Source organism: Lutjanus erythropterus, chromosome 14, assembly GCF_056507025.1.
Source record: "Lutjanus erythropterus isolate fLutEry1 chromosome 14, fLutEry1.hap2, whole genome shotgun sequence".
NCBI lineage: Eukaryota > Metazoa > Chordata > Actinopteri > Lutjaniformes > Lutjanidae > Lutjanus > Lutjanus erythropterus.
In genome coordinates this window covers 25,114,962-25,238,304 of record NC_139330.1, presented here as the reverse complement: position 1 = coordinate 25,238,304, position 123,343 = coordinate 25,114,962, and the positions used below count along the sequence as shown (strand labels likewise).

The 123,343-nt window shown below is 38.1% G+C and overlaps 7 protein-coding genes across 7 annotated transcripts in view; 5 read left to right on the top strand and 2 right to left on the bottom strand.

The window, feature by feature from the left end:
* The window catches only part of vip (vasoactive intestinal peptide), a 5,950-nt gene extending 4,471 nt beyond the window's left edge, over window positions 1–1,479 (top strand). The window contains exons 5-6 of the mRNA XM_084735658.1: window positions 307–418; window positions 643–1,479. Coding sequence (XP_084591784.1) covers window positions 307–418; window positions 643–651 — 121 coding nt within the window. The 3' untranslated portion in view covers window positions 652–1,479. The remainder of the gene's footprint in view (window positions 1–306; window positions 419–642) is intronic.
* A 14,327-nt stretch (window positions 1,480–15,806) lies between these two features.
* Window positions 15,807–19,734, bottom strand: fbxo5 (F-box protein 5). The gene is made up of 6 exons (XM_084736517.1): window positions 19,589–19,734; window positions 18,204–18,847; window positions 17,884–18,054; window positions 17,321–17,411; window positions 16,910–17,122; window positions 15,807–16,523 (listed from the first exon to the last, which is right to left on the bottom strand). The coding sequence occupies exons 2-6, from the start codon at window positions 18,821–18,823 to the stop codon at window positions 16,266–16,268; spliced, it is 1,353 nt and encodes a 450-aa protein (XP_084592643.1). The 5' UTR covers window positions 18,824–18,847; window positions 19,589–19,734; the 3' UTR covers window positions 15,807–16,265.
* Window positions 19,735–21,445: 1,711 nt separating this feature from the next.
* On the top strand, window positions 21,446–26,216 carry mtrf1l (mitochondrial translational release factor 1-like). The gene is made up of 8 exons (XM_084736608.1): window positions 21,446–21,974; window positions 22,781–22,860; window positions 23,062–23,166; window positions 23,384–23,495; window positions 24,224–24,387; window positions 24,958–25,075; window positions 25,288–25,424; window positions 25,731–26,216. Exons 1-8 carry the CDS (start codon window positions 21,566–21,568, stop codon window positions 25,941–25,943), a joined length of 1,338 nt encoding a protein of 445 aa, XP_084592734.1. The 5' UTR covers window positions 21,446–21,565; the 3' UTR covers window positions 25,944–26,216.
* An 858-nt stretch (window positions 26,217–27,074) lies between these two features.
* desi2 (desumoylating isopeptidase 2) lies at window positions 27,075–47,818 on the top strand. Its single transcript, XM_084736253.1, has 5 exons — window positions 27,075–28,025; window positions 38,786–38,858; window positions 38,996–39,089; window positions 42,326–42,467; window positions 46,532–47,818. The coding sequence occupies exons 1-5, from the start codon at window positions 27,978–27,980 to the stop codon at window positions 46,805–46,807; spliced, it is 633 nt and encodes a 210-aa protein (XP_084592379.1). The 5' UTR covers window positions 27,075–27,977; the 3' UTR covers window positions 46,808–47,818.
* A 4,688-nt stretch (window positions 47,819–52,506) lies between these two features.
* On the bottom strand, window positions 52,507–60,413 carry LOC146315632 (cytochrome P450 3A56-like). The gene is made up of 13 exons (XM_084735539.1): window positions 60,258–60,413; window positions 60,044–60,137; window positions 59,742–59,794; window positions 58,662–58,761; window positions 56,887–57,000; window positions 56,628–56,713; window positions 56,354–56,496; window positions 55,837–55,961; window positions 55,199–55,277; window positions 53,708–53,868; window positions 53,380–53,606; window positions 52,809–52,971; window positions 52,507–52,705 (listed from the first exon to the last, which is right to left on the bottom strand). The coding sequence occupies exons 1-13, from the start codon at window positions 60,329–60,331 to the stop codon at window positions 52,631–52,633; spliced, it is 1,494 nt and encodes a 497-aa protein (XP_084591665.1). The 5' UTR covers window positions 60,332–60,413; the 3' UTR covers window positions 52,507–52,630.
* Window positions 60,414–60,759: 346 nt separating this feature from the next.
* On the top strand, window positions 60,760–65,830 carry mrpl57 (mitochondrial ribosomal protein L57). Its single transcript, XM_084735923.1, has 2 exons — window positions 60,760–60,895; window positions 65,180–65,830. Exon 2 carries the CDS (start codon window positions 65,193–65,195, stop codon window positions 65,502–65,504), a length of 312 nt encoding a protein of 103 aa, XP_084592049.1. The 5' UTR covers window positions 60,760–60,895; window positions 65,180–65,192; the 3' UTR covers window positions 65,505–65,830.
* Window positions 65,831–68,600: 2,770 nt separating this feature from the next.
* kcnh1a (potassium voltage-gated channel, subfamily H (eag-related), member 1a) lies at window positions 68,601–116,441 on the top strand. The gene is made up of 12 exons (XM_084735974.1): window positions 68,601–68,955; window positions 75,545–75,668; window positions 81,017–81,123; window positions 81,512–81,640; window positions 85,894–86,012; window positions 86,267–86,659; window positions 95,795–95,952; window positions 99,093–99,364; window positions 105,565–105,764; window positions 108,083–108,335; window positions 110,782–110,978; window positions 114,237–116,441. The coding sequence occupies exons 1-12, from the start codon at window positions 68,883–68,885 to the stop codon at window positions 115,104–115,106; spliced, it is 2,895 nt and encodes a 964-aa protein (XP_084592100.1). The 5' UTR covers window positions 68,601–68,882; the 3' UTR covers window positions 115,107–116,441.
* The last annotated feature ends 6,902 nt before the right edge of the window (window positions 116,442–123,343 follow it).

Here is a 123,343-nt window from a genome sequence, read left to right as displayed (position 1 = left end):
TTAAAAAAAATCTAAATAATTGGATCTGTTTAAAGATTAAAAATTCAAATTTGCAGAACATGCAGCACACTTCACTGTATGGTTAAGAAATAGTACACAGGTGATAATAAAGGCAACTCTTTCAAATGATTTAGGCCCAATAAAATTTCTTTCCCTTTTCAGGTGCTCCATTATATTTTCCATTCTGTTTTCCCCCATTGTAGCTTGGAGTTTCCTAAATTGTATGAATAAAATGTTATGGAAACACCCTATTCATATGTCTTTCTACCTCCTGTCTGTCCACTTTCTACCCAAACACACACACAGCCTAGAAGATCCTGGAACCAGCGACCCTGATGAGTCCAGGGATGAACCCAGCACCTTCCAGGAGAGCTACAATGACCTTAACGTAGATCAACTCCTAAACAACTTTCAACTGGTAAACAGACATAATGGCCTCATATGTGTCTAATCATACACTTTGATAGCTAGAATGAACTAATATTTCGGATGTTCACACACTAACTGTTAAGGATATATGACTTTTGAAACAGATCTATAAACAAGTAAATGTAGGGAAATCAAGAAGTGGAAATATGTTACTACATCAATCCCATTAAACTTCTTCTCTGTCAATTTTCTCCCCTTTCTTTTTTTTTGCAGCCACTTTGAGGAGGGGCCTGTGCTCGAGTGAATACCTCAAGTCATCCTCATGAAACCGCCCATTCCAAAACCAACGCAGTATTAATCCAAAGGACATTCAACCATCAAATCAACCAATGATGATGTGTTCTCCAGTGTGGTTATCTATCTATCCATACACACCGTACATGTTTACACTGTATATATACAGTATTTATACACAATGCTACTCTCTAAAGATTCTGGCCCAAAGACTCTGTGGGCCACACTTAGCAACATGCTTGTCCACGTGCAGTTTGGTCATCAGCGCTTGAAAACGACAACAGTAAATAGAAAAAGTATCACATTTACTCTCTGTCTAAGATCACTGTTGTTCCATTAACTTTTATTTCCATCCTAATATGTTTTAAAGAAACCATTGTCCTATTAAATTTGGAATTTTGAAATTTGTCCCATCAACTTTGACTAAGATATTTGAGTCATTGAACGTCAATGGGACAGCATTTACTTATTCAGTACAGTGGCTTTCCCATTGAATTTTAGTGGATCTATTTTCACTCTAGCTAAGATTACTGTTGGTCTATCGACTCTCCGTGGAAACATTTCATCCCATTAACTTTCACTTAAAAATTTGACCTGTTGATCTTCAATGGAACAGCATTGCTTTTTATTTGTTTATGTAATTTTCAGTGTGCTAGCCCTCTAGCTTTAAGTGAAGCATCTGTCCAGTTAACTTTAAATGAAACATCTGTCTGATTGGATTCTGATTAACATAACTAACACTGACCAATAGTCCCACCAACTTTCAATGGAGAACTCTACCACCATTGGTTTTCAGTGAAATCTCTTCTTTATAAAAAAAAAAAAAAAAAGTCATTTGATTGATTTTGTTTCACTGGGATGATAAGAACACTTGATTTATTGTTCAGTTACACATGGGACAATAAATAGGGACCAGTCTCACCAGAACATCTGTTGTGTTGAAATCAAATTAACAGTTGTCGCATCAATTTTCACTGGTGCAAACATGATGGTTTTGTTTTGGTGGTCATTTGATGACAAAAAGATACAGGAGGAACACCAAGTGGAACACGTTTTGAATGGACACAGATGCATATAATCACTTTATACTATTCAATATGTAGAGCAAAGACATTATAACTGAGCATAGACCTGCCTTTAGTGCATATAGTGATGTACACCACTCACCAAATAAAAGATATTGGTTTATTTTTCAAAGCTGAGTCTTTTGTCTGGGTGATTGTTTGACGACTGAAGTTTTAGGACATGAGTTTGATCACTTTGGTTTTTTGAAAGATAATACATGTAGAATTCAAGCTACTGATGGTTGATACTTTGTGCTATTTACAGTTTTTCTTGAAAGCAACAATCTACAGGATTGTTTGCCCCAAAATGTCATTCTTTTTTTGGCTGAAAAACAACATTTAAACTTCTATGGCACACTAAATCTTTTCACTGAACGCCTGGCTAATGTTTTCTTTAAACAGGAATGCTAGTTCCAATATCATACTGAAACTTAACTGCAATTGTATAATAATATAAATGTTTTATTCCTTCATGGGATTCAGGATTTTGCACAGAAACGTGATTTTTTTTTAACTAATATGCATGCATAGCACTACTTATTTTGGTGTTATGAGTGATTAGTGGTGCACATTAACAGCAATAAGATGATATGACCTGGAGAGGCTCATGAAGCCCTTGATTTATGAGTCACATCTGTAGTTGTATGGGTGTCTGCAGCTGAGGTACTTGAGTCTTTCCATGTAAGAGAAAAAGTTCAGCTTAAACAAGAACGCATGCATACGCACACACGCACACACACACACATACACACACATACATGCATGCACAGTGCTTGGTGTTAAAAGGCTGCAGCCCTTTCTCTGTCTATTTTTACTCTGTTTGGTCCATTACGATCAGCAGTGATGAGAGTTAATGAGTGAAGCCTCTCCACAAACCAGGCAGTAATCACAAATGTCCTGGAGAGTGGACACACACGTGCGCACACACACAAAAACATATATACATACACACAAAGACATGTACACACAACCACAATGCTTAGACAAAAATAGACATATTGACCGGAGTCTTTCTTTATAATGACTCTGGGACAACTGATTAAATAGTCAAACACAAGGATACAAACATGCACACACATACACACACTCATATACAAAGCACAATATAGGCACACATACAAAATTTATTATGTGTATTAGAGCAAAAGTTACAAAACATATATCCACTCGTACGGGATGACTGACTGGGTCAACATCTCTGATTTATTTAGAACAATTTACCAAATGCAGCTTTGAGTTGAACACTGTAAAGTTACTGTAATAACTTACATAAAACGTGTATTCATTTTGTTTTGTTATACATTTTTAAATTCAGGAGTATATATTACAAATCTGCAATTTTCCAATGATCTTACTGCAAAAAAACAAAGCAAACAAACAAAAAATAGTAATATGAAACAAATTACTGGAAAATTAGGAATGGACTTCAAGGAAAAGCCCAACTTAATCCAAAGTACATACTGAGTCATTGTTTATTTAATGAAAATGTTGTTAATATATGTTGATATTGTTCCATTTGTGCACTGATTAAAAAAATGTCTATGTTATCTGAGAAGTGCACCAACTAAATACAGTTTAATTCCTATAATTTGCACCAAATTACAGAGTTCACTCCAGGAAAATTATTAGGAAAATGTCTGGAGATGAGAGTCCCATAAAGTAAAGAGTTACCCCTTATTTTAGTGAAATGAGAACATTTAATATTGATGACTTATTTCTGTGAAGTATGCAAGAAGTTAATGTCCTCTCTTATATTACTTGTAGAGCGTTTGGTGTTAATGATCAAATTAATCATTAACTTTCCATCTATGCAACCATTAGACTCTCTGTTCACCAAGACATTAGCAATACCATGAGGAATGATTTGTGGTTGTTGGTTAATGTCTCGACAGCTACTCAGTGGATCGCTATTAAATGAATTAATAAGTTGTAATAACTTTAGTGATCGTCTGATTTTTTTTTATTAAGAGCAACCGTTAGATCAAAATTTTACTTCGTTTACTACAACCAATAGTTTGGTTTATGACCAAATACCTGCAAAACTGACACTCCCATCAGAATCAGCTGTGTGTATTTAGTGATAATTAGCTAATCTTAGCATGCTAACCAGCTAAACTCTAATGGTGAACATGGTAAATATTATACCTGCTAAACATCAGCATTTAGACATCAATGACACATATTAGAAATGGACAACATGAGAGCTCCCCAAAAGTAAAGCCAAAGCATCTTGATTGCCCCCTGGTGGCTGGCTGCAGAATAGGTCATAACCCCCACCCACATTATTTTAGCCAGTAGGGCATGGGGCAGACTAAAACATTAAATTGCATGTTAGATAATTTTGTCCCCAAAAGATGGTTTCTGTCATTTTAGATCGTTCTTATGCTGATGTGTCAGCAATGTCAGCAACGTCAGTTTTTACAGTGGGAGGGAGTGGAGACATGTCATCCATCTTTATTTATGTCAGTGGTTGACACTGTCATTGGGAACATATTAGCTTGTTGACATCAGCTTCTTAGTTTTGTGCAATCAAATAATTGTGAATGCAATATGAGCTAATACTGAATCAGCAAAGTACATTAAAGTATCTAATTTCTGCTTCTGGGTTGCTAGGGGGTGTGCTAAATGAGTATTTTTGTCACCTAACACTGTGTTCTAGCCAACAAAGTAATAGCTGTAGGCTAGAGTGATGCTACACTGCAACATGGATGTGTGTGTGAAGTTCACATGAAATGCCTCCTGATACATATAGACACTGCTCATACGGCTTCATGAGAAGAAGAAGCTAGCTTTCTCAGTCAATATCGCATGCACTGAGGAATTTATTGCTTCAGCTGACTACATTTACCATCAATACTGGCTAGACATCCACATGAAAAGTGGAGTAATTTCCCTTTAAGTCTGTCATCCAGACAGAGTGAAACCTTTGGTCTCTAATTATAAGATTTTCTGATCTCACCTAGCCCTGCAGAACATTGCTTATGACATTTATGAGTCAAATATCTGCTGCCATGTTGATACTTGTAAACAAAGTGAGTCACAACAGACATGGCAAGCAATTACATTTTAACTTAACAACAGAATTTAGTCATCGGGTGGAAACCCCGGTTGCATGCTTTTATCCATTTGGTTTTACATTTGATCAATTTGTTGCAAAAATGCTGTAGTCCTGGCTTTACCTCCTGAAGATTCCTCATGTTTTCCCTGTGCTTTCCCTGTCCTTGTGTCCCCAGTGCCCCTTGTCTGTCTCTCCCTTTGCTTATGTCATGTCCGTGTGTGAACTCTTTGGTCCCTTGGGGCCACATTACAGACACTTCCTATCTTAAGTCTTAAATCAAGATAGAAACAGTCAAAGATAGGATTTGCTTTTGTAATACCAAAGTGGGAAAAATCCTAACTAACTCTAAGCATCATATATTATTAAATATTATAAAACAAGTAAGCCAAGATTACAGTTAGATATAGTAAGCAAACATTATCGGTAGCTACTGTCAGGGAGGACTACTGCTAGCTGAGGTTAGCTAGTTTCCTAGGTGGAAAAATGACAGTTTGGGCAGCCTAACAGTTATCTTTAACTGAAGAGAGTGTATTTAAGATTTTGGAATTACATAAATTAGCTCCTAACACTAATTACCATGGTTACTTTAGCTTCAATCTGCTCATCATCTCTCCCTCAGTCTACACACCTGCCTCTCATCAGTTCATCTGCTGCAGTTCATCTACCCTGATTCTCCGACCACCCCAGGCCAAATTGTTGTTCACAGTTGCGGTAAGCTACACTTCAGGGTCAATTTATCCTTTGTTTCAGTGAATATTCCTCCCCCGTGTACCTTGTTTTTATTAACCTGCCTCTCCGTGTCTCAGGATCACCATTCACCTGCCAGCCCGCCTGTTCTTCTGCCCGCCGCCTTCATTATCTTCTCGCTCATGCCCAGGCAAACTGCACCATCATCCCTCTAGCTCTGCAGCTGCCTCAGCCTCATTCCCCTTCCTCTCCTCATACAACCCTGCTACAATAAAAAAAAAAACAGCTATTTTACAAACTTTGTTTTTTTCATGTCCTGCACTTGATTCCCCACTTGTGAGTATAACAAAAATGTCTCTGAATATTGCAGGTAAAAAAAAAAGAGCATTACTCAACTGAGAAGTATATAAAGGCTTGAAATCACATCTACAAATAATTTTGGAAACATGAGAAATAGGGCTAAAGAAAACAACAAAAGCTTACTTGGAGGATAACTGACCACATCCACACCTCAGCAATATTTAAATAATTTACACATATGTTGGTGACCTCTGACTTGTCCAGAAATTGTACGGTTAGGCCCCCTTGCCTGATGGACAGAGCTTCATGTTAAGCTCTAAGCTCTTTCTAACCTGTGCAGGTTGACCAAAGAGCTCATTCCTGTTGAAACTCTGCAGCCTGTGAAACAATAATGATTGAGTTTATGATACTATGAAGTGCATCACATCTTAAATAACATCTGTAAAGCAAACTTCCGTTGCTTCAGGAGGGATCTCCAAATACTGAGCATCAGATTTACAGCTGCATAAAGATGAATCATTATTGCGTTATTGCTATTAAGATAGAGCAGACACTGCATAATTCTGCAATTTTTGTGCAATCACCACAACTTTTACGCAAATTTGATCATTCATTGTAGCTTCCTGCAAGTTCAACCATACATGTAACTCTCATGAACCAACTCAGTGTTTTATTATTTAATGTTCTTGTATTTTTCATTCTTACGGGTACCGAAAAGAGCACAAGGTTTGTCATCATTATTGACATTTACCAATGCTCTGTGCACTTTTATATTTTATAATTTTGCTTAGAAAAATGCACATCACATAGATTATGACATAAACTTTGCATTTGGACATGTGGGGTCCTATACAGATAAATCATCCTGAGATGGTACTCTCTCACAGCCAGAAAGCTATTAAAGGGAAAAAATAAGAAACCTGTTTTTAATACAACAAAGTTGTGAAGACCAGAGCAGAGATGAACCATCCATTTGCACTTCAACTTCTTTCATCACCTGCCTCTGGTAAACATTTCCTTCTACACTGGGAGCCATTACAGAGCAGAGCTGTGGAAACTCACAGCTGGATGACTGGGAAGTCTGCTAATGGTGTGAAGCATGACAACATGACTGAAAGCAGGGCTACTTTCAGACCTTTAGACATCACACAACTGTCCATTAGCAGTATCTAGTGTGACCTATTTCCACCGAAACTGTGAATGCTGCCTGAATAGGAATTAAAGGTGTCATATTAAATTGAATCTGATGGCTATAGTGTGATTATATCAATGGAATGCACACGTTGTCATCCATGTTGTGAAACACAGTAGGGCACAGATGATCTGAGCCTCCCTTCAAAGCCCCAACGGAAATAAAGCTAAAACATGTTCACCCATTTTTCCACTGGTCTGGTTTCGTTCAGAAAGTCCCTACATAAACTTTTAAGCTTTTTAACTGAAGCAGACATTTAAGAGATGAACCTCATCACAACTGACATAAAACAAAGCATTAGAAGACCGAAAAAGGTACAAAACTAGGTACAAACTAAGCCAACTACTGGGAAAGTGTTGCTGTCCATGGTGCTGAAGTTATTGAGCTGTCTGTCCAGAGCTGCACAAATACTTTGTTGTGTTTTCCTATTGCTTATTGTTTCTGCTTTCTTTCTATTTTGTGTCTCCTATCACAAACTACTTTGAATGAAATGAGTCAAAGAATGACATAGTAATGTAACAAATTTGGGAGAATGCTTTGCTTGGGTGCTACATTTCCTTTCAACAGCCATTCACAAAAAAGTTTACTAAAATCTTCATTGTTTCTGGAATGAAAGCAGCAAAGAACTAAAAGTGCAACAAATACGGAAACTGTCATAAAAGCGACATGCTTCTGTGTCAACAGGGAAAGAATGAGGCATTTTAAGGGAAAAGAAACACTCAGTGTTTTCATGTCAGTCTCACTGAACTTCATGTCAATCAGCTGACACCCATGGGGAAGAAGTGACGGCTCCTTGCTGCATTGTAGTCATATATGTCAACATGTCACATCCTTCTATGTGATCAGATCCGTGGCTTTGTCATTTAGAAACTCTCATTAGCTGACCTGGGATAGCAGTGTTTCTTTGATAGGTTAAATCTGGCCCCAGCTGCAGGTCAAAGTTGAACCAGGAAGTCTGTCCATCAGCTGATGGTTAATCACAACTGACACTTTGAATAATTCTGATTTTTCTCTTACAAATATGTTTGATTGACATGGGACTATTGTTTTGAACCTGCATGATCCTCTGTCTGTTTATTCAATGCAGTTATACGTCATACATGTAATCATACGTGCCAAAAAATACACTTAACACCTTTTATTAAATTCTGTCAAACTTACAGGTCAATGTAAGTTCCATATTAAATTCTTCAAAGTCTTCACTACATTTATTATATGATTTTGGGCAGACGTGGATGCAAAATGTAACTTGACTGACTGGCGGAGACATGCAACAGTGAGGCTGCTCTGTTTTACACAACTATTGACTTCTCACTCTTCTTAACCAGCCACTAGGGTCTGCAAGTGGTCAACAACTGCCTCAATCTGAAATGTTTCAGTTAAAGATAATGTATGTGGGGGTCATGTTACTGTTGGCAAAACTTTGGAAATGACTGCTAGTTGCATCTGAAAGTTGTGGTGACTTTGCAGTAGGTGCTTCACCATCTGTTGCCTGGTGGACATTCTACTGAGTGCACTCTTCAAGTTTCCCAATAAAACCCAGTAACTGTACTAAGTTAAGCTAATCTTATTGTTTAACATTAATTTAAACTGCTAGATAAGACATTTAAAAGATTTCAGACTGTGATCTTGTGGGAAGAATTCCCCAAAACCAAACACTCCATGTATGACCATGAAGCTGAATGTTGCTGATAAAGAGAATTTAAACTTTCCTGGATGAATAAATGGTAGAAAACATGTCAGCTGCCATCTTACACCCTAACAGCCAGTGAACAACAAGGCTGCTCCCACCACAGCCACAGTCAACTTGCTGTGTTTGTTCTGCCGTTTTTTTTAGATTAAAACCATAAATTCACCAGCCAGGCTTCATTTTTCCCTCGTCAGCCTCAGTCTGAGGACTTGATTCACTTCCTGCTTCGTTCCTGTTTCCCTGCCGGCGTTCAAGTGACAGCTCTGTTTCAGGGCTTTTACAGTTCATGCAGCTGATTGACATGTGGAAGTCACTGTGCATCAAGATCATCAACCTGAAAAACACACACACACACACACACACACATTGCTCACGTGGTCCGGATGTTACCCTGTCATACACCCCCCCATCCCCTTTCTATCCTTGGGCTGAAATGAGCTATTTATGCAAAAACGAGCAAAAAAAAAAGAGTGAACTTTAAAGGATGACCAGATAAAAAACTAAGAATAATGACAGAAAAGAGGGAAGAAGGAGGGCTGATGGAAAAAAAGAGAAATTTTCCCTGCTGTCAGGAAACCTTCAACACAAAATATTGAAAAAAAAATACACATTTTCTTGCCTTTCATTTGCAATATTTAATTATAGGTGAGAGGATATTCTGCATTTTAAAATGTTTACCTCCGTTTGTGTACAAGTCTCCATGGTGCACTAGTCCCTCCTGGTAAACACCTGTTTGTTAACACACACACACACAAAGGCACAGATGTGTCTGTCGGCCAACTCTGATGACTTTTACAATTAGCAGCAGGTCTGATTGTGTTGCGGATGTGTCTCGGTGCAGCAGCCGATCAATAAATCTGCCAGATAAATGACCCCGAGTCGCAGAGGCAGTGAAAGGCCACCACACAGACTAATCAGCAGCCGCCACCACAGCAACATCAGCAGCTCTGACGTTTTACAAAATAGTCCATTTAGCTCCATCATCGTGACATTTTCTTACATGGTAGGTGTACAGCTGCTGCTCTTTTCTCCTTTATACCAAAGTATTTGTCTCTCTTTGGCAGGTAACAGATCTGTGGTACTTCTGAGCCAAGAAAACATGCTGCTCCATGAGTGGCTTTACAGATGAACGTTTGTAGTCACGTATACATTGTGTTGAAAGAGGAACACATTACTGGATTTTTGTGGCTGGTACTGATAATTGCTGCAAAATACTAATGAGATACAACTCTGTCATTAATCAAGTGTGCATTGCTGAGCGTTGGAGGTGGATTTTGTCGTCTTTGAGCTAAGCCGACGGGTTGCTGGCTCCTGCTTCATACTGAGCAAACAGATATGAATTGAAGTGTACTCTCATCTAACGCTTGGCAAGAAAGCAAATATGGGTACCTTTAAAAGACTGGCATGAAGGAATTAGTGGCTTGCAGGCTGCAAACCTCAGCTCACCCTTCCCTTCCAAACTTGTAGGAGGAACTACAGTGGTTGCAAACTCAAGAAAATGGTGGAAGGCCCTGTCTAGAGCCAGTGTTTGGTTGGTCCAAACACTAAAAATAAATTAAATAAATAAATTCCAATAAATCTCTGTCACAGATGATAACTCTCATCAGTGTGGTTCCTCGGAAAAATGTGACTGTCTAAAAACTAAATGAAATGGTGAGATGTGGAGCATCCTGACAGTTAAGTCAGGACTTCATTTTAAAGTGTAGTGGGTAAAATGAATAAATTCATTTCCACCACCTAAGTAAATTGTTGGTGTGCTTAAAGCAATAATTCAGGGGGGAAAGGCTACAGAAAACTAAGCTCAGCACAAAGAAAAAACAGTTGTTCTGCTACCTTTGGACAGAGCCAGGTTAGCTGTTTCCCTCTGCTTCCTGTATTGTAACTGGACTTTAGAGTCAAGTGGCCTGAGTCCCTGATGTGAAAGAAAGTTATATATGTGGAAAAGTGGACTCGCTTGAGACTCTTGAAGATGTTTTGCCTCTCAGCTAAGAGGTTCCTTCAGTTGTAACTCAGTAGAGTGGAGTTCCAGGTATCTTTGTTGGTTCGCATGACTCTCAAGGTGTTAATGACCCCACAAGAGGTTAAATACCTGGAACTCCCCACTGCTCAGTTAAAACTGGAGAAGCCTCTCAGACGAGAGCTGAAATGAACTTCAAGACAGTCCAGTTGCCTATGTACTGATCTGAGAGAATACAGTACCATGTCCAAGATGACTGAGAATCTTTACAGACAGCTTGAGTTACATGTAATGGCACTTATTGTTTTTCTTTATACAAAGCACAGAACTTGACAAGAACAAAAGAGAAAGTGAGTACAATTACTTTTAAACTACTTTTGAAATAGTACAAGTGTGACATTTGTACAGGAACCTGTTTGACAGTGACAGATGTGGGTCCATTTTTCAGAACCTTTAAGGGAAATGCATGCTTGTGCTGAGAGTGGCAGAAATGTTTTTTTCACTCTTAGAAATAAGGGTTCTTCCCAAAGCGGTGAGGTTCTGCTCAGGATTGTTGAGATCCTTGAAGAACCCTTTCATCAGTGGTTCGGCATACCATAATATAAAGGGGTTCTCCGCCCAGAACCCCCTAGCTTGTTTCTAGATAAAACCTTTGAATTATAAAAGTGTCCTCAGTAGAACCTCCTGGGTAGATTCTAGACAAAACTCTTATAATATGAAAAGGGTTCTCGGTAGAACCCCATTGCTGGGTTCTACATGAAAACACTGAGCCCCCTTAGAGGATGGAAATGTTTTGGACAGAACCCCCAGAGAGGGTTCTGGTTGGAACCATTATGCCATGGAAGAGTTCTCTGTAGACTCTTTCATAGGGGGCTCTGAATTAAACCTTCAACAAATTTACCCTTTATGCTGGGTTCTGGGTAGAACCCTCTGATGGGGTCCAAAGTGGAACCTTTATACAAGGTAACAACATTCTCATGATGAGTTTTGCACAGAAACGGTGTTTTGATAATTAGTTTTCATGAAGTTAATTTCAAACTCATGGTGTAATTTGTGCAAGTAGCCTAAAGGTGAACTGCATCTGCCCATTTGAAATGCATAATATTGGCCTAATAAGACTAAAATTATGACAGGATGAACGGAGCACATCACTAAAGGACAACTTACGAGTGGTTCAGACCGCCCTGCTAAACATGTACCTTTCAGAAGGTATACCTTAGCTAAGGACACTCCGGACAACAGCCTGTAAGCTTAAGGGAGACCTTAAAGTACAGCTTATGATGGATGTGGCACTAAGGAGGCTCTGTGCAACGGGGCCCTGAGTGTTTCTGAGAACAAGCACCGTTTCCACGTTACAGGACATCCAGCTGAACAGAAACGATTTCCATGCAACAGCTGACACATGAATGAAAGTTGACTGATGTTTATATGCGTCATCACAATAAAAGTCGCACGCGCACACACACAAATATACACACACACACACAGAGTAAGAGAGAGAGAGAGAGACATGGGAGACAAATGGGTCATCCTGCAAATGTCAGAGGTAACTATATAATGTCAGTGATGCTATTCATGGCTTCATAACTCTCCTAAACAAGCAATGACTGATTCAAGCAAACTTCTTTTTTTTAAGGGGAAACGGGTGAGGCCTATTTTTATCGTGGGAGGCTGATGTTCTCGTGAGTGCATGTTTTGAATGGGTGTTTTCTGTGCGCTCCAGGCCAGAATCTCAGTGATGAAAAATGATGTTATCACATAAAAGGTCTCTCTTTTCTCTGTTTTTGTCTTTCTCAGAATCTAAGCTGACAGGCAATACGTTGGCTATTATGCAGAGAAACACTACGGCTTGCTTTGGTATGAAAAATCACAAGTTGGTGGCAATTTAAGTGCCTCACATAAGGCACGGAGGTAAGTGCATGACAAATAAAATGACATAACAAGAAAAAACATAACAAAATATAACAAGAGAGTGATGTTGTGAACACAAAGTAAAAATCTTTTAGGGTTGAATCCTCATCAAGGACAGTTATCATGCTAAATTTAGTTTTCAGACTTTTGTGCCATTATTTAGTGGAAGAAAATGTTTCTTTGATTATCTGCTTGTAAAATATTAAAAGGGTTCCAGCAAGTTAGTGGTGCATTTCTGTGCAGCTGGGGAATTCACAAGAGATAAATTTACAAGACAAATGACCAAAATTGATGCAGCAGAGGACGTGCAGTCAAGTTAAATGTAAGACTTGTAAGACCTTTTTAATAACTCAGAATGCAATTTGACACCACTTTGATAGTATAAAAGTATGATGGAAAACCAACAGGGACAATATGTCCTAGACCAGTTTATTATCATATCACATTTATTCAGTGCTTTCCAATAGTATATGACAACAAAAAAAATATATTTAAAATTATTAATTTATTTCAGTTCATTTATTTTCTCAGATTTGACAAGGATCATCCAAAAAAGACATTATACAATCGCTTTCACAGGCTGGGTGCAACTTTTATGATGAGTAAAGTGATCTTGATCTATAAAATAGACCTTTTTTACAGCATCCATGTTGATTTGACATAGCAGGCTAAACACAGGTGTTGCCAGTGATACTAATTAAGGTCCTGTTCCATTTAACGCAGCAGAGCTTTCCAGTGAGACAACATGCAGATTAGCAGCACCTTTAATTACCGTAATTAGTATCATTTGTAACACCTGTGTTTATCAGACTATTTCATGAAAAAAATGTCTGCTGTGAAAGTGCTCTACTGATGGACTCCTCATTCAGTTACAGTAAGTTTGTTACTATGATGTCATCATTTGAAATCTTGACCAACCTGTGTTAAGACAGTGATTTACAGAATGAATGGTCAAACACTTTCTGAACCTTATTTATATCTTAAGCATGTGTTTTCTGTACTGAGTGAGATTTTATTTGTTGCTCTTACAAGGCCCCATATAATTCCTGGAAGATAAAATACTCATATCAGGAGAAAACGTTCCTCACGTATTCACTTCACTTAAATATCCATCACACATTACATACTGTGCTTCAAGTTTCATGGCAAAAAAAATGAAAACCACAGAAAAAAGTACTTCTCCTTCTAAATGTGCTCTAATCAGCTTGAATATATGAACATCTGCCTATGTATTTGTAACTCTTATTGAATTTCAGACACTGACAGAAAAGGTTGCAGATCATAGTGTAGAGACCTTCCAAGTACAGAATTATTACAGAGAGTTTGAGAGAGAGGAAACAATGCTGCCCTCTGGTGAAGAAAATCAAGACATGACTGCAGCTAAAATGTCAGAGACTTTGACAATGGACTGTGTTTTTACAGTCTTCATTCATATCAGCCTGAGTCTGAGAGAAAGTGACACAAACATTACAACAGGTTGTCCTCTTCATACGATGATTAGAATTACAGGCTTGGTGTCTAAAAACAAACAAAAAACTCAATCCACTCACATCTTTCTTTTTAAACATCAAATCTTACATATTAACCTGCAGCCGTTTAATGCTGGTAAATAAAACTAAAACCAGCTTCATCTCTTTGCTTCTTGTTTTGTTTGTTTTTAGCAAACCCCAGGTAAATAACTAGATGCGTCCTTTTACATGCGACTTCATACTGATTATAGTCAACATTTTTGCACCTCTGTATATTCGAGGTTTCTGTTTCTGTTAGTAGAAACAGATTTCTCTTCATTATGAATAAGACTGAGAACACCCTGAGAAAACTCTCAGAAGATGAAGTGTTTGTGTTAAATATTTTGCAATAGAAATAGAAGTGTGAAACAAAAAGACAACTGTGTGAAAAGCACGTGTGGGTAGATCGATGCCCAAAGTATCGATACCACTGATACAAAGTCATGATATGAGTTTCAGTACTAGTGTCAACAGGATTACATCCTGGGCACATGAACATTCTTCTTAGTGCTGCTGTTGTTTTCATGTACACAGTGACCATTCACATAGTGAACATTTATTTATTTACCAATAAAAACTGTCTTGTGTAAATACACATGTAATTTTGTAATTAATTGAGAATAGTCAAAAGAATGCCTTGCGTTTGACAGATTATCTGGTGATAATTAAAATATCATATAAGCAGAGTAGTAAATATCATATAAGTAGAAAAGTAATAAATCATGAAATATTTCACCCTGACATCATAGCACATTAGGTGCATTTAACAATGAAACATACTGATATGTGCATTGATATCAATGATCCTGGGACTGATATTACAAGTTTTCTCAGTTGCTAAGACATGTTGAATGAAACTGGGACCCACATGAGCTTCATCATCACCTTCTAAGGACAGCATAAGTCTTTTCTTGCAAACATGTAAGACTCTGTCATTGGTTTTACGCATTTCTAACACTATTTTTCTAAATAGAGCTCATAAATTAACTGTGTTAAAGAAGCGGAAAACTATTTATTTATATCTAACTGATTTGCTTAATTATGAATCTGAATAGTTACAATAGTATTTCTGAGTTTGGGTGAAGTTTGTAATTGGTTCTGTGGTGAAGAAAGAATGCTGTACAAAAACTGCACCCTAAGTTAGGTCTGAATTTGTCCAGTCTGGGTGCTTATTGTATATCCAGATATCAACAACACTTTGTGGGCTCAGAACAATCTACACACAAGAACTAAATAAAGTGGAAAAAAAAGTTTTGTGTTTTTTTTTTTTACAGTATTTCAATAGGGTATCTCAAAAAGGTGCAAGACATTACAGAAAAACTGAAATGTCAGTTTGAATGAGTAATAAATAAAGTTAAATTTAAAAGGTTGATTCTTGACCTGCACAGTATACTTACAAGTTTATATTTGAAATAAAGCAAGTAACTAGGGAATAGTAACTTAATGCATTTCTATTTTCAGATTTTTTTTTTGTTTGTTATTTTTCTAACAACCCATTGTCAGGTCCCAGGCATTTTTCCAGTGACAGTTAACCAACTTTCCCCCCAGCTTTATGAAAGCCAAATGAAGTCTATCATTTCTGAAAATACAGCATACAGTAATACTAAATATACTATAGTGCTAAATTACTAAAAAAAAACATTTGTCACTTCTTATAGTAAAATAAAACTCATTATGTACTGACTGAAGATGCAGAAACTGTTTTCACCACAACTGAAGTCAAGCTTGCAGTCAGTTCTGGAATAAATGAAGCATCAAAGAACCACAAACACAAGATAAATTTTAGGAAATTTCTATTTACAAGAAATACAAATACAGTAAATATGAACATTTAAAGACATCCTGAGGATCAACATTTATTTAAAAAAAAAAAGTATAAAACTATTTAAGATACAATATATTTACATCCATTTCATTTTAAAACATAATACAGTTATACAGTTTAAAGCCTCTTATTTTGCATTTCTTGGCATCAGATGTTTGTCGCTAACAGACGACAACAGTTTTAGCCAGATGACACTCGCTGGTTATTTATCCCAGCAGTGTTTTAACAAGTGCTTCAGTCAATTGACGCAGTTTGGTAGAGCTAGATTGCGACATTGCACGTACAGGAGCCCTTCCAGGCTGAGCTTGTGTAAAAACTTTACCCTGTCCGAGCTTCAGCAGCAGCCAGGCCAGAGAAAGATGCCCCACCCAATTAAAACAGTCAGTGAATAAAACCTCGGCGGTGCTCCGTCACAGACGCCTGACGCTCCTCTTGCTGCGAGCGCTGCCTGGTATGATCGGGGTCGACTTGGAGGGGTAGTGGGCTCTGGGTGTCACCATTCTGCAGGGGGTCGAGCCGTGGAAGGTCTCCTGGCAGTGGGTGCAGAAGTCAAAGAGACAGCTGTGGCGCGTGCACACGGCCCTCTGAGCCTCTGCGGAATACGTCGCCGGTGAGCCGCAGCGCTTGCAAGGACGCAGAGACTGGTGCTGCTTCAGACCACTGGCAGCCTGGAAAGAAGGACAAAACACATTTGTTAAAAGATACAAATCCAACAAGTAAAATCTACATTACGCATTTTTAGAGCATATATTGTATTGATTAATTTCATCTGCATTGCAGAGCACAACAATGTGGATTGCCCACTTGCTTGGGGCAAGTGACATGCCATGTTGGGGGTCTCAGTGACAACCTGTTGCTTGTCTTACACTTTGGACTGTCGGTCAAATAAAACAAGATATTTGTTGACATCAGCTTGGGTTTTAGGAAACTGTGATGGCCACTTTTCACTGCTATTATGTTTTTAAGTCCAAGGGGTTAATTGGGAAAATCAGCAGATTAAATCAATAATGCAAATAACCTTTAATGCAGCCCTGATACATGCAGAAACACTCACCTGCACGTATTCATTAAAACGGGAGTTGTGTGTGTTGCTCTTCTGAGAGGGGGTCGTCCGCCTGCTGACCCTGCAGCTTGGGGTGGATGAGGAAGAGGAGGCTGGTGGAGTGCTTGAGGAGGCCAGTGTCTGCATGCAGGAGAGCACCACCCTGGACACAGCCACGTCCCTCGTCAGTCCAGAACCCCTTTTTCTCAAAGAGTTCTTTGACTCCTGAAGAAAAAAAAAAATGAAAAGAAAAAAGGGAATCATTAGAACATGAAAGATACACAAAAATGTTTTGTAACTTCACATACAGTTTTGCGTTTCTCTAGTTCTTTGTCTTCTTGAAATGACAAATAATTGTACCACACAGCCTATGTTTCTTTGGTGTGAGCACACTTGTGTGGGTTTGTGTGTGTGTTTCCTCACCATGAGTGCCTGCTCTGCTCTTCGACACCTGTTCAGAGCTGCTTTATCCTCACAGATGATCCTCCTCCAAGTCCGGCTCACTTTCTTACAGCTGTGACACAAGACAAGGTGAACATGTGATGAATATAAATTTTTAAAAAAGTTGATTTCCTTACAATTTTCTGACAAGTATCTGCATTAAATTTCTCTTTGAACTTTCACAGTTCACACCACCACTTCATTTTAATCAAGCTAACAAAAGACCTTCTAGTGACCTCATTGGATAAAACAGTAAAGTATCAATTTTGGGCAGATGTAATTTTCTTAAAGATGCAAATGCATTTTATAGTGTATAACAGCTACTAGACGCTTTTGGTTTAAAGCAAATTGGTAAAACACAACTTGTCATCTTTGACCCCTTGAAACAGTCAAAATTATATCTCACACAAAATTGAACCTTCTCCACACATAGTGAGGCATTTGTCAATACATCTAGACACATCTTGTTGTACAATGGCTTACAGAAGAACTGTCAACCTTCTTCAAAGAGGAAAGCAGTACATAGTGAGGCATTTGACAATTACCTAATGAGGTCCATGTCTCCCAGTAAGGCCAGGATATTGGTCAGGATGCTTCTCATGTTCCTGGACAGAAGAGATGAAAACATGTCGATGTACTCCAGGCCCATCTGGCCTCCGATCACCCGATCCAAAAGATGATCCTCTGCTACCTTTGTAACAATGCTCCAGTCATACCTTAGACACAGGAAAACATTTGTCATTCACTTGATTACTGAATATTTTATAGTCAGGTGAGTCTTAACAGTACAACTAAACAAAGACCAAAACTTGAACTTGACTGAGTTGGTGCCTCCTACTATGTCACAATATTTATATTATCCTACCTCTTATTCTTCCGATAACTCTTGGCAAGTTCTTCACACACAGCCTGCTGGAACTTGAGTATAGGCAGTCTGGCATCATTGTGATGGGTGGACGGGGTTGATGACAGTGAGTGTGCTGCTATTCCCTTTCTCTGACAACCCACAGGAGTGGACGCTGCTACCAAAGGCACCAGATTGTTCGTGTTTGTCCTCTGTTGACATTTGGAGGGAGAATTCTTTGGTGATACTGTCTTTTCTGGATGTGTAGCAGCAGAAGGCAGCACAGTTGTGGCGGATTTCCCCTGGATATGATCATCTTCTTCAACAATCTGACTGTTGTGCAAAGACAGATAGCCACTGTCCTCAAACCCTTCATCCAGAGTCCTGTCGTGTTCCCTACTTGTGCTGTTTTCCTTGTTGTGGACTGCTCTGGTGTTGTCATTGAATGAGAACAGCACTGTAGTCACTCCAGCAGGTGGACACTGGGGTTTGATGGGGGTCGGCTCTTTCACTGGGGAAGCTTTGAGGTGAAGTACCTTGGACTCTGTAGCAGCTACAGCAGCAGAGCTTTTCTCCATTTTGTTAGCAATGGTTGTCTCGTAGCGAGGGCATTTCATGATGACTCTCTTACAGTGCAACATGTGCTCTGTGCAATATGTAGATGTCTGGATAAAGGACAAATGGGGAGATTATATTAGGTTTTAAATGTGAATATGGCTGCTGAGTCTGTCATACAACATGGCTTCCCTCGTGCAAGCCAACTTAGCTACCTCTAATCATGGTAACTACTGCCTGACATTAAAGAAAGAAATAACACATGACTATACTGTTGTTAAACTATTAACATGAACTTTGATTCTAGTCAGAAACTGTTCTGGCATATATGTTGCAAATCAAATAATCGGTTTTGGCGCGGCGTAGATTTGGCGGAAAGGTAGGAGTGACGTAAAGATGCTCAGCCAGGCGCCTTCGGTTTGCAGTCTTTAAAGACATACATTGAGTTGGTGTAATTCAATAAAAAAAATCATCTTGGTGTGATTTTCTCCGCATTGATATGTGAATATGTCCATGTCACATATCCTTTAACTTGAATTTACGCGCGTAGCGTTACAGTGGGTGTGAGGGGGGCGGCTGGAAATTACTCTTATGCAACTACACACACAGCTCATACTATGAAAACTAAATATACTAAGAAAGTTAGAATAGTTTCGGTACGTTTTGTTAAGTCTTATTTCAATTCCCCAAGCCATTTGACCGACTTACATGTAGCATAACTAAGCTAGCTATTACACCGACTAGCTAACGCTGCTGACATACAATTCTTAACAAAATTAGAGTACATCATAATAATTGTGTATTAGCATTAGCAGTTCGTAGGATAGGAGATATTAAGTGAAGTCTCTTACCTTAGGTTTGTTAATATCCTTATCCAAAGCGGACTCTTGCTTCCCTCCTTTTAGCCGCTGAGCTAACTTTCAGCTCCCACCCGCTCTACCAAGTTTAAATGCTCGGCTACAACTGAAAATCCGCCAGTTGTTCCTTCTTATTTGAAATCGGTGCGCAAAAGGCGCAAACCAATCACAGCGAAGCGGGCGTTTGTCCCTTTAAACCATCAACCAACGGGCGCTGACATGGTGGTGTAAGACGTCAGCGCGCAGTTACGTGGTCCCGCTGTTATTTCCATCCGACGTGAAACACAGTCGAAAATAAGTTGTTACAGCCTATAAACTTTAGGAACTAATCAAAGTATCCGAATTTAGCAAACCTCGACCGAAATATTGCAGCAAGATTCAGCTCATTGTTCAGCTGTCCCGTCCATAACTTGCAAATTTAGTATTGCTGCAAATATTGCATTATAATTTGAGATGTTAAAACGGCCACACATTATCATAACTTTTTCTTCAAGACTCCGAAAACGCTGAAAGATACATAGTAGCATTTCTACTTTGATAATAAAGTATAAGGTATAACAACCTAAATACAGTCATATACAGGGTATTGCACAGATGTGCCATGCAAGAAATGCTGTATTTTTTCCCCCACTGTTTTAGGTTGCATCACATCACACTGTTGAACAGACAGAGAAATCCAAAAGGGTCATTTACCGATTAAAGTTATAGTGGCAAACAAAAGGAATGAGACTGGAAGAAAGTTAAATCTTCCCTTTCATGTCTGTCAGGAATTCTTGTTTAGATAAAAAGAGCTAAAAGACTGGTAATTCACAGGACAGTTCAGTTCACACCCCCACCTGGAATGTGTGAAGAGGCTCTTTCATTGAAACCAAACAGAGGGGGGCTTGCAGGATGGGGTAGTTTAGATACAGGACTCTACTTGTTTCAGTCACTTTTCACTTTAATTCTATGGCATTTGTTCTGCTTTACAGGTAAAAATTACAAAGGGGCACATATCCTCACCCACATCTTCATTAATTTGTTATGTTGAGGTCCAATGTACAACACAGTGAAATAGGGGAACAGAACAGTAGAACAGCTGAACAGAGAAGTGAGAAAACTGTTTGAGGCCAGGCAGAGACAGAGAATGTGTGAAGTTGTGGATGTGGCTCAACGTCTTTGCATCCTGGAGTGCAGAATGCTAATTAAATGATGATCTCAGCGTCGATCCAATTTCAATTCAAAGTCCAATTTACAATTCCACAGAGTCATTTCAATTACAACTACAAAACAGCAAAGGCAATGCGGCCCACTGAGTATACACCAGTCAAACATATTGAAATTACCAACAACTAACAGACACAAAACAAAGCTGTGGCAGATAACCTACAATATCATCGTTATATATTTTTTAATACTCATATAATTGGAGCTTTAGCTTTTTTAAATGTTATGTTTTCATGTCTTTTCACCATCCCAGTCTGAGTGGCCTTTGCATTTTGTTGCAAAGTGGAGTAATCATAGAGCACCACCAGGGGGAAGTCTTTGGTCTGCTGCGGAAGACGTTTTACCCACTGCGCATGCGTGTCATATTCAACATGTCTGCGCCCTACAGCAAGGTGGTAAAGGAGCAATATTTTTATAACAAGCATTAACAACCACTTGGTCGACAGTTTTTAGACAATTTATGTCCGAAATCTGTTTCATTAGAGCCATGCCGATGTTTTAGATAACCAGAAAAAGCCAACGGAGGCATCTGAGGGTTTGTTATTTGATTTCAAGATCACTTCTGACTTATTTTCCTTTTCAGATGCTCTTATTTTGTTTCGTAGGTTGAAATCAAACACTTAACTGTTAAATAAAAACATAAAATCTTAATATTTTGACCGAATGTTGCTTTCGGACTAGAGAAAAATCATGTGACAAAATCAAATCAGCCAGATCCGTTTGTTCTGCCTCACGCTGAAACGTCCAGACACATCTTGTTGTACAATGGCTTACAGAAGAACTGTCAACCTTCTTCAAAGAGGAAAGCAGTGTGTCTTTAATCTGTGGATACCTCAATTTCAAAAATCACCAAATGCCACCTGCCAAACTGTTAATCACTGTAGAGGAACTACAAGAAGTCTTCACACTGGTACACCATTGATGGTGGCCAAGTTACTGTCTGTGGATGAGCTTTTTGCCAAGAGATCTCTGCAGCAACACCTGAAGAAGATGGAGACAGAGTACAGTGAATGTCTGAGAGCAGCCAACGGCGATGTGTCAGAGGAGCAGTGCAGTGATGACGAACTGAGGGCCAAGAGGATCAAACTGTCCCAGCTGGCTCCTCTCGTCCAGAGCATCAGAGAGCTGGACACCAAACACAAAGACCTCACTGACACCGAGGCGCTCCTGAAAGGTGAGGCGCTCTGCTGCTGCCACGGTAGAAAGACAAGAAAGAGACTGAGTGAGGTTATTTTGTGGAATATCTCTAAAAAGCCACAATTGCATTCATTTTGGAGCAGGAGACAGTTTTCATTAATATGTAGGAAAATAATCCTTGTTCAAGTATCCTGAAGTTTCTTGCATTTGTGCTTAATTCAAGGTCTTGTTTAAAAGCTAGATTGGACACACTAAATTTAAAATAGTCAGTTCATTTCTTTGGACCATGAAGGACTTTGCTGGTCAGGAATGAGAGGAGGAAAGGAGGAGAAGCTAGACTTGATTTGACCACCACTGTTTTTGGTTTGTGGACAAAACAAGATATTTGAGGATGTCACCATGGGCTTTGGGAAACACTGATCAAAATTTGTCACAATTTTCTGTCATTTTACAGACCAAACAACTAATAGAGTAATCGAAAAAATGATTGACATTAACTGATAATGAAAACAATAATTAGTTGCAGCCCTAGTATATGCAACACAAAACAATCACAGTGAAGATATATAAGCAACATGGTCTTTTTTTGTTTTTTGAAAATCTATGAAAAAAAAATTGTATGAATCAAAATAACCAGATGGGATTAACTGCTCTAATCCAATGATTAACATGCCTGACAAAGGAAGGTACTTCACAATATTGCTATAAAGCAGTCCAGTACAACCAGACATTTTAAAAGGATAGATATCACTGTATGAGCATTTTGTCAGTTTCTGATGGTGAGTGTATAAATTGTCATATCGCACAACCCCAGTTTACTGAATGTTTTTGTTTTTCCCAAAGATGAAGACCCAGCCCTGCGGGAACTAGCTGAGCTGGAAAGAGAGAGCTGTTTACAAGATATCCAGGATCTCAGTCAAAAGGTAAAACTGTGACGTTTCATTTTTGCATCAAGCTGCAGTGTAAAGGAAAAGACAAAGAAAATAAAACAAGGTTTTGTAACAGCACATTTTCTCTAGTACCAGTGTTAAGCCATGAGCTAATTGAAGATGTTTCCGTTTGCTTTTTGTTGTTCCTGTGATTTTTGTCCAGTTCTTCATCACACTGTCTGCTTCACCAATCAGATCCTGGAACTGTTGATCCCCGAGGAAGAGGCAGATCTGAGCGACCTTGTCCTGGAGGTGACAGCGGGTGTCGGGGGTCAGGAGGCCATGTTGTTCACTGCTGAGGTCTGGAAGTACTTATGTTTATTGTTTATTATTTTAAACTGTTATTGTTGAGATTATAGACTTTTTCAGAACATTTTTTTTTATTAGAGAAAGATCTATAAATAAAATTTCATAATAAGATGGACACAAATGCAAATTTTTCTACCGTTGTACATCAGTCATTTCAGCAAACCATAAAGAAAGATTTTTTTAGTCTTGGGAATGTCCGTACTTACAGAAACACCATCTAAGACCTCCTCCTCCCCAGCAGGTGTTTGACATGTACCAGGGCTACGCTCAGCACCACGGCTGGTCCTTTGACATCCTGGAGCACATGACCAGCGAACTAGGTCAGTGGACACGCACACTTGTAATTATAATCAGATTAAATAGTCAGTTCACTCAAATCATGACAAACAGTTTCCCAACACATTTCATTTTTACCTCCATAATGGCTGATATCTTAAAACCTTAGCAAATAAAACTGAAACTGGCTCAATTTTTGCCATTTTTATTTCTGATAAACTTATATTTTTAAGGCATTATTATTTATGTAACTGTAATGTGAACTCCTCAGCTGCACTCTGACTCTTTTCAGAGAGCTGGATTACTTCCTCTTTTGTCTTAATACACACCAGAAACATTACAGAGCAAATCAGATGGTGTTTATGTATAAGAAGGATGGTGAGTGATGTTGGACAAACACATTTTTGGATTTCAACAAGTGACTGAAAATAGAGATGGGATGATAATTAAATAGAGATGTGTATGTCAGCCAAAAATTGCAAACCCCTGTTGTTCTTTTACATTACAATCACAATTGCAATAATGGCATTAAACACAAGGGGGAGCCCTTCTTAAACTACAGAAACATGGAGTAGACACTGAAGTACACCAGCTATCATGTCAGAGACACAGCAGAAGAAACTGCACATTTTTGAGGAAAAGCTTTACATGATTTTCATTAGTATTAAAGTACTTCTCTTTGATATGAGCATTTAAAATAACATAATCATATTATATTATATCATCAGCAGTAAAATTCTAGTATTGATACGTATTGTTCACCCACGGCCAGGTGGATTGCGTCACGCCTCGGCCAGCATCAGCGGCCCTCAGAGCTACAAGAGGATGAAGTTCGAGGCTGGAGTCCATCGAGTTCAGAGGGTTCCCAAGACTGAAAAACAGGGCCGGATGCACACCAGCACCATGACTGTGGCTGTGCTGCCCCAACCCACCGAGGTACAGCTTTCCATGACGATAGATGGATGGCATAAACACACGCAGCCCGTTTATCCCTATTGTTTTCCTTCTTGCTGTTAAAACAACCTGTTTTTTCCATAAGAATCATTAGAGATCAAGTAAAGAATCACTTGGAGAGTCTTGTTTCCTGAGTATGATGCATTTCCTGTTGGAGTGGGATGTTGAATAGAAATTATTCTGAATGGCAGACTAATGGGATATCACATAAGCAAAGAATTTCAGTTTGTTGTGATGAGCTCAAGTCTGTGAGGGTTTTTTTGGTTGTTTATTTCTTGTAGGTTTTGTACTTTTGACATTTTTTGCTTCATCTGTGTGTAATATGAAAACCATGGAAACACACTGCAAAATATGAAAGAAAGTCTTATTTCACCATGACAAATGAAATTTTGCCTTATCTGTTTTAGTTTTAGTGACTGTTTTAGCCGTTTCTCCATGTCTCATGGGTTTGAACACTTATTTACCCTGTAGGAAGGACATATAGGAGTAGGTTTGTTCTTCTGCTCATCTGACGTTAACCTAGATGTAAGTAAATTTGTGTGTTCTTGTCAGATATCTTTCACGATAAATCCAAAGGACCTGAGGATAGACACGAAGAGAGCGAGTGGAGCGGGAGGTCAACATGTCAACACCACGGACAGTGCAGTCAGAATAGTCCATCTGCCTACAGGTAAATACAGCTCAACAAAATACGACAGATTGTGCATATAGTATCTAATCACTGACACCGCTGTTCATGAATGTATTTACTGAAGTATGAAAAAGTGTCATTTCTATTTGGGGTTCTAATTTTTAATTGCGCTGTCTGTCTTTTGATGAAGAATCACTGAGTCTGGAGAGGTTCATGTAAGAGCAGTACTTTAATACATGTGTGTTTGTTAGGCGTGGTCGCAGAGTGTCAGCAGGAACGGTCCCAGCTGAAGAACAAGGACAAAGCCATGAAGGCTCTCAGAGCAAAACTGTACAGCATGAAGCTGGAGGAGGAGACCAGCAAACGCTACAATCAGCGTAAAGTACAGGTGAGATACTGTATTTATAGGTGGAGACATTCAAATATAACCCGAAATACAGGTGTGACAAGTGATGGATCTTTCCACAATATTAATAGTGTTTATTTTTGAAAGATGTAGGACATTGACTTTCATTAGTTATTTCAAAATAGAATTAAACAAGTCAAATTAACCAAACAAGCAAGTAAATTAATACATAAGCGCCACACATTTGAATGTTAAGGTTATTTTAAGAATAAACAATTCATAAAAAGGCAGCAAAACCAAAAGGATGGATGAAAAATGTACCCATTTTAATTCTTTTTCCTCCTCCAGATTGGCACCAAAGGCAGATCAGAGAAGATTCGAACCTACAACTTCGCCCAGGACCGTATTACAGACCACCGGATCAGCATGACGGTGCACGATATCAAGAGCTTCCTGCTGGGAGAGGATCTGCTGGATGAAATGAACTCCTCTCTGCAGGAGTTCTCCAACCAGGAGGCGCTCATGGAAGTGTTAGGAGAAAACAGCCAGGAGGACTCATGAGTTTTGGCTACGAGGAACATGGATTTTGATGGAATAAAAACTTCTTGCTATACATTTTAGCAAAGCACTAACTGTAATGTTGGTCACTCTGCATGAAATTCTGCAGGCTTCACTGAAGAAAGAAGCTATGATGGTTTTTAAGGGTGACCAAGTCTTAATGCTTCTGTCCATCCAAAAGAAGACATGTTAACTTCCATACATGTCCAGGAGTGACAAGCAATGTCGGCACAAACCTAACAGTGGTTAATAAAATTACTCAACTGTTTCCAAGTATTTAGTCAGTGACAGTATGTGTTTTGTTACCTAATCATTAATTTGGCGTGATGTGTGAGTGTTGCTCTACCTTTAAGAGCTGCAAACTCTATGGCGAAAAGTATGTGAACATGTGATTGTTAAACATCTCATTCCAAAACAGTCTGCATCAGTCTGCTACTGTGACAGCCTCCAGTCCTCTGCAAAAACTTTCCAAAAGGATTTAGGAGCCTCGCTACAAGGCTTTGCTATCAGCTGCAAGAGCTGTAGTGCTGCTCGGTGGCCACCAGTTCATCCCAAAGGTGTTAGATGTGGTTTAATTTTGGGAAAATCAGTTTTTTATGGTATAGTATGCACAGAAGCATTTTGATTACCTGTGTAACCTTGTTACTTTAAGTCTGTACTATACAGGATTTTCCCAAAAATAATGCTTTAGCTCAAACAAAAATAATCCCTGTCAATGGCCCACCACCAGTGCATCTGCAAAGACCATGTCCTTCACCCATACCTTCTTATTTTCTCATTACAGCGCCTGTGACCCTTTACTAACCCAAAGCGTTGGTATTTCACTTTCTAGTGCATTTACAAACAGCAACTGAAAAACCCTACAATTTCTACCTTTAAGTATATGTAAACACAAATGTACATGTTAAAACAGGATAGGGCAAAGAAACACTAATCATATGGGTGTAACTAAATAATATTTTTTATGATTAATTTTACTGTTGTGGAAGATGAACGAGTGATTTTTATTTATTTTTTTATTTATTTATTGGTATTTTTTCTTTTTAAAAAATGACTCAAATGGTTATTAGATTAATAAAATTGACATTTTTCATTGCGCTCCATTTTGGCATCAAACAGTAGAGTAAGCATTAAATGGAGCAGGACTTTAATCAGTATCATTTGCAACACCTGTGTTTACCCTACTATTCATATCAATGTGGCTGTCATGAAAAAGGTCTGTTGTCACTGATTAATTTTCCAGACATGTTGTGGCATTAAATTCCCTTTAATTTGAAATAGTCCACACCATTAAAATGTAAACCATACAGTGTATCCACATTCTTTTTAGCTACAGAGATGAGCTTATCCCTTTTGGGATTTGTTTCAGCTGGAGAAAGCTGTTTAATTAAAAGAATACATTACCCAGAATGCTCGGAGCACTAAGGTTGATTAATCGAGTGTGGATTGGTCGCCCACTCTCACCGTCCAATTTTCTTCCAACAGTCGCATCCTGCCTGCCAGCCTGAGCGCTACCGTTAGCTAGCTAATAAGGGAGTAGCAAGTCATTTTCACTGAAGAAATTCTGTATTTGTATCTCAGCATTATGTCATTTGGTGAATAATTCGTTTGGGAAGATGAAAATGCATTTTTCCCGCGCCACCACGCCTCTAACAAGACAAAATTCCCTCTATAAAGTCCGCTTTTTCACTTCGACCTCGGTAGCTGAAAGGGTTTAGCAAGTCAGTTCGTTTTGACAAGCGAGTGGCTCATCTGTCCGCCGCTGCTGCTGCTCTGTGACGGCCGGAGGGGTTTGGACAAAGCCAATCAGATGTTGGACGGTAGAAATATCCTTGGAACTCAAGCGTTTTTACACCGGGCTGTGAACTTGATTTATCAAGCTGATCATCTGTCGTGAAAGAGCCAGGAATAAGGGGAGGAGTAAGGTCTATTTTTGGAGGGCGAGAGTTTGGATCTCGCACCGGAGGAAGGGGGTAGGGGGGTGTGCGGAGGAGGAAGACCCGCAGAGAAGAAGGGACGTAGGGAGAGAAAATCCTGATGCCAGTGATGGCAAACGAGCCGATCATCCTAAATGTCTATGATATGGTAAGTACAAACGTAGCTACATCCTGGTTCAGAGAGCCAGAAGGATGCATGTTTTATTACTTCTTCGCTGCCCTTTTTGAGGAATATGGGTCAGTCGATTATTTTAGCGTGTCAACAACGATAGGACGCAACGCCAAACTCAATTATAAAAAGGCGATTTAATGCTGTCTTAGTTACCAGCAAGTTTGATTCATAGACTAAAGATCTTTTGAAAATGATTATGAACCGCTCTCCAATTCGGCATACATTTACAACCCGAAACTCTGCTGTTTTTAAATACTGTTTCATTGAATTTATTCAGGATTTGGTTTCCTCAGTTGTTTTCCAGCAAAATTCACAATGTAACACAACAGCGAGAGGCACAATCACCTGCAAAAAGTTGTCTTGACATGAAGTGCTTTTGGAAAGAGTTTAGGGATAGTTGATAGGGACAAAATCAATTATTTGACCAAATACAGCTACCGATATTTATGGATATTATGACAGTATTGTAGGTAGGCACAACTATTAGTGCTTCTACAAAATACTACTACTAATAATTTTTAGTAAACAATGACTGAGTGGATAAAGGCAAATAATACAACTGCTAGAAGAGTCTATAAATTACATCACTTTACTGTAATGCAGCCTTTAAAACCAAAAAAACCCAACACTTTTGCCATATTAAGATATAACAATAAGACAATATCAACTCTCATTTCACATTATCGATTTATTGCTCAGCACTGCTTATCACCATTCAAAAAATGTTCAAAACCAGAGCTTTGTTGTGGTGTGTGGTGTAGCTCTCTTCATACAGTACCAGAAGTCATTAGCAAAAACATTGTCATCAGATGGGGCCAGGTAAAGCAGCTCAAAAAGTTCTAAGAATTAAAAACAACTTGAAAGTCTTAGACTCAAAAATAGACACTGGTTCACACATGTAATGTGGACACTCTTGGGTTTCCATATCAGGAGAGGAAAATATTCCTCTGGACTTTCTAAGCTGCTGTTGTCAAAACAGGATTCACCATATTTTCAAAATGTCTTTCTATATTCATTCACCCATTTCAGTCTGTAAACAAACTATAGTCTTACTTCTCATGAATTTCAGTTCACTCAGGACAAAAACAGGGAAGCATTGGACTCCAAACCAAACTGCTCATGAACCACACATGGATGTGAAAGTAAACTGACAATTTCACCTGGTCTGCATTTTTCCTGGGGTGAAATGTAGGTCTCTTTGTTACAGAATGAAGCAGAGGTTGAATTTGAGTCACTGTGTTGTCACCATGCAGGAATGAGTCAGTGGGGAGGGGAGCTTGAAATTGACTGATCTGTTGATGAATCATTGATTGAAATGGATTCCCTGTGGCGGACAGATTACACTTAAAATGGGTATTGTCTTGTTAGGGGTTATAAAACAGGCAGAGGCAGTAATTTGGGATAATATGCATGGGCACTTTGCTGAAAAAGCACAACTTGCCATAAATGTTTCCAGGCTTTTGTTCCTCATTATAATCCTCTTTGTTTTTGTCTCGTTTTCCATCTCATATACCCTGTTAAAGTTCAAGATATCAAGAGGTTTTCATTCCTGACCCAGTATGAAGAGCTCCTCTCAAGATATGATTCCTTTTCTCCTGCACCTGTTTTTTCTTCTATTTTTGATCTGATCTATTGCTGTTGTGTTCCCTTTTAGCTGTTGGTCAATATATCATCACAAGTTTGAGGTCAGAAGGTTGGAGGCTGTTTTATACGGATACAAATATTTTCTTGTAGAAAAAAGTAGTACTGTGTACATTTTCTATGGTAGCATAACACTGTGTGTGAAATCAGGGCTTGGTTTTACACATGTTTATCCCCGTAATCACTATTACTGATTCACACTCTTCTTTACTTTCCTTCCCATCTTTCATACTTTCTATCATATTGTCATTTCCCTCGTCTCCTCTCACACCCTCTCTTTCTCCCCTCCTCCCCCTCATTCTTTCACTTCCTCTTGTTTTTCGCTCGACTTGCAGTCCACATTAGTTTCTTCTCGGAAAAGACCAAAGAGCTTTTTTCTCGGTCTCACTTCAATTCATGTGAACAGCTGCAGGGTCCTTGGCACACTTTCACGTACACAGGCTTTCAGAAGCTACATATCTAACACACACGTGTGACATAAGGCCACTCTTGTGCTTTCTTTGTCGTTTTTGTTTTGATGGTACAGTTATCTACAGGATATATTGAGGTGAAGATCTGTGGTGTGTATATGAGAAAGAGTGTGTGTGAAACGGGAGGAGTAAGCACATTTTACTTATTAAAGGAATTCTGTGGTTTGTGCTTGTGCATGCAGATCCACTCACACCCCTGCATATCTTTGGTGTTTGTATTTTTTGTGCTACTGTGGGAACAAGATTTTGGCTTGTTTGCAGCACTCATTGAAAACAATGAGACGATGGCTGCGGTCCATTCATTCATTCCTCTACTTTAAACACTTCCTCTGTCTATTGATCGGCCCGTTCTCATCAGAGTACCGTAGGAAAAGCCAGTGACTGACTGCTGGGGATTACAGCAGCTGGACTGGCTGCTTGCTCACTGAGTGACTTCTCATCCACCTCTGTCTGCCCACTTACACAAAACACAAGAGCAGAAGTTGATGGTACCCCGATGTCTTATGTTCTTGTGGCATGTAAATCAATTCCAGTGAGTGCTGGATGATTTGCTTATGGACTATTTGAATCACTTTGTGTCTGAGTAACTTTTTGTGGACTGAGTCACTGCTTGCAGGCCAACAGACTGATTTGTCCTCTCTGACTCTTGATTGACTAAGGTTAAAAGAGCAGTTTGACATTTTGGGAAATATGCTTAGTCATCTTTTTGCCAAGATGTAGATGAACTGATTGATGCCACTTACGTGTTGTTGTTTTTTTTGTACAGATTAAGACTTAGACTACAATGGGTTTAACCAAACTTAGGCTTTAAGATGAGTATTTTTTAATTTTGGATAGACACAGACTAGCTGTTTCCCCCTACTTTCAGTCCTGATGCTAAGCTATGCTAATCCTCACCTGGCTTAAGCTTCATATTTCAAGTACACAATAAGAAGTGGCATCAATCTTCTCATTTGACTCTTGGCAAAAAATGAATAAGTGACACAAAAAATCAAAAGTATTCCTTTAAGTGACTTTAGCTAAATTTAGATTGTGATGCTTTGTTCACTGAAGCTACCAGAGCTATACTGATAAATTGACCAGGCGGATGTATTGGCTGATATTAGTTTATGGGCATTCAGAAAGGAGAACAGTACAGAAATGCCAAACTAGGTTTAATGTAAGTGAGAAACTGTGTCACTAGTGTGCAGTATGTTTAACACAGGGCATGGATGGACAAGTTGACTTTCACTCTGTAAAATGTCTCGATCAGAATGCAACTTGGTCTCAATTCAAACTCTTATGTGGTGTATTTTACAGCTTTGCAGTGATAGGTTTCTACTCTGTCTCACTGATTGTGAGATAAACATCAGGGCTGCATCACTTTTAAAACCATTTGTTCCATAACATGTCATGTGAAAGTTTGCATTTTTACTGTCCTTAAGCGCAATGTGAATTCCTCAGATGTCTTGGTTGGTTGGATAAAAAAAAATCAAACAATTCAAATCCTCACAATTTAAGAGCTGGAACCAGAGACTGTATTTTATTGGCTTGAAAAATGAATAAAATAACCATTTATCAATTATCAAACAATTATGTCGCTAATTAACTTGCTCTCAGACGACTAATTGATGAATTTATTAATTAGCTGTTTCAAATAAAAGAATTAGCACAATGCTACGAAGTGGTCGCCCTTGGAATGTGCATTAAATTGGCCACAGCAGTGTGTTGCAGGATGGTGCTAGAACAGAACTTTAGCCAAACTGAACTTGCTTGCCAAATGACCTGAATTTGTTTTTGAAGTGAATATGGAGCCCATGTTTTTTAATGCAGTGCTCTTTGTCAACCTGAACAGCGATGATGTGGTGAGTGACTGGTTAGGTGGCTTTGTCTAAGAGAAAGACAACAAACTGTAAAGATCAGATAATAGCAGAGGTCAAGACAGTGGCGACACACACTGAAGATCCCCACTGCCATCTCACATGTTCACACCATGTAATCAACGGTAGCAGCAAAGAGTGCAGTCCGGTTGGGGGCAGAGGGGCAACATGGTGGCACAGTGAGAGCATCTGTCATTGTGGGCAACATGTGAATCTGCCTGTCATGTGGTGAGACTAAGACACCCAACATTTACTTGCAAAATTTCCATTTGAGGATCAATGCCGTCATGTGACTTTCGGGAATATCTGTGCAGACTTGAGTACAGACCCCGCCTCCCACCACCGCCATCACTCTTTCTGCTTCCACAATTCCCATTCTGTGAGGTACTCCCCGCCATCCCGCTCCCATCTCTGCTAAGTGGATTTCCTGGCCAGCTCTGAGTGCTTTAGTACGCTGCTCTAATGAGACAGCATTATCTGCACACCACCTGTCTGCCTGCCAGCCAGCACCATGGTCTACTGTATCTCCTGTGTGTGTGTGTGTGTGTGTGTGTGTGTGTGTGTGTGTGTGTGTGTGTATCAGTGTGACAGAACATGTGAGGTTATTTGGTTTATCAGCGTCATGTAGCCAGATACTCAGCAGAGCAGCCTGTGTTATTCTGCGATGTGGATTCTGCTCTGGATCATTTAGGGACACGCAGCAGTCAGTTCCTCATTTGTACTGTCTAGCTTACAAGGTATTGTGTGCTGAGACAAGAGAAATAAGTTAGTGTACGGTGTAGCAGTGTTTTTTCTGGGACATCACAGCATCCACTGCCAGTGCAGTGTAGCTCTTGTATAATGTCACAAATCTTACACAATACAGAAACACAAAAGTCAACTAGAAACTGAAACAGGACTACAGGTTAGGGTTTGGTAAGAAGACTATATGTCTTGAGACGAATGCAGTATGTCAACTTTTCTGTACTCTTTATAAAGACGTTGCAATACAATCAATATCTCTGGTTGTACTAAGTTATTTCAGGCAGTGTTGTAAATCAGTGATTGATTTATAGAAGAAAATCCGTCTTACCACCAGATTTTGAAATTTAAAAGACACCAAATTTCTAGCACTGACTTTTTTCTTTGCATTAAAATCATATATTTGGATTTTTTTGCCTCTCTATTCAACTATTTAAATTTTCAACAACTCTTTTTGATTATTTGTTCAAAGTTCCACGTAGATGGGGCGCCCCTATAGCTTAGTCCGTAGGGCGTGCGCACCATATATTGAGGCTGTTAGTCCTCTGCAGCGGCCACCGGTTCGAATCCCGCCTGTGGCTCATTTGCTGCGTGTCATCCCCTCTATCTTCACCCCCCTTTCCTGTCATACCTTCAGCTTTCGCTATCAATAAAGGCAAAAAGCCCCCCAAAAAATATATATATCTTTAATAAAGTTCCACGTAGATGTTTTCCAATAAAATTAGCTAATGTGCAACGTGTCAGGTATTGCCTGTTACTAAATCTTAGATAAACAAATGACACAAAAGACTCAAGAGTTATTACACTCACCAGAGTCCCATTGTTTGGGTTTGTTTTCATTTTCATGGCTGACCATCTTGCTGTATTGCCAAGCATCGGCATTCCATGACCAGTGGACTTAAACTTGATTGGCTGGATGTTGGTTTGGTGTGAGACAGAATTGATTGCTTCTGCTTGGTATCCCAGATGTTTAATTCTAATTTTGGGACCTGAATTTGACCTATTGAGTGTGAGCAAACTGCTCAGCAAAAATGTACCAGCATTTGACCTGTGGCTGGTGGCTAGTTTCCTTCCTACAGTTTGTGTTTTCAGTTTTGTTTCAGTCAGCGTGTGTCTGCTACAGACTTTGAAAGCACTGATGTTCATGCTAAAACTAAAGACATTTTATATATCCTTGCTAATTATTCTGTGCTTATTATTCTGCGGCATGGTTCAGTATACAGACATTAGCCTTACTTTAACACCCAGTTTCTCTTTGTTCATCTCTCATTCCCTCCCTCCCATCTTCTGTCTTTAATTCATTCATAAACACACACACGTTCATTGTCGTGCTCACTCACACACTGCTCGCTCTCTGCGCTGTGGAGGAGGCAGGTTTTAACGAGCTTTGAAGTAATGAGGGCTAAGATAAGAGTCTTATTTCACCACTGAGGGGGGGGAGTAGAGTACTAAACTAGCAGATTAGCTGACTTAAAATATTTTTCCACACACAGTCACTCAGACTCATCCAGTGACTGCTTTTACAATTACATGTTGGGACATCTAACTGTCTGCTTGGAGGGATTTAGAGTTATTGCAACGGTAGAACAAGGTCATATTCATGTTTATGGTGTTCCCTTTGTATAAAGTCAGTTGTGGGTTTTGGGGTCTTTGGTAGCTTTAAGTTTCTTTTGCAACTTAAATGTGGTTGTGGATCCTTAAGAGTTTTCAGTTTTCTGAACAGGATCCACCTAAAACTCTCGCTTCTTAAGAAAAGCCCTGGATAGAGATGATACACTTGGTTAGTGAACTTCTCAGCAGACTGTTTAAAATCAGCAGCAGGCGATAGCAGCCAAGGCCTCGCCTCGGTCTTTGAGAACCAGCTGTTGTAGACGCAGATGGCTGTTATTCCTGAGCACAGAGAAACAACCACAAAGCTGATAGAAACAGGATTTCAGATATGCTGTTATAGCTCGGTTCTTTCAGGAGATGAAATCCGCTGATTGGAAAAACCCTTCCAATGGCACTGTTGGAAGTTACAAGATGAGATGTTATGCTACAGTAGTTTTGGAAATGTTGATCCTCCTGGCATTGTCAGCATGATTTATCTAAATGTGATGGATGAGTTGATAAATCCCGTGAGCCACATAAATGACAAGTGGTAGCTGATCTGGTGTTGGACATTGGAAAACGGGTGCTTTTTGAATACTTTATGAAGTCCAAAGAAGTGGATCTGGAAGGATTTTCCCTGTCTTCGTAAAGCCGTTCACTGACTCCTGCAGTAGCTTATTTTGTGCAACATTTCAACCTTATGTAGGTCAGGAAACCAACATGTTCTTCTGTGTGTTTTGCTGGGCTGAAATGTTGCGCAAGAAAACCATCTTTGCTCAGCAGTCTCATGTTGTCTCTGATGTTTGAGAATTTTACTGCATTTATTTGTCATTACATAAAATGAGGAATAAATCAGAATTTGTGATTTCACTGTGTGAACTTGTGTCTCAGTAAGTGTTGAGTATTTAAAATTTACCAGGAACAGAAAGGCAGTTATCAAAGAAATGCTGAAGAAGATCAGGAAAACAAAGAGAGCTGAACAGTCAACTCAGCAGATTCACTTTTATCTACTTTGATGTGAAGTCAAGTTGAAATTAATGTGCAGTTCAGCTCTGCGAAGTTGAGAAACATTAAGTGTAGTGTTACAATCTTCTGGCCTGCAGCACTCATTCTTAGGAGTGGGCGTAAAATTGATTCTTACTGGGATTGTGATTCTTTCTTGAAAGATTATGAATTGATGTCAGAAAGTCAATAGAGAGAGATTAAAACCCAGTTATTAACATTATGATCACCTGTAACTATTTTGTAAAACCACAGTGTACCTTCCTAAGGCCTAAACCAATTGGATGGTAAATGTAATGAACGTGTGCATTGTGTTTACACTCTAAAGTAGCCTGCATCATGAGTTTTGGTGAGTATGGCTGAGTGTGAGCAACTGCATGATGGATACAATGCGATCTAAAATCAAAAATCTTGTTGCAGCAGAATGCATTGATAATCATTTTATAATTGCATCATATCCCTTGGGATCAAAGTGAATCACAAGGTGCCAAAAGATTTCCCAGTTCAGTCTTTGTAATCCTGCCTGAAATTTGGCTTACAGCAAAATTTATTTTAAAAAGAAAAGAAAAGAAAAATTTATTATGGGTGCAGGGGACTTTTTGTTTTTGTTTTTTTGCCATGGCATTGACAGAGGTATTGAATATTGTTACTTTTGAACTCTGCATGGTACAAATGTTGCCTGTGGAAAGATTGTCATGGCAACCAAAATACAAGTACACATGCCAAGATAATTGACCAAAGTTACTATTTATGAACATGTTATAAATAAAGCATGAAAAACAGAGCATAATATATTAACCAAAATAAATGGTAAAATGTCACACAGTGAGATGATGAGGAAGTTTAAAGTTAGTTGGTAGGAAGTTATATTAAAAATTAATGAATTGCAAAGGTTCCACTTAAGGAAATTGAAGTGGGTGGTGAGTAAAGTGTCTTGTGTCGGCAGATAGTGGGGTTAGCAGCCTAGATTACAGTTAACTGCACTTGTAGAAGGAAAGCAAAGTATGTGAAGCATGTCTTTACAATGCAAGTCAGTAGTACAAAAGGTTAGAGTTGGAGTGTGACTGACCTTTTGTTCAGTAGTTGTTTGGTGCTTAAAAATACATGTACGTAAGTGGTGCTACAACAGAGGAAAAATGGATAATTCTCTTTAATGCTCACTCGAAATGCCATCATTACATCCTTAATGTATTTTCTCTTGAAACAGATCACTGAAGGGTCAATGTGAAATGCAAACAAATGGGCTATTAATGTGAAGAGGAAGGCAGTTTCAGTTTACGGAGGGGTGTGAAAGACTTTATTGGTTGGACATTTGAGTGACTCCCACTAGTGCAGCGTGAGGTCACCACTGCAGATACACTTCACTTCTAGAAGTTCAGGGGTTTCTTTTGATGGAATTTTTAATTTTGATCTGTAGATTTACCATATCCGTTCCAAAGAATATCTGTTGTCAGATGTGGAAAATGGCAGCAAGTTTAAATTTGAGCTGTAACAATTCTGATAATTATAATAATAGTTTGTTTGTCAACCATTATATTATTTGCTAACAATTTGATAATCGATCAAACAGTTAAAGTTTTTTTTTTCCCCCAAGAAAAAAAAGTCAAAAATCTCTGATTCTTCAGGTCTCTTTTGTCCTTTATGGTAGTAAACTGAATATCTACAGGTTGTGGACAAAATAAGACATTTGAGGACATCATCTTGGGACACTGATCTACATTTTTCACTGTTTTATAGCATTTAATAGACCAAACGCCTAATCAGTTAATTGATAAAATAATCAACAAATTAATAAACAATAAAAATAAGTGTTAGTTGCAGCCCTAGTTTAAATATCCAGCTTGTTCTTTTTATAATCATCAAACCTTTTTCCATAGCTGTTTAGATTTATGAATGCTTTCTTTACCCTTTTATTAATCCATACATTGTATGAATATATACATTCAGAGACTTGAAGTTTACTCACACAGTTGACTTACTTTACAACTCACCCTGGTTATGCTTCCCTTCACAATTTGCATCTCAGGTTTCTGCTGAAGTCAGAAACATGACACTTGTCTCTAGCATTTCCTAGAATTAGTACAGCAGCTTAAAGTTTAATACCCACCAGTTTATTATTACCTGACATTATGTGCAACAAGTAGTTAGGAGCTAGCGAGTCACAGTGCCCTGAATTTCAACGGTAACATGTTCAGAAAACCTTTTTACTTCACTCCTTCATTAGTGTCCTCATCACCTTCATGATCATGGTTTGTGTTCAAACTGTTACAAACAATTTGCAACGCAGATCTGTGGCAAGGACGGCCAGCTCTGCCACAGCTGATTGTGTGCAGCTACATATTGTATTTGCATAACAATAGACAGGAAGACAGAAATAGTTTTTAAATAGCGTGCTGTGGTTATCAGCCTGTTATCAGATGCTATGTTTTGCAAATGGTCTCTGAATATCAAAGTGGACAGTCTGCCTGTGCACAGGACATGATACCCACTCCGCCTGATGTTCCTCCTGTATTGCTAAAAGTGTTGCTGCATTGCTAAATGATTTAACAGTGAATCAAAATAGCTGACAGTTATTTTTCTATTGATATTTTTTGTTAGCTGGTGATTGAAGCAAATCAACCAGCCACTTGGAGGGTGGTGCTAATTTTGTGCCCTGGTTATTATTCAGCATCCTGAGATGTCAAATCAGGCTCCTACCACATTCCCCTGCTCCATCCTCTGCGATAAAGGATTTTTTTTAAAACACAAGTGAATTCCGCCTAGCAACAGCCTGGCCAATCTCCTTGTAGCTTCCAGACAGACACACAACTGAAAACATGGACAGTAATGTCAGAGATCACTGCTGCTGGTGATTATTGATTTTGTGTACTCTTTTTTTTTTTGTTTGCATGTGGGCTCGTCTTGTATTGTCTCTGTGTGTAAAAGATCTTGTGTAAACATCAGAAGCTCACGGATCTCTCCTGGGATCATGGGTTGGCTGAGTGTTGTGAAGAAAGATGAGGGTATTCCACTATGTTGATGTATTTCACTGCATTAGGTCTATTTTTGTGATTCTTACGATGCATCATGAGTGGATTTGGCACTTTGTGATTCTTCTCTGCTGAGTGACGTAATGACTCAGTACAATCTGCCAGTAATAAAGTGTGTATTGTAGCTTTTGCAGCCAATTTTGGCGCAGCAAGCCATGATGGGATTTCAAGTGTGATTCAAACATGGATATTGCCTCTCCAGCTACCATCTGTGGTGTAATTCGGTTATAAAGTGTTTGCCAAGTAAAGATTACGTCATACATTTCAGATAAATTCATGTGTTAATACGAAAATAATTTGAATGTTAGAATATGCAGCGGTCTGCTTTAGTGCGGAAATCTGTTAATTGATAATAACAGTAAATCAAAACGTTTAATCATTTTGTATTCTGTTTTTGTCTTCAGTACTGGATCAATGAATTTACCAGCTCTCTGGGCATCGGAGTCTTTCACTCAGGGATTGAGATCTATGGAAGAGGTAAGGTTACCCAGAAATATTACACTACATATATCAGTTGACCTCCTGGGAGTGGTGTTTCAATAAACCTTTTTTGCATGAGAATGGTTGGTACTCAAATGTCTGTCTTAATGTTGTGTGTGTATGTGTATGTTTAGAGTTTGCCTATGGTGGACACCCATACCCATTCTCAGGGATCTTTGAGATTACACCAGGTGATGCAACAGAACTCGGCGATACCTTTAAGTTCAAGTAAGTATGGGATATTTGGTGTTTATATGCACAGAATGACAGATATAAATGTGCTCTCTGTTGGTCAGGTGTAGTTAGCTGGATGTTTACACCGTTATGTAGCCGTTAGGAGTGAGCTAGGTAATTAACCATTCCAGCCTGTCTGTGATACAACCAGCAGATGGATTTATTGAAAGTAAAGTAGCCAGAGACTTCAGACAGGAGTATCACAGTGAGAAGCAAGGAGAAGTAATCATACATAGAGATGGATTCTCGTATTTAACGTTCCCATGAGATCAAAATGTTTAGGTGTTTTTATCACATATGAACTTAAATGGTGAGTTAAATAAACAGCATCTAGCAGTTGCTCTGTTAGCAAATCATTTTATTTGCGTAAGCTAGGGATTCCAGGCCTGTTCTGTGTGTCCAGTCAACCAGTCAGTCAGTCAGTGAGTCAGTCAGCAGTCAGTGAGCTGGTATCTTTCTGCAATGACAGCAGCCGGTTACTGCTGCTACAGGAAATGGGACAGGATGGGACAGGACAGGAGTGGTTTTTTAAAAAAATGCATGTATGGACAACAGGGAGAGTACAGCATGTGATAGACATTTTATGATTTCACACTTTTGCTCATGGTTCGTGGCAGCTGACTTGTGTTGGACAGTGAGTGGGAGAAAACGGAGAAGACTGAGCAGAAAAATGTGAAATTTCACCTTAGTCTTTAATGTGATACAGCATGCTGTGAGTTTGAAATGGAAGAAGAGGGAAATTGAAAGAAAAACTGTTGCATAACAGAGTGTACAGTTAATGTTTCCCGTGTTGACATGCATTTGTACATGTAAATGCAATTTAGTACAGCATTCCTGCTTATATCTTTAAAGCTCACAATGTTTAGAGAGAGGTTTTTGACTCTTGTCACATTAAAGGCTGTGGTTTGTGGTGTTATATGATGTTTCTAATATTTTTTTGATCCTTCAAGTAGATGAGGCAGAAAAGAAGAAGCTGCATGGTTCTTAGTTCTGTGAAACACAGCTGTATAAAACCCACTGTGTGATGTAATAAAATTACTGAAATTAAGTTGATTTAGCTGAAATTAAAGCTATGATAAGTCATTTTCTCATTTTGTTACTGATGCCTCTGTGTGACCTACATAAGCTAACAAGCCCCATCTACAAGAAGATCAGCTATTTCTGTATAGTTGTTCTTAATGCCTGTTACTGGGTCGGATTCGCCTTAAAATCAGATGAAACGAGCCCATGTTGACATTTTTCCAGGCAGAGTTACAGTGAGCAGTACGTAAGCTAGTTAAAAGAAGCAGAAGGAGATTTTTAATTAGATAATCATATTTTTGACATTATTTTTTGTAGTTACTACGGGCACTTGTACTGCTGCTTTTGTCTACAGGCACCTTCAAAATCAACAAAATATGAAAGTTTCTTGTAGTAGCTTTAAAGAGCTTGTACGTGTGATATATCTCTCACATCTGTGCTGTGTTGGGCCATTATTGTCTGATTTTTTTTATTGCAGACGAATTAGAGTCTGTTGTGGTGGTGAGACAGTAGAGCACACAGGCAGTTCAATACGTTTTTGGATTCCCAGAATCAGCCCAGGGTCTGTGTTTGTGTGTCTGCCCAGAGCTACTGTGCTGCTGTGTATTACTTCTGCTCTAGTTGATCTGCCCTGTGGCTTCAGACAGACTCTGCCTGACACACACACACACACACACACTTGCACAGACACGCTTGCTGTCTCCATGCAGGCCAATAGACCATAAGTATGGATCATCTGCTACAAATGCTGACAAACACTGACAGTTTCCCAAATGCAGAGTGAATCAAGCACTTTCCCAGTGTAAAACATTTGATCAAAATGTTCTTTCCATTTAACTTTGAAGAGACAACTAGGTGAATCAAGGTGAAATGTTGTGCTATTTTCTCTGCTATGCAAGCAGTTTGGCTTTATGGATGGCAGCCTGTGTAACCACTACTTTCTTTCAGACTAAAATATTTTAATTTTGGATGCATTGTCATGAAGGTTCCTATTAGTCCCATGCTTTTGTTCATCAGTAAATACAAGGTCTGAGTAAGTCTAGAAAAAGTATGGAAAGTAGTTGTTTCTATACTCTTTCCCCTATTCTTTTTCCTAAAATAAATAAATCTGAATTTCTAAATATAACTGGGTCAAAGAAGCCAAGTGTTTTTCATGGCATTTGGAACTGCCACCCCTGCCAAATGTTTACCACTGTGTGAGAGAGCCAGAGGGGCAGAGGGCCAGAGTGAGCTTGATGTCGTTGAAAACAAGGCAAGAAGCTCACTCTATGCTATGCAGAGCTGCCTCTGTGCCTGTACAGCACAGCCGCAAGACAGCTCTGCACCAAGGGCCTTATAACTTCAACAGATCCAGACATCTGCAAACAGATTAGTTAGAAAAAAAATATCTTTGACACTGATCAATATTTTTCACAATTTTCTGACATTCTGTAGACCAAACAACAAATCAGTTAATCGAGAAAATAATCGACAGATTAATCAACAATGACAATAATGATTAGTTGCAGTCCTAGTTTAAATAGCGTGCTTGTTCCTTTTTTAACCATGAAGACTTTTCCATAGCTTTCTAGATTTATGAACACCTTGTACCCTTTTGTTAATCCATACATTGTATGAATATATACGTTCAGAGACTTGAAGTTTATCCACACAGTCAACTTACTTTATGGAAAATGATTGTTGCAGCCCTATTATTAGGTATTCAGTATGTTCAGGGAAAATAATACAAGTATTAATTTGTAGATAGATTTTAAAAATATATAGGAACACTGTGAATAGCTTGCAAAAGTTATAACGTTATCTTCATCTTCAGTGATACTTTGTGCTCAGTTGTGACGCAGAAGTTAGCAAGCTAACGCAACAAACCGAGGTGGTGACCATGGTAAATATTATACCTGCTTTGCATCAGCATATTTTCATTATCATTGGACACCTATTTGCATTCTGATGTTAGCTCTTAGTATTGCTTGAGTACCACATTCATTCCGTTAAAGGCATTATTTAAAGTAGAATAATATATTTGTATGTGTAAAGAATATGTGTAAATGACTCACACATGCCAGTTAAGAACAAATCTGTTTGTATGAGCTGTTCGTTGCATAAGGCTCATCGATTAAACAAAATACCTGGAAGGGGTTCTTGATGTTTCATCAGTGAGTAATCATATATAATAACACCTGCCTCCACCCTTTCCGCCCTCGTCTCTGTAGAGAAGCCATAGTGTTGGGCAGCACTGACTTCACAGAGGAGGATGTGGAGCGGATTGTGGAAGAGATGGGGAAGGAGTATAAAGGCAACGCCTACCACCTCATGCACAAGAACTGCAACCACTTCTCCTCAGCACTGTCAGAGGTAGGTGCGACACACACACACACACACACACACACACACACACAGAGCGTACAGCAGTGCACCATTTTGGCTGCTAACCTGAGCTTACCTGACATTAAGTACAGACAAAACAACACTGTCATTAAATAACCATGTCTTGATTTTGTCTTTCCACATCTGAGTGTAATCACTTGCTGTGTGTGTGTGTGTGTGTGTGTGTGTGTGTGTGTGTGTGTGTGTGTGTGTGTACATGTGTGTTTGTGTCTGTGTGTGCGTGTGTGTTTGTATCTGTGTTTGTGTGTATGTGAATGAGTGTGTGCTTTCAATCGGCTTATCCTGGTGTGACTAATGAGCAGGGAGTCTTACAGTTAGCATCTAGCACTGGGATGGGGATTAAGACACGCTGATACAAGCCCAGACATGCATAGCCAGCTGGCTAACACACACACACACACACATACAGGATACACTGATAACGCATATGCACAGATGTACGACATGTTAAGATGCTCTCAAAGACAAACAGGCAGTTAAAAATGAGGCAGTTTACGCAAACATGAACACACAAGTGCATTGCATTAATATGATTCACACAAATTCAAACAAGTACATATATATATATATATGAGCCTAGAGAGAAACAAACACACAGCTGACACCGTAGGGAAGCAGTCTTACCCTAAGGATTGTCATGTTTACTGTAACCTTGATAATATGGCAGGCTGACTTAAAGAGAGATAGGAAAGAAAATGATTGGACACGTGGATGGTTGTTGCAACTTTGAAAGACTCTGCATAATAGTTATTAACAATGTCTGACATGTTTGACATTTGTCAGTCCTCTGCAACATGCAGTAACCAGTTCACACTTTTCATACTGTTCACATCTGTTTGTCACTGTGTAAGAAGATTATGTGTACACAGCCTGTTGGTCATTTAAAGAGACAGCCAGAGGTGGTAGAGCAGGTTGGTGGTTTGATCTCCAGCTCCTCCTGTCTACATGTTAAAATGTCCTCGACCAAGACACTAAATCCCGGATTTCTCCCATTGGTCAAGCCAGCAATGCAATACATACGCACGCAATGGATGAATGTTGTCGGTTTGTTCTTTGTTTTGTGGTATGCAAATAAAATCAACTTTTGCTACTATGTCATTAGCTATTACCCATTGCTGCTGGTAGGAGCAGCAGGCAGGTGGGCTACCTGCCCATTACCAAGCAGCTGGTGAACATAGTGGAGGATTTGGCGGCTAAAGAAATAGGTATTTAGGAAGTTGGGAGCAAAACAGAACTAAATAGAGAGTAAATATTGGTCTTGGCCAGAAACTTCTCCAAATGAATTCTAATGTTACTGAGCCAGCATTAGCTTTAAGTGTCATAAGGATATAACAGCTGTTGATCCAGAAATCTCAAAATGTGCACATGAAATCATCAGCATTTGGGTAATATTTGATTCTTTTATGTAACATGGTAGAAAAACAACCTGCACTTTTCAGTGTTAAGTGGTAGTTTCTGATATTGTTGTTCTTATGATGAGTAGCAGCTGTTTGTTAATCATGGGAAAGGTCCTGGCTTGCGTTTAATAAGGGTTACACCCACAAATGACATAGTGTCATAATGATATCAGTGAGTGTTGATGATTTCATTTACACATAATGAAAGGGAATATTCCTCTAATATCCCTGTTTACATGCAGCAGTGCATACTCCGATTATAGACACCTCTTCAGCAGCTAAGGGTTTTTTAATGTTAGCTGAACACTACAGCTGGTGATTTTTATGGATTAGCTTTTTCTCCCCAGTGTTTGTAGAGGCTGTGCTCATCTGTGAGATCATCTGTGAAGTGATTTGTAGCGTCAGAGTGAGTCGCATTTTAGAGAGCCTGGGTTTCATCCTGTCAAAGACGATTCCTCACCTCCTTCAGGGATGAGGAATCGTGTTTGCTGGCAAAACTAAAAACAGTTACTGCAGCATAAAGAAAGCATACAATCTAGTATTATCTGTTGATTATATATGACATGGCATAACATGCTGAATCAACTGCTTTGCAAGACATTCTCGTGGTTAAAAGCAAACCCACCGTCCCTGTCTCCTCATGCATCTTAAAAAGCAGGCTATCAGCAGCTTTGCTAACTGTTTTGATAAAAGCATAATTTAGCCCTATGAAGTGGAAACACTCTTGAGTTTCTTGGAAGCCACTCATCTCATAAAGCCGTAATAGCACAGGATAAAGCAAAGATGATGATTAGTCCTCACATTGCCTGTGCCGGCATGGTAGGGAAGGAGATGAGAGAAAAATCCAGCAGAGGTTTGAAAGTTCTCCCTCCATCCAGACCTACTCATGTATGAGCAGTTGTTTGGTTACAGTTTCTTGTCTTGGACTTTTTAATTTGTTTAAGACATTGAAAGGCAGGAAGTGTAATACATTTGTGTGGAACGTTCAGAAACTTGAGTCACCTCACAAGAGAATGGCAGGATGTTTTCCAGTTAGGCGTTCATTTTTTTCAGATTCTTCGACAACAAGCTCAGCTATACTTGAAAAGACCCTGCCCCAAAAGGAAAATCCATGTGGAACTCACACTTACAGCCACACAAATTATGTTTGAGTTGATTTTAAAGGATAAATGTGTAAGATGTCAGCATTCAAAAATGAGACGAGTTTGACATTATAATTCAGCAATAACTGCCATAACTGTCTGTTGTCTGTCGATGTAAAGCTAACCTGTTTTCCTCAAAACCAAACCTCACTGCTTTTAAAATTCACACTCTGGAGTTCAGTGACTGCCTGCCTCACTGCCTGCCAGACTCCATGAACATATTGCTCAGTTTAACTGTTACAAACATCCACTTCCTCTAAAAGATCATTAAAGATTTCTTACAACCCACAGATGGAAACTCTGCGAACATTCGGTATTAATTTTAACTCTAATAGATGTGAAACAGACAAACAAAGACAGATGTTCCAGTCCTGAATGGAAATTTCAAAGGAGAACGTGCTGGCTGTCGTGCTGTAATTAGAGAAGCCCATATTTAAACTTAGCATGTTTCTTTAACCTCTAGTGTTATATCATGGTCGTTTCATTATTTATTACAGGAAATATTTCACATATTTCTACTTTTTGATTAAGACTTACTGCACACGTGTAACCTTTTTTTAAATCTTTTTATTGGAATAAGTACAGAAATATTGATCATCATATGTTATTTCTTTTTCGCCCCCCTCCCCGTACACACAGACATACATACAAGCTGGTGTGATCATGGATAACTAATAATTGTCAAACACATATCCCACACCCCAAGCCCACCTTGGATCTCTCCCCCAAAACAACAACAACAACACAAACGTTGATCACGCTGCGCCCTTTAACTAATTTGTAAGCTGCATCCCACGGCCGGAGAGTCTTGAGGCTGGCCCCATGCATTCAAGCCGGGGACCACTCCATCAGGACACTTTTGAGAAGAGAGTTGACCCACTATTACCAAGCCAAGGAATGTGGTGATTGCCACCTCAAGGCCAACACTTTCTTGTCTGCAGTGAGACCTGCCAATCGACTGTGTCTCTGCAGCTAAGACAAATCTTTAGAGGAGTCGTTATTAAGCAGGAGCATCGAGACTGTGAGCCTAACCTCAAGTATGTCACTTAAAGAGAGAGATATTCCGTACTTTTTTATTAAATATAAAATATGCAAATTCTGCCACAAGGGGTCTCTCTCCAAGTTAAAATAATAACAAAAGGCGTAGTTTGATGTCATCATGATGACTTCACTGTTAAACATCCGCCATATCTGATCTCTCTGCAGAAATTAAGCTCATTGATGAGTTAATATTTATTCACATTAGTCACATGCGCTCTTATTAGAAACAGATAATCCCTTATTACTATCTCTTATTACTGATGTTACTGTCCTCAAGCTTGACATAAGTTTGGTTTTTTATTTTATGTTTGCTGACTCCAGTATTCTTCTATTCTGCTGCCAAACTGCCCTACAAAACTATGGTGGGATTCTGTTGTTTGAGGTTTTCATCTTTTTTTTAATATTATCTTTGCTCAAACCTGTATTGTTCCTCTCTTCCTTCTCTGGTCAGATCCTGTGTGGCAGGGAAATCCCTCGCTGGGTTAACCGCCTGGCCTACTTCAGCTCCTGCGTGCCATTCCTCCAGAGCTGCCTGCCCAAAGAGTGGCTGACCCCGGCCGCCTTACAGTCCAGCGTCAGCCAGGAGCTCCACGGAGGAGGGGAGCTGGAGGAGGCCGAGGACGCCGCCGCCACAGCCTCCCTGGCATCCATGTCACCCTGCTCCCCCTCATCCTCCTCCAGCCCTTCCTCCTTACCTCGTCACTCCCGCCACCAGCCCCGCCGGTAGAAACCGCAACGTCTGCTGGGAAACTTGGGGTGGACTTGTGGTTACAGACACTGTCAGGTAATGGAATACCTGCAGCAGCTGATGAGTCCAGCTACAGCCAAAAGTTTGGTCACACAGCCCTGGAGCAAGGCACTGAACTGCTGCCCCATCCCAGTAAGAATGTCAGCCAAATCTCTGCTGTGATCCAGAGCAGTGGAAGGGTTTTTCTCGCAGGGAGGAGGACTCTCGTTGCTGACAAAGGCAGGATCATCTCTCAGTGAACATGGCTGATGGATTCCAGCATCCAAGCTATCCAAACCTCAAGTCGCTTTCATTATTTTACCAGCCAACTTACAGTTAGGAAAATTTACCAACCACATCCAGATTTTACCAGCAGTTAGTCGCTGGATGGTGCTAACCCCCACGTCTTTTGTAGTCAGATTATAACCATGAGGCCCAAAGACGCAGATCTTAGTACAATTTAGAGGTGAACTGTGGACTTGTCTCTTCTCTTTTCATGGGAAGAAGGTTATGTCTGTGTTGTGATTACAGTTTGTGCTTTTTACGCAACCTCTTACTATGAGCCGAAACAAGCGGAAAACAGGTTGGTTTTACCCCCTTTTCCTGTGTTACTTTATGCTCCTTACAGGGTTCAATATTAGAGGGTAAGTCAGCTCAATTTATGTGAATTCTTCATGTTAAAATACCCTCTGCTCTTGGTGGTCTTTCCGGTGCACAGACTGTTAAACCAAATTCTATTCTAAAAGCAGGTGTTTTTTATTTTTTTATTTTTATTTTTTTACAGAAAAACCTTTAATACACCGTAACCAAGACTCTTTTCTGATTCACAATCTAAAGGCACAATCAGCACACATTATTTAATCAGTAACATTGTTTAACTAACCTGTGATAAAGCATTTACCACACTTTACTTATTAATTTGCCTGACACTGCAGCGCTTGATTTCATCAGGTGAAAGTAACTATACAGTTCATTCCACAAGCATAGAAAAGAAACTATTTTCTGTTAGATGATGATTGTTATATCTGACTTTTTGCTTATCTTGTGAAATACTGTATTGCTTTACTTCTTAAGGCACAGTTTGACACTGCTAGCAAAACTAGCATTATAGCTAAAGTGGCATCATTTAGCAGAGCACCTTTGGGGGTTCTGGAGTGGTAAATATTGTGCAGACCAATCCAGAATATGTTGCACAAGATCTTTGTTTTTCTGCTGTAATTTCGAGACACCTGAATGAATCTTTCCATACTGAACATTTATACAATCTGAGCTTTTTCTGGAGAATGAAGTGGACCTTAATGCACTACTGTATTGATCTCAACACTCAGTTATATTAGTTGTTTTGGCCCACATCAAGGCACTGAATCCTGAACATCAGCAATCTGATGAATTATAAGGATTGAGAAGACTGGATGTTTTGTTTGTTATTTTTAGTTTTAAATTGCCACCAGCCAAGCGCGGGTCTAATCTGATCTGCGGCTGGTAAAAGTTTCCTCTGCAGCCAGCTGTAGTTAACATGTCCTAAATATTTGGCTGGTAAAATTTTGAAAGCAGCAGGTGGAGTACTTTCACTTTGCCTCAAATTGCTGTGTGTGCATCAGGACCTCAGCCTTTTGTTATTTTTCTCTCACAGCAGGCTCAAGCCAGAACTTCAGTCAGCCTCACTTTCCTCAAATGCCACATAGACACAGATAAACTGATCCAGCACCAGTGTCTAAATGGGTGAAAACCATTTCTTTGTTCTTTTTTCTTTTAAATCTGTTGTCAGATATCTATTGCAGCGCTTAAAATCCTACCTGCACTTCATGGATGAACCACACCATGTGAGGAAAACTGAACCCAATGAAGATTATAAAAATGTGTCAGCCTGTAATGTAATAATTATGACACAGCAAAAATTATCGCTTCACTAATAATGTAATAATTTTTGTTTCTACATAATTAGAGAAGAATTAGGTTGCAGGGCTGGCAGTGACTTATACAACCCTGATTCCAAAATAGTTGGGACATTGTGTAAAACGTAAATAAAAATAGAATTTGCAGATCACGGCGTTTTGTTTGTATTTATGTCTTACACAGCGTCCCAATTCTTTTGGAGTTATAGTTGTAGGTTAGAGAAGACTTTTTGTTAGCAGAAGGCTCTGGGTTAAATCCCAGCATAAAAGAGAGTGAATTCTTTCTCAGTAGCAACTGCCAAGGTGCCTTTGACTAAGGTACTTAACCCACAAGTGTTCCAATGGAGAACAGTAGAACACTGTGGTTGTACTGGACTGCTCCCAGTTGTCAGTGTGTTCATCTGTGTTATTGTGAAGCAAAATGTTTAGTCTTTCCCCGAGTAATTCAAGGTTCAAGTTTACATTAAGGACATGATGTCAGCCCATGATAGTTTGCACTCTATGTTACTGCCTGAAGAAGACGGGCTCTTGAAGCCGAGGAAGGGAATTTGAGGAAAAGTGTCTTAAATGGGAACTGAAACTGTCTTTAACTGACCTGTCATCCCCTGACTGTCATTTTCCTCACATCTGTGTCCAGTTATGGACGAAGCACATTGGTGTTCATTTGAAGCATCACGAAAACATTTTACGTTTCATTCTGAGAGATTATACTTTTATTTTCTCACCGAAAACACCACATACTATCATCTACTCAGACAGGTTCCTCTCAATCATCTTAAAAACGTATGAAGTGTAATTTTACACTTTACAAGAAGATGCTGCTTTTCCAAAATGATGAGCACCTCATCTGAAACTCTACACATGCTGTCAACAACACGTATGCTGCATAATGTGTATTGTCCCAAACAAGAGCCATGGATGTGTTGAAAACATTTTTCAATTGATTTTTGCCTGTTTTTCTGGAAGTCTGAGAACAAGCAGGAAAGTGCTCAAATCTTGTCAGAATTTTTTTTGTTTATCATTTAATATATTTCTATTATATATGGACTCTGGCCTTTTTGTCTGTTTTGTTTATGTTTGATAAACTCAGGACTCCAAAAGGCTTTGTAATATAATCCTTTTAACTTTTTTATCCCACATTTTATGTTTGCTTTAATGTTGCTTTTTCTAATGCAGTAGTCACTCCATAGAGCTTTTCAAGAACGCACTGTGGCAGTGCAGTTTTATACTCCTCTCTTTGATAAAAAAAATACAGAACTTTTGTTTACAACCCGGATGTTTGTATGTGAGCCTGTGCTGCTCTTTGTTTTCCTGTCTGTGCATGAATGTCTGAGTGTGTGAGTGTGCACACATGTATTTTATGGTTAGTATCAACAAGCTGCTAACTGGGCCAAATTTCCTGACTACAAACACACACATACTCTGCAAAAGAGATCCACCTTAACAAATGTAGCAGTGTTTCCAAGGTGTTTTTTTTTTCTTTTGCAGAATATTGCCACATCTTTAAGAGACTGGATTTATTTAAACCTTAAGCTCGATTTAGGATTTTTCAGTAATATTGTTTTGATGCAGTGGCAGATAATTTTGCAGATCTTGACTACTGTAAAAAAATATTTCCAGGATTTTGTTTTCTAACAAAAACAACACAGAAGCAGTGTTAAAGCAGGACACACAGTTACATTTCTCATGAAACCAGCATATTTATGCGATTTGGAGTGAAAGGTTTCAACTCTGTATTATGACATTAATTTAAAATGTTGTTTTTTATGTTTTAGTAAGTCTGAATGAGAAGAAGTAAAATTTATTTTGAATGCACAGACACAGACCAACAAGTGTACTGCTCCTGTTGGCGCCTTCTGCTGACTGGTATTTGAACTGTTATTTGTCTGTGGTTCTGCAATCAGTCACTGAGGTTTCCCTTAACCTTCATAGCTTCAGATAGTTTTCTGCCATCAGTGATTATTTCTCTTCATTGACAAATGAACAATATCTCATCAAACACTAATTATCCACCAGCAAAATTAGATTAATCAGTAAATGTAGCCTTCCATTTCAAAATGCCGAGGGAGAAAATTGTTACTTTATGTTCATTTCTCAACATGTTACATTAACTGTACCACAAATCACCATTACTGAGGCCAAAGATAGCTGTAACCATTCTTCACTATTTTTTTTTTTTTTTGTTTACAGATACGCCATATTTTTCATGAATGTCTCATTTTGGAATGAAACCCTAATTTTCTTTGAATAAATGTAGTCATTTCATTATAATAGTAAATGCCCAATCAGATGGTTATATGTGGGACATTTGCGCATCTTGTGTGAGCTGTGAATGTAGATTGGGAAACCTCAGTTATTCATACCCACAAAAACTGACTTCAGCTGTTTTACACTGAACTTTCACAAAGCCTTCAGAGGAGTGGACCCAATTTGTATGCTGTTGTAAAGTTATTAAAAAAAAGTATACAATGTGTGACTCCTATTCTGTGTCATAGCTGTTCTGATAATCTAGTTAACCAGATTTACTTTTAATGAACTCTCCTGTTTTATTCTCTGTCACATTCAGTTTAGTTTCAGCTGACAGTGGTACTATTTAGAAGTTCCTTTTTTGTGTTTTTTGTTAAAAGTGCAGTAAATAGAGATTTCAGACAGTGTCATGTCATGTAGCTGTTTGTATCTAAAAAGTGGGGGCATTCCATTTTGGTTCTGTAAACAGAACATAGTCTACATGGACATACATGGACACATTTTGAGGGCATGTATTTGATACATTTACCCTCTTAGAATTTGAACACTTAAGTAAAATGAGGGACAGTTTGTGGAAATATTAGATATAAAGGTTAGTTTTGCCCTGAAAAAACACTGCTGTATGCCCTACTGTTATAAATATTAGATAACATACAATCATGAAAGTAATTTTAATGATACAATCCTCTGCAAAAACAGTCAGAAAAATGTTCCATCGGACCAAAAGCCCACTTGTCTGATGGCCTGTTGTCCCGAAAACAAATGCCCGTTGCTCCAAAAATACTCTGTCCCTAATCCAGAGGTTCTCAAACTGTGGGACGGGCCTCATTTGTGGGGCGTAGAGCCACTGCAGGTGGAGTGTGGAAGACCAGGGAGGAAAATATGGAGTAATACTAAGTTGATTGAATATGATCTAAATAGGGGAAATAAACATGTTTCCTGGTGCTATAGTGCTGATGTTTAATTAATTAAAATTCAACTCAAATTCAGCTTTGCAATCAATGTTAATGACTACTAAAGACTCCTAATGTGCAGAGTTTCTCTGCTCTGATCAGCCACTAGGTGGAGCCACATACCCATCAATGATAGAGCTACAGACGAACGTACAGGCTATTACTATTAATGACCAGCAGCTTATTAGATAATAAACTTCATACAATTAAATGTGTGAATATAAAAAATAAATGTTCTACAAGCCACTGATTTTGAAAACCGGTTCAGATTAATGAAGATGTTTAGTTAGATGGGGGTATTTTTTAATGGTGGTGTTGGTTATAAATGAATGCAAAATGAGATAAAACACTTTGGGTTCTTGTGCCTTATCCTGCAGTCTCTGTTCTTTTCATAAGCACATATACACTTTTTTGAACAAATGATCCTTGCGGTGACTCATGTAAATTCCATCATGTACTGTTACATTAAAACAATAAGAAAACATCCAAGATCCAATGAAATTACACATTCAAGAATTTCTACAAAAGCGGAAAAGTAAATAAAATATATCTGATTGATTGACACTGTGAGAAAAATCAAGGCGAGTTGAAAGCTTACACCAATACAGTATGGATTACAAACTTTAACTGTCAGCAGTTGGCACATGTTAAAATAACAACAAAATAATACAACAATCATGAGCTTGATTGGAGTTCAAAAGCTATGTATAGAGATGCTCCCTCTTGGCTTACTGCTGTCTGGGAACAAAGCTGAGTTTTACTGGTTTTACTGGCTGGGCCTTCCAGTCAATCTCCAATGGAATCTAAAGGAAGAAATTCACATATAATCAGCGACATGACACCAGAGAAGAACGACAGTTTGACTGCACATGAATGTCTGTGTTGCTGTCCGAGTGTTAGTCTTACCACGGTTTCTTTGCATGTTTCCACGGTGTATTTCTGCAGGAGACGGACAATAACCATCTTCATGACCAGGAGAGCGTATCGCATCCCAATGCAGTTACGAGGACCGAGCCCAAATGGCATGTAGGCATACGGGTTCACCTCCTCCCCAGCATCTTTACTGAACCTGTGCAGAGTAAAAGCCTTTATACCAAGAATTGTTTTACGTGGTATGTAAGACACAAGAGCTGCACAATACTGAGGTTGATATCTGAAAAATATTGTTTATGTTAGTGTAATAACCATTCACAAACGGAGTGAACCTAACTGAGACTTATTGCAGGTGCAGATGTCTAATAAACACTTTTCACTGTAGTATTAAACATGAAGTTGTTACCAAGTGCTCCAAGTATCAGTGAAAGAGACAAACAGTTACTTCAAATGAAATCTAAATGACATGCAGCATTTCCATTTTATTCTGCAGAACAACAATGCCTAAGCTTCCCTGAAGATGCTGATTGACACTGCGGGCACAACTGAAAGAATTTCTTTGTAAATGAAAGTTAAATAGTAATGTATTTAATTCAATTTTTACCTCTCTGGCCTGAAGAGTTGAGGAGAGCTCCAATAGCGTGGGTCCTTGTGTAAAATGTGTACAGGAATACCAACCAGGGTTCCTTCAGGGATGGTGAGGCCGTGGACCTGAACAGTTTTCTTACACATCCTCTCAAGCCGAGGGGCAGTGGGCATCAAACGCTGCGACTCGCAAAGAACGTGGTCCAGGTACTCTAGACCCACCAGATCCTCGTATGAAATGGGACCCTGGAGGCAAAAGTAATACAAAAATAAACATGTAAGGATTAGAATGTAATACGATGCCAGCTAATGAAAACGTTCAGTCTAAACAATCAAAATGACTGTACATCTTTCGGTAGGCTGGTGTCGATTTCTTCCTGCAAGGTCTGCATGGCATCAGGGTTGGTGGCCAGGTTGTAGAGGGTGTAAGACAGAGTGACACTCGTGGTCTCATAGCCACCGAAGATGAAAATGAAGGCCTGGGAAAGTATCTCATGTTCAGTCAATCCTGCAACAAAATAAAGCGACAGTCAGCAGACATTTTGACATTTATCTTCACGCAAAACAAATTTAGTCTGAGGCTTAAAAACATGATAGACAGCTGTATACCAGATTGTGGTTGCACATTACTGAGCGGCTTATATTCTTTGCAGACATGAGGAAATGTTCCATGCATCTTAGTTTTCCATTTAAAATATATTAGCTAGAGTCTACTTCAGGGTCCTATTGAAATTTACTGTACTGCTGTGTTATTTGTTTTATTACTGTGAATTAGTTTTCTCTTCATTGTCCCATCCTAAGGCCTCTTTTACTGTTCCCTGTATATGTACTTAGCTAGCTAATCTACACTGTTAGCTTGTTAGTTAGCCAGTATTTTGCTCTATAGCAAAGCACTAACCAACTAGCTTGCTTATCTACATCAATTGTTAGCTAGCTAGATATGCAGATAGCTACATATGCAGTGTTTGCCAGTTTGTTAGTGTTTTGCTCTGTAGAAAAATGCAATGAAATTGGTTGGCTAATTTCTATCAAGCCATGGCTAGCATTATGCTGACATTAGCTAACTTAAAATGTGACGATGTGACTTTTACACATCTCCCAACAACGTCCTGTAACAATCTTCAAAATTTGCTTCTATTTTCAAGATAGATGACTTTTTTACAGGTTTCAGAGGAATTTAAAATAAAAATTAGAATAGACGTGTTTATAGCTTACTTATGACATTATCAAACCTAGTTATCACTTAATTAAAAAAACAAAACAATTATTTAGTCGTCTATAAGATGTCAGAAAATTGTAAAAAAAAAAAAAAAAAAAAAAAATCAAACTGTATAGTGACTGTAAAAAAGACTATAATGCTTGAAACACAAATGTATTGAATTTACAAGAAAGAGAAAAGCAGCAAACCCTCTAACTTTAGGAGCAAGAAGCAGAGAATATTTGACTTTTTTTTTTACTGGAGAAGTGACTTAATTGATTAGTTAATTATTTGAACAATAATGTTTTGTCAGTTGACTGAAGGATTTATCAACAAAGCATTTTAGCTCTAAAGAACAGATATAGTTTAAGTTCTTTATCTTCACGGCGTAGCCTAGTTAGATCATCTGTCATGTTCAACTCAAAAAAACATGTAAATTCTTGAAGAACTGAGAATTTGATCCAAATATTTACAGGCATGTTTGAGGAAAAACGCTGACATTCATTTGGGTTGATCGTCACTTAAATCATCTTGTTGTCTAGTAAAGAGAGCTTGCGTAAAGACAACTTTAAATGTAAAGCGAGGATAGAGTGCTGATGACTTTTGTGTTTCATGAGTTACTGCTGTGGTGCAAATGTACCTTTACTTGGTTGATCTTGTTCATTTTTTATATCTGGTATCTCATTCTGAATCATCACCTGCAGGAAGTCTCCTTGGATCTAGATCAGCACAAAGAACAATCACATCAACACAAAACTGACTGACACATGTTGACTTAAAATGTGTAATATAAGCAATATTAATTTGAATAAGAGAGAACAGCAGAAGAAGGCTTTGGGTTTATACAGTTCAACATTTTATGAAATGTGCTTATTCACCACTTTGCCAAGAGTTGAGAAGTTTAATACCACTCTCATGACTGTCTGTTAAATATGAAGCTAGGGCAGGTTTATATGCTGTGACCAGCCAACAAACAGTCCAGCATATAAACTCCTATACAAACACAGATTCATCTTCACGTTATCTTTGTGTGAATTAAACAAACCAGATATAACTTGTTACCTAGAGACCTGCAGAGGTGCTGACAGACAGATTTTACCTGTTTGACAGAGCTAGGCTAGCTATTTCCATGTTTCTGTTCACAACTGTCACAGCTTCATATTTAGGATGCAGACATGAGAGTGGTTATCAATCTAACCATCCAGCTTCCAGCAAGAAAGCAAACGAGCTCATTTCTCAGATTTTTTTTTTTTCACTGGACAATGATGAAATGCTTACAGATTTATCTGCATGATGCTGGTCTTTAAATCTTTTGATGATGTTGAAAAAATGGTCCACACTGAGTTTGGGCATCATCTCAATACCCAGGAGCTTGAACAGATTGGCAGCAAAGGGAAACACAACTGAAAAGAGACCAAAGGATTGTTAACCACAAGTTGCATACTAGTGATTAGTGCTGCACGATATGGTAAAAAAAAAAAAAAATCACATTGCAATTATTTTGACAAATATTGCAAGATGATTCTTGATTAGCGGGAATGATCATTTTTGCATCACAATTTTTATTTTCACTGAAAAACTAAATAAATAAACAAATGAAATCATGATAACATGATGATGATGACATTTGTTGGGGACTGCACCAAACTAACATGTTGTATCACATTTGGACAACAAGATTTGAATATTAGTTATTACAACTTTGCTAATATTTTAATGAATTGAGCAGCCCCACGAGTGATCCAAAGGTGTTCAAATGATCAAAGTCTATAACAGAGGTGAAAGGACTACATACATAGTACAAAAAAAGGCCATAATTTCATGTTCATAATCTTCTTGAGATGAACAATAAGTGGGTCATCTGGATTATTTATGGAGTTCGCCTCAACACTGAAAGATGCGCTGGTCACAGTATCCAAACTGTAGGGTGCCACGAATCTACAGCAGAAAAATGAAAGGTGATTTTCATTCAGGAGCTAGCACGGACTGCTACCATGTTTGTTTGTTTGTTTGTTTTTTATGACCAGAAATATAATAATATGCTGTTATATAACAGATTATCAACATACTGTTTGACATCGACAGGTTCCTCCAAATTTGTTTGTCCAAGTTTGTCAATGAGTTGATCAGCATAGCGAGCAACGATGGGAAAAACCTTCAAAAAAGTTGCGTAATGTTGACTACATTAGACAAAGAAATACATGTAGACACACTGTAGACACATATACATTGTCCTACACTGATGCATACATATGAATGTATCTGTACTGCTGCTGTAGGTCACAGGAAGCAGACTGCAGAAGTGGTCAGTGAGCTCAGACATGATACCTGTTTCAGTCTTCCACTGGTGAAACATGGGGACAAAGTGCTTCGAATTCTCTTCCACCTTTCATCTTTAACTGCTGTAATTGCATCTTCAAAAGGTCCTGCTATGCTATTATCCTGTGAACATAAGTACAGAGAAAATACACTAAATGCTTTGATTGTGGTGCAGGAAGAGTTACACAGTTTTCTTCTTCTAACATTTCTCCTTCAGTTATTTTAAATTCAATGAAGAAATAAGCAAAACATCCCAGTGCAATTTATGCAATTTATTTAAATCTAACTTTGAATGTTTGAATCGTGCTGATTAATCAAAAATGCTGCTAAAAGCTTTTTAGCAGCATTTTTTTAGCAGCTTGCCTTAATATTTTTAAGACCAAAGTGCATCCATACAAATGCACTTTTAAAAGAAGAAAATGAGAAAGGAAATGACAAAGAAAAGAAGGAAATGAGGAAAGAAACAAAGAAGTAAATGAGGAAACGAATCAGGAAACGAGAAAGTAAACGAGCAAGCAAACAATTAAACAAGGACGTAAATCAGGGAGTAAAGCCAGAAGTGAACAATGAAGGAAACAGGGAAGTCAATGAGGAAATGAAGAAAGAAATAAGGTAGAAAACAAGGAAGAAAATGAGGAACTGAGGACATAACGAAGGAAACAGAAAACAAGGAAGGAGACAAAGAAGCAAAGAAACATGGAAGGAATGGAAGGAAACAGGGAAGGAGACAAGGAAACAAATAAGGGAAGAAACAAGGGCAGAAACAAGGAAGGAAAAAAGGAAACATGAGAACAAGGAATGAAACAAGGAAAGAAACATGGTCGGAAACAAGGAAGGAAGGAACCAAAGACTGAGGAAGGACGAAAGAGACAGAAGAAAGAGCTGTGTGGCATGTCTGCCATAAAAACGCCTTTGGACAGAACCAGCCTCGCTGTTTCCCCACTTCCAGTATCCGTGCTAAGCTAAGTTAGCCAGCTGCTGGTTGTACAGTAGCTTCATAATTGCAGTACAGATACAAGAGTGCTATCAATCTTCTCATGTAACTCTCCACCGGGAAGAGAATTACTATTACCATCAGACTGTGGTTGTATTGGGCAGCTTCCAAGTGTGAACTGTGGAAATGTGATGAGGGCATTCCTTGGCTCTCAGTAAATAAATAAAGGTTATATAAATACCAGAAGTCCTTTTTTTGTCAAGTTGATGGAAGGTTATTCCAGTACGGGATCAGTATAAAAAACAGAGCCTCTGGCGACAGTATCACCTCAGGTTTCTGTGTCAATCCTGACACAAGAGCTTTCTGGGTTGTTTCTTAACAGAAATGTTGTTTTGACATGAAGGGTTAAGAGAGTTTCTTGATTTTTCCCAGCTGCCTCAGAGGCCGTGCATGTGTGGTCTGGTGTAATCTTGGCCCATAATTCTCTGACTCTCTGCGTAAACTACCGAATGTTGCAACAAATCCAAACTTCCTTGACTGACTTGATTGAGGTGCAGCTTCTTTTATTCCCTTATGAGTCAGCAAATCACAGTTTCAAATGATGAAATACTCCTTAGCCTGGAAATGCTCAAGTGTCTTTCAACTTTTGCGATGCTTGCATCGAAGCAGAAACAACAGCCTCGTGTTTCCTGCCCAACCCCACATTGCAGACTCTTGCATAAGACTTCTCAGAGTTGTGCAATTGGATAAAGAGTGATCACAACACTGATTGCTAATGTTAGTCTGTCATTTAACATGACGAGATGAATTTTCATAGACTCCATAACATGCAACAAGATGAATGTCTTACCCTGCGGTTGGTAAACACAGAGTAGCACTCCTTCACCAGTACAGTCTTAATAATCTCAGGGTCTGCCACCATTAAGAATGGCATTCGTCCATCAAACAACCTGCACAGAAACACATTATCACAGAATAAAATATGAAATATTGATCAGATGATATTTTATAAACCATTTATATAAGTTCAAATACAGATCTACATTTTAGAAAATTCTTACATGAAAATAAATATCTTTATCTGTCACGATAAACACCGATTATCATTACAGTTATTTTCATTATTACATTCCAATGATATGGATGCACAAGTTCCATATCACAAGTGTACTTCATGTAGGCTACCCACAGACCAAAATGGTGTCTTAATATGTGCATGTGGTAAAATTCCAGAAAATAGTTTCAAAAGGTAACATCCTCATTTTTATATCCTACATGACAAGATAATATTTTATTACAATTAAATGTAACTTTACAGAATATATAGTATGATATCCAGTGGAAGAAAGCAGCAAAGTATATTTACTCAAGTACCATACTCAACAGCAGTTTTTAGATACTTGTACTTCACTTTAGTATTTCTGATTTATTTTTTATTTTATTTTTTTTTTTTGCATCTTTGTAATTCTTACACTTCAGAGGCAAATAATCTAGTTTTTACACTAATTTGACATATTCATTAACTGATTTCTTTTATAAATAAAATGTAATACTAAAGTAATTCCTTGTTAAATATTACACCAGTTGTTCCCAGTCTAGTCGGGCCCCTTTGTTATGTTTCCACCTATGTTTCCCCCTCTAAACCCCACATGAATACCAAAGCAAAAAAGGTGTCCAATATTTCATGAAAAATAAATATGAGAGAAAAGTGAATAAAATAAAATAAAATAAAATTAAATTAAATTAAATTAAATTAAATAATGCACATTTGCATTGCAGGACTTCGTATTTTCCTCTGTTGTATCACATTAATCATCTCATGACCCCTCTGAGGGGGCTGTTTCCTAGTTTGCACTCATACTTTTACTTCTGTTGCTTCCACCACTGATATCATCTGTATTTGGCCCTGAAAGATGAAGCAACAACTCACCCCCAGACATCCCCGTACTTGTCATGGCAGTGACGGTCATACACAAGAAATCCCTACAAGGAATTTCATGAAAACATGTTTAAGTGTTAAAAGGTTAAATGGTCACAGAGCTTCCAACAGGCACAGTCATGTGTATACATGCAACATCAAGCAGCAAGTGCCGGGTTATGTTATAGTAAAAAAGTCTTTCGTTGTCATTAAAATGTACACATAAGGGCTTAAACACCCTCATCTTTAATTCTCAAATAAATCAACTCTTTACATAACAGCCCCTAAGATGTGTGCTGATGTGTGTGTCTTACCTTTCTTAAGTTTAGGAGTGTTCCAAAAAAAGGCCAAGGCCTTGGTCCAGGTATTCCCAGTTTTTTGAAAAATCCATACGGCCAAATGCCATACCTGTATGATAAAAAAAAAAAAAGTTTAAAGTTAAACTGGTATATTACAAGAGCTTAACAAACAACTTGAGAACCTAGTACAACTCTGACAGAAACAGAAACAGAAGCAGAAACTACTCACAGTAATAACAGGGTGAGAAACAGAGCCACCAAAGTCCAGGTAGTTGCTGAAAACAATGTAAAGGGACCAAACATTTTGATTTAATGTCAAAGCAGAACTGGGCACAAACCACAACAACCTGGAAAAATGAGAACTCCGCTGAGAAACATGCGACCTTATCTGGTCGGGCAGTGGGAGGAGCTCAGAGACACAGGCTCCGGGAAGTAATGAATAGTGATTATATAATACACAAAGGCCCAGTGCTGGCTGATTATTATCTGCTGACAAACCAGCAATCCTGTCATCAAGCTTGGTTCAGTCAGTCAGATAATATAAATTACAGTTGTTATCTCTCACATTTATAACACAACACTAGACTGAATTCACTACTTAATTTTATTATAAAATAAAAAAAAAAAAATAGTGGAACAGAGTTGCTCAAGGTCGCAAGCCTCAGCCTCCGTAACACTAGAAATACAAACAGTATGACAGATATTATGTTTGAGCCTCCTCCTACACCGTAGATAACCCGGAAATACGATCAATGACCTCGCTGCTGCCTGTCACTCACATTTCTCCGGTGGTCTTCGTCTTTACAAACAGTTTTTGACATCTTGTCGTCGGAAGGAGAGCGGAATTTGTCGTAGTTAGGCAGTGAGGTAAGGAGCAAATGCGTGGCTCACATATTGGTGTCTGTTATAACGAACAAATGGCGCCCATTTCTTAGCTGTCCTTGGTCTGTAACCGTCTGTAACGTTAGCCTCAGCTAAGCTAACGTTAGCTTCACATTGCAGTCAACTTGGCTAATGTTAGCAAGCACAAGTTAGCTTTCTGCACACACCAGCACTGTAAATGTCTGGGGTGATATAGTGACTTAGGGTTCAGCGGGACGTCACGCAAGAAAACGAAAATATAACGCTGACGCTATATGACAGACACAAAGAGAGGGTTTAATTCAATGTATTGAACATGGTGGAGGCTGTAGTTTCAGGGGCTGTAGCAGTGTTTTGCGTTACACTGATATTTCTGTACTTTGTTTACCCCCATTGTGTATGTCTGTTATTTAATTTCTTTATTTGAAATAATTTGCATATACGCATGCTGCATGTTAGCCATAGCAGTTTCTATTTAGTCCATAGTAAAAAAGTTTTTGCCTCACATATATTATTCCTTTAAAATTCCGATTTCTAATAAATAAATAAATAAATACCAGAATATCTTTTAAAACCTGATAAGATCCTTAAAATGTGTGGTCTGTTGCAGAATAATAATTTAAAAATTCCATTGCCCAAGTTTTAGGAAAAACATGAGTGTAATTAATAAACTTAAGGCAGCAATGATAAAGGTAGGGGTATGTAAAGTTTGAGACTCTGGGCCTACCCTCAGACAAAGCTTGGTAAGAGATGCCCGCCTTAGTTTGCATGCCTATTTTCAATTCTTGATATCTATGCGATCATTATTATGTTTTTTGATCCCTTAGACACTCAACAGTTGAGCCAGAATTGCTGTTTTACCCAACCTGAGACTACACCAAATATGTTAGGTTCTGTCCAAAGGCACTGATTAGTTTATGATCCTGGGGAAGTGAGAAAATGGTAAAATTTCCCAAAACTATTGTATCTCTCTAACTGTTTCCTAAACCAAATCACATCCATTTAGGCTATGCTATGTAATCTCTGAAATCTTTGTTAACTAATGTAATAATAACTAAAGTAACTAATGGCTTACTGACCTGACAGACCTTAATGAACCTAATGTAGCTATTGGTATTGATATCATTTACAGCTGTGCTTCTCCTGCTATGATAAATCCAAATGTCTGCTCTGAAAAAGGTCTAAAATGATGACTGTTGTCATTGCTTGTTCATTAGCCAACTTAAATCAACCTGCCATAACTGATTTAATGGCAACCTCAGTACTGACGTTATCACTGTTTCAGTTGATATGGTGAATATGTCAATTATTTACACATCCATCAGACATGAAGAACATTGTCATTAATTTGAAGTCCAACATTATTGTTTGTTCCCATGGCCTGGTCAGGTAAGTGGGTCAGACATCTACCTGCCTGATGTCAGTTTTTACTTGACCCCATACGAATTAATTGGTAATATAACAAGAAACACCAACGTTAAGCGTCATGTTTAATATAGAGCTGCAACATCTATAAAATGTCAGAAAATATATTTTTTTTAAATCCAAGGTGATGTCTTTAAATGTTGTCAGTTGACTTGTTTTCATCTAAAATCCAAAGATATTCTGTTTGATATGATAATAAATTAATTAAAGCAGATATCTCCACATTTGAGAGGTTGAAAACAGCTATTTTGGCCATTTTTGCAGGAATAGTATGCTAACAATCAATTATCAAAATAGTTTCATAATTTAGTTCTTTCTATTTTACCTCTTCCCTGGTTGTGCAAATTAGTTGCCAGGTTTACTTGTCTGACATGCCCTTGTTGAGCCCTAGAGTTGTGTTTCTTGCCAAAGTAACTCCAATATACTCTCCTTTCAGCTCTATTTGGGTGTCACTAACTATTGAGGGAAATATCTGGCTCTTTAGCTGCTAAATGTTTCACAATGTTCATCAGCTAGTTTATAACTGTGTCTGTCTGCCAAGCATGGAGTATGCAGGTGATTTTTTTATGACCTTGTTTGCTGAAAACAGCTGCCTGCTGGGGGAGAAAATGACACCATGAGAGTGACCCAAATCAATGAGCAGCGACTCTTTTCACATACATGTTGTCATGTGTTTTCATGTTAATAAGAAACTATTGATTGTAGCTGCTTGAAACACTGTCTACCATTACCATCTTTTGACTCTTTACCCACCTACACCTGGGGAGATAACGTTGTTGATGTGATGTCATTGTCATGCACTTTTGTAAAGTTGTCATTGTCCATGACTCATCAGTGTGCCAAAGATCAACGATCAATGCAGAAATACAACTCACAACCTCATGAGCTCATCTGAGATAGTCCCTAAGTATATTATTTCCCTTTTTTTTTTTTTTTTTTTTTTTTCTTTTTTTTCAGTTCCTTTTCAATTCTCTTTTGGTCGAATTTATCTGACATGTTGCAAACTCAGTTTCCAAAACGGTGCTGAAGGAGTCCAGACTTGTACGACACATAAATAAATGAGTCAAATTCCTCTCTGGTTATAGTAAACAGCATGTAAGTGCAGATTAATCCAGAGAGAGGGGTGAATGTCAAGGGCATATGAGCACATTTTACAGTGGTAAAACTCATTGGTAAAATTTATGGTTATTTTTATTTTGGTACATATTCAAAAAGGATGTAACAAATATATCACAATAAAAAAATCTCAATACTGGACTGTGGTAATATCTACGGTGATATTACATGGTTCATTATTTTGTTTTATTATTTTTATTTTATTTCATAACAGGACTGATTGTTTTGATTTACAGTTATCTTTAACATTGATTGTTAAAGACAATTCATGCCAATTTTTTGTGCATGCTTAGAATTTTATTGTATTTTATGAATGAAGGAAAGTAGAAGCACTTAAAGTTAAAAGGAAAAAAACATTTTATATGACCAAAAATGCTATACACATCTGATTTCTTATTTAATAAAGGTAATCTTTCTTTGTTTTGAGTTTGTGTTGAGTTTTTGGTATTGTTACATCCCTAGATTAGAATAATAATCCTCACAAAAAATCAAGTTGAAGAATTTATTTCTATGTAATTATGTCTTTAATTGGCATTATTTTATTTTGTGGGATATTTATTATCTTACATTAAGGTTTCTTAAAGCCCCACCACACTGATGATTGACCCACACATGTGTTTTCACTCATGTTGGCTGATTATCTCTTTTCTCAGAGCTGTGTGGGCTTGAACAGACTGTACTTGATCAGCAGGTTCATTACTTTCCTGTTACTTTGGTTACACTTTACTCGCAACTTTATCACTCTAAATGTGCAGAGCCACACTTGTCCCCATTATTTTTCCTGTTATTCATCTACCCTCGCCATTTAATAACATAAAAGGAACTCTGCTCTGCAAAATTGTGACACTTGCCGATGGTGCCTTCGCCTTTGACCTTATGGACCATAAAGCATACGTAACAGAACAACAGGGCTGTCACCTGATGAGATTTTAATGGGCAGACCAATATCAGCTCCAACCACTCATCTTTCCCCACTTTTGCAGCTTAACAGATAAGCACGCTAGCTCTCACAATTTATACTTAAAAACCAATCCACGTTATTTTTTTGTCTTACTGTTTTTGTCACTGTGTGCATGTAAATTTGGTCTTGGCAAATGGATCTTTTTCACCAAAGACATATTGATATGAAATAGCAGGGAAAACAGGTGTAATGATACTAATTAAGGTCAGTTTCATTCAGTGTAGCAGAGCCTTTCCAGTGAGCCAACATGCAGGATAGTAACACCTTGTTTGTCCTCACTGGAACAGAGCCTTGATTAGTATTACTGATAACACCTGTGTTTACCTTTCCATTTAATTTAACAATTGCTGCTGTGAGGAAAGTCTGTTGCCAATCTTAACATGTTTTTTATTAGTATATGAACTTTGGCTTACCTCTGTACAAACAGAGCAGAAGTTCAATCAGCCGGGAAATTTAAAACACACTTTTTCAAGACTTTGAAATATACCTGTAACTTAGATCTTTTTCACAGCAGTAATGTGGAAATAGTAGGGTAAACACATTAGTATAGCAGAGCCTTTCCAGTGGGCCAACATGCAAAACAGCAGTACCCTCATTGGTAACACCTGTGTTTACCCTACTATTTCATGTCAGAATGACTGCTGTGAATAGATCTATTCTGTACTGTAGTAATGGTGATATGACTAGTACACAATACCTGCATTGAACAACTTTATCTGTCATGAACAGTACCATTGTCATAGCAATCACTGATTTTTTTAAAATCTAAAACTGTTTTGCCTTTTCAGAAAGTTTGCCACCATGTTCCTCACCCTCACCCTGCTGCGGAAAGGCATCCCTGGGAAGCAGTGGATCGGAAAGTATCGGCGCCCGCGACAGATTACCTGGCAGATGAAACGCAATACGCTGAAGCATCTGGAGCGCGAGGCTGAGAACGAATACTGGATCAGCCGGCCGTACATGACCCCGGAGCAGGAGTATGGCCATGCTGCGGAGCGCCGAGCCCAGAACTGGCTCAAGATCAAGGAGACTAAATTTGCCAACTTCCCTGAACACAAAAACATCACAGACCACCTGAGTCACCTCAAAATCACCAAAACATGGTCATGTTAATGAGAGCAGAGAAACAATATGCAAAGACAATATGAGGTGTTGATGTGTAGAAAAAGAAAGCTCTGTTTTGTTATGTGTAGTAACATATGTCAGATGAAAAGCTCCCATGAAAAGTTGTCAGCCAAGTCCACAATAGACTGTTTTTCTGTATCACAGAGTCCACACTGCAACAGGACTGTAATTGCTCCACATTTGGTGCTGCTCCTTCAGATAAAAACTGCTTAATGTTTTATCTTTGGGTCCTTATTTTAGCACTCATTAACAAAATACACTTTCAAGTTGAGAAAAACAGGCTTCCCACTGGTAATAAATTCTCTATAATTATATGAACTGCCAAAGTGTAGTCCATGAGGAAAATGTTGGAGGAATTATGTAAACTGTCGGGGGGGTTGGGGCAAAATTATATAATTTTACTAAGGGTTGACTTCACTGTAATATAGCTCATTGCAGTCTAGTGTTTTACATTTAATGTAGTAAATGGTTCTGACTGTCAGTGAGACCAATTGTAGCTGGAATTGAAGTGTTTAATCCCTCTGAACCTTTGAAGATAGAAAACCCAGGAAGGAATACAGTTTCAAGGTTCATGGCAATACCCCTCACATCATTAATGGATTCTCATGGTTTGAGATTTTTGTACTGTCGTTTAGGATACGTTCAGACTGCAGGCAAAACTGGCTGAATTCTGATTCTTTTTTTAAATTTATTTTATCTTAATCTAGTTTTAACTAATATAAATAAGTACAAATAAAAAACAATAGATTAATTACATGTATATATTAAACCTGAATTAATGATAGGTGTGGTGATAGGTCTGTATTAGACCAATAATAATGGCTGTCTGATACATTTGTCAGGCTCTGTCCACTTTTATCACTTGTTCATAAATTTGTGCTTTCCTCCACTGCAACTTGCAACTTGAAACTGTAAGTGGTGATTTCCATATTCACTTTGTATGACATCATGCTGCATTTTGTTTTAAACACGTGAGTCAGATCAAGACTGTAGCTTGATTACTAAGAATCTGGGTCTCTCTGCTTACTCAGTGTTGGAATTTGACCTCCACATGCAGGATACTGTGTGTACTATTCATTTATTGCCCTTTCTTACCCTTTATCTTACATGAACACCTAACTACAAGCTAAGCCGCCTCCTGCACCTCCCTTTCATAACTTATAAGGACAAGAAAGTAGGTTCTTAAAAAGCTGTTAGGTGAATGCACCATAAAACAATGACCCAGAAATCCTCAGTCCTTAAATGGAGACATGAACACAGAGCTGTTTTGTCTTTAATTGGGAATACTTGACTTCAACCACACCCCGTTTAGTATTTATAAGCAATGAAGTATAAGCATGTTTTATAATTGGTTTATGATGTAGTTGTAAGCACATATAAGGATATTGTAAGTGCTAATTATTGTACAGTATTTTATTCATTATCTGATTATACACCAGCCTCTACCTATAGGTCCCCACAAAGCTGTTGATTAATTAACTTATATCTTTTATATCTGAACTTATACCTGTTCACAACTGCATTACACTGAAACCATTTATTAAATGTTTATATACTGGCTCTGCTAAAAGGAGGGATTAAAGTAAAGTGTTACCCTTTTGGTAACTAAAAATTATTCAAGAAATTGTCATGTTGTGGTTTCTCTTGTGCTGCTGGGCATGAACCAGTGTGTGCATTACTACTAAGTGGATAAACAACTGCATGACTCAGCTATCTGTAACCTTTTTAATTGGTTAAACATAAAACAGAGATATTCAGTGGCTCACTGCAGCACACAGAGCCCTGCTGGTTTCCATAGTAGCCATCCAGTCTGATTTACACCTGTGACAACAGGTGAACCCAGTGGACAAACTGAGGGGATAGAAAAACAGCAGGGCTCCAGAGACACCACAGGTGTGAGAAACCTTTCATACTAACCTTTGTGCCATCTATTTGTTTACAGATTTTAATGGAAATGTTGCCACCAGAAGCATTATTTGAGGTCTGTCTTAGTGTGGGCACTGCAGGGTCCAAAATAATTGAGCAGGATTAATGAGCTGGTGGGGAAAATGCTGTGTGTGAAAGGCCCAATTCCACTGCAAGATTCAAAGGGAAAGACTCCACATGCCTCAGGGTTGCTGTTCCTTTGGGATAACTATTCCAACAACCTGACTCTAAGCGATTAATCCATGAAAAGCTAACTAACCAGATCTGTCCTGGGTGAGCCGCAGGAAGCTTTCCCTACATTGTCTCTCAGTTTGGTTACACACTTCTAACTGAAATCTGCTTTAATCACTATTAAATTTTATATATTTTTGAAAAAAATGCATGTTTTAACACAATACATAACAGAAGAACTTTAAAATAAAGGAGAGGATGTTGTCTGAGGGGTTGTGATGTGATGAAGGGAGTAAGAAAAAAGCCTGAGTATTTCCTGGTGATTTCTTTTCCTGTGAAATATTTATTGACTCCTTAAAAGCTCAAACACTTCACTCCAAAATCACAAATACATATTTTAATCTGGCCTGCAGTGCCGTTTACCCATCTAGATTGTTTTGTTGTGAGTTGCCCGGTTTTGGAGATATTAGTTGTAAAGATGTCTTGTCTTTTCTCCAACATAATGGGACTAAATGGCACTCGGGTTGTAATTAATTTGAAAAACTCAACAACAGTGTCTCTTCAGAAATCAACACCTTATTAGTCAAGATAATCCACAAACATTATTGGGGTTTTTTTTCTTTATTTTGGTAAACCACTAGTTTAATCTTTAATCATATTTTATGTAAACTCTTGTTAACTCGAAAAATAAATGCACTTGCGTGAAATTCCCAATACTCCTTTTCACACAGGAGGCTAAACACAGGTGATTCAAATGATACTAATTAAGTCCCATCACATTTACTGTAGCCAACATGCTCAAAAACTGAAGCTTAGCATCATTCACACCTGTTTTTACACTATTTCATGTTAAAATGGCTCTTTGAATGGAGTAGAAGGAAAAAAGATGCTTAAAATGAAATTACTCAGCCAGGTAAAGTATTTCACTGGAGTCTGTGGAGTTTGTGGGCATTTTGTCCAGCAGGTGGCGCTCCAGGTCCTGTTCGTGATGGATGTGGAGGAGCAGAGCCGCGGCCCCTCCTGGCTGTGCGGTGTTTTCGTCTCCTCTCCTCCTGGATGATAAGGTGCGTGTCTCAGTTAAGAGGCGCCACCGCACCGCACCGCACCGCATCGGGCCGGGGAGGCAGCTAATGAGCAGAGCAGACAAACGGCTCCTCTCCTCCCCGACACGTCCGCACACACCCCGTCTCAGAGCCGGAGAGACCATGAAGACGAGCGGCGGACCGAGGAGTGAAGATTCACCTGCAGACGACTGAGTGAGGAGGCAGAATGGCGGGGGGCCGGAGGGGACTTGTGGCCCCTCAGAATACTTTTTTGGAGAATATTGTCAGACGGTCGAACGGTAAGAATGAGGATAAATACGGTGCATTTAAAAGAAATATTAAAAAAATTCAACTAAATCTAGCCTGTCTTTAAAAACAGACTCATAAATTGTCAGAGAACCCATCAAATCAAGCTAGAAAACTAATTAACGAAATGAAAAAATGAAGGAGGCTAATTTGTGATAGAACCTTTAAAGTTCCTTTTTCATTGAGATGCGTAGCAAACAACTAGAATTATTGGAGAGTTATATATGGATCCATATACATCCCATTAATTCAATTAGTGTAATCATTTTCTGACAGAGCTTTTGTTTTCATGTCAGGAGTCCCTGCAGGAATGTGTGGAGACACCAGGTTAAATTAACTACTGATTAGGTTACTGGAAGACTTAATTAAACGATTATTTTAACTAGAAATGTCTGAATTCTTGGGATTTCTGTCTTATGAAGGCGCAAGTGAAGAAAATAATGTGAAGGTAAAGAATTGTGTCAGAGATCAGTATGATAGACTAATACCTTTGATATTATTGAGGAGGATTTTCCTTTAAGCTACAGATTGGTTTGGAGTTACACTATTGGGCTTTTGATGCCAGTGTCTTGGCCTTTAAATATTCACCAACAGAGTAACCTCGAGCAGTGCCTAATTAACACCTGCATGCATTTCTTTTCTTTTTTTTTCTCTCTCTCTCTTTTATTTTTGCATCTAATGTGTGGATAATAATGCCACTGAAATAACACTGAGCCTCTAAAAACACTGCAACATCTTGTTTTCCTGTGTTGACTTTGTAGCACAGGCATGAACAAATAATCATCAGACAGAATTATATGAAAAACTGGATTAAGATGGTTGTAATCAGTCATAACTTTCATCCAACATTGTTTAAAAAAGTTTTAAAACTCTTGACACACATCATCAGTTCCCAGTAATCTAAAGATTTTTAAATTAGGGCTGCAAATAATTATTTTCATTCTCTATTAATCAGTCAGTTATTTTCTTGATTAATAAATTTGGTTTTTGGTGTATAAAATGTGAGAAAATGCTGAAAAATTGTGTTGATCAGTCTTTTCCTAAAAGCCAAGATGATGCCCTCAAAATGTGTTTTTTTGCCCACAACCCAAAGATATTCAGTTTACTGTCATAAAGGAGTGAAGAAACCACAAAATACTCACAATTAAGATACAGGAATCTGAATTTTACTTTTCTTTAAAAAAAAATTACTCAAGCCAATAACGTGATTATCAAAATCGTTGGGGATTAATTTGATTATTGATTAATCATTGCAGCTCTATATTAAATATCACAGAAGGTAAGATTAATGGCAGTGATGAGTTTCCTCTCCAAGATATTGGTGTTATTGATATTATCTTCTTAATTTACCCCCCAAAAAAGGCTATAACTTGTTAGGTTCCAAGTGGGATTCATTTTGGCCCATTAGTGTACAATATACTGTCCAAATATGAAGACAGTTAACTGCATTCGAAAGCTGAAACTTACCAAGCACTGATGGAGGTCTTACAGTATTTTTGGACATGGTTGTCAGTAATCCTTTGGTGTTTCTGTATTATTAGATCCAATAGAAAGTGACATGACAGGCTGGAGAGTTATGACACTGGACAGCTAAGTGTGAAACAGAACCAACAGCTTTGTGTGTGTGTGTCTGTCACAAGACACATTTGGAGACAATATTGGATACACACCAGCAAATTGGCTTGAGCTATGATTACTTCTTTTTTTTTTTTTTTAATGGGGTTTGGTTAAAGTTAGGGTTTTTCGTATCAATCATGGTCAGTGCAGTGCCCTGAAAGTACGCCAAACCAATGTGTGTGTCTGTGTATGCACTCCTTGGGCCTCACTGTCAGTCTGCCCCTGTTGCATTTATCTACATTAAAATGTGTTATGACAGAAGGGAACAACTTGTTCTGGAAGAGTGAATGCATCTCTCCAGAACAAGGCTTTCTTTAGATTAGTGTGACAATCTGGTTCCCTAAGGTATATATTATTAGAAAAAAAGGGAAAATCCACCCTTTAAAAACAAAAGCACATGCATATATTTTCTTATGACCTTGGGCAATCCGTGGATTAGCGAGCAGTAAATCTCTCCGAAGCTTGAGACAAAAGAGCCAAGACTATAATCTGCCGGATGAGAAACAGTGGATTGACTTGAGAGAGACACAGTGGTGGGTGGGCGTTCACAAACAATGACATATTCCTTTTTTGTAACTTTCATTTATTTTTCACTTGTCAAAGCAGGAAATGCACAAGTACAAGCAGCAATAATGAGAACTCTGCTCCATTTGAGTTTCAGTAAATAATAAAATAATCGATACAGCATAATATTGCGATATGTTGTGCGGCCATATTGTATGAATACATGGACACCAAGTATTGATCTTTTATTAAGGAAATGATTATTATGGCAAATTCATGAAAATTCACCACTTTCTATGTGGTTGTCCCGTCAGTGTTGATGGTAAATGTAGTCAAATGAAGCAATAAATTCCTCAGCAAGTATTGACATCCATTGATGTCACAGTGATGTAGTTGGTGTTAAGGAAGAACTACAGGCTTTCTGGTCTACACCCAATGATTTGTTCTGACTAACCAAGTAATAGCTATGGGTTAGGATGGGGTGGGACACAGCAACATGGGCTGGTTTTCAAAAGCTTGGGTACCCACTGAGGAATTTCTTGCTTCAATGGACTACACCAACATGAAAAGTGCAGAATTTTCCCTTTAATCTTGCTTGTGAAACAACTGCTACCGTCAAATGTTTAAATCTGCAATACCAGATTTTTTGGCCACCCGAGAGCAGCAGAAACAAGATGTGAACACAGATTGTCCAGCTGTGCATTTCTCAGCTTGTTTCTGAGTTCATCTGCACCATAGTGGTAGAAAATGTATTAATGCAGTTTAAAAGGGCAGGTCCATTATTTATTTATTTATTTTTAGGTTTTTATATCACTCTGTAGCTTCCCAGTAATTTTCCTTATGTATCCCAATTTTGCTTGGAAGTTTTAGCGTCCAAATGCTGTTTTCCTCAAGACCCCTAAAAGCATTTCCAACTGTGACCTGACCAACCAGTTCTCAACAGAAAAACAGGCATATAGGTTGCTTGTCCAAGCAGCTCATTGTGACCCACATTTACATTTAATGTTGTGCAACAGCCACTAATGTGCCATAGAAATGATGACTGAAGAAGTATAAAGAGTGAGAAAACCCGTGTTGGGAGGAAACACAAGACTTTCACCCAGGAGACTGAGTTATTAAAAGTTATAAAATACTTAACGTAGTTTAGTATGCCTAAAACCAACCAAACTGCTGCCGTTTTACATCTTTAACCACTTATTTAATGTGACATGTCTTACGTCACATCCTTAAGGGTCGGTACGCCTGTCAATTGTGCTCTCCGGAGGTCATATATGTCGTTTTGGGAGTCACTGGCAGTCAGCCTCTTCTGTTCTTTATGTGTTGGAATTAATGAAGGTTTCTGCTAGATGATGTTGCTACATATAAACCCTCCCTAGGTTGAGGGAGGGGAGGTCATCAGCGCTGCAGCCTACGTCACTGCTTTTTGTTAACGGCTGAGTCGTGATCTTCATTTAAAAAAAATCTGTAAAAGACTGCAGATGGAGTTTCCCTCCATACATTACTGTATAGATATGCTGTTTTGGTCTACTGTATGAAGGTTAACCTTCAGTCTGAGGTCCTGATAAATAAGACAATAGTTGCTACACAAATTCCTGTGAAAAAACTGTTTTTAGACTGAAGCCTCCATTCAGCTTAGAGCCACACAATGAGATCTTCTGAATTCACAGCAGCACTGTGACCATCTGTGTCTCTGTTTTGCTTGACACAACACTTTTTTTTTTCTTTTTTGTCTGACATTCAACAGATGTTTGTCACTGTAATCTGTTAACCTTCTTTTCTTTTCAAATATTTCAGTCTGGACACTGTCACATAGACAGACAGGTACTATAAAGTTTAGTTTGGTGTGCTGCTTATGTTTTCCTTACAGTATCTATCTCTTTGTAATGTACCACTAAATGTTCTATACCAAATGCTGTTAATTTACAAAGCACTTAAAAACTAATTAGACATCTTAAGATTTTGAAAATGTTTGTGGAAGTTACTGCAATAAAACAATGAATTAACAAATCCAGGACTAATAACAGTCATTTAGATTTGGACTTTATGCTCCATGTGATCATTGTAAAATAACACGTTGGCATGGAACGTCTCATTCTTCCTATTCTGTCTGTTCTCAAACCTTTAGTTTTACTTTGATGTGATCAAAGAAATGTTTTTTGTGTGTCTGTGTGTTCATGTGTGGTATGAAAATAGCTTTTCTGTATTTGTTTTGTGCCAGGTGTTTTTTTTTTTTTTTTTAAATTCCTTCTCTTTCTGCTCTTTCACCCCTGTGTCATCACTTTGTTGTAGTCTGTGAGCGTACAGTAGCAGGGTGGTTTGCTTTGGGATTAGCCATACAAATTTTTATTTTTCAGGTTTTATCATCACTTTTCCTGTCCCATTTAAACCCATTACATCTGCTCTTTTTTTGTTGCTTAAATTATGAAGATTGTTTAGGATATGTAAAAATAATCCAGAAAAACAATCCATGGTTTGAAATATCTTTATTGTCACCAGCTATAAAACAAAACATTACTTTCAAAAAAAAAAAAAGAAGAACAAAGTTTTATGCACATTGTTTGTTTTGCACATTGACTTTGATTTTATATAAAAAATCTTAAAAATTAAAAAATGACAAATGCAGATGTCCAAATCTTTAATCATGTCTAATTTGTCTTGAAGTCTTGCATTAAGTATATTATAAAGTTAAGCTTTTTAAGTGCAATTATGGTATTCTGGAATATGATACTATGATATTTTTGTATATGATACTACTAATAATCATAATGTATGTTCTCAGTCAGGTATTTGAAAGAAACGTTCTGGATTTAGTCATTAGCTTTTAGCTGAGGCAAAATTCAGCATTTCTGTCCTGTGAAAACCACTTACCTCCAATTTTATGATTCTGAATTTTTTTGATAAAACTGAAGGAGGGAGTGCTCCTGTATGAGCTGAGACAAATCTCCTATTTGCTAAGCCAAACAAACCATTTACAAAGCCATCAGATCATCTGAAAAATCCACTGACACAAAGGTGAAAACATAGCTGTATTTCTTGACTCTTGAAAATTGACATTTTGGAGATAAGTGGTTTTCACTGGACAGTGTCAATATTTTTCCATGGTAAATACAGAGCAGGATCATTGACATGTTTTATTAAATATTCTTAGTTCAAAAAGCCACCTGTTAAAATGAAAAACACAGTTGTTCTCTTTTAATTGATTATATTATGACACGAGGATCATCTCCAGTTTATGACACTGAGCAACAGTATGTGAATGATAATTGTAAAACTCCTGTGGATGGAGGCAAAATAGGCCAACTCAATGATTATTTAGGTTCATTAATAGTTGGACCGTGAATATGTCTTGCTTGGAGGCCTTTCTAACTTTTAAATATGTAAAATATTTGTATGTGTGCATATATATGATAATTAATATACTGTGTTTTCCATGAAATCTAAAAATCAATAACAGATATTAATATCTGTAGACTTGCCAATAAAGAATAAGTTACCATTTCTGTATAAATTGGACTTTTTAATGAGAAACTCAAGCACTCACTGTTTTACCCCCAAACACCTCTGAAGCAGCTAACTTGACCTGTTACATACTTATAACACAAAAATAGACAACATGAAATGTTCTTGTAAAAAATACAGCTAATGAGCATCTGCTAATAAGAAAAAGTCAAGGGAGCAGATATTTGGATGACATGAGCAAAGATTTTGTGTTTGGCTGTGTGTGTACACACCCCGTGTGGAGTGTGTAATGGGCCATAGACCATCATGGACACTAATGAAAATCTTTTAAAGTGTCTTTAAAGTAGCTCTTAAAGGCAGAGTTACTCAGTCTTTTTAATGATAGGGGAAGCATTAAGAACACATTTTTAAACAAAAATTTGTCTGAAAAAACTTTTTTAAATAAACACGTACAGCATGAAGGCAAATAAAATCATATTCAGGTTTCATTGCTATCATAGTGTCACTGAATAAATCACTGATTACTACCTAAAATTAAAAATGACCTGGCCAGATCCGGCCCACTAAAACTACTGAAACACTCTAATCTTAAATGTTGTCTTTTCTCCCTGTAAATCTGTGTTAACAATCTGTATAGTATTAGTGTGTGCACATTTCTTACCCACAAACATTGATATTGAGACATTTTTATATTTCTCTCAATGCTTTACTTGCTTTTCAATTAAAGTGTTCAAGGTGTGACACATAAAAAGTAAATTTCAAACATTTTTTGCAGTAACATTTTCTTTATAGTTGCGACCTGTAATTCTTTGAATAACTAACTTCTTTTTTCAGTTGTGGTTCTACCAAGTCCTTGACTTTGATAAAGATGTAATAGACCTCTACCTTTTCCCAACCCAAACTATAGTTTAAGTGTTTGTATTATTATTATTATTGTTTTAATGAAATACCGCAGTCCCTCAAGTTATTTGCCCCCTTCTTGTCCTGTTTATTTTCAAACAGATACCAACTTTGTGCTGGGAAATGCACAGATAGTGGACTGGCCCATCGTTTACAGCAACGATGGCTTCTGCAAGTTGTCGGGGTACCACAGAGCAGAGGTGATGCAGAAAAGCAGCACCTGCAGGTATGCAAGAGGATCTGTGTGTGTTAGTATAAAATGCGCTGGGATTACAGTCTTCAAATTCTTGTCTCATAAATATATTCACATAGCTTTTCCTCCACCAGTTTCCGAACCAGTTTTGAAGATGTAGCCTAACTCTATATAATTGGGTATTATCTTGGCAGGGGGAAATATTCTGAATTGCTTTGACTGATATTTTGCCGTATTAGATCAACAAGATTAGCCAGTGATGTTTGAAGAGAGAAGCTACAGCTATCTTGTTAATCTGGATGAGCTTGGCTGGCAAGGCTGAAATAATCATGCTGTTGTAGCAGTTAAACTACAAAAAGAAAGGGGTTATTTCTTTTACAATTGTTGTTTTCATGTCAAAAGTGCCTGCAGTTAAAAATCTGTGTGGAGCTCTCACTTCAATCCTTGCATCATGTAGACATGGACCGTTGCGTTGCTTATAAGTCAGGAAATGATGAAGGGTTTGTAATGTTTTATCTTAAAAATACAGTTTTATTCTGTGGTTGTGCCAAGGTAGAAGCCAGTACTAATTGCATGTTTCTATTTGTGTTCATTTGTCTTTGCACCTCCCACCACCCTTATTTTGAGGTAATTGGTAGAGAGACTGGGGGCGGGGCAGCAGATTCTCACTGTCACTTTTAACGGAAACCTCCAACTCTCTCACTCGGGAGGCAGATTAACTCACTCACATCCCAGCTGGGCACACATCCCACATACATTCACACCACATGTCCTTAACTTGAAACAAAGGGACTAAAACACGCTAACATCGGTCCACAGAGCTGCATCATCCATTGGCCAAACCCTAACCAATGCATGCCACCATTGCCACCAGTGCACATATGCAATGTTTTCAGACTTGATTCTTCTGCATAATTCCTTATCTATTAGCAGGATTAGAGGAAGAGTAAATATATTACTAGAACAGCAAAAAGAACATCATTTGTGAATCAAATAGTGAGATTTGCTTCTGGTTAGGGGTAAAAGCTGCAGTAATGCAGACAATGAATCAGTCCAATCTGTCCAAACTAACAACAATACATGCTCAAGCATGCTCACAATGTTAGCGCTAACATGCTGATGTCTAAAAGGTATATAGTTAACCATATTTATCATCTCAGTACAGTACAGCTGAGGCTGACAGAAATGTCATTAGGTTTTGCAGGTATTTAGTCATAAACCAAAGACAAACTGATGTTCTGATGGGAGCTCTAGATAAAATGTGCAGTCCAATAGTTGTTGAGACATTCACCAAAAAACACAGATGTCAGCCTCATTGTGACGCAAGTCAGGGGATTGGCAGTGTTCAGGATTCATCCTCTGGGGACCGTGAATGGTGATATCAAACTCAATTCATCTAATAATTGTTTCATTTCACTTCAGTCTGGATCAAAAAAGATAATCATGATCCAATAGAAATCCAGGAATCAACTGAAACTAAGGAGTGATCCTTTTTCCAAGCTTTGTCTGAGGGGAGACCCACACTCTCAAACTTTGAAAACCCCTGATCTGGACCAAAGCGGTGAACCAACCATATGATCGACTTTACCATCTGTGGAGCCCTTCTGCTAGCATGACAACGAGGCTGAGCTTTGAGGACCCACTCAGCTTTTGATTTATAGATCTTCATTTTAAACCTAATTTTAGTTCTGTGTAGTGAAAGTGTGGATGTAGGTGCGGTTCCTCCACAGGCTCAGTAATAACAGAGTGAAGAGCTCAGTTTTGTTGTTCTCAGGGGCCTCTCTTTATATTACACCTAACTGTGAGGAGACTTTAGATCGACTGCTCTATCTTCAGCAGGGCTTCTTCGCCCTATTGCGCTATGTTGAAGTGCATGAGAATACCACTCACAATTAGAATTGATATTCCCATAATTTAAATTAAGTAGTTTTTTTTACCTTGCAAAGATAGAAACCAGATAAGTAAGACACACACCTGTGATGTAATCAGGTTGTAACAACTGGAATTGCTTCCACATCACTGACTACAACAGTGAAGTGTCCTGAGATGCTCTCTCCAAAACTGTTCACATAAAGTAATAAACGGAACTCTTAAAATGAGTAGCGTTCCCATTTGAGTGAACAATTTCTGGACTTATTGTGTTTATTGTGCCTGTAATAAGCATGCCAGGAACCACTACATTAATAGGATCACATGGAAACAGTTGGTGCTGCCAGATTTGAGAACTGTGGGCGATTTCGTCTGTTGTGGGAGATGGCGTTTGTCACAGCCAGCACTGCGGCTATAACTGATTTAGACCCTTGGGTCCTGAAGCATAAGCTTCAGAACGCTTGCCAATACAAATATTGAACAGAGTGTGTGACGATTTGTTTTAGGTTTATTTTTAGTTTGCTTGATGGAGTAAAGGAAAACAGACCTGGAATCTTATGACTGTATTCAAGATCTGTATAAATGTATAAATATTGTGCAGCACGCAAACAAACCTTTGTACTTTTTCCTGGATGTAACTGAAACTCTAAAGACAGTATTGAACAAATTCAATGACAGTGATTACAAATCAGAAAACAATAATATTCCTTGAATAAACTAGACATATTGTGAAAATGTCTAGTTTATTCAAGGAATATTCAAGGAAAATGTATTGTGAAAATGAATTAGTGACCAGCAAAAGATCAACATTAAGTTTCTATAGGAACACAGTACATAATCTAGAAAACATGTCTGATTGTCTAATTATGCTGTCATTGGTAACTTTAAATGCAGTGTCCAGTGTCAGCAGAATCTGGTAGTATAGCATCTAACTTTCCCATTTTGGATCTGATATGACATTTTATTTTATTTCTAGTAAGACTATGATCTTGTAAAATTGTGTCTGGTTTCTAATTAGAGTATAATTTAGTATAATATGTTTATGATATTATATATATATGATATAATTGGGGTATAACTGTTCATTTACTGCACAGGTTGTAGAGCTTGTTACGTTTTATTAGTGTACCATTAGGTGCTCGGTGTCTTATTAGGGTATCACATCTCACATCATATTGACTTTCTTTGTTTTGTTTTGTTTTTTATAACTTTTACTTACTTTTAGATAAAGGTTTATTTCTGATGTTTTGATTTTAAAATCTATCAAGCCTCTACATCAGGGCTATTCAACTTCAGTAAAGTGGACTAAATAGGAAAATCACTGGGGCTTCACAGGCCACACAGAAAACTTTGTCTATTAATGGCTACAAATAAGTCTTACAGTACAGTACTTACAGTGTTAATAGATATGACATGAAATAAACTCGACATGTGCATCCCTTGTTAGAGACTTGCAAAAAGGTATATCTAAAAAAAACAAGGAGACCAACATGTAAAAAGCTCATATCCATAAATGTAAACAACAAGATGAAATCTAATCCTGTAGCAGTCAATCACAGCACATAGGTGCTTTATGTAACCAGTACTGTATTGGTTCAGATCATACAGTCTATGGTTTAGATGTCTCAAAGTAGCACAGATACATGTACCTTAGTTTTCACACACATGCCAGCTTGTCTTTTGCAGGCCATAAAAAATCCAAAAGGCTGTATCCAGCTGCTAGTTGAATAGGCCTGCTTTAGATTTTAGAGCCTATAATTTGATAAACAGTGGGTTAGTTGATTCCTGATGAGTACTCTTAATAGGTGTTACCACCCACTTTCATTATTCTTCAGATAACCTTCTACACCTCTAATCTTTTGGCCTTTCAGCTTTTATTTTCTCTCAAAAAAATCTTCACGAGTCTGATTACCAGGCCATAAACCACTCAGAGCATGTGGATGTTTGATGTTTCTGAGGATGACTCAAACATAAAATGTATACTCATTTCCCCCGAGTGGTGAAGTCTAATATCTGAGCCTCTTCTGCTGCAGATGTGTGGATCAAAGATGCTATTTCCATCTCAACTGCTTTTACTGTGTTCTTGTTGTCTCTTAAATTATGTATACGTTTTTTTCTTCTTTACTGGATCCAGTAAACGTACAGCGACAAACCTGTGGGAATTTTTCATGCATGACGGGAAAGTCACTTGAGGAATTATTTTCTTTGAAGAAAGTCACATTCCTCCCGGCTCAGAGAGAGAAGAGAGAGGACAGTCATCAGTGATATTACATCAAGCACTGGTCTGAAAAGTCTCTGCAGCGTCAGTGTGTAGTCTCATTAAATTTAGCCTTCCTTTTGTATTTCATAACAAACTCAGAGTTATATTTAGATCATGCTGGAACAGGCTGCCACTGAGGGTGGCAGTAACAAGCAAAGTGAGATGAATGTCTCTGCAGCATGGTTAAATGTGCTCACGGTTGCTTGACCCATCTTCAGGTTTAATTTGTTTTGGAGAGGAACTTTGCATTTGGCCAATTAGGCACGAGGCTGCATTTATCTTTTTATGCTTTTAGGATACATTTCAATGAGTTATAATCTACCTGAACTCTATATGTAATGCACCCTAATTCTGTAGTGTAGCAATGAGTGTCTGCTCTACACAATTAAGGTGTAACTCTAGATAAATGGCATATGGAATTTGATCCTCTTGATGTTTGGGGACATTTAAATCCCACGTCAAAAAGCTACACATTTCATCCTCAGCCCCACTCATCAGCATCAAATATCAATTAGTTATTAGTAGTAGTAGTAGTATTAATCAAGATACTTAACCCATTTAATAGATCATTCAGGTATAAGGCGTATTGCTCTATCAGACCCTGCCTCTGCTGCTATGTTAATGCAGCCTCTTAGACCTGTTCATGAAGATCGACACAATTATTTTTGGATAACAACTTCATTCAATTCTTGGAAGAGCAAACAGACATTTTTGAAGTTTGATGACAAAGATGAGGTTGACCCAAGAATTGTGTGAGATACATATAAAGTTTTTATGAGAGGCGTGGTTATTTCATACTCAAGCAGAAAGAAAAAAGAGCAGATAGCTGAAAAAAATGAAACAGAAAGGAAAATAAAACAACTAGAAGAAAACTACTGTTTAACACAAGCAGATGTTCTATCTGAACTAAAGGCAACCAGAGTAGTGTTGCATGATTTGACAACAAAAAAAGTGGAAAAGGACACTCTGAACTTGACAACAAACCACCTATACGATGTTTTATTTTTGTTTTTTCAGAAAATATACAGTTAAATTTAAGAGGAAAAGCTGATTAAAAAAAGGGGCCATCAAGACTACTGAGACAAGAGCAAAATACCACAATGTTACCACAGAATACTTGGCAACTAACTCATTAAAATGTTCACATATTCAAGCCTTCCTCAGCAGTCTTTAGTGCCAGAATGAGCATGCTTGTCTAATATACCGCTGTCTATTAAATATTCAAATTGTTTTTTCCCTTTGTGTTTTCCAGCTTCATGTATGGGGAGCTCACGGACAAGGACACGACGGAAAAAGTGCGACTAACGTTCGAGAATTATGAGATGAACTCATTTGAAATACTGATGTACAAGAAGAACAGTAAGTTTCAGCGCCATGTGTGAGGAAAGAGGAAGATGAGAAGTTCCTCCACTCTTGTCATGCAAATGTATTCAGAGCCTGTGTAACATACAGCCGAGTTCAAAGGCAGCCCAGAACATTTCTACCTCTGTAGAAATGTGCTAATTGGTTGAGAGCCAGAAGAGAGCAACCTTCCCTGGAAAAATGTGGTGCTGTGTTTTTGTTTCCACTCACAGGTGTAACCTCCCTCTGCTTGCAGGTGTTAGAGGAAAAAATGGAAAGTTTTGAAAGTCCAAAACATTTCAGTTTACACTCTGGAATCAAGATTTCTGCTATATGTGCACCCATTGTCATTTTATCTAAAACGTAATAGATGATGCAGCTAAACTTTGTCTTTATATACTTTCAGGGACGCCAGTTTGGTTTTTTGTGAAGATTGCTCCCATTCGAAATGAACAAGAGAAAGTGGTCCTGTTTCTCTGCACATTCAGTGACATCACGGCCTTCAAACAGCCTATTGAGGATGATTCTTCCAAAGGTTAGATTTAATTTGTTCAACTTCATGCTTCCTATCAAAAACAATGTCTTTCTGAAGCTGCCTGAGAAAATTAATTCTACTTCAGAATGATTAAAATATTTAAAAAAAAACATTTACATCCATACTTGAGCCTCAGTTGGCCCAATAAAATATATTAAAAATTATTTTCACACTTGTAACAGACATGTGATGTAAAACTTTTCATACAAGATTAGAAAGTGAGAGAAACAGCGATCGCCATTCGACCACGTGCATTGTGCATCTGCTCTGGCAAGTACCCACTCAGTCAAACATGCACCCCGGCACACAACACAAAAAATAATTCAGTGGACTGTATAACCCCTGAAGACAGCCAAAATGGGACATGCATTAGTGCAAGTGAGCGACTACAAACATCAAAGGTGACAACAGCAGGATGTAGAGTTATTATGAAACAGAGATAATAGTTCAGGCTTCAGCATCAACAGGTAGGACCTTTGCTAAAGGCTGTTACATCAGTAAAGACTTCAGCTTTAGTGCTCTCTCTTACATGGGACACGGCCTGCAGGCAGCAATAACAAGCACAGGTTTGTGCTGCCTGAATGGAATTGTTACTTTTGTTCAAGTGACATTTATACAGTATGTGTACAGTGTTCAGTAGCAATAAAAAAGGAGGAGGTCGGGGTGGATGAATGGATTTCTCTTTAACCTCTTTAAGTAACAAGCCTAAACATAATATTGACTTGTTAGCGAACACTTTTACACATCCAGCAGAGACGGAGCAACAGGAGCACTCATTTGTTTTTATCCTCCTCAACTGTGTAAGAGCTGGTTCACACCTAAAGGTCCAGTTCCTGAGTCAAACCGATGTGATGATAATACTTTGTTTCAGTTTCTCCAAATGTTCAATTACTGGTGATTCTATCAGCTGGTGAGAAAAAAAAAAAACGTGCCCTAATTTCTACCTGGTCATGGTTTGTCACAGAGGACCGTCAGCGTCTGATCATGTCGGTGTTGATCTGAAACACATATCACAGACTTTAGACAGCTGTGCATACGAACGTCTCATAAGACAGCGGGTGTTAAATAATTTAATAGTGCATGCAGTGCTTACTCTGTCGTGAGTCCAGGTTGTCTCCTGCCAGCCCACGTTTTAGTAATGAACACGCTGCAAGTTCACAAGTCACAAGTGAAATTACAGATACAATAGTACACTTCTGTAATTGGTTCGATTGGTGTTCACACCAGAAATGAGCTGCTTCAGAGTTCGCTTGACAGCAGTCTTAGACCACCCCATCGAGGCGGACTAGAGAGCAGGGCCACGTTCAGCCCGGTCAAAACAAAACAAAACCTTATTCAAACAAATGAACATTGAATAGTGCGTTGAACACCCTCTGTGTACGTAACCACACTGCACTGCAATGCCTTTTTCTACCAAATGAGAGAAAATGTATCTGTCAGCCTGTAAGCCCTGAGTTGTTTGGTCTGCACTAGAATTTGAGTCCAGCATTCACATCAAATCAAACGAACCACGACACGCACACATCAAGAGGGTGAATGCTCCAGGGTTTGGTTCAGCTGGACTAGTTGCAAGGCTGGTGTGAACCGGCCCTAAGTCCAATATTCACATGTCTTCGAGCTCTGTTTTTAGTCTCCACCAACTCTTGAGGAAAATATCTGGGTAAATACAGCTAAATGTTCCATCGTGCTCACTAGCTAGTCGCCAATTTCATCCATCTGCCGTTTGGGGCTCAGTTAATGGCATACATTGTTTTTTTTAGGGATTTTTCACTGGAAACAGCTGCCTGCTGCAGGTCAAAGCGATAATAATGCTGATGGGAGCAGTGAGATGAACCAAAACAGTGAAGTTATGGGCCAGAAAACAAAACCATTAGGAAGGCCCCACAAGGCTCCATATAGCGGAAGAGAAATTGCTTTAAATTGCCTAAACAAGCCCCTACCATAGGAGCATTAGTTCAGAAAGCCCTCATGTGAGGTATTTTTGGAACAGTCTGATAGTTTGTTATCATTTTCTAATAAGGCGTACTAAAAGTGCTATGATTTGTGTAAAGGGGAACTGATTTTACATATGAAAGTGTGTTTGTAGGTGTTGGAGAGTAGTGCTGCATATGTGAAAAAGTAGTATAAAGCCTTTTGTGGCAGAGGCAGCTGATAAATTCCCTTAATAATTATAATAAAGTTTATATGCATAGCATATTTCTTAACAAGGTTACAAAGTGCTTTGCAAAGAAAAAAACAGCAGATAAAACCTAAAAGCAATAATAAAAATAACAAACAACAGAAGGATCAAACAACATAAAAAGACTGAGGATGAAATAAAGTTGAAATTGTACTTTGGCAAGAGTGGGAACATCCAGCAATGTATTAAATATTTATAAACATTTTTCTACGAAGGAAGGTTTTAAGAAGAGATTTAAACGATTCCAAATATCCAAATATTAGTGCAGTGTGTATATGCTAAATATGCTATGGCTCTGCACAAAACTCACAACATGTTGGCAAAATATTTTTCAGTCACTATCAGACGTTCTTGGTAGACCTGTGCATCCTAATCCACTGACTGCAGTCTTTGGTATTGAAGTTTCTCATCTTGTGTTAACCAGCTTCCGACATAACATGATATTATTTGCAACCCTACTACCACGTAGAATGATATTATTATTACTCCTCCCACTAACCATCCTAGTTTAAATGACACAAAACATGGTCAATCTGACATCCTTTTAAATCCCCCCAGGATTCCCCCCCTTTCTCTCTTTTTAATTATTGTTTTTAAAATAAAATGATCAATTCTATCTGTAAAAATTATATTTTGCAAATGTGTTTGCCACAACTCACCCTTTAGAGTATTTTTGATTTGTTGAATACTGTCTATATATTTGTACCAGAAATTCTGTTTGCATTTTTATTCTCTTTCAATCTGTTTAACTTTGAAAAGCCCAATAAAAAGAGTTGAGGGAAAAAAGAAATAGCTGGCTCTGTTCAGGCGGACAACCTAATTAGATTGTTGTAATCAACCATCTAATAAATCTAGCAAAGTGTGTGCTTCATCTTCACCAGCACCCTTTCAGGCTGAAGGAAAAGAAAGAGGAGACAACCTGTTTGTGGACTTTTCTCTTGTATTCAAACAGAAAGAAAGACTAAATAAGACAGAGTTCCTTGTGGATTAAAGATGTGTAGGAAAACACTGGAAAACACACCGTCCCAAGGTGTCTGTCAAAGAAAATATCAGTTACATAAGATGATTGATTTGTTAACATGCATGTTAATTCCTTTTAAGAAGAAAAAGTAATGTTAGTGTAGCTCAAAGTGCTGTCTTGATTCAGGGTGCATTGCCCTGCTCTGTATTGTTAATTTAAAGGAGTTGAGTTGACAGTAAAGGATCTATTTCTTCCAGAAGATAATTTAGGATTTCTTGCCATTCGTAAGCTGAATATCTAACATGATTCAGAATTTGCTTTAGTAACTAAGTCTTGAGTAAAACAAAGGAAAAACAAAATACTAAAATGTGAATTAAGCTCTCTAAAATTATCAGTAAGCGACTAAGATGAAGAAGAGACAATGACTTTGGTAGTCTGAAGATCATGAGATAATTATGGGTAACTCTGGAACGATCACACTTTCATGACAAGTCTTCTCCTTAAATGAAGCAGACTAATTTGAATGTTATCTCTAACAGAAATTGCATGCACTCCTGAGCTCTGATAAATATTATTAGTAATAAGAGGAAACAAAACTTTCTTTCCTGAAATAACAAATTAATTAACTGATGATCCGGAAATGTTAAAAAAAGTAATCTCAAGCACGGCTGTCTATGGCAACAACTTGTAAATGTCTTATAAATGCTGGACAAAACATTAATAATGGATGGATTAACATAAATAAAGCTGTTAGTTACATTTTATAAAGTATGTTTTTATAAGATCAGAAGAGACAGATATAAGAGCTGGTTGACCACCGTGTGTCATGGAAAATGTAAATGAGTTTCATGAATTGGGGTGTTTTTTAGCTGTAGTACACTCCAGACATCATCAATGTATCCAAACACAATCCTGAGGCTTTTTGAATAATGGTAATCTAAGTTGCTTAGCACTTGTTCAATACTGTAAAAAAAAAAAAAAAGAAAAAAAGTCTTTTCACTACTTCCACACATTCGCAGAACATGCCGTTGCCCCAGGAAGTATCCAGTACCCGAAAACTTGAAAATTAACATTTTAAAGATTGCGCATACTGTATGTGTTTATGATCCTCAGGCTGGGGAAAGTTTGCTCGGCTGACTCGAGCTCTGACGAGCAGCAGAGGAGTCTTGCAACAGCTGCAGCCCACAGTTCACAAAGGAGAGAACGTCCACAAGCACTCCCGCTTGGCCGAGGTATGGAGGATACATGTGATTTTATTTCTGTGCTGTAAACTAGAGAACAAACTGGACACTGACAAATTGTGAAGAGTCTTTGAGATCAGGTCAACTTCTAAGACTTACACAGCACTTCTGTTGAGCAGGTGAGCTGTAGTCACCGTCAGGAGAACATAATTTAAGCTCCAAGCTACAGTATTTTTGGCCCCCAGCTGTGTTTATTTATTTATCTGTATGTTTCTAAATCTTCCTGACGCACTGTTTCTCGGCAGGTACTGCAGCTGGGCTCAGATATCCTACCTCAGTACAAGCAGGAGACCCCCAAAACCCCTCCTCACATCATCCTGCACTACTGCCTCTTCAAGACCACGTGGGACTGGGTCATCCTCATCCTCACCTTCTACACGGCCATCATGGTGCCCTACAATGTCTCCTTCAAGACCAAACAGAACAACGTGACGTGGCTGGTGGTGGACAGCATCGTGGACGTCATCTTCCTGGTGGACATTGTGTTAAACTTCCACACCACGTTCGTCGGCCCCGCCGGTGAAGTCATCTCCGACCCCAAGCTGATTCGAATGAACTACCTAAAGACTTGGTTTGTTATTGACCTGCTGTCCTGCCTGCCGTACGACGTCATCAACGCCTTTGAGAACGTCGATGAGGTGAGTGCACTGATTCTGTTTTTGTGCCAGCATTGTACATAATGATTAATCAACTAATAGATTAGTCAATCAAAGGAAAATGAATCAGCAGCTATTTTCATAAACAGTATATTTAGTCATCGTCAAGCCTTCATGCCAAATATCTGCCAGTTCCAGCTTCCCAAAAATAAGGATTTGCCGCTTTTCGTTGTCTTAATCAGAGGTGTCAAACTCAATCACTGAATGGGGTATCTTACAAAACTAAAAATAACTTTGCAGGCCAGATAAGCAGTGGCACAGCCACAATTTTCCTACTGGGAGACTCAGGTTAGACCCAGCGATTCTGTTGGGTTGGCAAAAAATTACTTCAGAAGCACAGAAAGAATAATTAACTACCCCTGTGGAAACCCCTCACACACCTAAGCAGTTTTGTAATCAAGACCGCCAGATAATTCTGAGACGAGATGAGTGGACTTGAAACTGGTCTGAAGTACTACAAGGTATCTAAAGGTGCATGTCTCTTCTCATGTTACGCTTTCTGTGACAAACTTTTGTGTAGGTAGAGAAAATGTAAAAAAGTAGATGGGGCATTGCTCACATAAGTTTCCTTTTTTGGAAAAGAAACCACTTTAAATGCTCATTTCTAATGTGTATATTCATCTGCCTGCACTCCTTTTTATTACAGGTTTTTTTTTTTAGCGAGTGAGTGATTGATGGTTGACTTGTCAGAGAACCTTTTTTATTTTTAAGGGTAACCATAACAACGTCTCGCGCAGAGCGTGCTCGTTTTGCCGTTTTCTAACACTGTTACATTTTCAGCAGAAGGTTGGTTTAAAACGCAACATGTTGCTGGGTGATTTTGGACAATATGGAAACAGACCAGAAGCTATAGGCTATTAATAAAAAATATAAATCATCTCACAGGCCAGAAAAAAAGTTTGACACATGTTTTCGGTGATTGTGAGCAAAAATAGATTGATCTTCCTGCTAACAAATTGGAAATTGCTCTGTCTGCCCAGCCTTTTGCCACAAAATTGGGTGTTGGTGATCTTTTCTAAGGTGACTGACAGGTTATTAGGTTTCCACGCCAACGCTCCACCACATTTAATAACCAGTGTGCATCAGATCCTGTTCGCTGGTTGTTGTTTTGTATAGTGACAGTGAATAAAAAACGAGTTGGAATGAGCAGCATAATAATATGCTTGTTTGTGAATTCATAAATGTTGGACCGTAATGAGGAGTGTTTGCTGGAGAGCTATCACAGGATCTTGAGATAATTGGCACATTTTAATTGGGGAAGGAGTGTTACATTATTAAACTGAGGCACTCTTCAGTCCTCTGCTGTGTCACAGAAGCCCTAAAACCATTAACACCTTATGACAGCTGACAAAAGGACTGAATCATGGGAAAATGTGCTGTGATTAGGCATGTTGTGTTGCCAAACGAGGATTTGGAGTTGGTCACTTTTGACTGGGTAAATTAAAGTTTTACCATCTATGTGTGACTAAATTAGACTGTATGGTGGTGTTAGGACAGGTTCCTAAAAGTCTGTTTGTCTTTTTGGTCAGGAAGGATTGTTTGTTTATTTGTTTTCCAGTTATGACATACCATCACATACCTGCCTTAACATTAACATTACAGAATACCTACATGTTAAAACAATGGGTCACACTTCATTTTACAGTACACTAACAAGATGTGACAAGATGTACTTTGCATCAAATTAGACATAAACTAGAAATAATATGTTCTTTATTAGACAGTAGTAATATGTTAATTAGATATCATACACCTAACAGTAACTAACAAGATGTACTTTTTATCAAATTGGACAAAAACTAGAAACTGTACGTCCTTCATTAGACTTTATTAGAAGATATTTAGGGAGACATAACAGAGCTGTACTGTAAACTACTGGAAATCACTGTGCTTCATTAGTAAGGGTCTAACGGGGGAAACAATACACTTTCATAGTACAGGTCTGTTGTAATGTGTCTCTACTCACCCCCTAATAAAGTTTAATAAAAGTCTAAAGTGGAAACTAATACACTTCAGTTTACAGTACCCTTCTGTTGGAAAGTATCAGTAATTACCTATAATAAAGTCTAATAAGGGTATGATAAAGGTCTTCTTCTGTCTAATAAAGAACATATTGTTTCTAGTTTTTGTCCAATTTGATAGAAAGTACGCCTTAATATGTCTTATTTGTGTGCCATGAGGTGTATGGAGTCTAATTAGGGTGTAACTGCTGTCTAATAAAGAAAATATTTTTAGTTTTGTCGAATTTGATACAACGTATCTCTTATTAATGTACTGTAAAATAAAGTGCGACCAAATATTGTATGTATTTGCTGTTGAAATCTATTCACAAAATGTGCGTCTGATACATACGTTATACTGTATCTCTCAGTGTATGTGAAAATATCTTTTACGATGCAACCACAGCAAAACTGTGGATGGAGTAAAGATATCCGAATGTTTCTGGAGATCACGTTTTTATCTCCAACACTCATACAAACACAGAGAGTGATTAAGTGGAGCTGCAGGGTCCTGCACTTCCCAGTTTTCATTATAATAATGCATCATTGTGTGTGCTTGTGTGTGCCTGTATGTGCTTAGATGTGTCACATCCGATGATGTGTGTGTGTGTGTGTTATTGCGACAGCGCGGCTGTGTAAAATGCTGCGGTAGCATTTAAGCAGCCCGGTGTATGTCGGCTCTCAGGGGCTGCCTGTGAGCACGTACGGTACAAGCTGATATGAAATGCTGTGGTAACGCTTTAAAAAAGAGGCTCGTTGTTGGTGGGCAGCAGCACTGAGTTGTATTTGCAGGTCCAGCATTTTGGCCCTTTCTAGTCTTTCAACATTTCAGCATCTGACATGCTGACAAGTTCAAGAGGCCGGAGCAGGAGCAGTCAGGGGTCAGCAGATGGGAAAAAACAACTGCCCACTGGGATTTCCTGGAAAACGCTGATGTTATTTGAGCTTTGTGATTCTATCAAAAAAAAAAAAAAAAAAACCTCAATAAGTTTCTGTATAGGCTTCTGTATAGTTTGTCTTTGTTGTTGTACAAAAACCATTAAAAACACGACAGAGTCACACTATTGTCTAAAATAAGTTAATTACTGAAGTTAAGCAGTCACCTTGCAAACATTTAGATAATGAATCACTTGCAAGTCCTTCTTTTAAGTTCGCTTTGTCTTGTTTGATAGGAGCCTGAATATATTTGCATTTTGGACTGTTGGTGCAAGTTATTCTTATTTTCAGGTGATTAAACAGTAATGAAAACTGAATTGCCAAGAAAATCCCTTAATCTTACACAGTGGACTTTAAATGTATTTTTAATAGTTTTTGAACAGTGTGGCATCATTATACAGCTGAGCTATATCAGGCGATGGCTACACAAACAACAGGATAGATTGTTGGGGAAAATAAAAGACGAATCACCAGCTTCACTCGGTAACCTGTATCGTGTATCTATTACTGTCAACAAATTCCATGAAAAGAGATTATTTAGATATTATGCTGTTAGTCATATTAAATTACTTTAGTCTACTGAAAAAAATTGTCATTTAAGTGATTAGTTAATTAACAAATGATCACTTTTAAATTTGTTGATTCATTTTATAAGTTTGACAGGCTATCTTGCCAAATATTAAGTGGTAAGTATTTAAAATGTGAGAATTTATTGCTTTTCTCTGGTTTTTGTAATTGTAGATTGAATATTTTGGGGTGACATTTTCATAGACAGAACAGTAAATAATTAAATGAAAAAAGAATGAACACTAGTGATAATAATTGTTAGTTGCAATTCTACACTTTACAAATTTATATTTTCTGTGAGGTTCGAGTGTGGCTACATTTATTCTATGACAAGGTTATGGACCGACAGCAGCTCTTTGACCATCCACTTCCAGGATCATCTTCCAGCGTGTCTCTGCAACAACTCACTGACTCCAATTTGCTCCAAATTGCTTTGAGGCATTCCTTGGCAAGGGTAAATGAGAGCGAGTAAACAATCGGCCGTGTTATTAAAGCGGCGCCGAAACATCTTGCCACTGCTACAGACCTTAACGACTGACATGAATAACTTTGATGGCTGTTTTCCCCAACAGGTTTCCAAATGGGGAAGGGAAGATCATTAACGAGGAGCGGCTGTCAAAGTTATTCTAGGCAATCTTAAAGCGCCGTACGTCACCTCAAGACTGACTGAACCTCATAGTCATTGTGACATTTCAGTTTCTAATGACTGATAACCCAAAACAACAACATAAGAACCACTTCATGTCACTGTCCTGGTGTTTTAGCACAAATATGATGAAGTAAATGAGCTTTTGGTGCATGCTTTGGTCATATGAACACAGATAAGGTTGTTTTTATGTTTCTTTTTATTTGAACATTTATTGAATATTTTCTCATGTGTTTATTCATCGCTTACCACTGATCAAGTGTCTCCTCTCTTACTTGTGCTTCGTTTTTGTTTTTCTTCTTTTTCATCCCTCCGTTCTGTTTGCATGGCCCCCCCTTCCTCTTCTGCCTGTAATCATGCATGGGACGTGATGGGAAGAATTGGAACCACCGAGCTGTCACTCAAGTAGGCTTCAGTTTGATTAGAATATGATAATGAACAGTTTTGTGTTTTATTTTACTTGTAGACACACACGCACACCTGACAAACACATTACATAAACTCTCCATCCAAAGCTCCGCAGTTCCTCTGACATTTATTTTTTTGCACCAACATCTGAGCTGTAGTGCTGGATGAGAGGGCCGCAGCAGAAGCATCAGTGCATGAAATAAATGTCACAGAAAGCAAGTTAAGATTTGTGCTGTTTGTCTTTTTTTCTGCTAAAGCTTTTCATTGCCAGGAGATGACAACGATCGGATTGTCTTCTACAATTTGAAAATGAATAACAGCGTCATTAAAGCTGCATTAGAGCTGATTCAGTCCTCACGTCAGCAATAACATGTCATTTGTTACAAATTGACTGCAGTGACGCAATACAGTCAACATTTCAAAATAAAAGACATCCTGGCGTTGAAAATATGCTTTAATAGAGGGAGTTTGAACATACTGTGGTGCATTTTAAAAAGACACCACTTAATTTGACAGCATCTTCTCTTGAATTTCCTTTTTAGCTAACAAATTAGGTGGCAGAAGCTGAAATTTATGACTCACGATGTTTTAATATTTGACATTATAGAACACGTTAGGTTAAAAAAAAAAGAAGAAAGAAATAGTAGAAGATCACTAACGTCTAACAGACTAACTCAGCAGCTGTGTGTGCGTGAGCGTCGGCTCTGTCCCACTGCTGCACCCCGTCCTCACATGATTTTTGGTGAATACTTTCAATTTGCGCTTTCAACCTGCATTTAATACAATATTGCCAGAAATATTATATAAAGCTTCAGTTTTTTCAGGGTCTGGTTTTGGTTCTTTTTAAAACATTCAATAGTTTAACAGCACAAGGCTAGTAGCACTAGCTACATGTCACTTTTAAAGTGCAGTGGCTCTGTAGTTTCAGACAGAATGGCCAGTAAAAAAAAGGGACACTGACTCTCGCTGTAAATTTAGGAATCATAGCAGTAAAAATAATCTCCCAGACAAGAAAAGTGATTGTGTTGTTGGAGTGATGTTTTAGTGGAAATGGCGTGTTGGTAAAATCACTGTTTGTAGTTTTGGAACTTTTCATTGAATAATTACACGGAAACCGTGCGAGGCAGCTCTGTAACACATAATAATATTTGACACAGTAAATATGAGCATAGATTAACAATTTACATTCATATGTATGAGAAAAATATGCAACGAAAAGAAGAATGCAGGTAGCAATCTGCAGTAGATTTAGTCGATGAAAATTTTATAATATTTAGTTGACCGAAACTAAATTACATTTTAGTCAAGAGACTAAATCTAAATCTAAATTTTCTGTCAAATTAATGGTTCTGGGCTGCTGTAGAAACGTGGCAGTGCAACATAGCGTACTCTATGGAAAAGAACCTGGGCCCTCTGTAGATATAAATATCTCATTCTAAGGTAACCAAAACAAAAGGATTCTTACTGTCATTTGATTATACACTTATGAAAAAAAGTACTAATATCATGTCCCATTTCTGCCATATAGTGCCAATAAATTCCCGTAAATCTTACACACTGGACCTGTAGTTCAATACTATTTCTCAAAAAAGACTCGAATATCTGCCTTATAAAAATATTTGAAAATTGCGACACTGTATCCACAGTAATTTGATAATGAATTAAACTTAACATTGTGGTTGAAAGTTCATTTTGGACCTTAGAAAGAGTAGCTGACATAACAGTCTCAGGTCCATTTAGTAGCTCAAGGACACGCAGCTCAGGCTATTTTGCAAAATGACACGAGGCCAGGGGCCAATTAATACACAAATAGTTGTGTTATTTATCAGATAAAATGAATAAACAGAAGAATTAGGATTAGGCACATGAGAAATTTTGAGTTAGAATTAGAAAATGGTCACTGCTTATCAAGCTGTCAGTCGTATCACAAACTTCCTCAGCAGATGGAGCTTGCTCGGTTGTCATGGCATTGTTAATTAAAGTGCTATAGATATTCACATTTCCATTTTTCTGACAACTATAAATACTTTTAAGTCTTTTCTTTTCTCGTTGTATTTTGTAACTAAACTGAATTTTGTCTAATACACACATGGTATACAGGTGCGTAGGAGAATTAAGTAAAAGAGGGCATTAAATTAAAAACATGCAGTTCAAATCCTGTGCTGAATCATGTTCATGTGTGAGAGTTTCACTAATCTATTGTTACCATCTAAACACAACCCTGTAAAACCACAAATTGTCTTTTTTTCATTTCTATTTGTGTCCAGATTAAATAAATGAGATACATTCCACTAAGTGGTGCGTTTTTAAGATTATGGAAGGTATATATTTTAACTTTGGATATCTAGTTTTTCTCTGGTTCCAGGCACATTAAGCTAAGCTACTCAGCTCTAATTCTAGCATCTTGACAGAAGAGCCTCATCTAACTCTTGGCAAGAAAGCAAATAAGAATATTGCCCAAAATGTTGACCTATTCCTTTAATGATATTTCTTTCACATCTATACTGTGATGAAGTTTTCTCCCAACTTTGTGTTTGTAGAGTTTCAGCAGCAGAACTCAAAAGTGTGATTGCACTGATAATTGAATTGTATTGGAGCTCAGGTCTGTAAAGTGATTTCAGAGAAGCTGAGGTGTCTGGCAGGCAGTGAGATCAGATCAAGTGACAGCGAGCGCTGCAGTTGTACTCAGATTGCAGACCACAGCACATTAGCAAAATCAATACTCCTCCCAGCACACACGCAAATACACACACGCACACACACACACACGCACAATACCAGCAGCAAACTGATGGGATTGTCTGTTTGAATCACTGAGTGGGTGTTTCAATATACAGTTAAGCTGAGTAGACGTTTAGCTGCTGCTTATGTAACCGTGAGAAGTTGAACAATTTCATCATGTTGCAAAGGAATGTTTTTAAAATCAACTCAGCATATGTTAACACTTTGAATCTTGTGTTTTTCCCTCATCTTGTTTGTATATTCTGTGTTTGCTGTTATGCTCATATCGTATTTACTGAGCTGTAGCAGTTTATGAGACAGCTTCAGACACTTTCATGGTGGTGCCTGTGGTGGTGGTTTGTCTTTCATTCTGATATAATGTGGTATAGATTTATTGTTTAATATCTGATGTGGAAATCAGACCCTGATAGAGAATATATCACTTCATCAGGCTTTATGTTTTATTCCAGCTCTTAAAAAAATTACATCTACTGCAGAGAGAAAGTTTTTAAATGTTTAGTAGCAGTTGTCACTTTATACTGAGGTTTGCCAGATCTGAAGTTTAGATCAATTACAAATAAGTAAGCGACAAAAAAATACTGCATATTATATTTTGTTTACTGTATATTAGATCTTGCACAGTGTTTTTCTATATGAAGAGCAATCAAAGTTGATTTTATCCAGTGGGCACTTTATTAATCCCAGTGGGAAATTGCAGCATTACAGCAGTCAAGTCAGTCACGAATCCTAAAACAAAAACAACATAAGAGCACACAAAGAGGTAGACAGGAACATAGAATTAAAAAAAGACTTAGCAACTGATATATATATATTTATGCAGCATTTACAACACTTTACTTCAACCCTCCATTTAGTATTTATAAACAGTATATATTTTTTCGATTTTCTCTCTTTTGTGAAATACTGTTGAGTTTAACCTCCTCAGGCTTCTCTAAAAGTCATTCAGATGAAATAGTCTGATTAGGGTAAAATTGCTGATTTGCTGAAAAACTGATATGAATATTTTCTTTTGAATGTTCACCACATCAAAGCAAACCCAAAAACATAGAGGTGGAAGCAACGCAAAGAGGGAAGCAAACAGTGTTTGCTGCATCAGCTTCTGCAAGTAGCTATCTAACTCAAAGGTTTTATTTATGACCAACCATATAGCCGACTCACTCAGGTGTAGTCGAAATTTATTTTTGTTCCAACCTGTAAATAATTATTTTAACAGTTCAGGAAAAAATAAAGGGAAAACAATGAGACTGACTGACCTTTCCTTCAGCACCACCAGCACGTCAAAGTGTTCACTTATCCTGTGAAATGTCTCTCTCTCTCTCTCTCTCTCTCTCTCTCTCTCTCTCTCTCTCTCCATTTACTATCGATAAACAGTATATAATCATGTTTCTTGGTTCATATATATTTTGCTCTGTTACAATAAAATGTATTTTTGAACCTATTTTTTTAGCAACTACAACTCCTCCAGCAGACATTCATATGTGTACCTCTTCATAGGTTTAGGTTGGAATTGCTGACAAGCACTAAACTGAATTATAGTGTGTTATAATCCATGTATTAAATATTAATATAGTGCTCATAAAAGCCACATAGGGGGACTTAAAGTCAAATTTTATGATGTATTAGAGAAGCACCATCTTGGTATTATGAATATAATTTTGAGTGTTTGGTAACATTCATATTAAATCATAAACTGACAGCAAAACTGAAGTTATTTTAACTTAAGAATAATATTTATATAATTATTCATTTTGTCCATTGTAAATATAGTTTCTGATATCTCTTTCTGTCTTTGTCCTCTCTCTTTTGCTCCTGTTTCAGGGTATCAGCAGTCTGTTCAGCTCCCTGAAGGTGGTCCGACTTCTCCGTCTGGGTCGGGTTGCCCGTAAACTGGATCACTACATTGAGTACGGGGCAGCTGTACTGGTCCTGCTGGTGTGTGTGTTTGGACTGGCTGCTCACTGGCTGGCCTGTATTTGGTATGTTCATAACATTTTATTTTTTTTTATTATTATATATTTTATTTGATCAGTTTTCACTGTAGCATTCATCAAACAATCTCCACCTATTTCCACCACTTTTCTCCTGCCATAAGTTTGCTGTAAATTATATACAGAATACATATTCAACCAAGTTTCCTTCATACAGTCGTCAACAGAGGGATAAATACCGACAAACGTGACGTTTTAGGTTGGAGTTACTATTCTTGTACTGTTACATAACACATTCTGATTGACGGCTGCATTCTGCCATCACTGTGATACATTAATAGCAGAGCCAATTAATATAATGAGTACATTGATTAAGTTAATTAATGCATTAATTAGCAGTCATTTTTTGTCAGCATGCTTGTTTTCAAGCATTAAAACTGTATGTTTTTAGTAACTTAAAGCCAGAAAGAGTTATATAGTGGTTTCAAGAGAATTTGTTTTTCCTCATCAATATGCAAATTTATGGAGCACGGGGCCTCCAAAGTCTAATCAGATCATCTACTCTACAGGGGGCAAGTGTGGTGGAAGTATTAAGTTCCATCATGTGTTGTGCTTGATTTATTATGTTTATGAGAATGGGTAAACACACACACACGCACGCACACACACAGACTGACGCATGCAGATGCCATTATGGCAACTTAATGTCCTGTGGACGTGAAAACAGACAAATAGGCTTGATTATATTGATTTTATTATGACATTTTTCCAACAATACAAAATAACCACTTTTGCATATTTCCCATAGACTCACAGTTGAGTGTTTTTTTTTCTTGTCATGACAAACAAACACTTGACCCATCCCTCATAGCATTATATGACATTTTCTAGTAATGCATTCATAATCAAAACAAAACATCAACCTCAACGTTATGTCTGTTTTAAATATGTCATACTGGGAGAAAGAAAGCCCACAAGCAACACTAACAAATACAATAAACATTGTTTATCGGCCCAGACAGTATAATGAAAGCAGACTCAGATACCAATAAAAATAGCTCCTGTATCGTTTTCTTCAGTGTGGTTTCTGTGGTTGCTATGGCCACACGCCGAGCAGCAGCAGCAAGTTGAGAAAAGTTAAATTATCATCAACCATGATCACCAGGGTAGTAAATAAGAAAATCTAAATCCTGTTACACAAAATTCTCTTTATTTTTTGGATTTTCTCTCATTTTGCTTTCCTCTTTTGAAATACTGTTGACTTTTATCTCCTCAGGCCTCTAAAAATGATTCCCATGAAACAATCTGATGAGGGAAAAATTGCTTTCAGCTGAGGGACATGCCTGCTGTGATGGGCCGATGCATTACACAGCTAATACGAGTATTTTCTTTTGTTCATATTCACCACATAAACCCAAAAACAGAGAGGAGGAAGGAGGAATACAGCAAGGGAAGTAAACAGTGCTGCTGCATCATCAGATTCACCTCTTTCATTCACCTTAAGGTTTCATATATAAATAGTTAATTCAGTCAGGTGTAGTGAAATTAATGTTTGCCACGACTTATAAATAATTACACAAACAACTGAAGATAAAAGAAAAGAAACAAAACAGAAAGTTTCTGTTTCCTCTAGCACCGCCAGAAGCTCAAAGCTTTTACTTATCCTTTGAAATTTATCAACAGTTACCATACATTGGCACCAGATTTTGTACAGACAGTCATGGTTCCCAGAAGATGAATCCTACTGAATCTGGTGATTCTCTGATATTTATGGTTTTGAGTGTAATGTCTCAACATCTATTAGATGGATTTCATTGAAAGTTGGTACAGACATCCAAATTACCTTGAGATGAAATGTAACTTTAAAATAGCACCATCGTTTTGTGCAATACTTGCTTATATATTTACAGAACTAACAACATTCTCATCAGCTTCAGCTGTATTTTGTAGGCAGTTATAATTAGGAAATGTTAGCATGCTAACACACCAAACTTAGATGGTGAACATGGTAAACATTAAGCCTGCTGAACATCATGATGTTAGCGTTGTGAGCATGTTAGCATGCTGATGTAAACATTTAGCTTGTACAGCCTCACAGAGCTGCTAGCATGGCTGCAGACTCCAGGGTCCTTTCTTATACCTCGCACAAAGCAGCACACAGCGTAATGGTCATTGCTAGTTTCTGACCAATGCAGCTGTCATTTCCATGCCCAGCGCCCACATTGTTGTGTAAGTAGCATGTGCTGGGACTTATCTGTGTGCCCATGGACATGATGGTCTTAATATGAGGTTTGTCAGGTGCATTGTGGGGCGTTCTTATCTTGAGGCAGCAGAAAATTATTGCAACAATCCTGGTATAAAGTCAGTGGAGCAATATTTTCCTACTATTTAAAAGTTGCATTATTCGGATATTATGATGCACCTACATAGAGGGGTTTACAACACACATACACACAGCAGTGTATATTAGTGGATTTGCTCATATGCAGTCAAATGGAGTTGTTGATGGGACAGAGGACTGGGAGCTGGCAAAGGGTCCACCAGTGAAGAGCCACATACCTGTTCCTCAGTAAAGATGAATACCACTGTAAACTTCACTTATCCTATTAGGTTTAACAAGCATCTGTGATCTCCTGTCAGATGATTTGGAGACTAATGCCAGCTGTCCATATGCACAACCCCGTTAATGTCAAAGTCTCTGTTGCGCTGCGTTTCTTTGCAAGTAGGTCATTCCAGCATCCCCCAAGTTTCCGCACTACCTGATCCATTTCCTCAGCAGAGAACCATTCAATATTCCAATTTGCCTAATGTGCCATTTAAATAGCAATGCACCAGATGCAGGTACAGGCACACCTGACTTTTGAAGGGAATAGGATATGAGACTGATTGGTTTAATTAATGTTACGCCCAAAGTACACCTGTGATTAATAAAGGGACTAAATACAACTCCTGTGTGCCTTGCACCTTGCGCCTCACTTTGTGCTGAGATTATGCGCTGTTCAACTAGGAAACGTGGAGTCGGACACCCCTATATGCACTGCACCATGCCCTCCAGACTATGCTCTATATAGCTGAGCTGTATAGTGTAGAAATACACTCTAGTAAGATAGCCTGTAATTGTGAAATGCAATATCTAATACACACTTAATTATTAATTTCCTGAGCATTTCTGCCTTTCCAAACTCCAGGTACAGCATTGGTGATTATGAGGTTATCGATGAAGAAACCAACATCGTGCGCATGGACAGCTGGCTCTACATCCTGGCTGAGACAGTGGGCACGCCATACCGCTTCAATGCCAGCGGTTCAGGGAAATGGGAGGGCGGGCCAAACAAGCACTCCGTCTACATCACTTCCTTGTACTTCACCATGACCAGCTTGACGAGCATTGGCTTCGGTAACATCGCGCCAACAACAGATGGAGAGAAAATCTTCGCCGTGGCCATGATGATGATTGGATGTGAGTGGAGGCGTTTTATTTTCCACGCAGTGTAGCAAATACATGATACATGAGCCGTTTAACTATGCTCTTTAAAGCCACAATCCACTGAGGTGGGTGAATAAATGAATAATGAATAGAGCCGTTGAAGTTCAGAAAATAGAACTTTACAGATGATTAGCTGTGCAATATATCTTACTCTCCCATAACCTAGAATATGCTGCTCTGCTTGAATATAATCCAGTGCCAGAACTACTGACTAGAATTATTATTTAATTTACACTATCATAGTCCTGTGTTCTCAACTGTGCTTTCGCTGCATGCTGCACTAACAAAAAGTCACACATGAAAACGTTTACTCAGTTTCAAAGCGCATGAACTTTATGGGTACAGTTTTAGTCTGAAAATGTCTTTTTTTGCACTTCAGGTGTCAATGATGACATATGTGTTGGATACATTTTTTATTCAGTGAGTATTTAGGGCTTTTCTCATTGCAGTTTCTTCTGTTTTCTACTATCCATAGCCCTAGTTTAAGAGTTAACCCTGGGCCAACTTGGGCCCTTTTCACACTCACATTAAGCCCCGTGCTACACAGTTCATACTTCACTTCTACAAGCACTGGGTTGAGCACATAACTAATGTTTACATTCTTGAATGATGCATATGGCCACTAGCAAGCAGCAAAATGTCGCTATGTGGTCATGATCAGGAATGGATGAAATACTTCAGGATGTCAAAGATGACGTTTGATTTTCGTGTCAATAATAATAACATGTGGACGTAAGGACGTAAGGAGTGTGAATGTAGCTGCATTTTCATTTTGTTGATTTTAAAAACTTTGTGAATTCAAAGAATAAATATATTTTAAATAGAAAAAAAACATTTTTTAAAACAAATCTCAGATGAGATTTAATTACTATTTCGTTGGGGTTTTTTGCCTTTATTGGAGAGTGATAGCTGAAGATATGACAGGAAAGGCTTCCCTTCCCTTGCTTCCCTCACAGCAATGTCATTTTTAGTTGTTTCACTCATAAAAGGGATTTAACTTACTTTGACAGCTTTATTTAATATCTCTCTTGAATGAAATGGAAAAAACAAAGTGAGTAAATGGCACAGTACAGAGAAAATAGAAATATGCCCAGAGAGCTATTGAGACTGGGCAGCACTGGCATGTTTCAGGCTGGCTAGCATGTTATGGATTAGCCCGACAGCGGTAGATTACCAGCTGGCCTGCAAGATGTCTGTATATCACCAAGCTTGTAGAAACAGATATTTCTTGATGATGCATGGATGGATTTCACTGTGACACTTGTGGTGTGACTGAGTTGTACAGCTGCCTTGATCCCATCCATGCGTGTTATTGTTTTTCGAGGCAGTTTTCCTGTCACTGTGTTTCATGGATGCAGATATTTTTCTGGCTTTGGCTCAAGAAGATGATATCCCCATTCTCAATTTCACAAAGCTCTGATTGGCTCAGTTGTTAGTAAACACCAGATTTGAATCACTGAAAAAAAATCTCAGATGTGGGCAGGTTTTAAACAGGCTACTACATCAGAAAGGCTTCTTGTGAAAGTACCATGGTTAGTAAAACTGAGGGGGAACAGAACAAAATACATTGACAGCATATCAATGTATATGACATTCTTAGTATATAAAAGTTGTAATGAGTCTGAAATTGTTGTTCAAAACTGATGTATAGCTCTCACCAGTTTCTTTTTACAGGGTTTGTATGGGTGCTGGAAATCCTTGGTAACACTTTAATTTTAATGTACTGTTTTCATGGTTTGAAAAGTGCTTGGATCTTTGATAACGTTCTTGAAACTGCTTGAAATTCTAACTGGATTACTTTCATAATGAATTGCTATCTGACTGAATGGTTTTACTTTTTACCTTCTGTAGAACACTATAGTGAAGCGTAATATTGGTTGTTTATAGCACAGTAACATCTGATTTGATGTGTGAAATATTATTGTAAGTAAATTGCAATTTACCACAGCTGTAAAGTGCTGGAAAAGCTTGGAAATGCACCTTGAAAATTCTTGAAAAGTGCTTGAATTTGACTTTGATAAAGGTGTGGGAGCCCAGTTTTCAATTGGAGCTCTGTTATTCTTGCCTACATCTGATTATCTCTATCTGCTGTGTTATATTGTGCTGAATTATTGAAATTTTCTGGAGCGTGATGCATCACTCACTCAGGTTTCCAGTATTTGTGAACCGCCTCAGAAAAAATTCAACACAGTTACAGTGAATAAGAAGGCTACTCCTCAGAGGCTGGAGTTCAGTGGAGCAGTTTTAATGAATTTTTTGCTGGTGTGTTTTTAGCCTGTAACACTATCCTGAAACAAATGAGTAATAAATCAGAACAAAGCAGCCATCAAACGTTATATCTGAAAAAGACTGGTAAAAATGACGAATGGTATGAACAATGTCTGTATGTCCTTTCCTATTTGTGCTTCAATAATTGTTGAGAATACTTGGTACCCCAGTCACCTTTCTCCTGTCCTGTCTCCTGTACTTAAATATGCTCTGTGCGATTCTTGTCTGTGTTGATAAGAAACTAAATTTTTTATGTGGTTAAAAGAGTTAAAAGAAAAGTGACAAATATTCACGTCTTAAGTTAGCAAAACACAGACTAACTAGCCAGCTAAACTGCATCAATCATTTTGCTAACATAAACTAACTTAAGATGTGGACTTATATGTTGCCTTTACAGGAAAAGGAGAAAGTTGACTGAGGTACCAAGTTTGCTCAACTGTTATTGGAGCACAGAGCAAAAGGGGTGGGACTTAGGAAGGGTCAATTAGCCAGTTTTGCTGTAGGTAACGATCAGCTTGATTATAATTTAGTTAAGGTTTCATGAAGCGTTTCTATAGAAAGATATTTAGTTGCTGAGTCTGATTGCTAGGTCATCAGATGCATGTGTTTACATCACGCGTATGTTACAATCAACCGTCTTACTGACAGGGCGCCTGGGTAGCTCAATTGGTAGAGCGTGTGTCCCACGTATGGAGGCTGTAAGTCCTCTGCAGTGTCCGACTCCCGCCTGCAGCACTTTGCTGCATGTCATTCCCCCACTCTCTCCCTGTCTATTTCCTGTCATCTCTTCAGCTGTCCTGTCAATTAAAGGCATATAAGCCCTTAAAATATATATTTTTAAAAAAATAAATAAAAAAAACTGTCTTACCGACTTGTGATTGTCCAAAGTCTCCCATAATGGACTAGATTTTCTCAAGTCTGAAAACAGAGCCAAGGCGAGGAGTAGAAGTGTAGTTTTCTCTCACACCACTTGACACTTTAGATTATGTTAAAGATTATTGTGGAATTATTGTCCAATGACAGCAAAAATAAAGTGCCGACCCCAGCTTTAAAAACCTAACTAACCAAGCATTTCTGCGAAGAAGGAGGCCGATTTTCACAGCATGCCCTTCTTTCCACATCTCAATATTAAACATTCATAAGGTTTTTCCTGGTTGCGTGGCTCATAATACACTGTACAGTGCGGTACCATTATGTGTGACTGCACACAGAGAGCAACACCTCGAAGCAATAACTGACACCGTCGGATCAATTTAGCACAGTGCTCCCTCCGATCCCTCTGCAATCACTCCTCACCTCCGTTGTACTTTCTCCAGCCACAATCTCAACCCTAAGGCGAGAGGTTGATTGTCGCCCCTCTCTCTCTGCCTTTTTGGCTGTTCAGGTTTATGAAAACAGTCTCAGGGGACCTCGCAAAACTCATCTGCAGACTTGTCTAAAATTTTCATTGTGAGATACAAATCATCTTGAAGCGTAAATATCTACAAACCAGACAGCCTCAGGAGGATTGTTGTAGATGCAATCTACTGTAGTCCATGGCTGTTCTCTATGAAATATGAATGCCCTGATACTGTTCTATTTTTACCATCAGCACTGGATCGGTGCTGGCAGTAGAAGATCACAGTGTGACGAGGGATTTGGGGGGGGGGTTGGCACAGGGAAGGGGGGCACTATACATATGTCCTGTTTCTATAGCAACTGTTGGCCTGGGGCTGGAGTTTCTGACTACTGTCTTTTAACTACCTTCAAACAAACCAGCTGTTGGATGCCGAGCAACGCTGCGACGAAGTTGTGTACGTCAGCAAGTAAAGAGGGATGTTGGGGACTAGATGAAGCGTCGTTCCACAGGGACCGATTGAGTTTCCTTTGTTACAGCATTTTTCTGCTTGTCAGAGATGTGAGCATTGCCATCTGTGCTCAAGCTCGAGGTAGCAGTCATCCTAAAACTTTGGCAACTTCAAAAGGAGGAGATTGTCAAATCATCTCAGATTTAATAAGCTCAGAACCTTTTAAGACCTTTTATGATTTGTTATCTTCCTGAGCTTGATGCCTGCAAACGTGCATCACTGACAATGTTACAAACAAGAGCATCTTCTTTGTGTTCAGGCGATAAATATACCACTATTGCAACACCTGATAACATGGTTGTACAAATGAGCGATAGTGATGAAAGGATGAAAGTTGTGGTTATCCTTGCCCTTGAGGAGTTTTGAGCAATTTTTAATTAGCATTATTCCCTGTGCAGTTTTTCAACACTTTGATTGTGCGCTGTGAAATAAACAAACACACACAAACACATGCACAGGTTACTGTCATCATCTGAGGATAATTGAAATGTGTGGCTGGCATGTTTCCTCTCCGTCCCTTCTAGCAGGGCTAATTAGGGCTCTATTGCCAAGAGAACACTACACACACAGAGCAGACATCTGATGGCTTTGATCCACACACACACGCCAGCTGTTGCACCAGTTCAACCACCTAACCACCTCAGAGATGCACTGCTACACCCTTTTCTTTAATTCTTCTATCACAAGACAAGTTAAGAAAAATATGCTTATTCAGTGGGACGCACTCACACAGTGCAAAGCTGTAATTATATTTTTTGCCTTTTGGCAAGAGCCTTGTTGATAATATTTGGTGGCAGTGATGAGTAATAATTGTTAATATCTCATGGGATTGATTAAAGCATTCACCACACGAAACTATTGAGTCTTAAAGCACATTTTTCTGATTTTATCATTTGAGTACGTGTAAAGGCCAACAGTGTCAGAAGGAAACCATCTATGGCCAGGATGGGAATTTTTTATGTCTGTGTAAATCTAGTTTTAGAGATTTATGTCCTTTTAAACTCAATTTTTGGAAATTGCTTTGCCTGATTAACCCAGTTTTTATGTCCTTGTAAACAAAGTTTTGGAGATTTTTATGCACTTGTAAACAAAGTTTTGGAGGTTTTCGTATCCTGGTAAACCTTTTTTTTTGGAGACTTGTACTGTATGTCCCTGTAAACCAGGTATTTTAGATTTTTATGTCGTCACACATCAGGCAATGGAGATTTTTATATTCTTATAAACCTATTTTTTGAGGTTTTTATGCCCCTGTAAACAAAGTTATTGAGATTTTCACGTCCTTGTAAACCCATTTTTGGAGACTTGTGTGTCCCCATGAACTAGGTATTTGAGATTTTTATGTCCTCATAAACCAGGTAGTGGAGATTTTTATGCCCTTGTAAACCAAGTTTTAGAGATTTATGTTTTTGTAAACCCTGATTTGGAGAATTTTTGTGCTTGGAAATATTGTTTTCTCAATCTTAAAATCTGCTGCAGTATTATGTGGCTCTGGTTTTATAAGCCTCTTAATATTTTTATTACAGAATCCACCCCCCTCCCCTTTGCCAACCAACAGGACAGTGCAAATGAAATGTTTGTATTTAGACAGAAGATCTTTCACGATATCAGAATAGTCTACATTAAATTCAAGAATCAGTCTTGTGTCACTGATTCTTGCTGTTGATAGCTGTAGGTAAGACATGTCTAAAAAGCTTGGAAGCCAGTGAATAAAAACCACATTTGAAAAACTAAACAAAAGTCGCCTTCAGTGGTGTTGAGCCAAACACTGAATCTCTATAACAAATGACCAGACCAGTGCCTATCATATCTATAAATGGACGATTGTTTGCATTTTCAGAGATAATTTCCTAGCACACATTTTACCTTTCCTCATGAGATCAAGTCCGTACAAGCACCCACAAACTTCATATCTATATGTTGTATCAGCTTTGACAGGAAATTACATTAAAAAAAATCCCTCCATCGCAGACAGTGTTTATCGTTGGCGACACTTCAGATTTCCTGTTAACTTTACTCAAATTAATCTTCTCCTTTTTCATTTTCTCTATATTTTCCCAGCTCTCCTTTATGCCACTATCTTTGGTAATGTGACAACAATCTTCCAGCAGATGTACGCCAACACGAATCGTTACCATGAGATGCTTAACAGCGTCCGGGACTTCCTCAAGCTCTACCAGGTGCCCAAGGGCTTGAGTGAAAGAGTTATGGACTACATTGCATCCACCTGGTCCATGTCACGGGGCATAGACACTGAAAAGGTACATCACACTGCACACTTCAATTTTCTGTTCTGGTTGAAGAACCAAAAATCCCTAGATTTTTAGATGCTGTCTGAATATCACTGCATTTAAAAATTATTTTTAGTTGTTAATTTGTTTTGTAAAAACTATCAGGTTATTCTGTGACAACATTTTGAAGTCTGTTATCAAAAGTAGACAGGTGGTATGGTGTTAATGGCACAGTAATCAACAGTTACCACCAGCCCCTCTACTGAATTCAGATGATGCTAAAATGATTTGAGCGAGTTGGAATTAAGCATTTAAAGCTGGGAGCAGGGACATTGAACTGGTGCCACTCGACTGACTTGAAGCCAGAACACATTCATATAACTGCATCACATTTAAATCCACCTGTCCAAAATGCAATTATGGAAAAAGTTATATTATTTCACCTCAAATTAAAAAGATAGAACTTCTAATAAGACAGCGATTGTGTCACTTGGACTATTTTTTATCCCTATTGGTTAATCTGTACTTATCTACTTATTGTGTCCTTTTTATAATGCTAAGCTTACACTGCATCTATGTATTATTTATTTGTCTGGCTTCAGGCCACACTAAAGGGTCTAAAATTGGCACATAATCCCTCTCTGCTTGACATTCATCTTCAAAGAGATTTGTTTTAAAGGCAGAGCCTTGCAACGGCCTGGCATCCTGTTGATTACGTGTACTTGAACAACATGCTGCCATTCAGTGACAGTCAGCAGAGAGGCGGCTGGACTCTGAGATGGTAGCAGCTTCTATGTGAACTGCATGTTAAAACATAATTAATACTGGACATACAGTCCTATTCAATAGATAAGTTGACTTCGAGTAATGCACTTCCCAAAGCTACTGAAAAAAGACTTTACAGTGCATTTGTTTAATGTTAACAAATACCTACTGAATATTTATTACAGTTTGTCATATGTACTGGAAAAAATGTCCAGACAAACATCAAAAATGGACCTTAATATTATTAAGCTGCAGGTCAGGTGCAATATTTCCTAGTTCTCTCCCATATAGTTTGTAACAGCAACTAGTCCCATGCAGTTACTGTAATGAAAATTGCTTGTTCAGCACGTAAGCCAAAAAAGTTTTCTAGTGCGCCCTACTGCATGTGTACATTAGTGTTTCTCTTGCTGAACCTGCACCTTTGTTCCTGGTCAGCTTTTTAATTTTACATTGGAATGACATCAGGTACATGGAACTTGTTCTAGGCTCTTAAAAGTTTAAATTAGTTTACATAATAGAAATAGTTATAATTGACCCTTCCTAAGTACCACCCCTTTTAGCTCTGTGCTCCAATCAGAGTTGCAAGCAAGCAACCTTGGTTAGTCAGCGTTCTTCTTTTCTGTTTTTTGTACTCAAATATGCTATGTGCTAGACTTGTCTACGTTAGAAAGAACCAGATTTTAAAGATGATTAAAAGATGGTGCTGGAGGACCTGAAATGACAAATAGTCATGTCTTAGGTTAACTAATGTTAGCAAGACGCTAGTAACCCAGCAAGCTAATCCACATCAATCATTAGCTAGCTAGTTAGCCAGCGTTTTGCTAACATTAGCACGCCAGTTAGGTAGTGTCGCTTTTACAGGAAAAGGAGAAAATCGACCGAGGTACCTTTGCTCAACTGTCATTGGAGCACACAGCAAAAATGGCCGGGACTTAGGAACAGTCAGTTGACCTTGACAGACATCTCTTTCATAAGGATCGTCTATGGCTTAAAGGCTATTTTGGCCAAGGAAGATTTTTATTTATGGCCACTAGAACAAATTTGCAACAAGACTGAGTGGCATTGCTGCAGAGGTGTAGTGGTACGTATCCACTGTGTATATCCACCTATGGATGGGGTGATTATACCTATTTAAATATAGCCACAGAGATGTGCCACTGCTCAGCTTGCAAAATAAGGCTACAGATTATCAAGTTATAGTGTTGACTGCACACAAAGAGTTTGTTCCCATAAAGGGACACCAAGACTGACACTCAAGTGAAAAAGCTGGTTCAGCTGCTGTTGTCCCAGTACCCTTTAAAAAAGCTGCATTACACCCTCCTACTAAGACAAAACTACACCTCTGCGACAATTTATCCAGTTCAACACATCAGTGCAAAAAAGACAAGCATGTCAGACTTGTTTTGCCTTCTCCTCTACAACTTGACGACACTGACCAAGAAACACAAAGTGCTTTTCAGTGCACAGCCTTTAACAAGGCAAAACATGGAAGACTGCAAACTAAGTCATCGTCCATCCTAGTTTTATCATGAAGTCAGCTGAAGTATGATTCAGTATTAACTGATACTCTTGTTTCTTTCCAGGTGCTGCAGATTTGTCCGAAGGACATGAGAGCAGATATTTGTGTTCATCTCAACCGTAAGGTTTTTAAAGAGCACCCAGCTTTCCGGCTGGCCAGCGATGGGTGTCTCAGAGCGCTGGCGATGGAGTTTCAGACCATCCACTGTGCCCCTGGTGACCTGATCTACCATGCTGGTGAAAGTGTGGACAGCCTCTGTTTTGTGGTGTCAGGATCACTGGAAGTCATTCAGGATGATGAGGTGGTAGCCATTTTAGGTGAGTTGAGCGTTTTTACCATATATTTATTCCATATTTCCTGATATTTGTATCTTTTCACTGGATTATACTTAGTGTTTTGACATCATTAATAATGGACTTCACTTTGACAACATTCAAGGCCTCCCACCCCCCCAAGTGTCAAAGGACCTGCCCCAGATCTGCTCTTGTTTTTCAGAGTATTAAGTTACAGATTTCTTTAGCTTAAAAAAATATCCGAAGATCTAAAATGCAGATGTTCTGCTACAGTATCTTGCTCCAAATTCTGAATTTATTATGTTAGATGCATCAACACCAATGATGAACACCTGTGATGACTATAGAAAAACATTTCAGTCAAACTGGCCTCCAGCATTGTTTTTGCATCAGAGTAACAAAATGTTTTTGTGAGAAGCCTCACTTAAAATGCTCCTTTTCGTCTTTCTCTATAGCAGCACTTTACAAACTGTTTCTGAGTGCAGTGAAAAGAGTTGTCAGGGGATCGTTGTCTGCTGAGTCATGAGCTCACGATTTGGACAAGAATTTGTTTGTCACAGACACACGATCCTCTCAGTAACACTTTAGAGTACTCTCTGGCTTTTTCAACTTGATCTCAGTTTCAATCAGATTAAAAACACAATTCCTCTAAATAATGACTCATATTTTGAACAGTAGTCTGCATTTTAAGGCCTTCTACTTCAGTATGGATTAGTAGTAGTAGTCTAGACGATTTTTGCCAGATTAATCTCCAGGCACACATCAGTGTATAATATTAGCCAGCCATCCAGCACAAACCATAAAATTACAGTTCATTACAATTAAAAGTGTGAATCAATCAATTTAATTTGAGTATTGTTAGTTGCTGATGCATCTTCTTCAAATTGACTTATTGAATAATAAATTTGTCATTGCAGCTCTAGGCCCCATAAATAAACATCATATAATATATATATATATATATATATATATATATATATATATATATATATATATATATATATATATATATATATATGTATGTATATATATACATATATATATATATATATATATAATATAAAAGGAGGGGAAATACAAGAAAGAGAATATACTTGTTACATCATGTTAATGCAAAATTGTGCAGTTTTTAAAATTAAATACAAAAGTTGCCAGATTATTCATTCATTTATTTCTTTAATTTTTGTTTTTATAGTGACTGTAAAACAATTTTATTTCTATTGTTTTAGACCAGTGACACATACTACAGTGTTTATAGCCTAAGCTAGTTTGCAGTGCCCATGCCCAGATGTGTCTTTGCACAAAACATACAAAAAGAAAAGAAAATCAATTATTTCAGATTTTCTATCTGTGAATCAAATTCCACAAAGTAATTTTCATTCAGTTGCTTATTTTGATTTTTACGTCCTAAAATACGTTCTCCCACAGTGATAAACACAAGATCAGAGCTGATTCTGAGTCCACTCCTGAGAATTTAGATCCTATCTGACATGAAGTACTCTTATCTCTCATAACCCACGCCTAATGCATATGGATAAGGAATGAACCAGACCACTTGCCGACTGCTCTGAGATTTCTGATTTTCTGGTATTTCTGTGCCCAGTTCCTCTTCATGTGCACCTTGGTGTGATCTAATTAGGAAGGCTATGTTTTTATTTACCAAGATACAGAAAAAAGATTAATTTTCATTGCTTACGCTGACTTGCTTAAATCCAAGCAGAGTATTTATCTTTTTAAAACTTTCTCCTTTTAATTTGCCAGGTGATTGATTCAGTGAATAATGGATGCTATGCTCTGGCAGGCCCAGTGACACCACCCCAGCTGTTTTTGATCAATAAGCTGCTATTGGTTCCTTTTTGCAACAATCAATATACTGTCAGGCTAATGTCATTGACCCAGATGGAGCCTGTAATGGAGCCTGAAGTGATAAACATGTTACCAGTATGAATCAAATTCTCATTAGTGTAATAGTACTGCAGAACAGAAACATGTAAAGTATACCTGCAAACAAGACGTTTACACACACACACACACACACACACACACACACACACACACACACACACACACACACACACACACACACACACACACACACACATAGATGTTAAATGGCTGCATTTAAACACAAATCAAAGAAGACACTGAAATAAATAGAGTGAAACCACTTGCAGAAAACTACTCACAAAGACATGGAGCAAGTGTGGTTAAAAATGCAAGAATCTCAAAGACACAGCCCACCACTCCTACTCAGAAAAACAGACCTGAACTGCAAATAGGATTTTCAATCTGTTTACATAAAAGCAAATATAAAGCCTTAGCAAATGATGTATTGGCTATTATGAAAGCCATTCTGTACAATTTACAATCTATAAAGGAGGCCTTATTAGAAGAATTAACAAGTAATTTATTTCTCGATTATTTACCTTTAAAAGAATTGCCTGGTTTAAATAGTGATCTCTCTCTGCAGGCAAGGGAGACGTATTTGGGGATGTTTTCTGGAAAGAGGTGACTCTGGCTCAAGCTTGTGCCAACGTCCGAGCTCTGACCTACTGCGACCTTCACGTCATTAAACGTGACGCTCTACAGAAGGTGCTGGAGTTCTACACAGCGTTCTCCAACCACTTCTCAAGAAATCTGCTGCTCACTTACAACCTACGGAAGAGGGTGAGTCACTCTTCAAACAGCACCGAGAAAGAAGAAGTTAATATTCACTCAGTTTAGATTTGGGCTTCACTGAGTCCTTTGAATGTTAGAAGACTTCAGGTTACTCATTACAGCAGATGTATGCCAAGAGCTTGTTGGAAAAAATTCACACAGTAAATGCTGCATGTTATGAAATCAGAACAGTCAATGAAAATATATAGAAATTGCCATGACCATTTTTCTTGACAATTATAAACTGACATAAAGAGCAAGAATTACAACTGTGGGTAAAAATATTATGACAATATCAACATTATTATAACACTTGCGACTCAGATTTACACCTTTGTTTCTATAAAAACTGATATTGTAACCTTTGTGAAGGGAGGATTTATTGCAGGACTGTTGTATTAGACTGCATTAGTTTCAGCAAAGGTGTCCCTAATAAACTGGCCACAGTTTAAAGTGTACAGTATCAGTTATAAAAGTGTAACACTAGGATACATGGCAAAAGTCAGATTAAAGACACCTACATACCAGTTACTGTTGTGAAAAATGTTAAACCTGACCAGTTAAAGTTGTAATTTCAAGATTTCAGTCCTGGGTGATTTGGTGACACTTCTTGTGGTTAGCATGGCAACAAGGAGGGCGTAATAATACTGCAGCAAAATACTGCTGAAGTAGCTACTTGGTCAGAAATACAACAGAAGAGCAGCTGCTCAATAAACGCATGTTGTTTTAATAAAGAAGTTAGTCAGTAATGACACCAAATGCGGCGCAAGTAGTTTTCCACGCCATAGCAGGACACAGTAGCTGGTTACCTGCAGCCTGTCACCTGCAGCTCTACACCAAAAGAGAAGCAAACATTCACCTTGTGTTGCTGATGCAAATTTGATCACCAGATAATTTTGGGAACATTTGTAGTTATTCACATTACTCATGTTAGCATGTTTATTCACCCCAAGCAGGAAGCCGTAAGCTAATGAGACACATGCTAACAGCAAGCCGGCCCGCAGCCACCGGCTGTGTTTGTGTGTCAGCCTTTGACTGAACTCACTAGAGAAGCTGGTTCTTTCTGTTATGTCCCTCCTGTCTCTAATTTAAATTTAGCTGGGGAACGCTGGACCCCGCCACCAACAATGAAATTACCATTTTGAGAGGAGAATGTAAATTCAGTGAAAGGTCATTGCTGAAAAAAGTATAAATGAAATTTTTAAAATGGGGTTTGATTTCAGAAAAACTTAAAGCAAGAGTTTGGCTCATTTTACCCAAACAAAAACAATTTCTTAGAATTTATAGTGTAATAAGAACAAGATTTTGAACTTGTGCTTTTCCACATTGTTTGTCTGCTTTTTCAACTCCTTTTGACCTGTTACTCTTCCTCTGGTCACACTTTATTTTTAATATGAGCTTGAACTTTCAAGTGGACATGCTTCATCTCGTTTTTATTTTGGAGACGAGTCATAATTGCTATGGTGTTTTTGCACTGTGCTTCCCACAGATCACACAGTAATCCATGTGGGCGAGTACAGTGATTACAGGTTACTACAGGTTTCTTTCTCTCTGTTTCTCCAGGGTGGATGTCGCTGCTCGTGTTAAATGAAATGCGATTAGTTGCAGTCTTGCTGAGAGTTACAGGATAAGATTGATATCTCTGCAGCCAGAGCTCATATGTTACACAGCTGAACAACACATGCTAAACTTTGTACAAAAAGCGTCTCCATTAAAGAGCCACCATATATTAAAGCCACTACTATATCCTTCAATCAAAAGGAACAGCTGTGATCAACAACTCAAGTGTAGCTACCAATCATTACCTCATTCATAATATGGTTGCCCTGCCCAAGAGAGTGCAAGTGAGATTGAATTGCCTGCATATCAAGAGGCAATCTCATCTGCTGCATTTAACTCGCTATTCACCAGGGTCCCATACTTTCTGACCACATACAGCAGGGAAATCCAGAGACGGATTGAATAAGCAGCCGTTAAAATGAAGCTGGTGAGGTTGTGTTTTTCGACCTGGGAAATCCAGCACACGATATGTTCAGCATTCGAGTGGTTTAAGTTGTGAGAACAGTGTTGCTATGAGACTGTGAAGAAGAAAAATGGATGTTGTCTCGCCTCTTAAAAGATGATGGATGATTTTGTGCTTATTGCATTTCAGCATCATGCCCGAGAATGAGAGCAATAGATGACGAAAAACAGTTTATTGGAGCTAAAGCAATGGATTTCCACTTTCTAAGTTGTGAACACATCATTTGGTTGTTCAGACATTATACTCTAAAAGCTCACTCCTAATTGTGATTTTAAAAGTCATAATTATGAGATTGAAACAATTGAAATTCTGAGTTAAAAAGTATGAGATAAAAATGTGAAATTATAAGAAAGTCATAATTAAAGTTAAAAAGTCTTAATGATTAATTTTTTAAAAAGTTGAAATTCTGAGATAAAAAGTTGGAATCATAAGATACAGAAAAGGTGAAACTGTGAGATCTCTGTTGCGTGTGACATGCGAGTGGTCTAAAGGTTATGGAAGAGCCAAGCAAACTGTCTCCCCCTATTTCCAGTCTTTATGCTAAGCTAAGATAACCAGCAGTTGGCTCTAGCTATATATGCTATTTTCCACACAGAGGGATGTCAATCTTCGCATGTTACTCTTGGCAACAAAGCAAATAAAAGCATGTGTGTGATGACTCATGGGAGATGTAGTTGTTGAATCTTAACAAAATGAAACAAAAACTATTCAAGAAAATAAAAACACAGAGTAGAAACTTTGATTTTTAAATGTATTTAGCCTTTAATTGATAACAGAAGCTCATTATGATTTGTTTTTAATGCGATCGGACCAAGTTGCAGGCATTCTGTTGCACACAAACATCAATCAGAAGTACAGAAGAAAAATTGCCAGGCTTCACACAGTCGCCCATTAGCTGCTATGTGGTCAGCTAACAGTGTGTCTTCACCCACTGAAGCCAGAGGCATGATGTGAACTTTCCCTCTGCGTTGTGGGAATTGCCTCTTAAAGGTGACATTTACAAAGCACACCCATTTGACACATTTTCCTCATATTAACTCCACAATCAACAAGACAGATACACCTGTTCATCTAAACAAAGATCTGGTTTTATACTATTATTCGTTAAATTCAAAAAACTACATTTACTTTAAGAAGTAGCATTACAATTTCATTTGCTTGTGTTTCATTTTTTAATCATTCAGAACAAAATAATGATTGTTATTATGAGGTTTTAGTCACAAGAACTTTAAATTCTCTTGTAGATTGTCTTCCGCAAGATCAGCGATGTGAAACGAGAGGAAGAGGAGCGACAGAGACGTAAAAACGAAGCCCCCCTGAACTTGCCACCAGATCACCCGGTACGAAAACTTTTCCAGCGCTTTCGACAGCAGAAGGAGGCCCGCCTGACGACCGACAAACCAGAGCTAGACGAACATGACATTGAGAAGGGTCCTGTGTACGTGGACATCCCGATAGCTAATACAGCCATTACAACTACCAGCATCGTCACGGTAACAGAAAGCCCAGCAACACCCTCATCTTCAACGCCTTCATCCTCAACACCTCCCAACTGCACTCCTACAGACAAGGTGAAGCTGCAGGTGCCATCTCCCATTTCTTTGGTCGGTGGTCGGTCAGCTGAACCACTTAAAGTCAAAGGCTGGGGTCGCTTCAAGGAGTCCATGGCCAAAGCCGACAACTGGAGCAAAGTGTCCAAAGCTGAATCCATGGAGACTTTACCTGAACGGACCAAGGTGCACGAATCACAGATGTCTCTAAAGAAGACAGACTCATGTGACAGCGGTATCACCAAAAGTGACCTGCGGCTGGACAAAGTGAGTGATTTCCGCATGACGCCACAGGACCGAAGTCCTGTCCAGCCTCCAGAGGCCAGGCACACCTTCTACCCCATCCCAGAGCAAACACTTCAGGCTTCGCTTCAGGAGCTCAAGCTGGAGCTGAAGGACGACCTCAAGAACCTGAATGTCCGAATGTCCGGCCTGGAGGCACAACTCACAGAAGCACTTAAACTCCTCAAAGCAAGGAAATCAAGTGCTGGCTCTCCGCAGCCTCTTTTTGACATTTCTAGACCTGCTTCACCAGAACTGGGCAAAGAGGACGTCTTTTCTTGAAGGACAGACGAAGCATTAGGCAACAGTTAACTGTGAACGCAGCTGGAATCAGGCAAAGTCCAGATTACCTGGATAGCTGAAGCTGCACTGGGCACACCATTTAGATTAGGCAACACGTGTGGTCGTTAAGATGCACTGCCTTCATCACAGGGATGTACCTGTTGGTTATCAAGTGGAGGCGAGGTCGTAGCCCAGATATCGGTGTCCTAACACTGAACACTCGGAGGTTGCATAAAAACTGACAGCTCTACGTTTGTACATACTGTAGGTTTGACTTGTTTTTCCATTGCAATATAATGGAAAAATAACTTGAGCGGTTTGATTTTAGTCCAAAATCTGTTTAGCGCTTCAGATTTTGAGAGTCTCATTGTGAGAGTCGTATCTCTGTTGGAAGGCTCCGTAGACACAGCATGACCCACTGGTTTGTTATTGAATCATTTGTATGAGATTCTTTGCATGTCACATAAAATAGACGTGTGCCTCAAAATTGCAGATGGTGCATTTTTAATTAACCGAGGCCACATAGCGAGTCATTTGCATTATTTCACCATGACAGTGAAAAAGGACAGTCTTTGCACTTGCTGAAACAATCTCAGAGTAATTTCCTCAAGCGATTGATGAACTCTTTTATTATATCAACTGCCAGGATCATTATGAATTATAGAACAGATAACTCTGGCCAAGCAATCAGATTTTCAAAGACATTTTTCAGGAGAGCTTGTAATTCCCATAAACCATGGCTAGTGTGGCAGCAGTGTGCAAGTTATTCATCTTTCCTGATATCTAGTGTTAGTTACTCTCATATATAAAAACACGTGACATATACATTGTATGAGAGCTGTGCTCTTTAGCTTTGGCTTGATCAGGTAATGCAGATGGACCTGATAATGGCTGTGCCCCCTATGTAGAAATTTTAGAACTTTCAAGAACATAGTAAGTAAGGAATGCCCTTTTGCACAACATTTCTAAAATAAAATGTATTTATGTAAAATAAAACTTCAAAGTGCAGGTTTGCTCATGTAAACAAACCAAGATGGTCACTGGTTTTTGCCTTTAATGGCCCCCGAGATACATTTTTACATTTGTTACACCGGTTTGCATGTTTCAGTGTGTGTGTTTTCAAATTCACTGGAGAAAAAAAGCATCATCTCATGATGACACAAGATACAAGTTGACTATTAATAAGATGCAAAGATGTGCATCTTTGAGGAAATGATTTTGGCACACATGTTCAGGCAGAGTGTCTGAAATGCAGGTGACTGCTTTCAGGACTACAGTTACTTTATTTAGGCTAATATTTGGAGGCAATCTGAATTGTTTCTGGCTTCCACAAGCTCAGACGGGAGACAACGGTCACCACCTGTGTAAATTACTACTCACACATTTTTTAAATTGATTTTATTGTTTATTATTAAATTTTGAGTTATTTCATAAGAGGAAAAAAGGACAACCAAAGGACATTTCTAAAAAAATTTGGTAACACTTGTATTAAGGTGCCCGTATAATTTACAGAGCATTTACTAAAAAAAAAAAAAGATTTAAACAATTTAATGTAGTTGTGTAATATTAATTACACAAAAATATATAACACTGAAATTAGAATTTGTTGCAGCTTATTAATATTTTATTTTATTAAACTGCCTTATAGTGCAAATAAATACACCAGACCCAGGCAAAGTAATCCAGTTAAAATCAATAAAATAAAGTCCAGGAGAAGTGTGGCTTTCTCTTTAAATTGTAATTTTATTTTACATTTTAAAACATCTTCGATTTCAAGGGAAAAATTGTCAAGGGAAAACATCATTTACAGAGCAACAAAATACATGTTTCTTTTAGAAGAGGATTATTTCAGATGTTACCAGCTCCACTGAAACAATAAATATATATTGTTAGCCTGATGGAAGAATTCATCATCGATTTTACTTCCACAAAATAATTTTGTGTGAATGAATGTATCGTGTGTACTGTAGTGGAAACAAAACATAGAATAGACATCAGTAATAGAGGAAGGAAAGGTGCTTTGAGCATTTTGTGGTAACTTAAATCAACAAATAAGTCCAGGAGAAACAGAAAGCAGAAAAAGCTGCTTTAAACAACAAGTGAAGCAGAGCCATGAGGTCTGATAACAAGCAATAAAGTGCATATTTAGCTGTTAAAGAAAACATCATCAGATGAGGCTCTTTAAAAACAATGAACCATGGAAGAAAGTCTAATAATATTCAGTAAGTATGACTCAAACAAACAATCAAACCATTTTTCCACATTGTTGTTAATGACATTCAGAACAAATTTAATGCAATCAGTAGTGAGCGTTATATCACTCATATCAAGTCATTATTGTAATTCCAAAACAAATTAAGTCTCATGAGTGATTGTGGGGTAAAAACAGGAGCTTTACTGGTCTGCTTGAATCTATCTTTAGTATACAATAAATGTATTTTTTACGTGGCAAAGAATAACCATTATTTTATATTATTTATTATATATATGGATAATTTATGTTCCCTGCATGCCATCACTTTTATCAAGACGAGCTGAGACAGACACAGCTGAGAGGAAAAAGACGCCGAGGGTTTTTTCTCCAACACATTCTGTACTGTCGGTCCATTCCCATCAAAAATTCAGCTGACTAAAAATAAATGGGCATGTCATCACAGAAGTGAGAACTCATTTGGTTTAGAGTCGGTGTTTCGGTCTTTATAGGTCTACTTTCACAAGGAGAGGGAAAAGCACTGAAATCATGTTGCTGTGACCTCTCTGTCACAGAGAATTCATAAAGCTGACACACAGGTAAGAAGTTCAGAAATCAAACAGAGGCAAAAAGAGGGACAATGGTGTTAGGAAGGAATTTAGTCATCCACACCTGTGAAAGAAAGGATCTAAAAATCATATAAAAGCTGGTATAGTCTTTATCTTAGTTTTGACATTTTCAAATCCACTAACAAATGTAGTAAATAGTTTATACTGAAAACTCACATAGTAACTTTTAACTTATGACTGTCATGGTTTTTACACTGAAACCTCCCTCTTTTTCAAATTATGAATTGGTTACAAACAATTAATGTTAAAGCTGCTTCTTATAAAGAATGATGAATGAATGACCTAAAAGATGACATAATTACTGTCAACATGGTTTTTGATTTGCATAAATCAACTAATAGATCAAAAGAACGGAGGACTGACAAGACCCAACACTTTTTTTTTCATCTTGCATCCACAATCTGATCAATCTTAGAGGTCAAATTTTCAACGACACTCTGTTTTATTTTGAGAAAATCATCACACACACCACAATACAGACAAAAAACAGAACTATTCTTTTCTTGGGAAACAAACTGTGCAACAGTAAATGAACTCATGTGTCGTAGGTTTTACCAGCAACATTAGAAAACAACTGTCCAACCAGAGAAGAACTTTCATTATGTGCTCAATGCAACACAGACAGAAACTGCTTATGTGTGTGAAGACTAGCTTAGCTTAAAGACCGTAAGCAGAGGGAAACAGAGAGCTTGACTGTTTTTTAAGTTCATAAGTTCATAAATGTCTACCAAACAGATGTTTTATGGGAGTTATGTGTAGTTGTCCATTTCGAGTTTTGGACAGTCAGGCTAGCTGTTTCCCCCTGATCCAGGTCTTTATGCTAAGATAAGCTCATTTGCCGTCCAGCTCTTAATCCATATAATGAATACATGAAAGTAACACTGATCCTCTCATCTAAATCTCAGAAAAAAAGTGAATATGCGTATTTCCCAAAATGTCAAACCGTTCCCTCAAAATAATAAGGTATGACTTTGTAAAGTTTGTTTTGAAGTGTTTTTTTTTTCCTCATAAAAGAAAATGTGGAAAGTCTAAACACAAACTAGTGAAGATTTTGAGTTCTTGTCTTTGTCATGTTATGTGGAGGTCAAAGGTGTAAAGCTTTGAATGTTACGCAACAGTTTCAACACAAATGTTTAAAATGAATTCAAACAGATGAAAAACCTTTTAGCCTCTCTGACTCTGAAAAACACCAACATCACCAGAAACAGAAGTTGATGAGGTGATGAGTATTTGTTATTTATGTGATTCAATCATACTAAGAAAGAAAGAAAATAATATTTATTTTCTTTTAACAGATTATTGTTACATTATGGAAGACGTGTGTCATGATTTCTTTGAAGTTTTTTAGCCACAGAGGGATGACAGAATTACTAATATTTGCAAAGAATATTTTTAAACGTTCATTTTGAATGACAACCAATGAACCTTGTAAGTTTGGTCCTGTTTTTTATGTATTTTTCCCCAGTAAATTTACAATTATCTTTTAGTTTCTTTATATTTTACAGTATCCAACAGAAACAGAACCAGATCAGAGTGATTTTTCATACTAGAAAACAGTAATCTGCTCCAGCTAAAAATCTGATTTTGTGCCACCATTTGAACAACAGTGATATGACATGTGGAGGGTACTTTCACTTCGCTTGTCTCGAGAGGCTGAATTTTTTACCAACACCATAAATATGCGTTGCTAAAAATGGGATGCTGGTGCACTCTAAACCTCAGAGACAAGATCACTGAAAGCAATATGTAGTTCTGTGCTGTAACATTTATAAATAAAGGTACAAACACGACAAAAATATTGAAAACCTTCAAGTGAAAAGAATTTTTACAGTGCTGCGCTACCACTTCATCACATTAACCCTAAGATTATTAAAGTCATTACCATTGACTGCTACTGAGAAGCATGCAACACTGTGCCTTCATAATATTGCCCCTTTTTAGGCTTGCAGTGAGAAAAGCAGCGTTAAATATCCAAATAACTGTCGCTCCTTTGAAACTATTTGAACACAGAACTATTTTTGTGGTCAGCCCTAGAAAGCTGCCTAGTTATAAACCCTACATATACAGTATACATGTATATATATATATATATATATATGCACAAATTATATTGCAACGTTTAGATTCTTAAGAAAGAGAAAAGTTTGAATTTGGTGTACGGTTCATGTAATATGCACATGCCTTTATGTTCACATGTCATGTGATGAGAAATGTAACTATTTCAAGCACAATGGGAACTCTTTGTTATGAACTGTGACATACTGTACTATTCATAATAAATATTTTATACATACTGCACCCTGTTCTCTCTAGAGCATCCATCCTGACCGGTGAGAAATGTCAGTCTTTGTGTTTTAGCTCCTCTGCTGGCGATGAGGGCACTTCTCTCAGAAAGTGTAACTCAGCAGGTGTATTCTCCTGCTGATCCGCTCACGTCAGATAAACCTCACATTTTTGTGCTCGTTTAAGAGGATTCCTCGCTGACCCCCCCTGCTCACGTTGATCCTACTTAGTGCCACTCAGGAGGTGATAATCCTGAGAACAGAAATCAGCTAATGGAAACACTCCTCACTCCAGATTACACTGTGCTTTTATTATTTACTGACAAGTAGCTTTATTTAAACATTTAATGAAACAGGTTCTTTAACATTAAAAATGACATAAGTTGAGGTGATTGCGAAAGTATGTACAGCCTGTCTCATGTCTTTGTATTACCATTTATTATTCTGTAACAATATTATTTGTGTATGTAAAGTTGTGTGAGGCAAATAGTTCATTTTTCTAGGTACATTTCTAGAGACAATCTTCCCTTTTAGTAAATATTCATCTGGAGTTGCAGTCCTGTGCTTATTTTTTCCTTATAGTTCACAGCCAGTTTCAGTTTCATGTAGGAACTACTGTTATTCTGCAGCAGTATCTACAGTCACTACTTCAAAATGTACCAGAAAGACTTTCTTTTCTACTAGAAAGAGAGTAGTTCCTAAGTGGAACTGCTCACAACAAGGTCTGCTGTGAATAATTATGAGTAACCAGGTCATGATCTTTGGAAAAAAGATGCTGGTTTTGAATTTTTCAGTGTATTTTCGGTGCTTTGTCCACTGCAAGCTGAGTGCCATTTAGTCCCATTATAATGAAGAGAAGGCAGACATCTTTACAGCCGATATCTGAAAAACTCGACCTGTGCAGGTAAGACAGTTACCAACAGTCAATCATTGTGCCACAATAAACAACCAGAGGACCAGTCTTGTGTTAATGGTGAAACTCAGTGATGCCACCTGACTTAAAATTCACCAGTTCTTGAACTTATCTTGGAAGCCAGTGGGAGGATCGGACTGTTTTTGCCACTGCACATTTTCTAAGCTTTTCTGAAGCATAAAGAAAAAACAACAGTTTGTTGTTTACTTGTGGTGTGAATTGAAACTGCAATTTACTTTTTCAAAGCTTTTTCTCCCATCATCTAACTTATCATCAGTCATCAGTGTCTGTGCTTCAATAGACAACCTCAACCTGATGACCTTTATTAGAGCTGTGGTTACACTTTACACTAAGCTTGTTGTAATAAGCATTAGTTAATACACAAAAAGGCTAGTATAAGATGCTTGTTAACACTAACATGTTAATAAGACTACATAAGTGTTAACAATAGCACAATAAACAAAATTATTGTAAGATTATAAAACATTTATTAGCACTTTCTCTCCCCTCTTTCCTCTCTTCAGTTATAAGTGTCCCACTAAAGGCAACAGCCTGAAAGTCATATTTTAATTTTATGTTAATAAAGCATAGTAAAGGATTATTAACCTTAATAAGCACCGTTCACACTTAATATCTGGTATCCACAAAATGCATAGTAAACTGTTAATAAGTGCATAATATTAAGTACGTAAAAATCTTAATAAAGTAACAACAAAAGCTTAGTAAAGGTTTAACACTTTGTTATTATGTATGTTCTTAGGCAGTCTATAAACAAGTTTCTTAAACATGTCTTATAACCTAAGAATAAATTGTTTATAATGCTATTACAAACACTTATACAGCCTTATTAACACATACTCAAGGTAATAAGCATCGTATGAGGGCCTTATTACCTATTAACTAACACTTATTACAGACACCTAAATATAAAGTGTTGCCTAAAGCTGCAAATAATAATATTCATTACAGTCAGAATACAGTGAAGAATCTCCATCAAATCCAAAGTGATGTCCAAATCATAAAGATATTCAATTTACAATCAAATAAAGAGAAAAACACCAAATCCTCACATTTAAGATGCTGGAACCAGATAAAGTTTGGCATTTTTGCTTAAAAAAAACCCAAGAGCTTTTCACTAGAGTTGCCAGTTCATTTTCTGTCAATCAGCTAATTGATTAATTGACTAACTGTTGCAGCTCTGACCTTTGACTAAAGCTAGCCGTCATGTTAACACCTCATACCTCATTAATGAATGAACTGAATGGACTCTCACATTTATCCCTTACTGTTCCTCCAATATTCTTTCCAATAGTTTGACAGGTGTGTCTCTGAAAGGAGGAGACTGGTGATATTCTTCACGTTTCTTGTAAAAGAATCCCATGAAAAGACCCCAATAAGAGCTAAATTGATCTTTAGTGTTGTCTGTGTCATTAAACCCTGATATGGCTTCTTCCTCTGTACAACAGAGCTAAACTGTCCAATCTAACATTAACACTGTCCTGGTACTGTAACCACTCAGTAGTGCACCATATATGTATAAAATAGTCCAACAAACACAGTGTTTACTCCTGTTTGTTTGCTAAAAACAACAGGGTCCAGCTGTTCAAGGAAATAACGTTGCCTCCTCTTTGTTTAAACGTCTTTTTATTTCCAAAGTCCACCATAACTTGCACAGTTGAGCAAACATACATACATAACAGAGAACAAGTTTCCTCATATTCTCCCATCCCTCCCCTCGACTCCCACGCACCCGAGAAAACAAACAAAAAACAACAACAAAAACAAGTATAGTTAAGACTGCTGGGAAAAAAAGCAAATAAACAGAAAGTAACAATAATTTAATATGTCCATAATTTATGATGTACCAGGCTCAAGGCCAAAAAAGTCCCAGTCCAAAACAAAAAAAGGACAGAAAAACACCCGAATCCATTATTGATCACTCTCTGTATAAGAAGTTGTCATTAAGCTTAAGTTGATTTTAGATGAAATTTGATGATAAAGATGATTTTGTAGCATATTAGATACGGGACTTTCTCAGTCCATGGAGGGAGTAGTTCAACCCCTTCATATGACTCAAGAACACTCACACTGTCCTGACTTGTCTGAATGAGAACATACACACAGCTGAGACTGGTGATACTGGTAATGACTCACTGCAAAATATCCACGATCGTGCGGACGAATGGACAGACAGTCATATGAAACTTGAAATACAAGAGTTT

Excerpts from the sequence above, each read along its gene's own strand:
- fbxo5 (XM_084736517.1), bottom strand. The coding sequence starts at position 18,823 with ATGTTGCACTGTAAGAGAGTCATCATGAAATGCCCTCGCTACGAGACA. Across the intron at positions 18,055-18,203 it reads AGTTATCGGAAGAATAAGAG|GTATGACTGGAGCATTGTTA; the intron begins GTAGGATAATAT and ends CCTGTGTCTAAG. Across the intron at positions 17,412-17,883 it reads GGAGACATGGACCTCATTAG|CTGTAAGAAAGTGAGCCGGA; the intron begins GTAATTGTCAAA and ends CTTGTGTCACAG.
- mtrf1l (XM_084736608.1), top strand. The coding sequence starts at position 21,566 with ATGGCTTACAGAAGAACTGTCAACCTTCTTCAAAGAGGAAAGCAGTGT. Across the intron at positions 21,975-22,780 it reads CACCGAGGCGCTCCTGAAAG|ATGAAGACCCAGCCCTGCGG; the intron begins GTGAGGCGCTCT and ends TTTTTCCCAAAG. Across the intron at positions 25,076-25,287 it reads AATAGTCCATCTGCCTACAG|GCGTGGTCGCAGAGTGTCAG; the intron begins GTAAATACAGCT and ends TGTGTTTGTTAG.
- desi2 (XM_084736253.1), top strand. The coding sequence starts at position 27,978 with ATGCCAGTGATGGCAAACGAGCCGATCATCCTAAATGTCTATGATATG. Across the intron at positions 39,090-42,325 it reads GGCGATACCTTTAAGTTCAA|AGAAGCCATAGTGTTGGGCA; the intron begins GTAAGTATGGGA and ends TCGTCTCTGTAG. Across the intron at positions 42,468-46,531 it reads TCTCCTCAGCACTGTCAGAG|ATCCTGTGTGGCAGGGAAAT; the intron begins GTAGGTGCGACA and ends TTCTCTGGTCAG.
- LOC146315632 (XM_084735539.1), bottom strand. The coding sequence starts at position 60,331 with ATGTTTGGTCCCTTTACATTGTTTTCAGCAACTACCTGGACTTTGGTG. Across the intron at positions 57,001-58,661 it reads CTGTGTTTACCAACCGCAGG|GATAATAGCATAGCAGGACC; the intron begins GTAAGACATTCA and ends TTATGTTCACAG. Across the intron at positions 55,962-56,353 it reads ATGGCCTTTTTTTGTACTAT|TTGTGTTTCCCTTTGCTGCC; the intron begins GTATGTAGTCCT and ends GTCTCTTTTCAG.
- mrpl57 (XM_084735923.1), top strand. The coding sequence starts at position 65,193 with ATGTTCCTCACCCTCACCCTGCTGCGGAAAGGCATCCCTGGGAAGCAG.
- kcnh1a (XM_084735974.1), top strand. The coding sequence starts at position 68,883 with ATGGCGGGGGGCCGGAGGGGACTTGTGGCCCCTCAGAATACTTTTTTG. Across the intron at positions 75,669-81,016 it reads CAGAAAAGCAGCACCTGCAG|CTTCATGTATGGGGAGCTCA; the intron begins GTATGCAAGAGG and ends TGTGTTTTCCAG. Across the intron at positions 105,765-108,082 it reads GGGGCATAGACACTGAAAAG|GTGCTGCAGATTTGTCCGAA; the intron begins GTACATCACACT and ends GTTTCTTTCCAG.